Source organism: Ostrea edulis, chromosome 3, assembly GCF_947568905.1.
Source record: "Ostrea edulis chromosome 3, xbOstEdul1.1, whole genome shotgun sequence".
Taxonomy (NCBI): Eukaryota; Metazoa; Mollusca; class Bivalvia; order Ostreida; family Ostreidae; genus Ostrea; species Ostrea edulis.
This window is the reverse complement of record NC_079166.1, coordinates 71,421,824-71,528,479: the sequence shown is the minus strand read 5'-3', so window position 1 is coordinate 71,528,479 and position 106,656 is coordinate 71,421,824. Positions and strand designations below refer to the sequence as shown.

At 34.9% G+C, this 106,656-nt stretch overlaps 5 protein-coding genes across 18 annotated transcripts; 3 read left to right on the top strand and 2 right to left on the bottom strand.

Annotated features, from left to right (window-relative positions):
- Positions 1-7,152: 7,152 nt before the first annotated feature.
- Positions 7,153-43,517, top strand: LOC125672997 (WW domain-containing oxidoreductase-like). 8 transcript variants are annotated; one of them, XR_008801191.1, is made up of 8 exons: positions 7,153-7,370; positions 9,081-9,190; positions 10,606-10,813; positions 11,020-11,054; positions 12,258-12,458; positions 12,966-13,116; positions 13,589-15,783; positions 28,265-28,391. XR_008801191.1 is itself a non-coding variant. In XM_048909220.2 (8 exons), the coding sequence occupies exons 1-8, from the start codon at positions 7,295-7,297 to the stop codon at positions 41,425-41,427; spliced, it is 1,005 nt and encodes a 334-aa protein (XP_048765177.2). In that variant the 5' UTR covers positions 7,153-7,294; the 3' UTR covers positions 41,428-43,517. The 8 variants fall into 8 exon arrangements, 7 of the variants coding, with proteins under 7 accessions (XP_048765177.2, XP_048765176.2, XP_048765175.2 ...); XM_048909220.2 differs by lacking the exon at positions 13,589-15,783 and adding an exon at positions 41,331-43,517; XM_048909219.2 differs by lacking the exon at positions 13,589-15,783 and adding an exon at positions 30,274-31,352 and having other exon boundaries at positions 9,081-9,166.
- A 4,686-nt stretch (positions 43,518-48,203) lies between these two features.
- LOC130046435 (WW domain-containing oxidoreductase-like) lies at positions 48,204-58,428 on the bottom strand. 2 transcript variants are annotated; one of them, XM_056158792.1, is made up of 8 exons: positions 58,065-58,428; positions 55,988-56,073; positions 54,989-55,196; positions 54,200-54,234; positions 52,905-53,105; positions 52,110-52,260; positions 50,456-50,582; positions 48,204-48,384 (listed from the first exon to the last, which is right to left on the bottom strand). In XM_056158792.1, exons 1-8 carry the CDS (start codon positions 58,138-58,140, stop codon positions 48,288-48,290), a joined length of 981 nt encoding a protein of 326 aa, XP_056014767.1. In that variant the 5' UTR covers positions 58,141-58,428; the 3' UTR covers positions 48,204-48,287. The 2 variants fall into 2 exon arrangements, 1 of the variants encoding a protein (XP_056014767.1); XR_008801192.1 differs by having other exon boundaries at positions 48,362-48,384; positions 50,456-50,647.
- A 6,804-nt stretch (positions 58,429-65,232) lies between these two features.
- Positions 65,233-72,369, bottom strand: LOC125676265 (retinol dehydrogenase 12-like). 4 transcript variants are annotated; one of them, XM_048914156.2, is made up of 8 exons: positions 72,219-72,369; positions 72,023-72,108; positions 71,060-71,267; positions 70,899-70,933; positions 68,763-68,963; positions 67,579-67,729; positions 66,975-67,101; positions 65,233-65,917 (listed from the first exon to the last, which is right to left on the bottom strand). In XM_048914156.2, exons 1-8 carry the CDS (start codon positions 72,295-72,297, stop codon positions 65,821-65,823), a joined length of 984 nt encoding a protein of 327 aa, XP_048770113.2. In that variant the 5' UTR covers positions 72,298-72,369; the 3' UTR covers positions 65,233-65,820. The 4 variants fall into 4 exon arrangements, with proteins under 4 accessions (XP_048770113.2, XP_056014761.1, XP_056014762.1 ...); XM_056158786.1 differs by having other exon boundaries at positions 65,233-65,587; positions 72,219-72,357; XM_056158787.1 differs by lacking the exon at positions 66,975-67,101 and having other exon boundaries at positions 72,219-72,357.
- A 4,951-nt stretch (positions 72,370-77,320) lies between these two features.
- LOC125674851 (CTP synthase 1-like) lies at positions 77,321-100,288 on the top strand. Of its 3 annotated transcripts, XM_056158783.1 has the most exons (16): positions 77,321-77,391; positions 79,597-79,796; positions 80,225-80,395; positions 82,740-82,840; positions 83,733-83,852; positions 84,090-84,173; positions 84,517-84,597; positions 85,093-85,247; positions 88,032-88,164; positions 91,268-91,356; positions 92,603-92,697; positions 92,965-93,071; positions 94,163-94,259; positions 96,395-96,450; positions 96,656-96,752; positions 97,284-100,288. In XM_056158783.1, the coding sequence occupies exons 2-16, from the start codon at positions 79,622-79,624 to the stop codon at positions 97,550-97,552; spliced, it is 1,830 nt and encodes a 609-aa protein (XP_056014758.1). In that variant the 5' UTR covers positions 77,321-77,391; positions 79,597-79,621; the 3' UTR covers positions 97,553-100,288. The 3 variants fall into 3 exon arrangements, with proteins under 3 accessions (XP_056014758.1, XP_056014759.1, XP_056014760.1); XM_056158784.1 differs by lacking the exons at positions 83,733-83,852; positions 84,090-84,173 and having other exon boundaries at positions 77,328-77,391; XM_056158785.1 differs by lacking the exons at positions 77,321-77,391; positions 79,597-79,796; positions 80,225-80,395; positions 82,740-82,840 and adding an exon at positions 82,989-83,008.
- A 3,353-nt stretch (positions 100,289-103,641) lies between these two features.
- LOC125674747 (uncharacterized) lies at positions 103,642-105,901 on the top strand. Its single transcript, XM_056158782.1, has 2 exons — positions 103,642-103,763; positions 103,891-105,901. The coding sequence occupies exons 1-2, from the start codon at positions 103,735-103,737 to the stop codon at positions 105,899-105,901; spliced, it is 2,040 nt and encodes a 679-aa protein (XP_056014757.1). The 5' UTR covers positions 103,642-103,734.
- Positions 105,902-106,656: the final 755 nt, after the last annotated feature.

Sequence of the window (106,656 nt, the reverse complement as noted above, 5' to 3'; positions counted from 1 at the left end):
AAAACACCATTCATTAATGAAAAATCGTCGAAAATTGAAAAATCTAATCAAGATCTATGTTTCAATTTAAATTCTTTGACTTATATCCTACTTTGATATATTGATGTATTGTATAACACACATAACAAGTGTAAAGAAAATATGTTGAATGAAAAGCTGTTATTTTGAGGCCAAAACATCATTTATTGATGAAAAATCGTGGTAAACTGGAAAATACCATTAAATCCTTGTTTTGAATTGAAACTCGTTGATTTGTATCATATTTGGATATTTTAATGCATCCTTTAACAAATATGAGAAGTTTAAAAACAATATTGGAGTGGAAGTGGTTATCTTGAGGCTGAAACACTATTCATTTATAAAGAATTAGTTGAAAATTGTAAAATCCAATAATAAGTTGTGTTTTAATTGAAACTTTTTGATTTGTTTTATATTTTGATAGATTAATGCATTCTTTATCAACAAATGACACAATCTTAGAAGGGAAAACACTGAAGGAAAAGCTGACGTGTTGACGATAAAACACAATTTATTGATAAAATATCGAAGGAAATTGGAAATTCCTAATTTTGATATACATGAATACACATTTATTGCAACTATATGTTTCATATCATTTTCAAATTATTCACCATATCCTGTAACATTATTAGAGTGAAAATGTGGATATGAAATATATACCTTTAATGCCAAAACGCTACTTTTGAATTAACACCCGACGGAAACTGTTAAATGTCATTCAAAAATCTGTTTTGATGTTTCCGAACCAAAGTTATATTCTAATGATGTGCTCGAATGAGATAAATTTGGCGGAGGTAACATCATGGTTTGTAATTTTTTTCTCCCAAGTGGTCATCTTTTACACAGAAACGGTAAATATACGACGTTCTGGATTCATTGTAGGTACCATTGACAGCAGGATATACTAGGCAATAATTTTTGTAGTAAGATAATGTACGCGCACAGTGATATGACACGGAATTTTCTTTTACAAAATGGAATCTATGCCCTTGATCGGCCCGTTATGCCCCAAGACCTTTCTCCGATTGAACATGTTTGGGACGAGCTTGCTAGACATGTGAAGAAGGGACAGTGTCAGACGCAGAATCCACAAGTACTGGAAAGGGCGTTCTTCAAAGAGTGACAGAATATTCCTCTAACAACCACTCGGATCATCTGTCAGTCAACGGAACGTTGCCTACGCGCCGTCATAAATGCTAATGGTTTGCATACCCGTTATTAGTGAACCAAATCCTAATTTTTGTCCACCTCTACAGCGTTTGACCTCAAGTATAGCCTTTCAGGGAATAACAATGCCGTTTTAATTCAAAGATAACATATCAGAAATATAATATGTTTTATATTATGAGACAAAATATCCAGCATACATCTTCTTTTTGTCCCCACCGGTTGCCTTGTTCATCTACAATGACTCGATAATAGTGAGATCCAAATGACCATATGTCAACTAACAGTTTGAAGGAAGGTATCCTCTATCAAGAGCGATTAGGTATGTTACATGAAGAATGTGTTTTGGTTCCAACTGACCAAACTTGTATCAACATTGTATTTGTTTGTTATGCTCATTATTACAGCTGTATTTTAAACGACTCAGGCATTAAATGGTTTTTATACTCAAACTGCCCTTTCAAAAGAGGAAATTCTTATAAGCATGTTTCAATTTTAGACACATTTAATATCACAGTCAATGGGGTGAATGAATATGAGTTACCGTACCTATACTGGATTCGTAAACCTCACAACATCCCTTACAAAGAAAAATACTTTGCTAGATCAAGTAAATGTTCTACCCAGCCCCTATCCTTGCTCCTCACGAAAATGTTAACAGCAATGAAGGAAAAAATTCAAACGTATTGTGCCACGAAATGTGCCAGAAGTTGTGTAAAACAAATGTAAATTCTAAAACAAAATCTAAAGAACTGTTAAAACATTTGAAATCGCAAAACCTTTCTTAAATCAACAACATCAAAATGTATGACTTTTCAACACTTTAAACAACCATTCCTCACGATAAATCAAGGACTAGACATTTTCACATCATAGATAATTTTTTCGTCAAAAAATGGAAAAAGGAAATATTCGTATTTAGTGACCAGTCATCCAAAATTCACTTTGTTAAACACCACTCTAATTCCGCGCACAAGCACTCTGAAGTTCAAATTAAAGTATGCTGGAGTTCCTCATTGACATTATCTCCGAGGTCTTTGGTGACCAGGTCTTCGAGCAGTCTGTTAGTGATGATTTGCACTTGTACATATTGACAACCAGTCATTTTATTACCATCAACACTGCATGGGCAGCAGTATGTGCTGGACAATAAAGGACATTGATATCATAAAAATGCCTCGTGCTGAATCCTGAAAATCAAACATATTAACAAACTTACAGACTTAATTTTACGAAATTATCCCAATTCCTCAGAAGAAACATGTTCAATAAAAAAATATTCTGTATGTTCATTCTGTGTACTATTATTATACACCACCTAAATCCGCGAACAGCTATACATTTATTAGATATATCTTTTGTAGATATAAAATATTAGACATCAATTTGCTGCAATCATGTTTTACAAATATCTGATGCAAACAAAAGGAACACTTTATTTAACGATTGTATATCTTATTCAAAGGTTGAACAGTTACACATTTGTTAATACATCTTGTTAATTATGCCTACTGGGTGCTATGTTTTGAACTTTGTGCAGCCGCTTTTGCGGAATAAATTCAAGTCCTCTCAGGCACTTGCTCTACTAGACTTGTACGTCATCGATAGTTGCTTCTTCAACAAAAACGGAACAATTCATATCTAGAGATGCGTCATCCAAAAAATCACTTTTTTAAACACCATTCTGATTCCACGCATAACTATACTGAAGTTGAATTAAAAAATATGCTAGAGTTCTTCATTGACAATATTCTTTAAGCCTTTGGTGATCATGTCTTCCAATTGTCTGTTGGACGAATTGTGTTCCTTTGTTAGCTGACCTTCTTTTATTTATATGAAGCAGAATTTATTCAAAAACTTTGCGTGAGAAGAAAAAATTTCCTGCTGTGGCCTTTAACTCGACGTTTAGATATATCAACGGCGTATTATCTAGTACCAATAATAATTGTCATTCATATGTCGATTCGATATATCCCAGTAAACTCAAATTAAAACACACCACAGAGTCGTCCGCTTTTGCTTCATACTTAGATATTTTAGTGAAAGTAGATATTAACGGCAAACTAACCAATCAACTTTATGACGAACGGGATGATTTCAGCTTCTCCATCGTCAACTTCCCACATCTATGTAGCAATATCCCTTATCACCTGCATATAGTGTTTATATCTCTCAACTGATTCGATACACAAGAGCTTGTTCTGCGTATGGTCAGTTTTTATATCGAGGCAGGCTGCTGACAAACAAGTTGATGGTGCAGGGGTTTCAACAGTCCCGTTTAAAGTCAGCATTTCGCAAACTCTATGTTCGTTATAACGATCTAGTTTGCCAATACAACCTATCATTGGGTCAAATGCTGTCTGACGTGTTTTATACCGATTTTTTAGCCGTTCTTGGCACACTGATTTCGACTACGAATAAATCCGCTTACCTGATCAAGATATAACGCTCATGGCAGGTGTGACCGGTCGACAGGGGATGCTTACTCCTCCTAGGCAATTGATCCCACCTCTAGTTTGTCCAGGCGTTCTTGTTTGCCCAACTCTCTATTTTGTATACCTTATAGGAATTATAAGATTGTTCACAGTTCGTTATCTTCACCTTTCATCTTACTTACTGTATATGAGATTCACATGTCCATGCTAGGGTTGAAAACTATCTCTTCAATCATAAGATCTTAAAAGTTGTCAAGTATTGAACACACTTGAAAAATTTTAACCCGTTCAACACGAATTCTTGATTTTGCTATTTTACGACAAACTTGAAATTTGATGGGGGTTATCGCCCTTTGTCCTTGAGGAAATCAAGAATATTAAGGTGTAATTCAGATGAAAGTAAGGAGTGTGTAGTGTACCCTTGTCAGCTAAAATTAAATATCCAGATGAAGAATGATCCAGTATTTTACTTTGGTCAACGATGGCTTCACTTGAGGTGCTGCCTCAATACACTTAACATATATCACAGTACCATTTGGAGCTACACCTATAAAGACCTTAACTGTGTGGCAGTTTTTGTAAGAGATGTTTGTGTGACACTGTACCCTCATATCTTGGACAGGCAAATCCTGGATGACCTCTGGAGCATCAAACACTAAACTGCAGCAACTGAAGTCCCCAAAAATTGCTGATATGGAAGACGAAATATTTTCAATTTTCCCTTCCAACAAAATCTTGTACTCGGAAAATATGTGAGTGATGGAAATAAACGTATTATGCAAAGTTGTCTTGCTTGTACAAAATCGCTTTGCAATCTCAAGTAGTGAATTGCTTATTTTCAGTTTCATGAAATTAAATAAAATTTGGTGTGTCCTTGATAGTTGGTAAGGAGCCCATCCACGTACATATGTACAACAATTTAACTACTTTGCAGAACATCTCAGGTTTTAAGGACGTTAGCTCCTGAGTTTTTGAGCACAACTGCGCAGGATGCTACAACTAAGTGTTTACTGGTTCAATACTGATCCCATTGGTGCAAACATATTACACATCTATTACTAAACCCTATCCAGTTAAAACATTGTGTCAATTCAAATTTTGAAAGGGTTTGGCAGGGACTATGTTTTGTGGCGGAAGGATTGATTAATCAAAAAGTTCTCAATCTGCGTGATATTACAGGTTCTGTTTCATCCAATATCTCTTCTATTTTTATACTCCTATACATGCATTTCAGTTTTATGATTTATGATACAAGTAGTTGAGACTTGGAAGTAGTTCAAATGTTGTAATTCATTAATTTGATTGCTATATTTTCAAACAGAACGCCGATTCTTAAAAAAAAATGTTTAAATTAATTTACTTATATTTTGTATAAAAATTCAGTAATTTCGCCAATAATTTAAATAAAAACTTGGTCTCTAGCTCCCACTATTTTTAGTTCCATTTTAAATTTTATAACAAGTCCTTGATAATTATGTGAAATGTTACTCCTAATATGTCCTTTAAACTCTCAAATTTGATATCATCAATTGTTTTGTATATCAAGTGCAAAAAGGTATTATTTATTTCCATTACTAGTATTAAACTTTCTTTTTATATGTAGTATTAGAGGGCATGGTTATGTATATATTTTATATTATGATTGATTTGTGTTGCTTACGTTGTGTTGACACCAACAGACGAATCAAGTTTAACTGAATAAATCTTAAATGCAAAAAGGTCATATTTAGAACACTGTAGCTCATTAAAAAGCGTTGCGATCCCAGTTTTTCTTTATGATTTCCAAATTATCCTTCAATGTAGAAATTAGAAATACACTCAAAAATTGACATTACTCCATATCTCAGATGTGAACCTCTTTAAGGTTTTGAATATGAGCATCTGAAAAAAGAATTTCAAAAATCTTAACAAGTATTATGAACTCGAATGTCGACTGTTCAAGCAATGATAAAAAAGTGACCCCTATGTTCCACTGCTTTCCAAAGAGCAGGCGAAATAAAAACAACAAAATAATTCATGATTCACAAAGTTTTGAAGTTTAGTTTCCGGTATTTCACATTTGAAATACATATCAAAATGGATAGTATGTTTGAATTATTTCTGTAGCAACTAATGTCATAACATATACCTTCTTATCATCAGTAAAAATTTGTCTGATAGTAGATGGATATTTCCTTGTCTGTAATTTTTGAATTTCTAATTCAAGTTCCTGAATATAGCAATACTCGAGACTGTGCAAAACATGCTCATAGTGTACAAATGATATTTCATATTAATCATATATATATGGCATTTTCCTTTACTTTTTGTAAAAGGTATGCATTTGATTGAAAATATGTGATTTAATGGAGCTGAGATTGCCTCCAAATGTGAGCACTTGTCATTGATATATTAAGTTTGTGAATTTTATCTGCTGATGACACCGCTACATGTACCTTCCTGAGAAATAACAGAGAAATATATCGATGTATGTGTACCTAAATGTTCTATCAAAATTAGTTTTTTCATTATCAACAGGATTTACATTATATAGCTAAAATGAATTAATAGAGCATGCTTTATGGTAGATATATAAAGACTAAGATTAAATTACAAGCGTCAAAAAGCAGTTTGGGCTTTAGATTACCAGTTTGGACTTCAGATTACCACAAAATATGTTACCTTCTGCACAGTTGGTCTTAGTTTTCAAAATCAAAATACGATCCTGAATTCCATGGGAACAAAGTGAAACCATTCTCTTTCTTGCTATTCTTGAAATGTATATCACATACGAATATGTATAAATGCAAAATAAAATTCAAACTGTTTCTTCATCAAATTAATTGTGACAATAAATATAAGTTTCAAAACTTGAATACATTAATTGCTTATTTATATCATCTGAGTCTTTAGCAATGTACTGTTATATATGTAGTTAAATGAAATTTGAACGTATAAAATGAATAAACTATATCTTTTATTTTCATGCTATATTTTGAACACATATTACAAGTGAGTATAAGAAGTGGGTTATTGCATACTCATTCTTCTCAAAGCAGATGGAGTGGCTGCATGTATTGTCCTTACATTTGACAGTGCACAGGGGTTTCGCATATCTCTCCATTTCCTCTTTCTCCTAAAACATCGTATACACCCTCGCACCGACCACAGTATTGCCCTCACACCTAGTAAAGTACCATATTCACGGTACCACTGCATTATATTTACAAATACTTCTTGTTACCACCATAACCTAAATTGCCTGATACAGAGGAAATTTGTTCATACATGGGCCTGATTTTCCTATTCAACAATCAAAATGAAAGTAGAGTGATAATTATTTAAATTCATAAGTTTCATGATTTATTTAGGCCTACCTGCATATTTTTTCCATAATTTCAACATTTTCACACCCTTGGGGAATCTGAAAAAGCTGCATGTTTCTTTGAGGATTTGGTGATTGCATTTTGAAACGAAACAGAGCATATTTTACTAAGATAACTTTACACATGGTTTTGTTTGCACACAGTGCTAAACCGGAAGTTACGCCATGACCTGATTTTCGCGTCCTATTAGGACGAAAAACCCTATTGTGTACTTCATCATGACATGATACGATTTCACATTTCATAAAGGCCGATAATTACCAATCAGAACCGGTATAACATTTCATCAATTTACTGTTGATCATCATGGGAGGATCAGAATCACTACCTGAGGTAGCACTGACCATGGATCGCGTGGTTCTCATCACCGGTGGGAATACAGGTAAATGGGCTTCACGCAGAGTAATGAAATAAAATGGCGCGTCTAAATTCGGGTGTTGAATTTCAGAACAGATTTGCCTGCTTGTAAAGCGCTTCAACTGATTTACCAGTCAAAACCACGTCTTCAACAAAAACGTAGATTTATGGAATACTGCAATGGTCATATTGAATGCCACATGAGGATTAAATTTTTCATATCCGTTTCTTACTCGTTCATTCCGAATGTACTTCTGAAAAGATTGAATCGCCAGCCATACTTACATACCATAAGACATTATCTAATTCAATTCATTATTTGTGTAGAATATTCCATTATCATCTGCATGTGGTGTTTATATATCTCAACTGATTCGATGTGCAAGACCTTGTTCTGGGTATAGTCAGTTTTTAAATCGAGGTAAGCTACTGACAAACAAGTTGATGGTACAGGGATTTCAACAGTCTCGATTGAAGTTAGCATTTCGCAAATTCTATGGTCGTTATAACGATCTAGTTCGTCAATACAACCTCACATTGGGTCAAATGCTATCTGACGTGTTTCATACCGATTGTTAAGCCGTTCTTGGCACACTGATTTTGACTGCAGATAACTCCGTTTACCTGATCACGATATAGGGCTCACGGCAGGTGTGACCGGTCAACCGGGGATGCTTACTCCTCCTAGGCACCTGATCCCACCTCTGGTGTGTCCAGGGGTCCGTGTTTGCCCAACTATCTATTTTGTATTGCTTGTAGGAGTTATGAGATTGACCACTGTTCGTTATCTTCACCTTGCATTCAATTGCAGCTATCGAATAATACAGTTATACCAAGAAATAGTCAAATGAATAAAGTTATGCAACGTAGTTTCAAGTCTTCTCTTCCACCGTGACGTCATTTTCTCGCCCATAACAGACCAAATGCCATGAAATATTTTACTGTGCACAAAATAAGAAAAAATGTAAAGACATGTATAATTCACCCACAATCAGGTCAAGACAGTGGTGCACGTTTTAAAAACGTTTTAATCGTCCTTCAAGAATATTTCAATTTTGTTGAAATTTTACCAGTTTAGGTGCCACAAATGTTGATGTACTATCGTTCTAATAATCGAGCATGTAAATTTCATTCATAAATTGGCCGTAAATTGGTCGTATGGTCTTAGTGAAAGTGAGTTTGAATGACCACACTATGACAGTTTTTAATGTGATGGGTGACTAAACAATAGTTAAATCTGTTTCATTGAAATCTATGAGAAGTCTCGCCCAAAAATGTACACCTTCAATCAAGCAAAGTGACACACTGCTATTGGAACAACAGTATGTATGAGGTTCGGGGAGGTAGCAATTAGGGCCCTGGTCAATTTATGAATGAAATGTACAAATATGTATTGATACAGGGTCCGTATTTTTATCAGGGTTTTTCTACCCCACCCCTTCAGCGGAACATTCTTCAAAATATTCGGCTGTCCAAAAGATTCTAAGAATTGCTATTGTTCAGCAGAGTAGCTGATAAATCATTCGTAATATGACAAAACATAATACCTTGCAGAGTACCGATCATGCAGTTTAAACCATAAACTTCGTGATCCAAATTCAATGTAGTGGTTGAAATGTGAACTTACATAATTTGGCCAATTCATCCTCTACAGTGATGAAATTTGGAATTAAACATTTTTAATACAATTTTGCCGACAATTGTACTTTGAAACTTTGAATGAAAATCCTTTCAGGTATTGGATATGAGACAGCTAAATGGATAGCTATGAGGGGAGCAAGAGTAATCATTGCCTGCAGATCAGAGGAACGAGCAAACGCCGTGAGTGTCATCAAGAAAAATAATGTAAAGAATTCAATGTACATGTACCTATTTTGATTTTGTGAAAAATTAATTAAATAATTCAAAATCTGGATATAAATGGTAAATTCATGCCCGCTAATTTTATGCCTTCTTGAGATAAACAAAGCTATCATGGAATAGAACACCTGTAGGTCTTTAAATAAACGATTATCTTCAGACCCTAAACAAAAAATCCTATCGAATTTAAGAAACTTCCATGAAATTCTTAATTTTCCAGCGGACGATCTTCGAAGTATTTTTCCTTTTTAAGATATGTCATCTCTCTCTCTCTCTCTCTCTCTCTCTCTCTCTCTCTCTCTCTCTCTCTCTTTATATATATATATATATATATATATATATATATATATATAAGCACTGAAAAGGCCACGACACTGTTGGTTATTTAAAACTCAAATTTTCGACGCAACCCGCGTCTTTATCAAGAGACATATATTACACAGACAAACAACACACACCACGAAAAACGACAAGTATCAATAAACTACATTGGTAACAAGAATAATCCACTCTTGTACTTGGGGATAAAAATGGTGGTTTTGTTGTAAAACGTGTTTACTGACGTCAGATGGTGTAGAGAGTTTGTACTATGGTCGGGTCGGGATGAAAATCGAATTATTCTTGAAAATTACAGAAATCAGATAAATTTAGAGGGAAAACTTCCAAAACAATGTGATTATGAAATAAAAGGGTGGGAAGATAATGATATGGAGTGATTGAGTTGAAAACAATATTTGGTATTCGTACCATTGATGATTCGGATATGGTAAATAGTGCTGACAACGAAAAATAATATGATAGCCAGAAGAACACGATTGAAAAACAAAGTCAATCAAAAGACACAGATCTCGCATTAAAATCAACAAGCCAAGAAGTGAATGGGAGAGAAGTCTAAGGAAAACATACTGTATTATGTTTTTCAAGCTAATATATTTTTTTAAGGTCAGACAAATTAAAGCCGCATTCTAGAAATTCGTTTTTCGTGGTGTGTGTTATTTGTCTATGTAATAAATGTTTCTTGATAAAGACGCAGGTTGCGTCGAAAATTTGAGTTTTAAATAACCAACAGTGTCGTGGCCTTTTCAGTGCTTTTATAAATTTCTTTACTGGCCTTGTATCTTCTCAGATACGACACTTGGTGTTGTTGGGTTTTCGTGGTTATGTATATATGTATATATATATATATATATAGAGAGAGAGAGAGAGAGAGAGAGAGAGAGAGAGAGAGAGAGAGAGAGAGAGAGACCTTAGATTTTAAAGAGGTGAACGACTTATCACTTGTGATTACAGATATGTCTCATAACTTGTTGTTAAAAGAAATCTTTATCAGCTCTGAATAAATGATAAATTAATCAAGTTATAGTAAGAAAAATATTATCTAATCAATATGAAATTAACAGGCTATCGAACGGATGCAGGTAGAGTTTAAAGAAGAAAAGTCCAAAGGTACGCCCAGACTTTGTTCCTGTGAAACTCTCGCCTTGGAATTCATGGCTTTAGATCTAGCATCTCTCAAATCTGTGGAAAACTTCATAGATAATTTCAAAGCAAAGGAAATTAAACTCCACGTCTTACTTTGCAATGCAGGGATTGCTCTACATGCACAAGGTACGTATTTTTCTATCATGTCAATTTTGACTTTAGTGGATGGTTGTGATTACAGCAGTACACAGATTGTATATGGCAGTAATGTAGTTGTTACATTTTGCCTTGAAAACTATCAAATATATCAATTGCATGTATATTTTACATCTTTTGTCTGTGTTGACAAACTTACACAATTGAATGAATGTATTTTTACACAAATATTTCAGAGTACACGGAGGACGGATTTGAGATTATGTTTCAGGTTTGTTTAAAACATTCTGATCAATGCCATCCTTTTCTCTTTCTTTCAATAGATAATCAAAAGGTAAGATTGTTTCCTGAAACAATTATTTATACTGAAGATACTGAAAATAGAGTGCGGAGAGGTTTTGTTATCCATGGAGAATTGTTAGTTTAGAATGCATCGGGAACAGTTTAGAAAATTGAATGTATCCATATACAAGAAATGTGGCGATATTTCTTTCATTTCTTTCTAACACTCAGAAGTCACGCGAGAGATCGTGGGTTCAGGCCCCGCTCATGCCTTGGCCGCGTCCAAAATAACTGCTCATTTGCCTAACTTTTGGCATTTAAGGAGAAATAACACATTAGAGAAATTCAATATGGAAAGGATGTGGTGAATATGTACACTAATATTTTGAAAGTGTAGATTTTCAAGTTTGCCTTATGTATTTAAAAATGTACCTTAAGCATAAAGTAATCTGAAGGAAAAACATAAAACTCAACCTAAACTTGACGCCACGATCTACAGATCATCATTCGACACGTAAACCTAATGAGCTACCCATAAAGGCAATTTGATTTCAAAGGAATACTTGTATTGCTTGTATTTATATTTTCATTTATATTTCAAAAGGAAGTCATCTATTATGACGATTCCTCCTTAAAAGTGAGAGTTAGAGGTCTTTCGAATGAGGCATTTCAAACCGATATACTGTAACGTGGCAGTTGTTGTCACGATAAAGAACGCTCATTACGACGACTCCGAGTTCCATGCATAGGTCTAAATTTGTAGCACTTCACTACTGCTGATGATGTCTATATGTAGAACTTATACGGTACCAATTTTGATGCACCAGATGCCCATTTCGACAAATAATGTCTCTTCAGTGATGCTCAACCGAAATGTTTGAAATCCGAAATAACTATATATGAAGTAAGGCAACAAATAAAGAAGGAAAATCATAATGTCATGAGATAATTTTACACTGTAATTGACAATTTTAATAGTTTCTCCACAAACTACTTACGTGAATGTACAATAGTACGAATTGATTATACTGGCAAAAGAAAGCTGCTATCCTATGCTATGCAAGTACACTGAGAATGACATCTTTATACAAAAGCCAAGTGATAATTCTGGTTAATATATAGGAGATATTTTGTACGCATTAGAATTTTTCAATAGGTATGTCCTTTAATATTCCTTTGAGTTCCATTTTAGGTGAATTATCTTGGTCATTTCCTCTTGGTTGCCAAGCTGTTACCTTTAATGCTGAACTCGGGTGAGGATTGCCGGCTTATCTTTGTTTCCAGTGAAGCATATCGCGCTTCCAGCTTTGATTTAGATAAAGCACAAGGAAAGCATCATACCAAAGAAAATTTCAAGAGAATCATGTATTATGCAAACTCTAAACTTTATCAGGTAATGTGTGTAGTATCGCCAATTTGTGCATGGATAGAGTAACTTGGATTTTTTTTTTCAAATTAGAGAATATTGAAATGTTACGTGTATAGTTAAACCAATCTCAAAATTCATAGTTATTTAGTGTATGAATACATTATATAAGATATTATTCTGCACATACATTTTACTGTATGTCATTCATGTTTCCAAAGTTTTGCGTTTGATATCTTTGCAAATTATGTTGATGGACATTTTTTCATCAATACGCTGTAGTTGAAAATAATGCGCGAATGAATCTTGATAAAAATAGGACACTGTACGACTAAAAAATGAAAATATAACTTTAAGTATTTATTATTGAAAGTATATAAAGGTATGAATTGCAATCCTTTACGACAGCACACTTTTCATGAAGCGTTAATTAATTAATAAAGTAATTGAAATCGATTTTGTGTAAGGTTTTTGACTACCAATTTCTTGACATGTGCAGTGTAGTATTTCATTCAGAATTTCTTTGACATTTAGATCATGCAGATGTACGTCCTAAATAGGCAATTACAGAAGACAAATGTAACTGTTAACAGTTTACATCCTGGCATTGTTGAAACAGAAATTACCAGAAGTTTTACTGATTTGCAGGCATGGAAAGTCTTCCTTCAGCTAGCTAAACTTGTGCGTATGTATAATTTTATGTCTGTTTACTGTTGTGACAAACGGAATACTTATGTTATTGTGTTTAAACATTTTTACCATAATGAATGCAATATACACCATAGTTTCTTTTGAAGTTGGTATGGTGTATTTTTAGAAAACTTTTCCCCCTCCCAATTAGCATACAAATACACCACACTTCCCTTCAAAGAATAAGACAGATCTGCATTAACCAACATCTTAATAGATGAACAAACATACTTTTCTATCCCTTTAGAATTTGAAATTTAGAACTTTGAAAACAATTCTCAAAGTATAATCTTGCATTTGTCAGTCAAAATGCAAGGGAAAGTTGAAAGTGATGCTACACTGGTTGTATGTTGATCCAAGTGTATTTCCTTTGGCTTGGTCACTGGGCAGTTCAGGAGCTCAGTGGTATATGATTGATTGATTGAATATTGTTTAACGTCCCTTTCGATATTATTTCACTCATATAGAGACGTCACCACTGACGGTGAAGGGCTACAAAATTTAGGTATATGCTCGGCGCTTTTGGCCTTGAAACAGGGAGGAATCTAATCATCGTGCCACACCTGCTGTGATACGGGACCTCGGTTTTTGCGGTTTCGTCAGGACCGCCCCATTTTGTCGCCTTCTATGACAAGCAAGGGGATAGTGAGGACCTATTCTAACCCGGATCGTCACGGTATATGCATTCATGTTGTGTCTGGAATACTTCGTTTTCACACGTTTGAATTTGAGTTACGAAATATTGGATATATCATTCAGCATTTCATCAAAAGGGCGTTCATATTGTTCATACTATTGATAGAAGATAGCCGGTAGGAGCCATGTTTTCCTGCTCTTCGACCCCCTCTTCATATAACGTAGTTCCACAAGGACTTTCGCCGCAATTATTTGTGTAATTGCTGACCAGTCCGATGCCACTGCACATGCTCTTTATCAGTGTGGACAGTTTATCAACAACTAAACGATGTTTACTAAAATCAATTTCCTTCCAACGAATGTCTCTAAAACGGTCATCAGAAACAAGGTCAAGATATTCCCTATGCAAGGTGAAGATAACGAACAATGATCAATCTAAGTTTCGTCAAATTCTTTAGTAGTGTGCGTATTTTGAAAGTCCATGTTTTGATCATTCACAACGTCCTCATTGATATCAAACTTCATAAAATCGAAATTTCCAAAATCATCCTTCACATTAACGGAATCAACAAATTGAGAAATAGACAAATTATCCATAAATTATGCATATTGATGGCGTGCAAATATTGCGCAGATTTCCCTCGACTTTCGCTCTGGTACAAGCTACTAACCGAATATATTTATGACGGTTGGCAATAAATACACCATGCCTTATTTCGAAAATAACTTGGGCGAAAACAGCCTTCGTCCAATTTCCAAAACGGTATATGGTGTATTTCTTGCAAACCGTCAGAAATACATACAGTCACTATCACGAGGCCATATCTTTTTAAGTAATGGCAATAGATTTAACAATGTATTCAAGGAATAGATTTTATTTTTGAAAATACTTAAGGGTATAAACTACAACACTTCACTCCGGCATACTTTTCATGAAACGCGACAAAATTGAAATCAGTTTTATATTTACATTCAACTTTAATTTCTGTTGGAATTCCTAGCCGTTAGATTAGACTTACTATATTCATCAAGATTCATACATGCAGTGTTCAAAACTACAATGCAATCTTGTAGAAAAGGCATCATTACAATTTGTAAAGATATCAAAAGCAAAGACATTGGAAATGTAAATATATTTACGTACTGAATGCTAAATGAACCATAACAAAATTATTCATATAAAAATTAACGATAGGTGACTATAGTAATGAGAATTGATACTTTGCTTTATACTATGAAATAAAATTCTACATTTGAAAATTTTGGTATCATACTAGTGTCAGTAGCGGATTTAAGGGGGTCTCTTCTTTATAAAACTATGAAAGAAGCAATAACTTCTTCCACTCTCGGAGAAATAAATGACAAATTCTTTTGATTTGTTGAATTACTTTTATTGAGAGAGCTTAAATTTTTTCCAAAAATCCACACAATTTGCGTCATTTTATCAATTTCACCTTATTAAAAATGACAGAAAATAGTAAAAATGGCTGCATAGGAGACATATTTCAAACCCTATAAAATCTGTAAAAATCCAAGAGCTTCCGGGGCTTTGCCCCCTAAGCCCCCACCAGGGCTTCGCCCTGGGCCCACTAGGGGCCTCAAGGCGGCCCCAAGACCCCCTGCCTCATACAGTTGCGCCCCTAACCGCGATTCCTGGATCCGCCCAGCGGTGTTGTGTAATACAATTGTGCTTGATTTAAACTTGTGACCTAGACAATATTTGAAACGTTCTATTTTTAGAACGGTGTCTGTTTCTTCAATGTTAAGATTGCATTATATCTACATAACACTAGTTTTGCTAGAAACGAAAGCTCTGAAAAACTGCATTTGAGTACAATTACACCATGAATTGTGTGATATTAAGCACCAGTTTGGAATCATTTAGCATTGATTAAGATCTGAGGATTTTGGACGGATTTTGGACTGAATTTGGATTAAACAACCGATTTGTGACACTTTACATTTACGTGTGGGAATTCAGCTTGGCATTACACCAGCATCGGACACTGATTATGTATATCTATATGTAAGTTAATGATTTTTCATATTGATATGTTTTACTTTCAATGATTGTAAATAAATTGTATTAAGGTAGTACTCTACATCGTCATAATGGCTGACTTCCTTTAAAAACATGGATGACAAAATCGATATCAGCAATATTTGGCTTTTCCTTTTCCATTTAAATACCTAGACGAGTAGTTCAGTAGGTTAGAATACCGACTGTTGACCTGTAGGTCGCAGGTTCGAGTGCAGCAGGGGGTTTAATTTTTTTTTCAGATTACCTTCTACTAAAACTGTATTTTTTGACAAAATAAAGTAAATTTGAAAATTTTCAACTTCAAAATATTTTTGTACATATCCTCCACTTTTCATCTACATAAAATTTCTCTGGCGTAGCACACCTCCTTAAATCTTTGAACTGATTTTGTGATTAATTTCGGATGAATTGAGAGTTAATTCTGACACATAATATAATTGGATGGTCATTCGGGATAAAGAATTATAGCATATTTGAAGATTTATATTTCATTTATTTAATTTATCAAATTCCATAGCCAGCATAAACCTTTTCTTCAATAACTGATTTTCTTGCCTCGCCGGATGTTCACGTTGTTGGTGTTTTCAACAAAAATGAGTTGGTTAAATTACCTGTACAATTTGGATTAGAGAATATTAAAACTTCTCTGAAAACACAGGAGATTAGAGATAAGGTTGCCGAAAAACTCTTGCAGGAAGAAAGTTTTACGTCACATGCTTTTCTAAAAGAAACCAAACTTTCAAGAAAAGGCAATAGATGGTATGTTTGTCCCACTTTCTTACAAAGTGTATTGATTGGCAAAGCGGTCGAGGCATATTCAGCGATGGCCATATCTGAAAGTTCAGATTAAGAAAATAACAAAGCCCTCGAATTTAAAATGTAAATTAGTGCCCAAAGAGTACAGGCAAAAGTTCAGAAAGTACCGAAGATTTGACAATCAAATTTATATTGAATTTGGAAGAGAAAAAAATTATTTGATCAATGTTAGATATCTAGTAGATACCTTTCGTCAACTCATCGTTATAAAAGAGTTTAAGGAGTGTGTTCATCAAGATAGGAGAACACATTTAGGAAAAAAAGAATGAAAAATCTCTCGAGGAAGCCACATTTATTTCAAATACACATGTACTTACATTCGCTCTCATAAAAAACTTTTTGGAAATTCTCAAACTGATATTTTATCAGAACTTCAGACTAGGATAAAAAAGAGTGTTTCATAGTGTCATTCTTCCCACTTCACAAGTCATCAGTTTATATCTCACAGTTGGTCTACGTCCGGAACAAGCCCAGGACGTTCTAAAGGTTTTTGTCGTGTAAGATCACTTCCTACTTGTACTCCTTGTACGATAAAAGGTCATCTGATCAGTGAATGTTTTGCTTCAGAGAAAAATGTCCCCGAAAAATCACAGCCATATGTTTGTACAGCATAGGAAAGTCTTTGTTTCCTTTTGTTCTGACACTTATGTTAAGGGTTTAAAGTCCACTTCTGTTAATTCTACAGAGGATTATAAGACCGTTTTGTCTCAGAGATTTCTTTCACTTAATGACTCTAATGCAGTTAAACCAGATCAGATTTTATATATACTGGTGCTGCCCAGACTTTCTTGAAAGAGAATGTGCCAACTGTGTATCAGCAGACTTCTCCTGGTGGGTTAGAATTATTACAGGGTGTTGAGGTAGGTGTCATTAATGTTCCCTTACACATATTTTATCTGATATCAGATTCAATTACTGGACCAGCAATTATAGGTGATTGGCCTACTCTTCCTGTTCTGACTGTATATGTCACTTTTTCTAAAAGGTCCTAAATACAGAGAACATCAGTCTTTCAATTGGCTACAGAACGTCATCTTTATTATAAATTATGTCGAAGATTATGCCAGACGATGGGCTAAACATGAAAAAGAAGAACTTGATACATTATCAGAATGGGTTAAAAGCATAAGAGGAATATTAAAACCCCGCATTAGATATATCAAAACAAAAGTACGCATCGCCTATCCTTCTGTGTTTAGTAAACCAGAAGTGATAAAAGAATTAGATAGGTTACACGAGGAATGTGCGTTGGTTCCAGTTGACAAAAGCTTGTAACAACATTGTCTTTGTTTGTAAGGCTCATTATTACAAATGTATTTTAAACGAACTTTGCATTAACACCACTTTTGGTAATCGTACTTGTAATCAAACAGCCCTTTCAAGATGAAATTCTTCAAAACCTTGCTTCAGTTTTAGACACATTTAATATCCCAGTCAATGGGTCGAATGAATATGAGTTACCGTACCTATTCTGCATTCCTACACTACATAAAACCCCTTACCAAACAAAGATACATTGCTGGGTCCAGTAATTGCTCTACCAAGCCCCTAGTTTCGCTCCTCACGAAACTATTAACAGCTGTGAAGGAGAAACTTCAAACTTACTGTGCGACTACATATACCAGAAGTGGTGTTAATCAAATGTGGAATCTAAAAAATCTAAAGAACTTTTAGTAAACTTGAAATCGCAAAACTTTTCCTAACTTAATAACATCAAAACCTATGACTTTTCAACACTTTACACGGCCATTCCTCACGATGAATTAAAGACTAGACTTTTTGATATCATACGCAGTTGCTTCTTCAACAAAAATGGAAAATGGAAATATTCATATCTACTGATCAGTCATTCAAACAATTACTTTGTTAAACACCACTCCGATTCTATGCACAAGTACTCTGACGTTGAAATACAAACTATGCTATGGTTCCTCATTGATAATATTTTCGTGGTCTTTAGTGATCAGGTCTTCCAACATTCTGTTAGTATTACCATGGGCACGAGTTGTACTCCTTGGTTAACTGACCTGTTTTCTTATATTCCTATGAAGCAGAATTTATTCAAAAACTTCTACGTGAGAAGAAAATGTCTCTTCATGTGGCCTTCGATTCGACATTTAGATATATCGACGACGTTTTGTCTATCAACAATAATAACTTTCATCCATATGTCAATTCGATATATCCCTGTGAGCTCGAAATAAAAGCCACCATAGAGTCGTCCACTTCTGTTTCATACTTAGATATTTTATTGAAAGTAGACCTTAACGGCAAACTGACAACTCAACTGCATGGGAAATGGGATGATTTGAGCTTCTCCATCGTCAACTTCCCATATTTATGTAGCAATATCCCATTATTACTTGCATATGGTGTTTATATCTCTTAACTGATTGGATATGCAAGAGTTTACTCTGCATATGGTCAGTTTTTAAATCGAGGGAAGCTACTGACAAACAAATTGATGGTACAGGGGGTTCAACAGTCTCGACTGAAGTCAGCATTTTGCAAATTCTATGGTCATTATAACGATCTAGTTTGCCAATACAGCCTATCATTGGGACAAATGCTGTCTGACGTGTTTCATTTTGATACCATACTTGGTACACTGATTTTGACAACGGATAACTCCGTTTACCTGATTGGGATATAGGGCTCACGGCGGGTGTGACCGGTTGACAGGGGATGCTTACTCCTCCTAGGCACCTAATCCCATATCTGGTGTGTCCAGGGGTCCGTGTTTACCCAACTCTCTATTTTGTATTGCTGATAGGTGTTATGAGATTGATCACTGTTCGTTATTTTCGTCTTTCATAAGTCTACTGCTTATCACCCCGAGTTTCAGGGGCGCTTGAACGTTTTCATCAAACCCTTAAAGCTATGATAAAGACATAATGTTATCAGTGTAAAACATATACGGTACCAATTTTGATGCACCAGATGCGCATTTCAACAAGTAATGTCTCTTCAGTGATGCTCAACCAAAATGTTTGAAATCCGAAATAACTATGAAGTTTTGGAGCTAAATATAGCCAAAAACAGCGTGCCAAAAAAGTGGAGCCAAATTCGTCCAAGGATAAGAGCTATGCATGAGGGAGATAATCATTAATTTTGAAATGAATTTCTAAATTTTATAACAGCAATTAAATATACATCCGTATTTTTAAGCTAGTAACGAAGTACTTACCTGCTGGGATGTAGAGATCCTCGGGGACTAACAGTCCATCAGCAGAGGCCTCGACCCAGGGGTCATAATGTAAAACTTATACGGTACCAATTTTGATGCACCAGATGTGCATTTCGACAAATAATGTCTCTTAAGTTATGCTCAAGCCGAAAGTTTGGAAATTCGAAATAACAGTAAGCCTGTGAGAGTTAAAAGAAAAAGTAGAGTGCCAAAAAATGGAGCCAAATTCGGCCAAGGATAGAGCTATGCATGAGGGAGATAACCCTTAATTTTGAAATGAATTTATGATTTTAATGACCGTAATCAAATATACATTCGTATTTAGTCTTACATGAAGGGGTTCAGTCTGTTTATTTGCTGCACGAGAGACAGTTCAGGAGTCTCTTGGATCCAGTCTCTTTGAATTAGTATTTGGCTGTACAGTTGAAGAAAAAGTGGTTGAGTTAAGGCGCTGCTTTTAACCTTTTACACTATGTATCTAATTCACTTTAGAAAAGTGAATTCTGTCAGGAAAACAGACTCTTATCCGATTCCCAGATTGGATTACTGTATTGAAAAAAATCGGAAATGCAAAGCGTGTCAGTGAATTTAGCATGCTGGAAGGATTATGGCAAGTACCCGAGTATGGACGAACGTCTCCGTATCATGTGTGCATTCTTCGACATTCTAGCAAAAGCAATATTGTGACGAGTGATTTGCCATGCAATTGTAAAATATTTAGGTCATAAAATAGATCTAAATTATGTTACATCTATCATAACTATTGCAACGTTCCGGATTCCTGCAAACAAGAAAGAGTTAATGAGAACTATGAGCATGACTGGATTTTGCCAAAAATGTAGTCAACCCGTTTCTTCAACTGTTGGTCCACTTAGCAACTTATTGCAAAAGGGGGTCAAATTTGAATGTAGAAAAGACTGTGATGACACATTTTAAAATTATATCTGCCCTTATATGAGTATTCCAGTTCTTTCACCTCCAGATTTTGTGAAGTAATTTTACCTTACTGTTGATGCTAGTGATGTGGGAATCGGTGCTGCTTTATTTCAATAACATACTGATAATGTAGATGGAGTTGTTTCTTATTTTTCAGAGAAACTTATAAAGTGTCAACAAAATTATTTTATGATTGGAAAACAGTGTCTTGATTTGTTATATTTTTACAATATTTTGATGTTTATTACAATGTTACTGTGCATCGAATTCTTGCTTCTACGAATCCCACTCCCCTCACATTTTTGCATAAAATGTCAAACAATAATCGACGACTTAAAAGATGGCTTTTACAAGAGTATGATCTTGATATCAAACATACAAAAGGTAAAGACAATGGTATTGCATATGCCCTATCAAGAGTGTCATGAGTGTGATTTGCTTCAGTTTTGTTGTTTTTATTTGATGTACATATATATATGCATTCAGGTTTTGATTTGTGGAGAATTTTTCATTGAAGTTTTCATTGTCAGTCAGATGTTTAAAGGGAGATGTTATACAGTGCATTTATGCTTGACTGACGCATGTGACCTACACAAGACTTGAGGAGTTCTACTTTTTGATGACCTTTGTTATTTCAATTTAAAGATTGCGTAATGCTTGTTTTGCCATAACACTACGCTCTTGAAACGGGAGCTTTGAAAAAATTCTTTTAAGTATAAATACATTGAAATTTTATGATATTAAGCATTGATTAAGATCTGGATATTTTGGATGGATTTTGTACTGATTTTGGATTGAACAGCCGATTTGTGACACTTTACATTCTCGTGTGGGCATGAAACCAGCACCGAACACTTATTTTTTTCTTCTTTAATTTCTATTCTTAGTAATTTTTATATTGATATATTTTTCTTTCCATGATTGTAAATAAATTCCTTAAATCTTTTAATTGATTTATTGATTGATCCCTGACGAGTTTAGTGTGTTTTCTGAACAATAGCGATGGTAAATATTTCGTAAATTAATGTAAAACTTATACGGTACCAATTTTGATGCACCAGATGTGCATTTCGACAAATAATGTCTCTTCAGTGATGCTCAACCGAAATGTTTGAAATCCAAAATAACTATGAAGTTTTAGAACTAAATATAGCCAAAAACAGCGTGCCAAAAAAGTGGAGCCAAATTCGTCCAAGGATAAGAGCTATGCATGAGGGAGATAATCCTTAATTTTGAAATGAATTTCTAAATTTTATAACAGCAATTAAATATACATCCGTATTTTCAAGCTAGTAACGAAGTACTTAGCTACTGGGCTGTAGAGACCCTCGGGGACTAACAGTCCACCAGCAGAGGCCTCGACCCAGGGGTCATAATGTAAAACTTATACGGTACCAATTTTGATGCACCAGATGCGCATTTCGACAAATAATGTCTCTTTGGTGATGCTAGATGATAGATATAAAATGATTAATATTTTCTTTAACTTGATATTAATATTACATCTCTCGATAACGCAACTATTGGATATAATTTAAGCTTTAAAATGTCTTGTTTTATATTAGAAAATGTCATGCAATTTTGAAAAAAAATAATGCGTCGTTTTTATTGTTGTATTATATATGTTGCAGATGAATATTTTTTGTCTGATGAACAGTCATTTTAACTCCATCAGACGTCAGTTTATAACCCAATTAGATACATGTTTTTAAACAACAGATTGATCACTGTTCGTTATTTTCGTCTTTCATACGTCTACTGCTTATCATCCCGAGTTTCAGGGGGCGCTTGAACGTTTTCATCAAACCCTTAAAACTATGATAAAGACATAATGTTATCAGTGAAAAATATATACGGTACCAATTTTGATGCACCAGATGCGCATTTCGACAAATAATGTCTCTTCAGTGATGTTTAAGCCGAAAGTTTGGAAATTCGAAATAACAATAAACTTGTGAGAGCTAAAAGGAAAGATAGAGTCCACAAAAAAAAATGGAGCCATATTCGTCCAAGGATAGAGCTTTGCATGAGCGATATAATCCTTAATATTGAAATGAATTTCTAAATTTTATCACAGCAATTAAATATACATTCGTATTTTCAAGCAGCTACTGGGCTGTAGAGACCCTCTGGGACTAACAGTCCACCAGCAGAGGCCTCGACCCAGGGGTCAAAAGGTAAAACTTATACGGTACCAGTTTTAATGCACCAGATGCGCATTTCAACAAATAATGTATCTTCAGTGATACTCAAGCCGAAAGTTTGGAAATTCAAAATAACAATAAACTTGTGAGAGCTAAAAGGAGACCTAGAGTGCCAAAAATGGAGCCAAATTCGTCCAAGGATAGAGCTATGCATGAGGGAAATAATCCTTAATTTTGAAATGATTTTCTAATTTTAATCACCGCAATTAAATATAAATCCGTATTTAGCCTTAGATGAGGGGCTTCAGTCTGTTTATTTGCTGACCGAGAGACAGTTCAGGATTATCTTGGATTCAGTCTCTTTGAATTAGTATTTGGCTATACAGTTAGAGATCTTAAAGTTTTTGAACGAAAAGTGGTTGAGTGAGGCCGTTGCTCTTCACCTTTTTAACTGTGTATCTAATTCACTTTAGAAAAGTGAATTCTGTCAGGAAAACAGACTCTTATCCGATTCCCAGATTGGATTACTGTATTGAAAAAATTCGGAAATACAAAACGTGTCAGTGAATTTAACCTACTGGAAGGACTATGGCAAGTACCCGAGTATGGACGAACGTCTCTGTATCATGCATGTTTTCGCTAACATTCTAGCAAAAGCAATATTGTGACGAGTGATTTGCCATGCAATTGTAAAATATTTAGGTCATAAAATAGATCAACGTTATGTTACATTTATCATAACTATTGCAAAGTTCCGGATTCCTGCAAACAAGAAAGAGTTAATGAGAATTATGAACATGACTGGATTTTGCCAAAAATGTAGTCAACCCGTTTCTTCAACTGTTGGTCCACTTAGCAACTTGTTGCAAAAGGGGGTCAAATTTGAATGTAGAAAAGACTGTGATGACACATTTTAAAATTATATCTGCCCTTATATGAGTATTCCAGTTCTTTCACCTCCAGATTTTGTGAAGTAATTTTACCTTACTGTTGATGCTAGTGATGTGGGAATCGGTGCTGCTTTATTTCAATAACATACTGATAATGTAGATAGAGTTGTTTCTTATTTTTCAGAGAAACTTATAAAGTGTCAACAACATTATTTTACGATTGGAAAACAATGTCTTGCTTTGTTATATTTTTACAATATTTTGATGTTTATTACAATGTTACTGTGCATCGAATTCTTGCTTCTACGAATCCCACTCCCCTCACATTTTTGCATAAAATGTCAAACAATAATCGACGACTTAAAAGATGGCTATTACAAGAGTATGGTCTTGATATCAAACATACAAAAGGTAAAGACAATGGTATTGCATATGCCCTATCAAGAGTGTCATGAGTGTGATTTGCTTCAGTTTTGTTTTGTTGTTTTTATTTGATGTACATATATATATGCATTCAGGTTTTGATTTGTGGAGAATTTTTCATTGAAGTTTTCATTGTCAGTCAGATGTTTAAAGGGAGATGTTATACAATGCATTTATGCTTGACTGACGCATGTGACCTACACAAGACTTGAGGAGTTCTACTTTTTGATGACCTTTGTTATTTCAATTTAAAGATTGCGTAATGCTTGTTTTACCATAACACTACGCTCTTGAAACGGGAGCTTTGAAAAAATTCTTTTGAGTATAAATACATTGAAATTTTATGATATTAAGCATTGATTAAGATCTGGATATTTTGGATGGATTTTGTACTGATTTTGGATTGAACAACCGATTTGTGACACTTTACATTCTCGTGTGGGCATGAAACCAGCACCGAACACTTATTTTTTTTCCCTTTAATTTCTATTCTTAGTAATTTTTATATTGATATATTTTTCTTTCCATGATTGTAAATAAATTCCTTAAATCTTTTAATTGATTTACTGATTGATCCCTGACGAGTTTAGTGTGTTTTCTGACCAATAGCAATGGTAAATATTTCGTAAATTAATGTAAAACTTATACGGTACCAATTTTGATGCACCAGATGTGCATTTCGACAAGTAATGTCTCTTCAGTGATGCTCAACCGAAATATTTGAAATCCAAAATAACTATGAAGTTTTAGAACTAAATATAGCCAAAAACAGCGTGCCAAAAAAGTGGAGCCAAATTCGTTCAAGGATAAGAGCTATGCATGAGGGAGATAATCCTTAATTTTGAAATGAATTTCTAAATTTTATAACAGCAATTAAATATACATCCGTATTTTCAAGCCAGTAACGAAGTACTTAGCTACTGGGCTGTAGAGACCCTCGGGGACTAACAGTCCACCAGCAGAGGCCTCGACCCAGGGGTCATAATGTAAAACTTATACGGTACCAATTTTGATGCACCAGATGCGCATTTCGACAAATAATGTCTCTTCGGTGATGCTAGATGATAGATATAAAATGATTAATATTTTCTTTAACTTGATATTAATATTACATCTCTCGATAACGCAACTATTGGATATAATTTAAGCTTTAAAATGTCTTGTTTTATATTAGAAAATGTCATGCAATTTTGAAAAAAAATAATGCGTCGTTTTTATTGTTGTATTATATATGTTGCAGATGAATATTTTTTGTCTGATGAACAGTCATTTTAACTCCATCAGACATCAGTTTATAACCCAATTAGATACATGTTTTTAAACAACAGATTGATCACTGTTCGTTATTTTCGTCTTTCATACGTCTACTGCTTATCATCCCGAGTTTCAGGGGGCGCTTGAACGTTTTCATCAAACCCTTAAAACTATGATAAAGACATAATGTTATCAGTGAAAAATATATACGGTACCAATTTTGATGCACCAGATGCGCATTTCGACAAATAATGTCTCTTCAGTGATGTTTAAGCCGAAAGTTTGGAAATTCGAAATAACAATAAACTTGTGAGAGCTAAAAGGAAAGATAGAGTCCACAAAAAAAATGGAGCCATTTTCGTCCAAGGATAGAGCTTTGCATGAGCGATATAATCCTTAATATTGAAATGAATTTCTAAATTTTATAACAGCAATTAAATATACATTCGTATTTTCAAGCTAGTAACGAAGTACTTAGCTACTGGGCTGTAGAGACCCTCTGGGACTAACAGTCCACCAGCAGAGGCCTCGACCCAGGGGTCAAAAGGTAAAACTTATACGGTACCAATTTTAATGCACCAGATGCGCATTTCGACAAATAATGTATCTTCAGTGATACTCAAGCCGAAAGTTTGGAAATTCGAAATAACAATAAACTTGTGAGAGCTAAAAGGAGACCTAGAGTGCCAAAAATGGAGCCAAATTCGTCCAAGGATAGAGCTATGCATGAGGGAAATAATCCTTAATTTTGAAATGATTTTCTAATTTTAATCACCGCAATTAAATATACATCCGTATTTAGCCTTAGATGAGGGGCTTCAGTCTGTTTATTTGCTGACCGAGAGACAGTTCAGGATTATCTTGGATTCAGTCTCTTTGAATTAGTATTTGGCTATACAGTTAGAGATCTTAAAGTTTTTGAACGAAAAGTGGATGAGTGAGGCCGTTGCTTTTCACCTTTTTAACTGTGTATCTAATTCACTTTAGAAAAGTGAATTCTGTCAGGAAAACAGACTCTTATCCGATTCCCAGATTGGATTACTGTATTGAAAAAATTCGGAAATGCAAAACGTGTCAGTGAATTTAACCTACTGGAAGGATTATGGCAAGTACCCGAGTATGTACGAACGTCTCCGCATCATGCATGCATTCGTTGACATTCTAGCAAAAGCAATATTGTGATGAGTGATTTGCCATGCAATTGTAAAATATTTAGGTCATAAAATAGATCAACGTTATGTTACATTTATCATAACTATTGCAAAGTTCCCGATTCCTGCAAACAAGAAAGAGTTAATGAAAATTATGAACATGACTGGATTTTGCAAAATATGTAGTCAACCCGTTTCTTCAACTGTTGGCCCACTTAGCAACTTGTTGCAAAAGGGGGTCGACTTTGAATGTAAAAAAGAGTGTGACGAAACATTTTAAAAATTATATCTGCCCTTATGAGTATTCCCGTTCTTTCAGCTCCAGATTTTGTGAAGTAATTTTACCTTACTGTTGATGCTAGTGATGTGGGAATCGGTGCTGCTTTATTTCAAGAACATACTGATAATGTAGATAGAGTTGTTTCTTATTTTTCAGAGAAACTTATAAAGTGTCAACAAAATTATTTTACGATTGGAAAACAGTGTCTTACTTTGTTATATTTTTACAATATTTTGATGTTTATTACAATGTTACTGTGCATAGAATTCTTGCTTCTACGAATCCCACTCCCCTCACAGTTTTGCATAAAATGTCAAACAATAATCAACGACTCGCAAGATGATTTTTACAAGAGTATGATCTTAATATCAAACATATAAAAGGTAAAGACAATGTTATTGCATATGCCCTATCAAGAGTGTCATGAGTGTGATTTGTTTCAGTTTTGTTTTGTTGTTTTGATTTGATGTACATATCTATATGCATTCAGGTTTTCATTTGTGGAGAATTTTTCGTTGAAGTTTTCATTGTCAGTCAGATGTTTAAAGGGAGATGTTATATAATGCATTTATGGTTGACTGACGCATGTGACCTACACAAGACCTGAGAAGTTCTACTTTTTGATGACCTTTGTTATTTCAATTTATAGATTGCGTAATGCTTGTTTTGCCATGACAATACGCTCTTGAAACTAAAGCTTTGAAAAAATTCATTTAAGTATGAATACAATGACATTTTATGATATTAAGCATTGAATAAGATCTGGATATTTTGGATGGATTTTGTACTGATTTTGAATTGAACAGCCGATTTGTGACACTTTACATTCGCGTGTGGGAATTCCGCTCGGCATGAAACCAGCACCGAACACTTATTTTTTTTCTTTAATTTCTGTTCTTATTTAGTAATTTTTATATTGATATATTTTTCTTTCCATGATTGTAAATAAATTCCGTAAAAATCTTTTAATTGATTTAGTGATTAATCCCTGATGAGTTTAGGGTGTTTTCTGACCAATAGCAATTGTAAATATTTCATAGATATAAAATGATTAATATTTTCTTTAACTTCATATTAATATTACTTCTCTCGATAACGCAATTATTGGATCTGATTTAAGCTTTATAATGTCTTGTTTTATATTAGAAATTGTCATGTAATTTTGAAAAAAAAATAATGTGTCGTTTTTATTGTTGTAATATATATGTTGCAGATGAATATTTTTTGTCTTATGAACAGTCATTTTAACTCCATCAGACATCAGTGTATAACCCAATTAGATACATGTTTTTAAAAAAACAGATCCATTATGATTATATGATAATTATTGTATCGAATGACCAATAATGTGAACAATTCTAATATTCACGTTCTGGTGTTGACAGATGTGACCAAAACTCCATTCGAAGGTGCTAAGACATCAATTACAGCGGCTGTAAATCCACAATTCAAAGCTACAAGAGACGCATTCTTTTATGACATGAAAATCAGTCAAACAAACAATCTAGCAAGGTAACTGTCCATGATTTACTGAAGATAATACGGTATTAAGATACTTTTCTTTGTTTAGTTTTGCTGGATTTTCTCTTTTGATATGGGACAACATTGCAATTTGTATTTCTATTCAGAAAAATAATAATCAAGTTCTAAATTGCAGGTTCGTGAATGGCAGAATTTGTCTTTGTTGTATTGCGTTTTTCTTCAATGTCGAATTGTATTTGATGTCTGCATGATTGTACATACAAGACCGCAATATAACATGAAATCCATCTGCAGTATTAATTCACAGGAATAAAAGGAATCTGTATTGCCATATACTGCCCCATCCCGCGATCGAGAAATTCAAAGTGTTTATGAATTATACACGTTCGTCTTTAGACGGGACATATAATGGTACAGCAATGCCTGCTTGTATGTCCGTCTGTTCGTTCGGGGCTTTCTGTTTCTGACACATGCATACAAGTTGACATGTACTGTGTAGATTCTCCTTGGGTCACTCTAGATCATGTTGCAATTTTAATCCATTACGCCAACTCTTCGAGGAGTTTTGTCCCTTTATTTGAAAAATGTTATTCGGGGCGTACATGATTTCTTCCCTGTCTAACTCTTCCCATTTTTAAGTGAAGACCTTATTTTAAGGAATGGTTGTAGTGATATAGATAATATGTATGGGAGAAGGATTTTCATTTTCTCTAATATTTGAGAAAATGATAGGTTGTTGAACTTGATCAGTTTTGAAGAAATAGCAGAGAGTACATTAGATGGTTTGTCCATTTAACACCTCTCACAGTTTTTAAGCTAAGGTCTTTAAAATCGACAAAAATGTTTGTATTGGAAGAATTTTCTTTCCGACAATTATCTAATTTTCTTTGATTTTGAAAATAATGTTGAACTTAGTCAATTTGGAAAAAAATAATTTACACACATAGCTCTTGTTTTGTCCATTTACATTTTCTTTAAGCTGGACGATGCAAAAGAAGGTCAGTTTAACTTGATGATGACCGATACATAAACCAATTTCAGTAAATTTCTACAACTCATGGCTTAAAAAACACCCTACATGAGTTTGTGGTGGGCGTATACTGTAACATTTTTGCCATTCTAGTTCCACATAAAGTGATGAAGAATAGATCGCAAGTTGGAGCTCTTATGTAAAACTTATACGGTACCAATTATGATGCATCAGATGTGCATTTCCACAAATTACGCCTCTTCATATAAAAATGGTCACCGTTCCAGGAAGTTGACTTAATTCATAGTGTCTTATATATATATATATATATATATATATATATATATATATATATATATATACATATATATATATATATATCCAAAATTGAAATAGAGTCTCAGTAATCGGATACTAATAATAATGGATGTTATTAGTTTATATATTAATATTCCTACAGAATTAGGATTGGAAGCGGTAAAATTCTGGATGGAAAAATATCCCGATGTACTTAATGACAGATTCCAACAGGATTTTATTTTAGAAGCACTAAAATTAGTTTTAGACAACAACTCATTTGCTTCTTCCGACCACCATTACCTCTAAACTAAGGGAACTGCAATGGGGACAAAAGTCGCACCTACCTATGCAACATTAACCCTAGGTTATGTAGAACATAAGTTACATGATCAACTATGTACGTTGTGGGGGGGGGGGGCAGAATTTGCAAATAATATACAGTTTACATGGAAGAGATATTTAGATGATTGTTTTATCTTGTGGGATGATGATGTCGATAAGTTATCGGAGTTTTACGATCTACTAAACCAAATGAACTCGGATATCAAATTCACGATGGAAGCAGATGATACACAAATGCCATTTCTTGACGTTCTTATATTAAAAGAAAATACCAGCTTAAATACGTATATTTATTATTAGCCCACTGATACCCACCAATACCTGCATTTCGGATCGTGCCATCCCCACCATACTAAAACAGCTATACGATATAATCTCGCAAGAAGGATTTGTACCATTGTCAGCAATATCGATACGAGGGATATCCGTTTGGAGGAATTAAAATTGTATTTATTAAGCCAAAAATACCCAGAACAACTTGTAGACGATGGAATAATGAAGGCTAAGGAGTGCGGTAGGATACAGCTACTTTCAAACACACGATGTGCTAATGACGGAGAAATAATACCATTTGTACACACTTATAATCCGAGAAATCAAAACATCAATTCAATTGTTTATGAATTAAACAAGCTACTTAGGGAAGATGAACAAACAAAAGGCATATAGAAGAACTGTCGTTTTATTAGCAGTAAACGCCAGCCCAAAAATCTTAAGAGAATACTTTGTTCCTCTCAATTAGATGACCGTACTTATACAGTGTCAAAGTGTACGGACCCTCGATGCGGTACATGTGACTACATTACAGAAGGGACCAGTTATAATTTTAACGGACGAGAATTTAAAGTTAATGCTAACATGTCATACGATACAAAGGATGTCATATACGCCATCACATGTCCTTGATGCAAGGAATATCACATTGGTGAAACTGGCAACACTCTCCGTGCCCGTGTACGTGTATATAAGCAGCACATCAGTACACCTGAATACAGACAAATCCAGTTAAGTGCACACCTGGAAACGTGTGGTAAAATACGATTTAACATTTTCCATTTTATAAACTCAGATGTGCCAGTGCTATTCAGAGACGGGAAAAAGAAAAACATTTCATTGGTATTCTAAAGCCAAAACTTAATAGTCTTTTATAATTGCCTATGATTTTCCCGTACTTTTTCCAGATCATTGTTGTACATTATCCATGACGTCACAATATACACATTTAACGTTCCGCTTACTTTGACGTCATAATCACTGTTACTATGATACTGCTATGTATACATTTTTGTAAAGCTTCTGAAGATGTAATGAAAGCACTAAAGCTTTACGGAGGATTTCTGTGTTTTCTTTTCATATTTTTTAAACATTAGTATCCGATTACTGAGACTCTATTTCAATTTTGGAGATATATATATATATATATATATATATATATATATATATATATATATATATTGTTATTATTATTATCATTATTACCCAGAATCAATTCTATAACAATAATGATAGTAATGATAGAAGACCACTATTTTATAGGGCAGCTGCCGGGGACATTACTCTATTGTGTCCTGCAGGGCACATATTAGACATTCTATTATATAGCGTACAAATATATTCATCTGTGTCTAACGTACCAAAATGACAATAAGTACTTTTTATGTGTATTAATTATGATAATTCTTTGAGAAACAAACAAAAAATTTCTAGTATATAATTTATTTAAAAAACACTAAAGATGATTTGAGATTTGATCAACAAAATGCTACTTTAATAGGGTGAATAATTAAAATACCTCCTGTGCTAGGTTTTTCCCAGTAGTGTAGCGGTTTTTATGCTTAATGAATTTGTATATAATATAATTTTCTACATCATTTATAATAATGATATCAATCACATAAGAAAAGAAATATTAAATAGAGGACCTCATTACTGTGAATAATTTCATAGTGAAAGGTGAAGATAATCGAACAGTGATAAATGGCATAACTCCTTTAAGTAATACAATATTGAGATTTGGGCAAACACCAGAGGTAGGATCAGGTGTCTAGGAGGAGTAAGCATCCCCTGTCGACCGGTCACACCTGCCGTAAGCCCTATATCTTGATCAGGTAAACAGAGTTACCCGTAGTCAAAATCAGTGTGCCAAGAATGAATAGAGTGTGTATTGTAAAAATACACAATATGATGGCATTATCTACGTATATGTATATCACAAAATATTACCAAGTTTTTCTATAGCATTCACATTTAGATTACATTTACAATATTTCAAAAATTTTACACCAAAATAAAAGTTTTTGCTTGATGTGTTTCTGTACATCCACAGTTTCTAGTCTACAGAACATCTAATATTTATATATTTTAAGAGTACCAAATGATGTGACATTGTTTAACAACTGTTTCTATCTGTTATTTTCATGATAAAATCCAATCAATATATTAGTTTTGTATAATTTTACATTTGAACATGAGGTTTTGCCTTTTCTTCCACTTGCTTGCAACAAAGTGCGTTGTTTAACAGTTTATAATTAAATTCCGCAATAAACAGTCTTCTTAAAAATGTCCTGATAATTCCTACTTAATGCCACTCCCTTTTGATTTGCATCTCTCCCCAGATAAGATAAAACTTATTTCTTTAAATCACAGTAAACGGTGTTCTGGTCTCCCTGAGACAAGCAAACTAGGTCTATAAAACAAGTGCTAATGTTTTAAGAAATTAGCAATCAATTCAAAATGATGTTATAAATACATCTGAGATAATGAAATTTGATATGAAAGGAGAATGAAGTTAATTATAAAAATGCCATTAGTTCTAATAAGGTACAATGATCTGCAAGTGAGATCAGCCTACATGTACATATCCCCAGTAACAGACAAATTCAATTAATCTCTTTTCTTCACTGAGGTACCTAAAATAGACTGATAGCTGAATGGTTATAAAGATATATATTTCATAATGAATATACTTACAGGTTGCAGTAATGTATTATCCATGATCAAAAATGATAATCAGCATTAGAGCGCATGAAGTTTTTAAGTTATAGTTCCTGCAATCATGTTACCAGATGTGCTCTACATCGTATGACAGTTCATGCATGTTTTCCAATAAATCGACACCACAACATTCTTGAAAACGTTTTATATTTCCATGTACAAAATACTGTAAGATGCAATCTATTTCTTTTGAAGAAGGTCTTTGTTAACTCTGACAGCTTTACCTCTAAAAAGGCAAACAAATTTTGTAACTATTACTTTTCTTTCCCAATTTAGAGTACTATAAAATATGATTGAAGCACATGATTACTAATTCGATATTGATTATACAATGACAGAGGACTTTGAAATTATCTGAATGAATTGTGATTACAGTAAAATCAAACCATCATACTGACATATTGTAACTTTGTGACAATTCTTTTTAGATAACCCTATGCAAGGTAAAAATCCTATAATTAATTTAGAATTAGATATCTTAATTATTAATCAAAAGAAATAATTCATATCTAACAATTTCCTAAATAAATTCAAGTTTACTTAGAATATTTTATAGTAATCAATAAGTATCCTCTTTGAATGTTAAAGTCTGATATATTTTTTGGTGATGCATGGTACGGATAATTTTGTTTCATGGCTTAGGAGAGGCTCTGGACTTTCCCTATTTCGGTCAAGTCAGTGGCGTTTTCAGACCCATTTTCATGATTTTTCGGTTAAGTCTAAGTTTTAATTACTGGAAATTTGGATTATCTCCCTTTACAATAATGGTTTATTTCTCATATTTATATTTTGTGTCTGGTAAAATTATATGACATTGATAATAATACTTTTGATAATTTAAAACAAATTATTAAACGTCACAAAGGCGGCAATACACGACATTCTGTTTTACAGACTTATTGGTCATTGAGGGGGGATAAGACACGGTGTTTTAGTGATGAGAAGATTATGGAAACAAATAGCAATTTAATGGGTTACTGGAATATCAAAATACTTATTTGCATTTATATAAAAGCAGTGTATAATACTATTGGTCAGCTGATGTTAGCGTTTCTATTAAAGATAAATGGGGGAATATCGTGCTAACTGGGCTTACAGTATAAACATTTACTTTGTAGTTTTTCCAGAATATATTAAACTTCAATGAATGTTTGAAAGATTCTCACACTTTCGTTTTACTGAATAATCCTTACAGTGATCAATAGCTGAGGTTAATATACATTCAATGGTATGGATAGCCGTTAGTCTGTCAATCTGTCAGCTCATTTCTGTATGACTGACTTTATTTATTTGGCTCATGTGATCCTTTGATGAAGTAATGAAGGTGCACAGAGATCATCGTGTCCATGAAGGAAAGTTTGTTACCAGAACAACAGATGTAACACGCATTACAGCATGACTACATTGTAACAAAGTCCCAATAAACCTTTATTTTGCTGAACATGGGAAACAGGGAATAGGACTGATTCCATTATAAAAGTGTGGAAATGTTAATAGAGTTTCGGGAGAGTCAAAGACCTAATGCTGAATATGCTATCAATTTCAGTTTATGAGTTGCAGGTACATTGTGATAAACTACAGAGATAGATTGTTTTCCTGCAAGACTTCAGTGTCATATGGCTTGTGTCACCATACTGTGTTACAGTAACATGGTGTCAATTGTAAGAAACCATTTAAATATACCATATGTATGCAAGAGAAATTAAACATTTAAGAATACGTTATTCTGGTTGTCCAAAACTATTTTCTGATTAGTGTTAAGTCTTTAGAAAGTCCTTATCAGTAGGTTTTCATTGAAACTAAAATATAAGATAAAAATTAACCGATGTATTTGTGTATCCTGTGACGTTTTGTGAACACATTAAATTCTCAGAACTCCTTTTCTAAATCAGTGCAAAGTGAAGATAACGAACAGTGATCACTCTCATAACTCCTACAAGCAATACAAAATAGATAGTTGGGCAAACACGGACCCCTGTACACACCAGAGGTGGGATCAGGTGCCTAGGAGGATATATAATTTAATTCACAAAATTACTAAATACTAAATGAAATTCCCAAATTTAAAGTTAAGGCACCTTAGGAAATACTGGTGTTCTAATTAAGAATAAAATAAAAAAAAATATAATTATCCAAATTAGTAAAATGATTTTGAACAATGGAATATAACACTGCAAGAGTTTCATCTCATTGCATTGTTCACATGTATAACAAGTTAGCATGTTTGACACCTGTAAGCTGTCGTGGTTACTGGGAATACACGAACAATGGTCTGGTACAATAACATATTGTGAGTCTAGCTGTTAACAGTTTACATGTTTTACACCTGTAAGCTGTCATGGTCACTGGGAGTACAAGAATTATAATAATAATAATATGTGGCATTTATATAGGGCATTATATAATTTGTAATTACTCTAAGCGCTTTAACAATGTAAAATGTAAAACATGATAAGATTAATCAGAGCATAAAATATAACATCCAAATAAAATTAAACAATTTAAGCATTACGAGTTCGTGTGACAAACCAGCCTTTACTTTTAAAAAAAAGAATATATTACAAAATATGGTTATAAGATTTCCTAAAAAGATATGTTTTCAGGTTTGTCTTAAAACTTTTGACAGTGCCACACGAACGGATGTATATCGGTAAACTGTTCCATAGGGTCAGAACAATGGTCTGGTACACTAACATATTGCCGGACTAGCTGTTGTCCCTTGTAATGGTGCTCCCTCTAGTGAGGCAACAAAATGTGCTTTCTGAACAATTTATATTCGTACAGTGAAATTTATTATCATTTACATTAATGATTATTCTAACTTATCTGCTTTGGACCTGACATATTCAGAATATTTGAATCCTGTAAATTCTTATGAACATTAACTAGAGACACTAAGCTCTTAAATTGCATATAGATTATAACTTTATATGCATTCACATTCCATATTGATCAATACTATCCACTGTTTCTAAAATTGGCACTGCCCTTAGATGTATAAAGCGCTTTAGTTATATCTATATTGTATAACTCAATGTGCTAATTTAGATTTCATCTTCCCTATTATATTTATATCACTATGTTAAGTGTGTGCAGTCTAACAATCTTTAGTCTGACAGTAGTAGTCCATCTGAAAGATTATCATTCAATCATTTACATTGACAAAAGGCGAAGATAACAAACAGTGATCAATCTCATAACTCCGATAAGCAATACAAAATAAAAATTATAATATAAAATGTAATGCTGTAATAATTATCAGTACATGTATATTGTTTAAAAATGTACATTTCCCTAGGCCCTTTATTTGTTATTGTAATAAATATGATTGCTAATAAATCTCACACACTAGGCAGCCTAATCTCCCCCTCTATCCAAGTTAGACTGTGCTTTCATTGCCACTTAAGAATTAGAGTAAGCAATCATTTTCTCAAAGACATTCAATCACACCATTTTTACATATATAATTGTACCCTTGAGAATTCAAATACTAATGATATGCTTGTGAAGATTAAAACCTTTGCAGTAGTGTGATCAATACAATACACTTGTCACCTTTAGATTATCTATATCAAAATCTGCATGTACCTTATATTTCATGATTTATAATTATACATTCATTTGTGAATTTATAAACATAGCATCGTCTTTCAGTTGTTTTACATCTCTTAAAGCTGCTTTATTATGCCCATCAGCTCTCCACAGATTGAGAACAAAAATTAATCACAGTGGGCTATCTGTTGACTGTGTCAATGTGCCTGAGATTTCGTGTCAAATGTTGAAATTAAATCACAGATTCTAAACATCTTAGCTGTTGCTGTGTAAATAGTCTAATATGTGATCTCTTAGTTCCTAAAAAGTTATCACATAGTACTACGCAAGTACATGTATCGTGATTGCTTTGCTGTAATCACAGATCATTCATATTAATTGTAAAAATGCAAAATTACATTAAAGTAGCTCATTAAACTAAATTTGTATTGTATGCCTCATTAAAGTATCTCTAATGAAGTATGATTCCACTATCGAAAGAGTAATACAAGCTGTCAATTATTTTATATAATTGTTTGTGATTTATCCCGGAATGATTTAAAAAGTGTTTTGCTTGCAAATAAGGGATTCTAGAGTCCATATTTTGCTGTGATTAGGTACATGATGTGGATAAAAGATTCTGATATAAACTTTCTAATCTGTGAAACAAAATGGATTCACTTTAATTATCATAACTGTACTTCTACTTTCAAAAGAAATATGTCACATCTACAATATGTTTGTATGTGGAATGATCAGTTCTGAGATACATGTAAATTATGTACTATTTATACGATGAAACCAAATATAACTGTACTTTCAATACTGTTTTATAATTGCATCATTGCAGGAATCAGTAACCTAAAGACATATATATGTTCTTAGATTAGTCATGTTGTTGTTGTTTTGCTGTTTTCCGCCACACTCAACAATATTTCAGTTATATGGTGGCGCCCAGTTTTTATTGGTGGAAGAGAGAACCCAGATACAATGTACCTGGGAAGAGACCACCGACCTTCCGAAAGTAAATTGGGAAACTTTCTCACTTACCGGTGCGAGCGGGATTTGAACCCTCGCCGAGCAGAGGTGAGAGACCGTGTGATTTTGAGCGCAATGCTCTAATCACTCGACCACGGAAATTCGTCATGATGGATACCAAAATACATGTATACATATAATATGCAATCTATAAGAGTATTCATGATGAAATTAATACACTGATATATGCATTCAATTGTCAGCCTGTTGTCAAATTGTCAAGAGATATTGATAATCTTAATAAATGAACGAATTCTTCTGTCCAATATCCCACCATCACCACTGATAAAAAGAGAATAAGTAAAGTTCTTGAGGGGATTGAAAATATCACTTTCCTTTACAACTTATAAATACATCACATTTATATCATTATTTCAATTTTCTTTTCATATTTGAAAATAATTTGTAACATAGTTCGTAGCTATTTTGGGGAGACCCAAAATGACGAATTTACAAAATTATCAAAAATCAAAATTCTATTATCTAAGAAACGCAGATCATTCACCGAAAGACATCTGAAGTATGGATGAAAGGCGAAGATAACGAACAGTGATCAATCTCATAACTCTTACAAGCAGTACAAAATCGATAGTTGGGCAAACACGGACCCCTGGACACACCAGAGGTGGGATCAGGTGCCTAGGAGGAGTAAGCATCCCCTGTCGACCGGTCACACCCGCCGTTAGCCATATATCCTGATCAGGTAAACGGAGTAATCCGTAGTCAAAATCAGTGTCCCAAAAACGGCCTAACAATCGGTATGAAACACGTCAGACAGCATTTGACCCAATGATAGGTTGTATTGACGAACTGGATCGTTATAACGAACATATATTTTGCGAAATGCTGACTTCAATCGAAACTATTGGAACCCCTGCACCATCAACTTGTTTGTCAGTAGGCTGCTTCGATTGGAATTATAAGATTGATCACTGTTCGTTATCTTCACCTTTCATACTGTACGAACTTTGCTGAAACATTATGTTGAGAACCCTGTCTTTTATTCAATAGTGACGTTCGACTTCATCTGTACAAAATCGTTGCCTTAAAATATTTTGTGCGTATGTGACGGTGTTTAAAGACAGAAGCTAACAAGAAAACGTCTAGAAGGGGTACGCATCCCCTATTGACTGGTCACACCCACTGTGCATATTATGTCTTGATTACAAGAGTAACCCTTAGTCAAAGAGCATGTAAAGAACGGCCTAACAATTGGTAGGAAACAAGACAGACAACATTCGACCTTCAATCGTTACTGTTGAAACCCCTGTACCATCAACTTGTTTGTCAGTAGCTTGCCTCGATTTAAAAACTGACTATACCCAGAACAAGCTCTTGCGTATCCAATCAGTTGAGAGATATAAACACCATATGCAGGTGATAATGGAATATTGCTATATAAATATGGGAAGTTGACGATGGAGAAGCTGAAATGACTCCGTTTGTCATACAGTTGAGTTGTCAGTTTGCCGTTAATGTCTTCTTTCAATAAAATATCTAAGTATGAAGCAGAAGTGGTGTCTTTTATATCCAGCTCACAGGGATATATCGAATCGACATATGAATGAAATTTATCATTGTTAATAGACAAAACGTCGTCGATATATCTAAATGTCGAATTGAATGCCACAGCAAGAGATTTTTTCTTCTCGCGTAGAAGTTTTTGAAGAAATTTTGATTGATATGAATATAGAAACAGGTCAGCTAACAAAGGAATACAATTTGTGCCCATGGGAATTCCAACAGACTGTTGGAAAACCTGATCACCAAAGGCCACGAAGATATTGTCATGGATACTACTTACCCCTCCCCTTAATACTTTCTTTTTTGCGGCGATGATTTTTATGAAAGTGGATTCCCTGTCTATCTAATGCAAGGTGAAGATAACGAACATTGATCAATCTCATAACTCCTACAAGCAATACAAAATAGATAGTTGGGCAAACACGGACCCCTGGACACAGGTGCCTAGGAGGAGTAAGCATCCCCTGTTGACCGGTCACACCCGCCGTGAGCCCCATATCCTGATCAGGTAAACGGAGTTATCCGCAGTCAAAATCCCTTTTTCGATTTTAAGTAATCGTTTCGCGCTATTTTGTAAACTTTAGAGATTGGCCTTCTGCTGGTATGTTTTTATTACACCGGTAAGTCTTGATATTTTTCCCATTCTGGTAATGTCGTAAAGATACCACATGAAAGAAAACAATTTGGGTTCCTGCATTACAAAGGAGCAGTGGGGCTCCAAATTGAAAGGAACAAATGGGGCCAGAATATTTGCATGCACTTAAGAGTATGCAAGACAAGGGTTTTTTCGCATTTTGGTCTAAATTATCTAAACGTTTAGAATGTTTCGCCAATACACAATTTGTATTTTGTAATATGAGAAATGCAGGCTATTCTAGAACGTGATTTTATTTATTTCTCATTCCCTATACATTACTATCGGAAATGTACATTGGTTAAGTCCAGCTAGAAAACACTTAGGTGTGACAATCAAATTTAAGGTAATTACGGATAAAGTAAATTAGGCTACCTGAAAGAAATATGGCGGATAAGATGAGAATTGTGTACGTATTTATGAATGCATGTCAGCTTTAATATGATTAGTCCCCTACCGACGAAGTCGAGAGTACTTTAAGTTTGCGCTCCGTCCGTCTGTCCGTCTGTCCGTCCATCCTACCGTCCGTCCGTCCGTCTGTCCGCCAGTCCAGTTTTCCGCACTTTTTTCTCTGTTCTTGCAGATATTTATTTTATATTTGGTATGTGGCTTTGCCATAATAAGTTACATATCATATTGGAACTTCGTCTCAGTCTGATGATTTTTCACTTTGTTATGGCTCTTGAACTTAGAAAAATAATATGAATTATCAGTTTTCAGGACTTTTTGTAGTTGTACTTACAGATATTCATTTGATATTAGATACATTGCTTTGCCATAACAAGTTACAGATCAAGTTTGAATTTCGTCTCGGTCCGTTGATTTTTCACTTAGTTATGGCCTTTGGACTTAGAAAAATAGCATGATTGATCAGTTTTCCAGATTTTTTTGTTTGTGCTTGCAGATATTCATTTGATATTTGGTACATTGCTTTGTCATAACAAGTTACAGATCAAGTTTGAATGTCGTCTCGGTCCCATGATTTGTCAATTAATTATGGCCCTTGGACTTAGAAAAATAGCATGAATTATCAGTTTCCCAGATTTTTTTGTTGTGCTTGCAGATATTCATTTGATATTAGGTACATTGTTTTGCCATAACAAGTTACATATCAAGTTTGACTTTCATCTTGGTCCGTTGATTTTCCATTAAGTTATGGCCCTCAGACGTGGAAAAATAGCATGAATTGTTAGTTTACATCCAAGTTTCTTATCTCTGTAGATAAGAATTAAGAATACTACACTCATTAAAACTTCTAGCATAGTATTATTACAATATAGCTAAATTATTCATGACCATCTACATGCCACAGTTTATTGCCTTGGTTAAAGACCTAAACCTAATTATAAATTTGTCTTCTTTCTTGGTCTAGTCTATACTCGAATAGTAGTTGATTTCCAATCATTCCTATCCTAGTTCCCCAATTTTCCCCTTTACCATAACCTACATAATGAACTTTGAATATTGTTGTGGTACAGTGATTTTTGTAACCGGTAGGGGACAATGTATTGCCATGCAATACTCTCAGAATGCTTGTTATTTCAGCTTTCTCTGCATAGGATACTACTTGGAGTCGCCAATAAATAGTATTTAATTTAATTACTAGAAGACTCAGAAAGCATATTTAAAATTTCAGAGACCAGGAGAAACAAGAGGCCCTTTGGAGATACTCTGTAGATAGCCTGAAGGATTTTATAAAGACGGAGGACATGAAGTACTTAGAGGAACTTTAAGTTCGTCAAGCAATTTCTGCATGTATACTGTACTGATTTATCTGATCAGGCCTGGAGATTATAAAACTTTTTTGAGCATATTTTCATACTCAAACTCGATCCCCGTTCTCTAAATCGTACTCATGCTCAAAAGAAAAGGTTATAAAATTTTAATAAAATCATTTTCATACTCAAATTGAGTTTATGTTCAAGATTTTTTGAGTATACTTCGATCTTGCGCAGAGTTGTATTCAAAACAAACAAGGCTGAGTTTGAGTATGAGTATGGCAAAAGTTTCAAAACATCCAGACCTGGTGTGTTATACATTATAGCAAGTGTATTTGCTTACCAGTTAAATCGTCGGGTTGTTTTGGGGTTGTTTGTTTTTTTTCTTTTTGGATGAGTATATATGTTTGCCAACAATGACTTTTTCATTACTCTGGAGGTTACAGGAATCTAACAAATTTATTGCAAGTTTAAGGTCAAATAAACATTCGAATGTTCAGCAAACAACCACGATCGTTCGTGACATACAAAATGCAGTAGTGTTTTGGGTTTTTTTATAGAAAAATTGTGGAAGTTGTATATTCGGATAATTCTTTTTCCAGTTTGTAAATATACATGTATAGTGAGTTAAAGTACAACTTAAAGTACAACTTTGCAGTTATTCAAATATTGTTAATTATCGTTATATACCCCGATATCCTTTTGTCAAAGTTCACCAGAAGCAATTTACTATAACTCTCCCAATAATATTTGTTACAGAATGCTACGAATGTACACTTTAATGAGACCCTTCACATAGTGTTTCTTGTGTACTTAAGAAATCACTAGGACAGCATGTATGACGTAACTTTTTTCTTTCACGTATATATTTCTAGAATTAGTACTTACCTGTCATTCTTAATATATGCACGAATTAGATTGCGTTGTAAATCAGATGAATAAGATTAGAGGGATGTGTTCTATATCAATACATATCATCAAAATTGGGGGGGGGTGTAGAAAATCAACTTCTCTAGTAATCTTCAAAAGAAAATAAAAACCACCAACAGCTTATTTCACAAATCTTCAAACCCCCAAGTTGGAGTTAGGGGAGCAGCCGTCCTTCAATACATGAGCATAAAGTCAACATATTCATAACTTTAAGCTTACTTTCTTCCCCTTCACTGCTACCATCAAAAATAGCGGGGTCAGCGTCGTAGTCACCTAATAGATATCTTAATTTTCCATATGTAAATCACGGAATTTAAATGTAGAATAAAGTGACAGGCACCCATAATTCTTCATCCCTGTAATATATACATGTATTGCAACCAATCAAAACAATAGTATATCCTTAAATAATATGTTAAGACAGGTTGTATTTAGTATTTACATAGTCATTTAGACTCCACTTGTTTATAAAGGTGTGAGTATAAAAACAATGTTATAAAAATTGCAGAAAATTGATCCTGGGTGATTTCAAGGATCTTGTATTCCTTCCTGATTAGGAGTATGTGCAAGTGTCTTCCATTTTGATGGTTGATCTCGTTCATATGAAAGCTTGATTACTAGTATCAGCCAGATGATGAACAACGTAATCAGGTTAACATCATATCATGGCTGTAATCCTGAACAAGCAACACCAACAGTAGAATCCGATGTTCCATATTATTAATATTTCACTATTTTGGCCATTGTTTGGTGAAAGTGTTGTGAAATACATTGTATTTGACTAACACCTTTGAACTAGACAAAATTCTAGACGTTTTATTTTCAGAACGACTTTTATCAGTTTAAAAAAAATTTATTAAATCCTCTTTATTTGAGTTGTAAAAAGGAAAGGCTCTAGAAAGGGTAAATGTTGTGGTATGAAGCGCTCAAGGGGACACAGTAAGCATTTGATAAGTACTCTACGGAATAACAAGTAGAAAATTACTTCTAGAGATTGATCGGACTGAACGGCCGAATGTGACATTTTATATTCTCGCTTGTAAATTGAGCTCGGCGACAAACCAGCATCTGAGACTGTTTTTATAAACTTTGGTTAGACCTAATATATGTTTGTAATTTCTTCATTAATGTATTTTTCTGTAAAAAAAATGTAAATAAATCTTCACATCTTTGAATTGTCTTATGATTGATTTCTGCAGATCAGAGGGTATTTTTTACTCATAATAAAATAAAACGATTACATGTATCAATTTATATTTTCTTTTCTCCAAAAAAGCGTTGGCTGGATCCAAAAGATGTTCTACCAAGCCCCTATCTTTGCTCCTCACGAAAAAAAAAATACACCCATGAAGCAGAACCTTCAAACGTACTGTGCCACTACATATGCCAAAAGTGGTGTAAATCAAATGTGGATTCTGAACATTTCTAAAGAACTTTGAAATCGCAAAACCTTTCTCAAAAGAACATCAAAACTTATAACTTTTTAACACTTTACACGACCATTCCTCACGATAAATTAAAGACTAGATTTTTTGATATCATAGTCAGTTGCTTCTTCAACAAAAGTGGAAAACGGAAATACGAGTCATATTTAGCGATCAGTCATAAAAAACACTACTTTGTTAAACACCACTTGGATTTCACGCACAAGTATTCTGAAGTTAAAAAGAAAAATATGCTGGAGTTTCCATTGACAATATCTTCGTAGTCTTTGGAGATCGGGTTTTCCAACAGTCTGTTGGAATTCACATGGACATAAATTGTGCTCCTTTGTTAGCTAACCTGTTTTTATATTCTTATTAAGCAGAATTTATTCAAAAGCTTCTACGTGAGAAGACAAAATATCTTGCTGTGGCATTCAATTCGACATTTAGATATACTGACTATGTTTCATTTATTAACAAAAAATTTCATTCATATGTCGATTCGATATATCCCTGTGAACCTGAAACAAAAGACACAACAGAGTCGTCCACTTCTGCTTCATACTTACATATTTTATTGAAAGTAAATATTAACGGCGAACTAACAACTCAACTTTATGACAAACAAGATGACTTCAGCTTCTCCATCGTCAACTTCCCATATTTAAGATACAATATTCCATTATCACCTGCATATGGTATTTATATCTCTCAACTAATTCAATACGCACGCAAGAGCTTGTTCTGCATATGATCTGTTTAAATCGAGACAGCCTACTGACAAACAAGTTGATGGTGTAGGGGTTTCAACAGTCTCGTTGAGCATTTATGGTCATTATAAGTTAACGATCTAGTTTGTCAATACAACCTATTTTTGAGTCAAATGCTCTCGAACGTGCTTCATACCGATTGTTAGGCCGTTCTTGGTACCATGATTTTGACTACGAATAACTCCGTTTACCTAATGATCATATAAGGCTCACGGAGGATGTGACCGGTCGACAGGGAACGCTTACTCCTCCTAGGCACCTGATCCCACCTCTAGTATATTCAGGGGTCCGTGTTTTCCCAACTCTCTATTTAGTATTCCTTGTGAGAGTTATGAGATTGATCAATGTTCGTTATCTTCACCTTTCAACAAGATTGCGAAATCCTATCAAATCAAAGGAAGACAAACAACAAAGGAAACAAAATCGTATAGAAATCAAAGGACGCGAAATCGTTTGTTTGGTTGTTTGTTTTACATCCGGTCAAGAATTTCTCACTCATTGAGACACCACCAACTGTAGGTGAAATACCACAATTTTAATTCTATTCTTAGCGCTTATGATCGTATCAGTGAGGATTGTTTAACATGCCAACACCTGCCGCGACACGAATCCTATTCTTAAAGTTATATCCGAAAGACCCGTGATTTTCACTCTTTGCCGAACGTGGCAAAGGAGCAATTACTACATATGATTACACCTTATGTTTGACGCGGCTATGACAACAACGGAGCTCAAAAACATGACCTCCAGGTTATGAAGCCATCGCTCTACCACTGAGCTACACTAACCGGTTCCAATTAAAAGGGTTAGAAGATGGTTTTCTATATATAAATAACAATTAATGTTGTTAATTCATCTTTCGAATCGTTATTAAATTTAAATCATTATCAAAATTTGACATTTAATGATATTTGTATATATATAGTACATGCCCATGATAATTCAAATAATTAATATTCTAAGATTTTGTTTTGTAGATCAAAGCTCTGAGAAATTGTCTCAGCGACGAATTTCGCCTTATACAGAATATAATGATCACTATGGAGACCTTCCTTTACTAGTGACGGATCCAGAATTTGTTAAAAAGGGGATCCAACAGGCTTGGGAACATGGGGTTTCAGGGTTTTCAGGATTTTTAAGTTAACTTTATGGGTTATTCTAGCAATAATTTATAGCTAATAAAATCAATAAATAAAAAAATAATAATTGATCTGTTTATCTTTATGCACTTGTTTGTATGCATAATGTCGACTTTTATACTTTTGCTGTTGTTTTACCATTTTTCTTTATTTTTAGTCAGGAAAGGGGACCCGAGTCTCCTTTAAATCCGCAACTGATTACTCCCAGTTAACGGGAAAATCACTTTGAATGGATGGACAAATACAGAGGTCGAGAAGATTTTCAAAAATCGACATCTGTGGAGGGAATATATTCCCTGCAGCCGTTTATTAATTTTAATGATTCCAAACGACGTGATACATCGACATATAGATGCTTTTTTGTATTCCTTATGAAAAGTGAAGATAACGAAGGGTGATGAATCTCATACCTCCTGTAAGCAATATAAAATAGAGAGTTGGGCGAACACGGATCCCTGGATATACCAGAGATGGGATCAGGTGCCTAGGAGGAGTAAGCATCCCCTGTCGACCGGTCACACGCGCCGTGAGCCTTATATCTTGATCAGGTAAACGGAGTTATCCGTAGTCAAAATCAGTGTGCCAAGAACGGCCTAACAATCGGCATGAAACACGTCAGACAGCATTTGACCCAAAATAGGTTGTATTGACGAACTAAATCGTTACAACGACCATAGAATTTGCGAAATGCTGACTTCAATCGAGACTATTGGAACCCCTGCACCATCAACTTGTTTGTCAGTAGGCTGCTTCGATTGGAGTTATAAGATTGATCACTGTTCGTTATCTTCACCTTTCATACTGTACGAACTTTGCTGAAACATTATGTTGAAAGCCCTGTCTTTTATCCAATAGTGACGTTCGACTTCATCTGTACAAAATAGTTGTCTTAAAATATTTTGTGTTTATGTGACAGTGTTTAAATACAGACGCTAACAAGGAAACGTCTAGAAGGGGTACGCATTCCCTATTGACTGGTCACACCCACTGTGGATATCATGTCTTGATTACAAGAGTAACCCTTAGTCAAAGAGCATGTAAAGAACGGTCTAACAATTGGTAGGAAACAAGACAGACAACATTCGACCTAAGTATGGTTATGTGGTAGATAGTCCCCCACGCGTCTGTTTTAGAATTTGGGGAAAAACTAAAATTGAATGAAATATCTATCTGCATAGAAATATAATGCTATAAGCATAAATGACGATGGTTTACAAAATCAGTGAAAATTAGTTAACAATGGAAACAAGGGGGAAGCTTATTCCTCCTGGGCACCTGATCTCACCTCTGGTATATCCAAGGGTTCTTGTTTGACCAACTCTTTATTCTGCAACAGGAGATCCAGGGCAATGTCAGATCTTTTTCAAAAGTGAAGGGTGTATATATGCGTTGAAAATACTGTGAGCGTTCCCTGTGAAACGCAAACACGCGTTGCACCTGCACACTCAGAAAACCCCGAATCTGGAGCACGAAAAAAGTATATATGTATATATTTGTTTCTTTCCTTGGCAAATAAAAAAAAGATTACTATTCCAAAAACAATATTACATAAAGTTTATATCTGAATTTGAAGTATTTTACTTTATTTTCAATTTACTCTACCAATGTAACATTCTCAATATGTGTTTTATGATTTTTTTTTAAAAGCAGAGAATACCAGGCTGATTATTTCATATATGTGTGTATATTGTTGTAGTGTATCAAAAATCATTTAATATACCTATAGAGGCCAACACACATAGTTTTCAATACTTTATTGTGTCGGTTTCAGCGACGAGATTTTGTCGCTAGTTTTAAAGAAACCCGCACAGCATGTCCCAATTTCATTTTATCATAACATAAAAACTACCTAGAGTTATAACACGAACAAGAGCCCATGAAAAAGGAACTTGCCTCTACTTTTACAGGCTGTATTTACTTGTCCCTATCTCCAAGAAAATGTACATGTGCAAAAAATTACTATTTTCTTATAACAATGCAAGGCATTAAAATAATTCTTATGTATTTGGAAAACAGGGAATATATGCTTTTCAAATATATATATTTTAAAAAAAATAATGCATTCATAGGGAATTTTTTAAAAAATATATATAGAGGGGGGAAATGGCCTTGCGACAAAACGTTGCGTCATATTTAGACAAAAACATCTTTCACTTTAAATGCTTTTTAAATTTAATGGCTCGTATTACTTGATCAATTGATTTCTACATAGTTACATAACAGAGAAAATTCGCAAACATATGATACATAGATCATGTATCATAATACCGTAGTTTCAAAGATTTAGAGGCACTCCTTTTGCATAGTCTTATTTTTATGCTCCACCGGTCAAATTGACCGGTACGGTAGAGAAAGGGTGACAGATAAGTACTCATTCTACAAAGGCCCCAACCATCATGTTTGTGCGCAAAACATTCGAATGTTTATATGACTTTAAACTTGTAATCAATTTGGTAGATTCTCGTAATCTCCTGAGAGAAGAAAAGGCGATTGTTTGCAAATACAAATGCTCGTCCGAAATACGGTGATTTAACTGGTAAAAATACATTTATTATAATGCATGTCACATATGGTCAGATAATTCAGTACAGAATACAAACTGCTTGACAAACTTAAAGTTCCTCTAAGTACTTCATGTCCTCCGTCTTTATAAAATCCTTCAGGCAATCTACAGAGTATCTCCAGAGAGCCTCTTGTTTCTCCTGATCTCTGAAATTTCAAATATCCATTTTCATTCCTCTGCTAATCAAATGAAATATTTATTATTAATGACTGAAACTAGCATCACATACGGAGAAAACTAAACTATTTTTAAGGTATTTAACAATCAATATCACTCCTAACAAAAGGGATAGGGTTCATGAATAGTACAATTCGCTCTATAAATTGTCAATGACTTCACAATCAATACTTATCAGTAAAGGATCCATGGATGATCAAATAGGTATATTTCTACTACATGTTTCTGATAATGACATTATACACATATTAGATGTGTATTATGACGTCATAATCTGTTCTACCATTACAAAAATATTGCAAATGTGTAAACTACGCCTACTTCCAAGATAGTGACCACATTAATATAAGAGTCCCATCTATCACCACATGCAAAAACAACCATACCGCAAAAGCTACATTATTGTATATAATACGCCCATCACAAGCTTATGCTGTGCAGGTTTTTTTTTTTCTTGAACCATGGGTGGTAGAACTTTTAAAGGTAGTATATGTATCAACCATCATCAAATTCCGACATGCTTTCTTTTGCATCGTTCAGCTTAAATAGGATGTAAATGAACAAACCAAAATCTCTGAGTGTAAATGAAAGGTGAAAATAAAGAACAGTGATCAATCTCATAGTTCCTATAAGGAATACAAAATAGAAACAGTTGGGCAAACACGGACCCCTGAACATACCAGAGGTGGGATCAGGTGACTAGGATGAGTAAGCATCCCCTGTTGACCAGTCACACCCGCCGCGAGTCCTATGTATTGATCGGAGCGCTACATAGTAAAAAATCAGTGTGCCAGGAATGACCTCATAATCAGCATGAAACACGCCAGACGGCATTTGACCCGATGATAGGTTTATTGGCAAATTAGATCATTATAACGACTACAGAATTTGCGAAATGCTGATTTTAAACGAGACTGTTCAAACCCCTGTAACATCAACTTGTTTGTCAGTAGCCTGTCTCGATTCAAACACTGATCATACTCAGAACAAGCTCTTGTGTATCGAATCAGTTAAGATATAAACACCATCTGCAGGTGATAATGGAATATTTTTACTTAAATATGGAACGTTGACGATGGAGAAGCTCAAATCATCCCGTTCGTCATACAGTTGAGTTGTAAATTTGCCGTTAATATCTATTTTCAATAAAATATTTAAGTACGAATCTTTTTTTTTCAAATTGACAATGTTCAACAAACTGTATTATTTTCAAACATCAAAGAAAATAGTAAATCATTCGGAAACATTTTTGTTTAATACACATGCATTCAAGTCGATTACATAGACCTTAGCTTGAAAACTGTGAGAGGAGTTCAATGGACAAACCATTTACTCACTTTGTGATATTTCTTCAAAATTGACTGAGTTCAACAACCTGCAGTTTTCTCAACAAAACAAATGGTAAACCTCAAAATCTTTCTAACATACACATCTTTAATACCCCTACAGTTACGCTGTAAGATAAGAAAGTCATCACTTACAAAGGGGAGTTAAACAGAAAAATCATGTACCCTCCGTATCACATTGAATTTCAAATAACGGGGCAAAACTTCTGCAAGAGAGGACAAAATGGATCAAAATTGAAACATAATTTAGACTGACCCACAAAGAAGATACACAACAAATTTAAGTGCGATGTGTGTCAGAAACAGAAAAGGAGACATCGATGCACCATATTACTACATGTACGTGTATATAATTCATAATCACTATGAATTTCTCGATTGCAGGATGGGGCAATATATGGTACTACAGCTGCCTTTTACTCCTGTTCATGTTACATGTTATATTGAGGCTTCGTCTTAACAATCAAACTGACATGAAATACAATGTGACATTGAAATAAAACGCAATACAACAGAGACAAATTCTGTCATCCGTATACCTGCAATTTAGAACACAATGATTATTTTTCTGATAAGAAATACAAATTTCATTGTTATTCCAAATAAAAAGAGAAAATCCAGCAAATCTAAATGACGAAAAGTATCCCAAAATTCAATGTTATACATGTACATCGTATAAATCGCTGATAGTTACCTTGCCAGATTGTTTGCCTGACCGATTTTCATGTCAGCAAAGTATGCATCTCTTGTATCTTTGAATTGTGGATTTACAGCTGCTGTAATTGATGTCTTAGCGCCTTCGAATGGAGTTTTGGTCATTTCTGTCAACACCAGTACGTGAATATTACAATTGTTTACATTCATTATTGTTCACTCGATATATAATCTGTAAAATAATTATCAAATAATCTTAATGCGATTATTATTTTTTTTCTAAAATGTATTTTGATTGGCTAATACACTGATGATTGATGCAGTTAAAAAGAATGTTCATAAGACGCAAAAACATTCGTATGCAACATACATGTAACAGACAAATGGGACAAAAACGATTTTCAAAATAGCCTGGAATACATATTTCTCATAAATAAGCAAGGGAATAAGCTTATCAACGTCAGAGAGTAGCACTACCGAGATAATTAATATCAAATTAAAGAAAATCTTAATGATTTTATATACGTGATGTATTTACTATTATAAAACCAAAAAAATTTAGAAGTAGAATTTTTCCATAATATCAAACAAAGTATCAAAATTTTTACCATAGCCCCTTATTGTTGTTGTTTACTTCAGTAGTTTTGTTATGCTTCCTTACGTACGTGTAAATATATTTACATTTCCAATATCTCTTTACAAATGGTAATGATTGCCATTTCCTTATGAATATATTGCAGTTGTGAGCAATGAGCGAGATATATGATTTTGCCGAGCGTACAAGGACTGAAAGGGCAGTAATATTAGTTGTTCAGATTTTAATTTCCAAGTTGCTGGAGATCGACATTCGTTCCCCACTTGGAATAATAAGATGCCAAATAATCTTCATATGAATTTACAGCATATAAGTACACGCAGGTGAACTTCAACTTTAAAAAACTTTATTTTTTGCTTATGGAAATGTCAATTGCTAATTTCCAAAGCTATTTTCAAAAGCTAGACTTGTCAATTTTCATCTGATGAAGAGCAAATCATGTGACTCGTGTGTAATCATTGGAGCGAGCTCGTCGGGTCGCTTCGCGAGCTTCACTCGCTACCATTTGATTGGCTAGGTAGATTAACTCAGTACTCATTTCTGCCCTGTAGTTTTTCGATGAAGACAGCTTTGATACATTGGCATAGTTCATACTTTGTTGTGCCGTGTGGGTTTATTAGGCGCAGTGTTGTGGATTATGTATACACAAGTATCGTAATATTTTCTAACATACAAATATCTACGTGTATTTAACATTATTGCTACTGGTATTTAATTTGAACGTTAGTCATCTGAAACAGAAATTTCATTTTACATAAAAAATAACTTATTAACAAATTCCGTAGAAAATGTCATTTTTTTCATCCCTCAGAAGCACAGTATAAAACTTTGAATGTATAACAAACAAATGGTCCACATCTTGTCGGTACTAAATTAGATTATCGTAAATAAACAATACTTTCCTTTTTAATGCGCTTCATGAAAAGCATATCGGCATGTGTTGCGGTTCATATCCCTATGTATTTTCAAAAATGAAATGTATTTCTTAAATACATGTTAAATCTATTGTTTGCACTTTCAAAAATGTATTGCTTCCTGTTAAACAAATAAGTAATCTGTTTATAACAACAATAAAAATACAGCTCAAAATCATACATACGCACAACTCTAGCTAGCTGAAAGAAGAGCTTCCATGCCTGCAAATCCGCAAAACTTCTTGTAAGTTCTGTTTTAACAATTCCAGGATGTAAACTGTTAACAGTTACGTTTGTCGTCTGTAATCGCCTATTTAGGGTGTACATCTGCATGATCTAAATGACAATGAAAATCATGAATGCAGTATTACACTGCACATGTCAAGAAATTGGTAGTCATAATCTTTGTACAAAACCAGTTTCAATAAATTTGTTCATTAATTAGCACTTCGTGAAAAACATTCTAGCGTAAAGAGTTTATTCCGTTATGCTTTTTTTTCAAAAATGAGTATCTTTTTATAATTGTTCTTTAATTTTAAATGTACAGTGTGTACATTGTACTATATTTAACCAGATTCATACGCGCATTATTCATAACTACTACAGCATATTAATGAGGAAATGTCTATCATTACACTTTGTAAAGACATCAAAAGCAAAAGCATTGGAGGTGTCAATATTATGGTACAAGAATATCTTATATAATGCACCCATACACTGCTTTACTATCGATAACGTGTCGTGTCACTTTGGAGATTGGTTTGATTATGCACATAAAACTTCGATATTCTCTATTTAACAAAATCTAAGTTACTCTGTCCATGTACAAATTAGCAATACTGCACGTATCACCTGATAAAGTTTAGTGTTTCGATACTACATACCTGATAAAGTTTAGAGTTTCCATAATACATACCTGATAAAGTTTAGAGTTTCCATAATACATACCTGATAAAGTTTAGAGTTTCCATAATACATACCTGATAAAGTTTAGAGTTTCCATAATACATGAGTCTCTTGAAGTTTTCTTTCGTATGATGCTTTCCTTGTGCTTTATCTAAATCAAAGCTGGTAGTGCGATGTGCTTCACTGGAAACAAAGATAAGCCGACAATCCTCACCCGAGTTCAGCATTAGAGGTAACAGCTTGGCAACCAAGAGGAAATGACCAAGATAATTCACCTAAAATGGAAATCAAAGGAATATCAAAGGACATATTTCTTGAAGAAATTCGAATGTATACAAAATATCTCCTATATATTAACCAGAATTACCACTTAGTTTTTGTATAACGATGTCATTCTCAGTATACTGTCGTATATGTAACATAGGAGATCATCTCTTTTTTATGAAATAATTAATTGCTACACGTAAGTGACTTGATGAGAAACTATTAAAATAGTATATTACACTGCACAAGCATCTTATGACAGATCCTCTAAACATAAGGATTTTGTTTCTTTATTTCTTGGTTTACTTCCCTTGGAAAAATGTTCACTCATGTGACGCCGTTACCAGCGGTAGTGAAGTGTCACATATTTAGAACTATGCATGGAACTCAGGGTCGTGGTAATGAGGGTATTTAATGCCTCGTTCGAAAGACCCCTAATTCTCTTTTAAAGAGGAATAACGCCTCGTCATAATGGATGACTTCCTTTTCAAACAGGAATGAAAATATAAATACAAGCAATACATGTATTCCATTGAAATCGGATTGCCTATCTGGGTTTACGTGTACATTACTGATCTGTAGATCATGGGTTGAAATCTAGTAGGAGTTTTGTATTATCATTTTACCGATTATTCGCTACTAAAACTGCATTTTAACTAAGTAAATTAAATCTGAAAGTTTTCAGTTTCAAAATATTTATGTAGGTATTCTTCATGTTCCTTTCATATCAAATTTATCTGCTGTGTTATTCCTCCTTATATGCCAAGAGATCAGCAAATGAGCATGAAGTATTATACGTCTTAATTTGGATGCGGCCAAGGTACGGCCTGGGCTTGAACATGCAATCCCTCTCGTCACTTCTAAGTACTAGGCAGAAATCAAACACACATTGCCATATTTCCTTTGTATGAATTCATTTAATTTTTTTAAATTGTGTTCCTAGTGTATCTTAGACTACCAATTATCCTTGAAGAACAAACTCTCCCTGCACTTCCTTTGCAGTATCTTCCTTCTAGATAATCGTTTCAGAAAACAAAATTACCCTTTGATTATTTTGTGAGAGAGGGAAAAGGGGATAGTATTTATCCGAATGTTTTAAACAAACCTGAAACATAATCTCAAATCCGTCCTCCGTGTACTCTGAAATGAGAAGGTGAAGATAACGAACAGTGATCAATCTCAAAACGTCTATAATGAATACCAAATTAAGAGTTGGGCAAACACAGACCTCTGAACACACCAGAGGTGGGATCGGGTGCCTAAGAGGAGTAAGCATTCCCTGTCGACCGGTCACACCCGCCGTGAGCCCTATATCTTGATCAGGTAAATGGAGTAATACGTAGTCAAAATCAGTGTACCAAGAACGGCCTAACAATTGGTATGAAACGCGGCAGACAAGATTTGACCCATTGTCAAGTTATTATTGCGAACTAGATCGTTATAACGATCATAGAATTCGTGAAATGCTGACTTTAAACGAGACTGCTGAAACCCCTGTAATATCAATTTGTTTGTCGGTAGTCTGTCTCGATTTATAAAAATTGATAATACACAACAGAACAAGTTCTTGCGTATCGAATCAGTTGAGAGATATAAACACTATATATAGGTGAAAATAGAATATTGCTACATAGATATGGGAAATTTACGATGTTTGCCAGCTTACGAAGCTTAAGTCAAATATATTGTGTAAAAATGCCTTCATTCAATTTTGCAAACTGTCAACATAGACAAAAGATGTGAAAAATATACATGCAATTGATATATTGCACGGCTTTAAACGCAATATGTACCGACTATAATATTGCTGTCATATTCCATCTGTGTGTCGTTGATTCGTTCTAATTACAACAATCCTCAGAAGTCAAAATTCACATCATAGAAGAAATCGTACCTTGTGCGTGTAGAGCTATCCCTGCGTTGCAAAGCAAGATGTGGAGTTTAATTTCCTTTGCTTTAAAATCATCTACAAAGCTTTCCACAGATTTGAGGGATGCTAGATCTAAAGCCATGAACTCCAAGGCGAGAGTTTCATAAGAACAAAGTCCGGGCGTACCTTTGGACCTTTCTTCTTTAAACTCTGCCTGCATCTGTTCGATGGCCTGTTAATTTCATATTAACTATATCATATTCTTCTTACTATACATGTAACTTCGTTAAATCAATTAATCAAAGCTCGTTAAGTTTTCATTTATCAACAAATTATAGGATACTGTAGAATCATTTAAATTCGTGGGGGCCAACTTTCGTGGATTGCTGAATTGTTACTGGTTCGTGGTTACGTAATTTCGTGGATTTATATATTTGTAAGAAAGATAACTCTGGAATGTAGTTATGATTCTTTATTCGTTGAGGATGTAAATTCGTGGATGAGGAGTACCCACGAATTCCACGAAAATTGAGCCACCACGAATTCTAATGATTCCACAGTATAGCTTTAAAATCACAAGTAACAAATCGGTTTCCACCTCTGGAAATTCAAAGGTGTACTAGATAGATATATGGATTGATGGGTGTGTGGATGGATGGATGGAGAGAGAGAGAGAGAGAGAGAGAGAGAGAGAGAGAGATTAACGTTAACAGGTGACTCTCATCTTAAAGAAAAGAAATCTAGCTTTCAAGAAAACATCCACTGGAATATAAGAATAGCATGAAAGTTTCTTAAATTCTATAGATATTTCTTCTTTAGGATGTGAAGATCGTAGTTCATTGAAATGTCTGCGGGTATTGGTCTATTCCATGGCAGCTTTGGTTTTCCTTAGAGGCATCAATTTTCTATTTATGACTTGGCAGATTTATCCGAATTTTGAATTGGTTATTCAATTTTTCACAGAATCATAGATACGTACAAACAAATTGAATTATTTGCATTATTTTTCTTGATGATACTCACGGCTGTTGCTCGTTCCTCTGATCTGCAGGCAATGATTACTCTTGCTCCCCTCATAGCTATCCATTTAGCGGTCTCATATCCAATACCTGAAAGAGTTTGCATTCAAAGTTTCAACGTAAAATATCAAAATTGTATTTCAAAATGTTTACTTTCAAATACCATTCCTGTGCAGGATGAATTGGTCTATTCATATAATTTCACAGTCACTACTATACCGTAATATGTGTCACGGAGTTTATGGTTTATGGGGGGTACTGCATGGACGAGGACGGTACTCGGACGTATCATGTACTGGCATGGTTTTTTCCAATTATGAATGATTTATTAACTACTGTGCTGAATAATAGTAATTCGTAGAATATTACACTTATAACTATTTGTTATACACATGTTAAAGCTACTGTGAAGAGTTATTTGTTTATCTATGACTTGAAAATACACGGGCTATTCAAAAAAAAATGTCTCAATTATAGATTTTTTAAGTCAGGTTTGCTTCTAAAAAGTATCTTTGGAAACCACTAAAGGATCGAATAATGTTTTTACTACATACAACACAACATAGTACTATTTGACTATTGACACTGAGACGTGGACGTCAGTTATGCGACTAATATATGATTATCGGTGATGAATATTATGTGCTGGAATCACCGATAGTTTTAGGAAAGTTAGAAAAGAATTGTCACATGTGAATATTGTATGCATTCAAATACTACTATTGTCATCATTAAACATGGAATTCATAAAACTAACCTAGCTTTGTTTATAAACCATACAACGAAAGCTGTCTGTCTGTCTTTTAATAACTGAAATTATTTACTCTATCCATGAACTTGCATAAAAATCGAATTCATACAGCGTTTTCTTTATTTTGACTAACTATCATCGTTATCCATTGTAGAAATGGAATTTGTTCCTCACGTGCCTTCTGCCGCAGTCTAGTGGTTTGGGTGCTCGCTTCGCAAATGGAAGGCTCTCGATTCCGGCGGCGCGTCGAACATTTAAAGACGTTTCATACAAATTCGCCAAGCCCTCGGTCTAAGAAATGAAATTCATGGGTCCTTCGGATATGACCTTCAGGCAACTTGGTAAAAACAAACTATTTTTTTAAATGATGAAAATTGATACTATAATTATGTTTTAATGTAATGAAAATGAATGAATTTCACCGCATGGGATTTAATTTTTCTCCACGATTTCTGAATTATGTAAAATACAGTGGAAAATCCTTGTATAGGGTTATACTAGGAGGGATAATATATCATATTTTAGCATAGCAGACAATATACAAGTTCCTAATATTTTATGAATTTCATAGTTGTTATACTAAATACAACCAGAATAAACCAAAAATATATAATATATCTACCCATGCATTCATTTCTTTTTATTTTTAGCAAGTGTACTTGAAAACGGGGATCCGGTGTTGACACGATAAAGTACCTCCTGAGCGTCAAATATACTATCGTTCTCATAACAGCGTATTACTTCACTTGATATTGGGCGAGGCTTCTCATAGGTCTCATTGAAACAGAATTTACTATTGTTCTCGGTGACCAATCACAATGACTAATCAATGAATGACATGTGATGGATTAGTATACCCGTCTTTACATTTTTTTTTCTACTTTGGTTCCCATCCGAATCTGACATTTTGTCTGTTTATGTGCGAGAAAATGACATCACGGTAAAAGAAACTTCAAACTAAGTTGTATGACTTTTTGGTTTTGGTATAACTGTACTATTTAATAGCTGGCATTGCTTATTTAGATGTCTTATGATAATAGCTGGCGATTTTATCTTATAAGAATGAACGAGGATGATACGGATATGAAAACGTAAGCATTCATCATTCACCACATGACCATTGCAGTATTCCATATATTTATTGGGGGTTTTTTTGTTTTGGTTTTTTGGCTTGGTTTTTTAATTTTATTTTTGTTTAAGATTTTTTTTCATCGTTAGAACAGTTAGCGCTTCACAAGTAGGCCTAAAGGTTCGACACATGTATTCTGATGCGCCTTATCACTTGGTGTTTACAGAACTCCTCGTGAAGTCCACTTTATCAGACACTTACCCGTATTTCCGCCTGTGATGAGAACCACGCGGTCCGTGGTTAGTGACACCTCGGGTAGTGACGGTGACCCTCCCATGATGATCAACAGTGAAATGATGATAATTTAGCCCGGTTATGAAAGGCATTCATGTGAAATAGTGTCATGTCATGACAAAGTACATTTAGTAAATGATGCATTTGTTTACATCCGGAATGAACTGAACATTACGGTGCTCCGTTGGTGTGTAAAATATACCATAACTAAGTTCTTTGTTCTGAATGCCTTCATCTTCTTCTCACTAACACATTTTATTATCAGCTACATGTGTATACGTATATTTCAATTTTTACGACATCTTAATAACGCGTAGAATATATGAGAAGAGGCCCACAGGCCGTATCGGTCACCTGAGCATCAGTTAAAAATACCACTGGTGCCAAGGGCTTCTACAGAAACTTCCTGTTCTGAATAACTAAGCTAAATTCTAAAATTCAGCAACAGCATAAAACAGCACGGATACAGAGGGGAGACCGGAGGTTCAGAACTAACCCCCCCGGGATTTGTCTAGTGACCCTAACCCTGACAAATCACAGCAAGAGGGGGTGTTCTTCGACCCCCACCTCTGACAAATCTCAGGGCGTCAAAACCCGACATGACGCTTGTCTCCTATATAAATTATTTCTGGCTCGTTTAATTTCGCACGCCAACTTAATAAAAACTCTTATATAAGAGAATTAAGGACCCTCTTTCGATATTTTATGTTTCATGTTTACTATTTATCAAATCGTAAACCAATCAGTGTATGCGGTAAGACCGTATAAACCGAGTTCTCGTGTCACAGTAGGAGTCGGCACGTTAAAGGACGTACACTCTCTGCTCAATGACCTTAAGTGTCAAGTAAAGTTCTAAATTTGACTTCCTACACTGGCATTGGTGCTGTCTCATATGAAACAAAAAATATCGAATGAAACGTTCGTTAAACTCCAAATAAACAAACAAATATGCCCCGTGCGATATCTATGTCAAATATTTCAACAGTGTCACTGCTGCCTGGCTATGGGAAGTCCATACTACAATTAGGCGTTGTTCTTGTCAAAACTCGTCAAGGTCATTTCACCAAATTCAAGGTTATTATGATTCGACTGGATATCGTACACTGGTCATTGATATTTGCTTCAAAAGGCTATGATGTAATTCAGATATGAGGTCCCATGTTGTTTTATGTCCCTCTCAAGAAAATTTCAATATAGAAACCCCACGGGTGCCGGTGGAAGAGCTTCAAATTTTGACCTGTACTTAGTAGTCCAGGTTAATGATCAGCGATACCAATAATCCTCGGTATTTGCATAACTGACAGATTATGCATGTATGTTCGTTGTCATGCATCAATTTGGGTAATGATTTCGTATTGTCTACAGTAGAGATTAAAAACGTAGAAATCAGAGAGTTTCCAGACTCCCAGCCTTTCAGATACCCTAACGACAAAAGATGTAATCTTATAACTTAAATGCCCTCAAAACTGCCTATACTAATGAGAGGTTTAACATGATATAATACATTGTAATATTAACACGACATTACTAATTTGGATCCGTCCTAGAGTCAAAATCTTGGGTTTGCAAAATCACAATTTTGGTATATCCTTTTCTATTTTTTTCTAAATATGCATATAGCTTTTATAGGTTACTGTACCAGCAAACTTGAAGAAGTCTTTCAAATGAGAAAGACAATCACTATAATGAATTTAACATCACCCTGGAACCATTAAACTCTTACCCCTAGGATCATGAAATTTACATTTTTTATAAAGGACTGTCTACTCCTAAATATCTATTTAGTTTCAATTTAGTATCAATAGCATCGAAAAAGATGTTATTTAAATATTTTATACATATATACTAAATGTTCCAAGTTTGGTCCTATTCTGAAGTCAGAACATCTACCTCAGGAATCATGAAATCAACAATTTTCGTATAGAGGCCTTGTTGCTCTACATCTCTATGTACTTAGTTTTCCTTAAAGATCTGTGGTTGTAGAAAAGAAGAAGTTTGAAAATTAGAAATATTTTGCAATTTTTGCCTCGCCCCCAGGGATGCAGGGGTCCTGAAATTTAAAATCAATGTCCCACCTGTCCCTAAGAACCTTCATACCAAATTCGAAAAGAATTCGAATGGTAGTTATCAAGAAGTTATACATGTAAATGTTTAATTGTTAACATATTCAATAACTAATCATTTTGGCCCCATCCTGATATCAAAGCCCTACCCCTGGGATCTGCTCATTCTAAATATCTAATTTCAATTTAGCATCAATAACATTAAAGAAGTTTTTTAATGTTTTGCACATAAACACTAAATATCCAGTTTGGACCCACCCTTGAGTCAGAACCTCCACCCAGGGGATCATGAAATCTACGATTGTGGTAGAGGTCTTCTTGTTCTACATCACTATACATTTAGTTTATCTTACACACGTGTGGTTGTAGAAAAAAAGAATTTTGAAACTTTGTAAATCTTTGGATGTTTTAGCACCCCCCCCCCCTAAAACCCAGAGGTACAAGAGTCCTGAAATTTGCAATGTATGTTCAAATTGTCCAAAAGATGTTTCATACCAAATTTGAAAAGAATTGAAATTGTAGTTATCAAAAAGTTATTAAAAATGTTCAATTGTTAACGTACGACGACTGACGCAGACCAATTGCAATAAGTCACCTGAGTTAATCAGGGGGTTAGAAGTTCGAACAATGGAACAGCTGGAGGGATATCTGGATTATGGCGGCAAACACAGCGAGTCGGAAATTGAAGGATGTAACAGCTGGAGATATATATGGATTATGGCGGCAAACAAAGCGGGTTGGAAGATTGAACGATGGAATGGCTGATGGAATATCTGGGTTACATGGCAGCAAAAAGGATGGTCTAGGCGTTGTATGCTCGCGATGCCGAGGCAACTAAAACATAATTGAATACGGTAAATATTTCCCATTGACAAACAGGTTGATGTTACAAGGATTTCAACATCTCAAAGTCAGCATTTCGCAAATTATATGGTTCTTATAATGATCTCCTTTGTCAATGCATTTTATAATTGGGATAAAAGCTGTCTGACGTGTTTCATACCAATTATTAGACCGTTCTTGGCACACTGATTTTGAATATGTGTTACATCGTTTACCTGATCAAGACATATGGCTCACGGCGGGTGTGACCGGTCGACAAGAGATGCTTACTCCTCCTAGGAAGAACCTAATTATGTCCAGCGGTCCGTGTTTGCCCATCTCTTTATTGTGAATTCCTTATAGGAGTCATGAGATTGATCACTGTTCGTTATCTTCATCTTTCATTTAACCATCGAGCATGTATCTCTGCTGGTGGACATTTTGTCCCCGAGGATACTTGTCGTTCGATTATGTTCTTTCATGAAGAAAAACAATAACGATACATTACTGGCTGACACGTCGCCCAGTATAAAAGGTGTCACTCTGTGGAGGCTATGAGGGGCAGAATGGTTGGTGTCCCTCGGATTATCGTTCAAGATATTAAATATCTGCCATATATACAGTCATCAAATAGTCAGCTGTACCAAAACCTGTGAAAATTTTACCTGTAAATCTTCTACGATATTTAGTGTAACCTCTGTGGATTAATGTCGTGGAAACTAGGGGTTCACTTAATAAAAGAATATCGAGACAGAGATTTCAAATAAATGATGGTGGTAACCAACTTCTCTGTCAACATTCTAAGTCCCCTTACCATTCCATCTTCTCAATGAGAGTCAAGATTCTAGAAAGAAATTACCATCATACAAACAATCCTACTTTAAATACCCGAAATGATAATGTATACAATGTAGGGAATTTGACTAGTCCACAAAGAAATGACATGAATGTGATGGGACTTTTTCCTAATACACAAAGACGTATTTTTTATATTTTTATTTATTTTCTTGGTGTCTAAGAACATGTGTACCTTGGCCACAAATAGCAATGCCAGCATTACATATCAACAATTATGGACATCGTTCATATAAAAGACAAAGTATACACAACGTCACGCTTGATTCACTTTTACCTTACGTCAACAGACAATTTGGCCCACATCATTTTGGCAAAAAACTTTATCCTATTCCATCGAGAGTATTGAATATGTTATTTCAAGAAGCCAAAGCTAGCCCATACTTGGAATTTTCAACACCAGAATATATAGACCGAACTGTATGGTTATGGATGTTGTACATCACAGGCCCTTTAAACCACCGCGGGTTATGGATGATATTCCTTTCGAATCATACTGCCTGTTCCTTAAACTCAAATTTACTAACAAAGGTAAAGATGCCGTCAACACAAGCAACATTCCTCGTCATAAAAAAGTTCAGTCTTGTATTTCAACATATTTCAAGTTCAAGTTTACACCCTGCATTTCCAACAAATATACCTCTACTACTCCATCCAAACTTTTAATTTTAATTTCCGACAAACTTTGCAGTGCCTAGATATAGACCATTTTATACTTAATCTACCTACGTGTTCTTCTTCATCTACTTTCAACTATAGTCCAACTGGGCATATCATTGCTGTTGATGTTGATATAGTTGAAAATGAGGACCTCAAATCACTTATTGTAAAAGGTCCTAAATACAGAGAACCTCGGTCTTTTAATTGGCGACAGAACTTCATCTCTATTATGAGTTCTGTCGAAGATTATGCCAGACGATGGGCTAAATATGAAAAAGAAGAACTTGATACATTGTCAGAATTGGTTAAAAGCATAAGAGGAATATTAAAATCCAGCATTAGACCTATGAAAACAAAACTACGTACCATCTATCCTTCTGCCTTTAGTAAACCAGAAGAGATCAAAGAATTAGATAGGTTACACGAGGAATACGTTTCGGTTCCTGCTGATAAAGCTTGTCTTTGTAAGGTTAATATTACAAGTGTATTTTAAACGAACGTGACAGCATTAATTCCACATTTGGAAATCGCACTTATATTCCAACTGCCCTTTCAAAAGATGAAATTCTTCAAAATCCTACTTCAATATTAGACACATTTGATTTTCCAGTCAATGGGTTGGATAAATTAACGCACCTATACTGGATTACTAAACTTCACAAAAAGAAGCATTGTTAAATAGATTAAATGTTCTACTAGACCTTTGCTCCTAACGAACATATGAACAGCGGTACTTCTGCTTCATACTTAGATATTTTATTGAAAGTAGACATTAACGGCAAACTGACAACTCAACTGTATGACAAACGGGATGATTTCAGCTTCTCCATCGTCAACTTCCCATATTTATGTAGCAATATTCCATTATCACCTGCATATGGTGTTTATATATATCAACTGATTCGATATGCAAGAGCTTGTTCTGGGTATAGTCAGTTTTTAAATCGAGGTAAGCTACTGACAAACAAGTTGATGGTACAGGGATTTCAACAGTCTCGATTGAAGTCAGCATTTCGCTAAATTCTATGGTCGTTATAACGATCTAGTTCGTCAATACAACCTCGCATTGGGTCAAATTCTGTCCGACATGTTTCATACCGATTGTTAAACCGTTCTTGGCACACTGATTTTGACTGCGGATAACTCCGTTTACCTGATCAGGATATGGGGCTCACGGCGGGTGTGACCGGTCAACAGGGGATGCTTACTCCTCCTAGGCACCTGATCCCACCTCTGGTGTGTCCAGGGGTCCGTGTTTGCCCAACTATCTATTTTGTATTGCTTGTAGGAGTTATGAGATTGATCACTGTTCGTTATCTTCACCTTGCATTAAACATACCGTGTCACGACATATGTCAAAAGTGGTATAAATCAAATATGGATTATAAAAAAAATTGTAAAGACCTTTTAAAAAATTTGAAATTTCAAACTCAAATGAACATCAAAACGTATGGATTCTCAACACTTTACACGATCATTCCTCACGATAGATTAAAGACTATACTTTTTGACATCATAGACAGTTGCTTCTGCAACAAAAATGGAAAAGGGAAATATTCATAAATTGTATCTAGCGATAAGTCGTACAAAAATCACTTTGTTAAACACCACTTTGAATCCATGCACAAGTACTCTGTGAAGTAGAAATGAAAAGTATTCTGGAGGTCCTCACTAACAGTGTCTTCATAGTTTTTGATGATCAGGTCTTCCAACAGTCTGTTAGAATTACCATGGGCACAGATTGTGATCCTTTGTTAGCTGACCTGTTTTTATATTCTTATAAAGCAAAGTTTATTCAAAAGCTTCTATATGAAAAGAAAACTCTCTTGGCTTGTAATTCCACATTTAGATATATATACGACGTTTTATCTATGGACAATAATCACTGTCATTAATATGTTAATTCAATATATCACTGTGAACTCGAGATAAAAGACATGCAGAGTCCTCCACATCTGCTTCGTACTTACTGTATTGATGGTGGATGCTAACGGCAAATTAACACCGAGACTTCATAACTAACGGGATGATTTCAGTTTCACCATCGTCCAATTCGTCATATTCATGTAGCAATATTCCATTATCACCTGCATATGGCGTATATATATCTCAACTGATTCTATTCGCAAGAATTTCTTCTGCGTATGATCAGTTTTTAAATTGAGGCAAGCTACTTACAACCAAGTTGATATTACAGAGCATTCAACAGTCTCGTTTACAGTCGGCATTTCGCAAACTATATGGTCGTTATAATGATCTAGTTTGCCAATACAACCCATCATTGGATCAAATGATGTCTGACGTGTTTCGTACCGTTTTGTTAGGCCGTTCTTGACACACTGATTGTGACTACGGATTACTAGGTTTACCTGATCAAGACATATGCCTCACGGCGGGTGTCACCGGTCGACAGGGGATGCTTACTCCTCCTAGGCTCCTAATTCCACCTCTGGCATGTCCAGGGGTCCGTGTTTGCCCAACTCTTTATTTTGTATTCCTTATAGTATTTATGAGATTGATCACTGTTCGTTATCTTCATCTTTCATTCTCTACGTTTTGTGTGGATACTAAGGTCAGAAAAGAAATGATAAAATACACAGGTATTTTATATACAAAGCAGTGAGTGACACTCATTCAAGCATATGTACATGTGTCACTGTATTGAAAGTAATCTATCATTTCCAACTTGGTACATTCAAGAAAGATCCAGGCTAAAGAAATCAACAAACAAGAAATACGACCATTTATCGATCGAGAGGTACGTGTATTTAATAAAGAATAATGCTATAAAGTATCAGATTCACCTGTAAAATATGTACAAAATTAATAAATTAATAAAGCATGTAAAATATGTACAAAATTAATAAATTAATAAAACATACTTCTACATGTCTACTAGTATCCCTTCAACAATGCCATTCTTAGGAGAGTCTGTAATTCATTTATAAAATCACTTGTATTAAGTACGTCCATGACGGAAAACTGTATTTTTGCAATTTGCCACCTGTCTAAAACTCTCGACTCAAATACAACCAGTAGTGTGAATTCTTCTTCCTTCAAATCTACATGTTTGGAGAGGATACATCCGCACTGGATAGGAAATATACATCTGGGTATACACTCAGTTTGTGAAACATTTCATTTCATTTAATACAAAACATGGCAGCCAAATATTTTCTAACGATAAAAGCACATGTCTACAACTCAACGCTACAACATCTGTGGAACACAAACTGCAAGCAATGATGTTCAAAACCTGGACTGATATCGATCAAGACTGAGAATGACAATGTCATGATCACATGCTACATGCAGTACACTTGTCACAGATGGTTAAGAAATGTCAAGTCCTTTTCTTGGAGATAATCTTTCAAACAGCCAAGAGTATATTCCCAAACAGCCTCTTGGTAATCCTCATTCCTATGAAGTATCGTGAAATCTCATTAAAATCATGTGGCTTCATAATGTTTTTAATATAAAAAAGTGAAGGACACAAAACTAGCTTACTGTGTGCTGCTCATTACTCGTTTTTATTGAATTTCATTTCGATTGAATTGTCTTGGTTTCGCCATGGAACAGTATTGATCGGAATTTACCGAAGCATCATCGTTTTCAATTTAGTACATATCTACAACCAAACGATTTAATTCCCTCTACTCGCCTCGAGTGGCGCCAATATGATATTGTGTATCATATCTTGTTGTGTGTCAAATATTTGTTCGCCATCTTTATGCTCTTGGTTTGTTTTGATGATTTTTGATTTGTCATCTGATAGCGTAGCATTATTTTCGTTATTTTGTCTTCTTTGGGGAAAATCAGACTTCGAGTCTTTTAGCTGCAGGTACTTTGATGTGGAATTGTATTAGCTGATTTCCCCCAGAATCTTCTGTTGAAGATTTCGTCAATTGTAAAAGTACAATAAATGACAGCTTTTCAATCTCAGTCACTGTTATGTTTTTATTCAGATGACAGCAAAAAACGAGCTTCGGTGAGCAGAAGGTTGGGTAAATACAGCATGTAGAAGCTTGTAAACATGAATAAAAGGTGCACATTCCCCAGATTTTGAAAATTGCTGCATTTCATTGTGTTATGTTGTGACATTAAACATGTTTTCCCTTCATACATTTACTAGAATTGAATACTAAGTATTCCAATTCTAATCTTATTTTAATACTATGGGTTTTGTGTACGTCACGTGTTACATATAACATTAGGGGAAAATAGGTCTTTTCGCCACGAATTCACTTTATCTTTGTAGATTAAAGTGCCTGTAATTCAGCTATCATACAATTTTTGAGAACACAAAATGTTGAAAATATGGTATTTACAATCCAGTGATCCATGGACGAGATCGAGTTTACGAATTACTGTCGAATGTAAATACCATGATGCTTTTGTAATTATCACACGATAACGTCTCCCATATGATAACACTTTAGCGGCAAACCACGAAAACCCATTGAAAATAAATACTAACTTGGCGTCATTGCTTGGTTCGGTCTCTTTAAGATCAACAAAGTAACAGTCACGTGATCGATGGTATTTTGGGTTAACAGCAGCATTTATCACGGTCGTTGCTCCCTCAAATGGCGTTTTCGAAAGACCTAATCAAAAGAAATGCACAAGCAAGGCATCAATCACGTCTCCTTCCTTCAGAGCTTTCTCCTGTATCTAGCTCACGGGGCTTCTTTCATGTCTGTTTGTTCTTCATACAACTATACTGAACTGATAATTTAGCCAGGTAATTAGAGTTATTTATTTTGGAATTTACGAAGAGATTTACAGATTGTATACTGGGTATTTCCGTTTCCAGTGGGTTGTTGTAGTTTCTCAAACCTCATTCTAAGCACACTATATATGTCTCTCAAAAAAGAACCTATAGCCTACACTGCGACTCTGTGAAAGAAAAGTCGCTACTTTCGTTTCTGTGCCGGATTACCTTAGGCCTTAAAAATGAAAGATCTACGATGATACGACCATTTTCTAAATGGAAATTACATATATCAGGGTGGACTGGCTGTTTATACGTGGTCCAAGGATTGGAAACGAAATGGCAAACTTTTATGCGCAGACTCTCTTACCTAACCACTTGTAGACTTTGAAGTACATATTCCAGAACAGGAAGTCGCTGAATCCTCTGGTGACCTCGGTGTCTACTAACCCTGGGTGCACACTGATAACCGACACATCCGTGTTCCTCAACTTCCTGTTCAGACTGAACATCTGCATAATCTGAAATTTATAAATGATAGCGATGAAGTAAATTGAAAGATGATAACCCCTGGAACAGCACAGATACCGGTACACGCCGTTACAGATACCGATACATGCCATTAAATAAATACCGGTACACACCATTACAGATACTGGAACACGTCATTACAGACACCGGTACACGCCATTACAGACACCGGAAAACTACATTACAGCTACCGGTACACGTCATTACATATACCGGTACATGCCATTACAGATACTGGTACACGCCATTATAGACACCGGTAATCGCCATTACATTTACCGGTACACATCATTACAGATACCGGTACACGTCATTACAGATACCGGTACACGCCGTTACAGATACCGGTACCCGCCGTTACAGATACCGGTGCACGTCATTACAGATACCGGTACATGTCATTACAGACATCGGTACACGCCATTACAGACACCGGTACACGCCATGCATTACAGATACTGGTACACGCCATAATAGACATCGGTAAACGCCATTACATATACCGGCAAACGTCATTATATATACCGGTACACGCCATTACAGATACCGGTACATGCCATTACAGATACCGGTACACGCCATTATGGAATAAAAGAATATTTTGAAATACATCTAAATCAGTTCGACTCTCCTTAACAAAACCATATTTACAAAGCGTATATGATAATGGGGTATATGTAACATTTACATTCACTTCGTTATTCCATTAACATTCTTCCTGCATGTAACTAAAACGGGGGGGGGGGGAGTAATTAATATTTCATAAACTTTCAACATTTGAAATAGACTAATCAGAGCGTACGAATGAATACACTTGATCTGAAGGGGGGATATCATTCATGCAATTAAAATGATCAAAATGTAAATATACGAAATGCCATTCAGTTTTAGAAAGTCTACGAGATGGACCTTGAGCCTCGTATATCATGGAGCGCTCCATTCAATATGTCTGTGTCAAGAGGTTCGAGTTATCATACTAAACTGAAAGACATTGTTTACTTTACGTCGACTTTACATACATACTTGATAAAGCTTTGTGTTTCCGTAGTATTCGTGTCTGGGAAAAGACTCCTTCGTGTGTTGACGTCCCTGAGCATTTTCTAGGTCAAACTTGGCCACTTCATGCGAGTCACTCGTTACCATGACAACGCGACAATCTGAGCCCGATTTCAGCATCATAGGTAGAAGTTTTGTTACAATCAGAAAATGTCCAAGATAATTGACCTACAACCAAAGTTTTATTAGAGGGCGAAGCCCTCTCACGGCCCAAAGGGCCGTGAGAGCGGAGCTCTCCCTATAGGTAACACGTATATACATGTTTAAAAGGGAAATATAGGAAAATAATGAAAAATCAAACCATACCTATGGAACTTGAAAACTTTGGTACCAATGGCGTCGATTCGAATATTAGCTCGTGGACATGTATTCCTCCATTTTGAATCTCGTCTACCCTAGTTCACGTCGTTCTGAGATGTTACATAAAATCCGTAAAAGCATGTAAATCTTATTTTCTTAATCATATATAATCATTCCACGATTAACGCCATGTTTTTTGTTGTGGTTCAAACGCTATGTTTGTAAATTTGCTAAATAACGACGCTGAATATGACATCACAATATACTGTTTACATCAATTGCGTTATATTTCCCGCGTTCAATATATAGGCGGATCAAATGTCCAAAATTAGGATGCTTTGATACAGCTCCGTCCGCGTGCTAACTTCGGGTTGTTTTTGTCCTGTTTTGGATATTGATACTAATGCCAAAACTTTTTTGCTTCGCCCTCAAACACGGTCACGCCGTAAAACATATTATCTTTGTTGAGTTTTATTTTATGTTTTTGGTTGAAAGTGGAATCGATGATTTTCTGGACGTTATACTAATACCGAGCGAAGTTCGGACGGGCCTAAGGCCCGTCCGCGAAGCAAGGTTCTAAAGGTAACACGTATGTAAAAGAAAAAAGTCAAAATCAGCAAAAGAAAAAGAGATAATCTCTATATACGTTCACTGAAATTTTCGTGATCCATATGGGCGCCGCCATTTATTTTTTCATTACCTGCTTCAACAGTTATTCGTGTTTTATTTTGAATGCCAATAATAGAAGACTCTGACGTGCAATTCGTAATTTAAACACTCAGTTTGTTCAAAGTGAATAGTACAATTATCATTGTAACAGGTTTTAGCAAATAAATACATATAAAACCGTAATACGACTAAACAGACGAACGAGTTCATGAGTTTCTTTGAATAAGAATATACGATAAAATTACGGTTACTTTTTTACCATTTTGAATTTATTGGTTAATTTTGTTTAGTTTTAACAGCCTTTTTCATTGCATACGGAATGTATTATTGTTGTTTATAATTGTTTGCTTTGAAAAAGAGAAAAAAGTCGAGGCTAAATGTGACGTCACAATGCACAGTTTACGTCGCCTTGCGTTTTATTTCCCGCGTTCAATGAATAGGCGGATCATGTAAAACTGCTGTCCCTATATAAACTCCTTTAATGAGATGTTACTGGGTGTTTAGCGCAAGGAAATTTCATTCAAAATATATATTTTTAAATGAATCATAATCTAGCTACCGTACTTAACGGAATTATGATTACCACTCGGGAAACGGATTTACGTACATGCTTCGCTCGGTCCAACGGTCACACCGTATACATATTAGCGAGCGAAGCTCGCTCCAATGATTACACATATGAGTCACGTGATTTGCTCTTCATCAGTTGAAAAAAGATGAGTATCACCCATAATGCTTCCGAAAAAATGTCGCCGTCACTGCGGTATACTTCATTGACAAACCCGTAATTAAAATAATTCAATTGTTTAGAAAGTATCATAAACATTTTTAAATTCCAGACAAGCTTACTCATAGCTTCAAAATTTTGTTTTTGCTTGGTTCGAGAGAAGAAGAAAAAACATTGCAGCTAATATGACGTCACAATTTGTGACTGTTTACATCAAGTGCGTTATATTTCCCGCGTTAAATGAAGAGGCGGATAAAGGCGTATTGCAAGATGTTAATGGGCTTCGCTCGTCTCAACGGTCACACCGTACAACATATTATAAGAATTACATGAACCACTGTCAGGCAAAAATGAACGCAGAGAATTCATTATTTTACAAAAGTTCTATGTAAAGAATATGTGTGTACCTGAAACATGCTTTCAAAGTCATCTTCCGTGTAAGCTGGAAAAAAAAAAACAATTTTCATAGTCTGATAGGAAGTAAAATATACATATAGTTTGTTTTTTGGTTGGTTTTTTTTTTTTTTTTTTTTTTCTTCATTTTCTTGGTATCTACGGACATATGTACCTTGGCCACAAATAGCAATGCCAGCGTTACATATCAACAGATTGAGATGAGATTCCTTTGCTGTGAAATCGTTGATGAAGGTCTGAACGGATTTCATTGATGCTAAGTCCAGCGCCATGAACTCCACAGACAGCGTGTCGTAGGTACACAGTCCAGCGGTCGTCTTGGTTTTCTCTTCTTTAAATTCTATCTGCATGTTCTCAATTGCCTACATAAAAATGGCCTGTAAAATGAACAGCGGCGGATCCCCTTCTCCACTTTTATTATTATTAATTTTTTTCTGAAGTTTTATTACAATTATCATTATTATTTAATTGTTTGTTTTACTTTATTGTTTTTGTTAATTCAAATCTATTCCGAGACAAATATAAAAAAAAAAAAAAAAAAAAAAAAAAAAAAATATTTTCAAAACATACCGCGCGCTACATTCACCATTTATCTAATCCAACATTTCCGAGGAGTAAAGCTCTGGGTCCCAAAAAAAGACCGTGCTTTAGGCATTCATTAGTCCTAGTCCTCATCCCCAGTGGTGAATTTAGAGGGGGAACCCCCTTCCTCTTTTCTCCACAAATTTAGAAATAATGTGAGTAAAAACTCCACATTTGGCACCCACAATGGTTGAGTATTTTGGCTATTACTTGACTTTCATTTGTAGGCCCCCTTTTCGGAAATCCTGGATCCGCCACTGACCTCCACCCCCTTTCCCTGAAAGATCCTGAATCCACCACTGTTACGGTAGACTTTAAAGGGTTTTGTAACAAGGAAGTACACGTACATGTATATATACAATTCCAATTAAAATATCATCTATTGCGGTCTGATTTAAGGAAAAGTTATAATTGAAAACTATGATCTATGAAACTAGAGTAACAACCGCGAATGAAATTGTGTACAAACGATTTAATGTGCACATGTATTCTGACAGTACTAGAATATGACACACATTCCCCTACAGCGACTTACTGCGCGGGCTCTCTCCTCCGATCTGCAGGCAATAATGACACGGGCCCCCATCATGGCAATCCATTTGGCAGTCTCGTATCCGATGCCTGCACATGTGTTATATAAATAAATTCCATATATTTTGATTGTGTATTGAGAGAGAGAGAGAGAGAGAGAGAGAGAGAGAGAGAGAGAGAGAGAGAGAGAGAGAGGTTACCTGTGTTACCCCCAGTCACAACCACAAGATGTTCCTTCTTTAAGGTAACTATAGGGAAAGATGGTTGAGTTCCCCCCATTCTGTCCTCACGTGACCTAGTTCGGCTTCCTCTAGTTTAACATGCACACAACTAAACCCGCCAAAATCAATATTGACACAGAATAGCAAGCAATAGTATGATTCGCACATGGATTGGTCTGCGTGTTTTTAAAGAATGTAGCGACTCTAAAATGATGTTACCATTATCTAAGTATTCTCAGCTTGCTTACATATCATGTAGTACATGTCTATAGAACATTTCGCGGATGTAGTTGTCAATTAGACAGGCCTTCATCATATCTGCCAATTATATACTTAATTAAAATATAATTTCATTTTTGAAAATTCACGAGGGTATGAACTGCCACGCCTCATGCCGCCAGCATTGTTTATAAAGCGCGTTAAAAATTTATCTAACATTAACATTCTACTTTCATCTCTGTTGGGTATCCCAGGCGTCAAAACAGACGTTCTATATTCGCTCATTGTTAACAACTACACTGCATTCATGAGGATATGGCTATCATTAAAATTTGTAAAGATCTCAAAAGCAAAGCATCGTATATTGATTGATTTGGTGCGCGCATCAATTCAAATATTGCTCTTCTCTATTCAACTGATGCGCACATCAATGTGGTAGAATTATTGTTTCGAAAATTTGATTTAAAGTTCGATATAGATGATCTAATGACCTCTTTAATTAAGGATACACCAAAGGTTTTTTTTATGATTTTCAACAATTTAGAGATTTTTTTGTGTAGGAAAAAGAGCAAGTCACAGCTTTATAATGCATATAAAATTTCTACAAAATGTGGAATGGTTTTCTAATTATTTAACATTATTGAAATATAAATACCAACACGTGTGAATGTGCCGTTATTGAAGCTTCTGATTGGGTCTGTAACTACTAGCTGATAAAAGGAGCAATAAATCACTGTGACCACTTGGGAAATTGGGGGTCAATTAATCTGCCATTATACTGCCTGTATAAAGATTAGCATCAGTAGGAAATTGTTAGCACATCACAGAATTTTCTTTAAGAAGATACGGATTATAATTTTCAAAGAAATGCTGAACTTGAAAGAAGAATGAGTTATAATGAATTATAATAACTCATAGAAATCAATGTCAATTAATTTGCAGTTAATACTGCCTGTATAAAGATTTGAGTCATTAGGAAATTGTTAGCACATCAGAGAATTTTCTTTAACAAGATACCGTGTATAATTTTCAAAGAAATGCTGAAATCGTTACAGGAATAATACATTATGAATAATAGGGACTCATCCTTATGATATCATTCTAGTAAAATATTTCATTCTATCAACATCACTTCTGTATACACAATGCCGAAAAATAAAAAGCGCAAGAGGTCCATGCCTGATGATGCTAAACATCATTTGAAAGCATCTATGAAAGGATCATGGTATAATCAAGAAGACAAACAGGATCAGCGAGGTACCAGTGTTTCATCCAGAAAAATTCAAACTGAAACTGAATATTTACAAGAGGAAAACAGAGGCAGCATCATTATGGACTTAGGCATTTTGAACTCTCAAATAGGTGAGCATACATGCTGTTCAAAATGTTATGGGAAAATGAACCTTTCCGTAATTCCAAGCAAGCAAAATGGACTGTGTTCAAGTCTTTTACTGAAGTGTCAAAATGTTCAGTGTAACCACACCTCTGAGTTTTTCACTTCAAAACTGTGCACAAGCAGTTCCCATTCGTTTGAAGTGAATAGAAGTGTCGTTCTTGGGATGCGGTTAATTGGCAAGGGAAGAAATGCTGCATCAAAATTTTGTGCAGCCATGAACTTACCACAACCAGTGTCAGCAACACCATACAGTGACCACACAAAACACATCACAGAAAAAACAAAAATTGTACTTCTGCAGGAATTACTGAATGCAGGAAAACGATGTCATACACTAAAGGAAAGTGAGGATGAGAACTTGTGCCCTGAAAGTGTAGTTGACTGTGGAGTGACAATTGATGGATCATGGTTAAATCGTGGACTATCATCACGTCACGGATTTGTAACTGTAATATCAATTGATACAGGAGAAGTCTTGGATGTGCATTACATGTGTTCTGTGTGTCCTAGATATTTTTAATCATTTACAATGATTTTGTATAAGGGATTAATGTGCGTATGAATTATTTTAAAGCGAGCAACAGATCAATTAAAGAGATCATTAATTTAATGATGAATATGTTACAGGTAAATCGAAGATCTATATGTCTCTAATTAGATATAGTTGCTCTCTCTCTCTCTCTCTCTCTCTCTCTCTCTCTCTCTCTCTCTCTCTCTCTCCGAGCAAAGTTACTAAGTGAGGCTCCCCATGTGTAGAAGAGAATACACACATATATATTATTCTAAAGGCAAAAAAGTACTATGTTAGGTATAGCTATAGGGATACCTTTGACAGTTTATCTAATACTCTCTTTCGAATTATGAAAAAGGGGTTTTTGAGGGAGAATATTAGTAAGGACATGGCCTCACTAAGCTAATATTTTGCACCTACATTTTTCACATGCTGTAGGTCACATTTTTTGTCCTCACAGTCACAGTGCAATTTTGTCCTCACAACTTATGTCCATTGATTGAAATTTGTCACTTTACACATTCTACTCTCTCTCTCTCTCTCTCTCTCTCTCTCTCTCTCTCTCTCTCTCTCTCAAAGAATTTTTGTGCATATCAATTGAATTGATAATATTACTAAAAATGAAGAGAGCAATAATTCAATCAATGTGCACCTTAATTAAATTGATGCACGCATTAATTGAATTATTGCTCTATTGTAGGCGCATCAATTCAATTGTTGATATATCATTAATTCATTTGAAGAGAGCAACGATTCACTTATATAGCGCGCATCAATTCAGAATTGGGTATATCATTCCTTGTTTGAGTGTTATGCGCATCAAAAGAATTGATGATATACATGTATTCAAATAAATAAAGATACATGTATCTTCAATTCTTTGAGTTTATGTTAATTTGAACTTCTCCACCCCTCACTCCTTCTACTGTTCTCCATGTTGTTTTCAGTCTCCCTCGCGCCCTTCTCTCTTCTGATGTCCGCCCTGTTACTGTCTCACAGCACAAACACCTGTTATGTGGTTAGTGTGTACTTAGATCTTACGTACATAGTCGTTTCTACACAATAAAAAATAAATACCGAAACAATAACTTATCTAAATTGTGTGATTTCCCGCCGATCACCCTCATAAGTCGTTCTGAATAGTCTATATCAGTTTGTACTTTCTGTAAGCTTTTGAGATGGCCACTTGCGAGATACTAATTAATACATATATATCAGTATCTTACAAGTGTTCCTCTGAAAAGTTTACAGAAAGTATAGAAACTGGCTATCCAGAACGACTTCTGAGGGTGATCAGTGGGTAAATCACTCATTTTGGATAAATTGTTGGTTCTACATAAAATGAATTTCATTGTGTCTAAAAGAAAGAGGGCTATGTAAATAGATCTATATACAAGCTATCCACACTTCTGGTGCCTGTGTTAACAGTCGTTATCACATTCCCTCCATGTCCACGAGTCCTATCCAGCTCCATCGCGATCTCCTCTAGCCCCTGCTTGTCGCTTATTGTGTCCATGTCCGCCCTCTCTGCCACCTCACTGTACTGTTTGTTACCATCCGCTGCGATCTTACCCCCCAGGATCCTCCGCAAGCATCTGGACTGGAATGCATCTAGTTTGCTCTCCTCTGTCTCTTACTCACATTGAATTGATTACGAAATATGAAACATTAAAATGAAACTGAGATATATACGTTAAACTTGTAAGTTGTGTATTGGTCGAGTAGTGAAATATGTGGTGTCATCGCTTGTCAAATATGTCGACTTGTCAGTCGACCTGTCAGATAATTATGTCGACTTGTCGGATGATTATGTCGACTTGTCAGATGATTATGTCGACTTGTCAGATGATTATGTCGACTTGTCCGTATATTATGTCGACTTGTCGGATGATTATGTCGACTTGTCAAATGATTATGTCGACTTATCAGTTTTTTATGTCGACTTGTCATATGATTTTGTCCATTTATCGTTTTTAAAATCCATGCCAGTTAGAAAAAAGACATATTCGACAAAGGTATTTTAAAAAGAATTTCAAATGAAATGACCAAATTTCAGATATATCGCCGACTATTAGATTTGGATCAAACGAGAGAAAAGATTTTTGTCCGAAATGATAAAAAGGTGTTATGTTTACAAATAAGAGATTCTAGAGTCAACTCGTTGTGATTTGGTGCATGGTATGAATATCTATAATAAAACATGCCTGAACGACTCGGATAGGATTTGTTTTTTTAAAACCATGCCAGTTAGAAAAAAGATACATTCGACAAAGGCATTTTAAAGAGAATTTCAAATGAAATAACCAATTTCTAGATATATCGCTGAATATTAGATTTGGATCTTGAAAACGAGAGAAAAGGGTATACTTATCCGGATCGAAATTGATAAAAATGAAGAAATTAGTTTCCTTTATAAATTCAAATTAACCAATTTAAACCAATTTACATCAAGGGAATATAGTTTGTTTTTTCTATAATTCCGATTGGGCTTGGTTCAAATTAGAAAAAAATCGCAATATTTATCAATCTTGACCAGTATTCAATTATTTCAAACACTTTTTAACCTCAAATCACGTAGGCACGTGTGTGAATTTCATGATTGAATAATCATCACCAAAATTACACATCCACTGATTTGCCTGCTTTTAAATTTGAGCCGGGTTAAATAGTGTCTGAAATGATTAAATTCTGGTGGTTTTACTGAAATATATGATAAAGAGCAATTTTAAAAAAAAAAATATTTTTTTTGGGGGGGGGGTGACAAAATGACAGCTAATTTATCGCTCCGGAAAAAAATCACAAAAACATTCATAAAAAATAATTGAGAGCTTGTATCACTCTTTCAATGGTGAGACCATACCTCATAAGAGGTGTTTTAACGAGCCATTAATGCTACATGTACATGTACATGGTTTTAATAACAAAACAAATGAGATCGGGATCGGTATGTATATTATCTTTCGGAAACCCTCGGGATTAATCTGAAGGGATTGTGTTTTGAAAAGAGATTTTGGCGGCTGTTGAAGGTTAAATTATACACTTCTTTTAAAGTTAAATGTGTGTTTAAATATAGAGTGGATTTGTCTCATCAACAGAAGGGAATTGGAGACTTTTATACAGAATTTCTGTTAAGATTTGACGTTTTTTGAAATGTAATTCATTGTTGAGCAATACCACAACACGTGTTTTTCTTTTTAAATTGTTTTTATTTCAACAAATTACATACTGCAGCAGATTTTATTTATCAGGAGAATGATAATGAGATGCTGTGACATAAATTTTGTAAAAAAATAATTTAAACCTTTTATTGGAGGAATGTACTATTGGCTTTTGTTATAAGTTTCATGCGATGTACAGTTACAGTTGAATGACAGCACATGTTCAACGTGCTATTAGTCATGATGTAGTAATAGTTCACGCTGCAGAACTGGAGAAGACTACAACACTTTATTATCCATACTATTAGTCATTTAGTTGCAGTTCACGCTGCAGAACTGGAGAAGACTACAACTATCCATACTATAAGTTTTGCTGTTTACTCTATAACACTTCCTTTTGATATGATATTATCTTCAAACCTGTCTATGGGTCAAATGCTGTCTGTCTTATTTCATACCGGTTGTTGACCCGTTCTCTACACGCTGATTGTGACTGCAAATTGCTCTGTCTGATAACGATGTAGGGCTCATGGCGGGTGTGACTTGTCAACGGGGGATGCTTGCTCATCCTGGGCACCTGATCCCACCTCTGGTATATCCAGGGGTCCGTCTTTACCTAATTCTTTATTTTGTATTCCTTGTGGGAGTTTGAGATTGATCACTGTTCGTTGTCTTGACCTTTTCACAAGGAAGAAAATGAAAATAAAGTGAAGGGAAAAGAAAGATTACTGCATATAGCACAATTTATAAATAGCACACTCTAGATCTTGGACAGGTACACTTCATCATTTCAGATATTTTGCATTCATGAGTAAATGAGATTATTGATATGCCTATGGTGTTATTGTTAGGGTGAGCGCACTCTGTGTATATTATGTATGAATTTATCCATAAACAGGAAATGTAGAATTAAAGAAATCAGGAAGTTTATTAGATGTGTGTGGAGATGACACCTTGTAACAAGACATTAGACATTTGATCTGCCTATTTATTTAAATGCGTGAAATATATAATAATGAAACGATGTGTTGTGATGTCTTATTTAGCTTTGGTGTTTTTTCTTTCAAACTAAGCAACAACAAAACAAAAAGTGTTAACCAATCTTTTTCTTTACTTTAACAAAAGTAAAAATAGAATTTTTTTTTTTGTTCTTTGAGGTAAATCAAATGTTACTTTGAATTAATTTTAAAGTCGAATAAAATAACTCTAAGTTTGATCATTGTTATCTCAGAGATCTTGAAAATGTACATGCTAAGTTCACAGCCTGTATACAAAGACTTTATTCAAAGGGATCAAGGTGGAAGTGTCCAGGATGGGACAAAGAAAATTTCATGATAGGATGTCAACTCTCCTGCTTATTTTGACTAATTCTCTCTATGCACATGTTACCATTAGAGCTGGCTGCACTCGTCAATATATTACATACAGTTTATTTAAAACAAATGAAATACAACAAACTGTATTACTTTCAATAAATTTTATGGTGTTTTTCTGAAAATCATCGATACATAAAAATCAACATGGCGGATGTTGGACTAAAGCTGAATACGCAGTGTATAAAGTTAGATTGGCAAAGTGGTAATTTCATTTACCATATCTTTGTAATAAATGGTCTGTATCAATGTTTTTCATCATATCTGTCAGATTTTTACCAGTATGACTTGCACTTGCAACAATACTCATGCGCTATTGACCTCATAATAGATCTATAAATATCTGGGAAAGCCTTCGCCCCCTTCTGCGGAATCCACCAGTCAAAGGATTTCTTTCAGAAAATGGGTAAAAATAAGGCTTTTGTCCTTTACTCCACATCAACCCAATTTCAAAAAATTACTGTATATAGATTTGTTCTGTCCATCTGTCTATTTCACAAATATATTGCTTATATTAACAAGATCTTTCTTTTGTACCAAAATATTTGATCTTGGGGTTTGACCTAGTTTTGAAATACTTCAACCTTGTTAATTGTCAACTTTGCTTCCATACAGGGGCATCAGTGTTTCCCAAACACACCATGATTTTGTTGTAAAAAATTAGCTTGCAGTAAACTGACACTATATTTTCCCCTTTCAGAATCCTGGCTTTTCTTGTGAGAAGCATGTCATCCATGAAGTATGTGTTGGTGTCTGGAGGTGTCATCAGTGGAATCGGTAAGGGGGTCATTGCCAGCAGTCTGGGGATGATTCTCAAGTCCTGCGGCATCAGAGTGACCTCCATAAAGATTGACCCCTACATCAATATTGATGCAGGAACCTTCTCTCCATATGAGCATGGTTTGTGTTATTAAGATATTGTCAAATTTCAATATTCTGTCTGTGGATCAAATGTTGATGGTTAATGCTGCAAAACTTTTGAAAAGCAAAATAAAACAATTAAGAAAAACATGCTGTATAGCGGGTTGTTTTCCACGGGTCTAAAATTTGGCGATTTGCTGCCTCAAGGGTATGCAAATAATTTTAGCGGAATAAATTTTGGCAGACAAGGAAGAGTTTTCTCTCTTGCAAATTTCGTGCATATTTGGCGAGTAAAATTTTGGGGGAAAGTTATTTAACAGCTAAAATAAGCAAAATTTATCACCACGCAGAAAAAAAACTCCATACAATATGTTTGCTCTTGAGTGTAATTTTGTAAATGCAGGAATGCAATAATTGATTTATGTTAATGCACAATATATTTGATTAAGTCTTTGATTAAATGACAGGTGAAGTGTTTGTTTTGGATGATGGCGGAGAAGTTGACCTTGACCTTGGTAATTATGAAAGATTTCTGGACATTACCCTTCATCGTGACAACAACATCACTACAGGAAAAATCTATCAGCATGTTATCAATAGAGAAAGAAGAGGAGACTACCTGGGAAAGACTGTTCAAGGTGAATATTTCCATAGCGTCATGTCAGTGGTATTATGTGAAACGAAGTTGCAGCTAGAGTGCAGGTGGTTTAGTAGTCTAATAGAATAGTCATGCCTTGGGTAGAAATCACAGTGGTGTCACAAGATAATTAGATCCATGTGGAGTGATTAATGTACACCAACTTGTATTTCTGTGCAAGAAATTTTCGCAAGATTTGTGAGAACCTGGTTATTGCGAATATTTCTTCCCATGAAACAGTCCTTAAATGTTTCATGTATTTGTTTAAGATTATCTCGGTCATGAAAATTTGTTGTTGTGAAGACGTGAACCAGTTTATCATTTTGTACATGTAAATTTTGAATAAAGTTGTCACAGATAAAAGCTGATTTACGGTATACAGTACCAATTAGACTCAAACAGATCCTGGGCTAACTAAAGCTTTGGATCAGCTTTATTCACCCAGGCGTGAAGTGTCTGCTTGGTTTGTTTTAACCCTGTCCCTTTGTTTATACCGTTTTAATGGTGTGTTTTTTTTTCCACAGAAATTTTTTCTTAAACAGCATTTTTTAATACAACATATATCTATATATGTATGCTTGTATCAAGGCATTAATCAAATCATATACATTTAATTCTCGAGTTATCGCCACTCAATTCATTGCCATTTTTGTTATAATGCCGCATCTTTCTAAGAACGTTTTTCCTATTACTTAATATTCTCGTTAAAATGCCAAATTCGTTATCGCCATATGCCTCTGTATTTGTAGTACAAAAGTTTATATCAAAGTGTTAATTATCTCGATAAACCGCCATGGGTGCACGTGATCAGTGATGCGAGAAATTGTTCATTATCGATCTCTGGCGTACACCTGGACAGAAGGTACCCAGTAATAAATAAACAAGATAATTACTTAATATGAACCGTAGTTTTGTTGCTTTTACCTCATCAAAAAATATTTCAGTTTAGCTATGGCTTTGCCACGAAAGAGGTTTCTGTTGAATTTATAAGAAAACAAGCAAATTATTACATACCACGGAAACCATCCGAAATGTACAAAACAGAAAATCTCCTATTATTCTACTGTTTTATGGGAAAAGCCCATAAAAAGGAGGACAATGGGTGATATTTTGGCTGCAAAGGGTGAAATACTCGTTGATCTTCGTCCAGTTAATGATGGCTCACCTACCAGGAAACAGCCATGCGTTGCGCTAAATACCGACAATGGGCATGGTTTATAAATAACTTGAAACATACTGTGTATATGTGTATTGTTTTGAAATGAAGTTTTATTATTGATAAATCTTTTAATCATGCTAGAAAATTTGGAAAAATAATTATGAGATATTTTTTTATTAACTTTGTACGTAAAGGAAAGATAACTCTTACATATACAAGACAAGTAACTCTTTCTCCCCAAGATGGCAGAAATTCAATTCATCGTCAAATTCGTTATAACACCACAAATTTAAAAGAATGAAAGGTGTTGGTTTTATCGAGAGTTGACTGTATATTGAGAAAAAGTTGATATGATGATAGCTAATTATAATTTTACTGAATATTACAGTGTGGGCTCCCTTTCTTGTTTACCTTTTAAGTTAGTTGAGGTGAGCTATATATACTTTGTCCACCCTGTGTTTTAGATTTATCAGACATGATTTTTCTCTGCTTTAAACGGAAATCCCACTATCCAGAGTGGAAAAATCTGTTCTCTTTATCAGGATTCTGCTTCCAGAAATTTCTAGGTTCAATAAATTTCACCTTTTACGAATCTTATTTTCCGGAATATTTGGTTTTTACTTTAGCAGTCAGTATTTCCTCATTGAATTCTTCTCGTTGATTGGTTGAGTCATTATGATATTGCCCAATCAGCAGACTGTACACTGATTGTAAACACATGGGCCTTACAAAAATATCCGTAAAAGTGGTATAAAGAGACGACGGGAATGTTTAAGACCATTGACAAGATCCAGCTTTTGAAGAACCTTTTGGTCAAGTGTTGGTAGATTGCGTAGGACCTATGCCTAAGACTAAGTTAAGGAACTAATACTTGCTTACTATTATTGGCATTATTAGAAAGCATAAAGCTCAGAATTGGTTAACAGAATTTATTTTCTGAAAAGATTCTTGAAGACAAAATATCCATTTTCGACTGGTGGTCTGGACCCCCTGATCTAGGGGCACTGCTCTAGATACCCCACTGGGGGGGGGGGGGGGGACCCCAGTCCCTCTTTCCACTTTTTCTATATCTCTGTAGAATCATGTCTGATTTATTGACCTGTAATTATTCTCTTAGTTGAGGTGAGCTGTATGGACTTTGTCCACCCTGTTTTTAGATTTATTGACCTGTAATTATTCTCTTCAGTTGTTCCTCACATCACTGATGCAGTTCAGGAGTGGGTGGAGCGAGTTGCCAAGATACCAGTGGACGGAGACAATAAAATACCAGAAGTTTGTATCGTGGAGGTACGTCAAAAAAGTTTGTATCGTGGAGGTACGTCAAAAAAGTTTGTATCGTGGAGGTACGTCAAAAAAGTTTGTATCGTGGAGGTACGTCAAAAAAGTTTGTATCGTGGAGGTACGTCAAAAAAGTTTGTATCGTGGAGGTACGTCAAAAAAGTTTGTATCGTGGAGGTACGTCAAAAAAGTTTGTATTGTGAAGGTATGTCAAGAACGTTTATATGCTGAGAAAGTTTGTATCATAGAATTACATGTATGTCAAGAGCATCCTCATGGTTGTACACAAATAATATTCTGTACATTTATAGTGCTTATTGTTTAACAACGTGTCAGAAGAATCTGTAATCCTTCATTCTGCCTAATCTTAAAAATGCACTGTACATGAAATTAGTCTCATTGTTGAAAATTAGACAGAAGTGAGGTCCATTTGCTGCTCAGTATATTGTGCTGTAATTGTTAAAAACATTTCTTGACATACTTGACTTAGTGCCTTCTCTCCTCCTGGAGAACAGGGCCTCTAACACACATTTTCCAGTTTTTCTGTCTTGTGCAGCTCTTGCTGTTTCAGTCCAATTTGTAAACCCTAGCTGCTCTCTTTCTCTCTCCACCGTTCATCTCCACGTTTCCTTTGGCCGACCTCTTTTCCTTCCACCTTCAGGTGTCCATGTAAATGCTACACTGCAGTTGTTATGTGCATCTTTTCTTAAAACATGTCCAATCCAGGTCCATCTTCTTACTCTCACTAAGACACTGATCTTATCCATCTCTGCTCTTTTCCTCAAATTGATGTTATCGATCTTCTCCGGCCAATATATTTTAAATATCCTTCTCGGGCATGAATGGAGGAATATGTAAAGTATACTACAGTATTGATTTAATGTTTCTGATCTACTTACAGCTGGGAGGCACTATAGGAGACATTGAGGGCATGCCGTTCATTGAAGCTTTTCGTCAGTTCTTCCATTTCCGAGTGAAGCGTGAAAATTACTGCTGTGTGCATGTCAGTCTTGTTCCTCAGGTAGACACAATGTAATATTTTCATTAAAACGCAGAGATAAGATAGTCTATCTCAATGATTTTGGTCAAAGTTCAGAAAACACCTTTACTAAACTGTGTGGTATTTTGTAAAATAATAACGCCCAATTCTTCGGAAAAAATGAATTAAAATGCAGTAGTGTGCACTGTACGCATGGTTTGTTTTATGTTTTGAATGTGGCATTTCAAAGTGCAATGGGAATGATTTATTTATTCATAGCCGGGAACCACAGGAGAACAGAAAACGAAGCCCACACAGCAAAGCGTGCGGGAACTGAGGGGTTTGGGTCTGTCCCCGGACTTGGTAAGTGAAAGATACATTTTCAGTGGAAAGGGCGGAGTGTGACCCTTGACCCCAAATTTGATGTTACGGAAACATTGATTAAAAGAATTGGGAAGAAGTGTTCTGTCCATAGACTTACGTACACAATCTTGCTTTCAAATGAATGGAGTTACAGTCTCACTTTGAAATAAATGGAGTTACAGTCTCACTTTGAAATAGATTGAGGTACACAGTCTCATTTTGAAATAGATTGAGGTACACAGTCTCACTTTGAAATAGATTGAGGTACACAGTCTCACTTTGAAATAGATTGAGGTACACAGCCTCACTTTGAAATAAATGTTTTTATTTATTCTTTTTACAGATAGTGTGTCGATGCCAGACTCCAGTGGCAGAAAGCGTCAAATCCAAAATCTCCCTGTTTTGTCATGTAGAACCTCAGCAGGTATGGTCATTGACTAATCGTGAACTCAGTCAGTATGGACATTATTCCAGTTTTCTACACCCTGCCCCCAGGGAAGGAAGTGAGTGGGGGTATATTGGTGTTTGTCCATCTCTCTGTAGACAAGTATTGTTTGGAGATTTTCTTTGAAGCTGTTCCTTTACTTTTACTGATTCTGGTGTAGTTTGTAACTTGTATTCATGAAACATGAATGATGTTAAAATTCATGTATTTCTGGTTTTCAGCTATACAATATTTCTTAAATATGCCCCAATGTGGACGAGTTCTGCAGGGAGTATAGGTATAGTCAGGCCAGATCTTATGTTTTCTGCCTCCGCTTTCTCTTTTCAGTATATGTAGATATTAAATATGCACACTATAATGAAATTCGATTAAAATGTCGACTCTCAAGTGATGCGAACATGACATTAAAGTATTGTTCTGTGTATGTTTTGAAATACTAGTCATGTACATGCCATTCTGATACATCTTTTGTAGGTATTTTCAATCCATGATGTCTCTTCTATTTATCGAGTGCCCCTTCTGCTGACAGAACAAGGTGTTTCCGAGTACCTGATGAAACGACTGCAGCTGAACCACCCGTCCCCTTACAACAATCGCTGGATGTTACGATGGAAGGACCTCGCGTCTAGGTGTCTATCCTTCTTCGACTTTGTAAAACAGCAGATATACACTGTAGATTATACAGTAAAACACAGTTACAGCGAACACGCTTATAATGAATTCACACTTAGAGTAAAACAAGGTTACATCGAACACACTTATAATGAATTTATTGATTACAGTAAAACATGGTTACAGTGAACACGCTTATAATGAATTCACACTTAGAGTAAAACACGGTTACAGCGAACATGTTTATAATGAATTCACACTTACAGTAAAACACGGTTACAGCGAACACGCTTATAATAGAATTCATGCTTACAGTAAAACACGGTTACAGTGAACATGTTTATAATGAATTCACACTTACAGTAAAACACGGTTACAGCGAACACGCTTATAATGAATTCACACTAACAGTAAAACACAGTTACAGTGAACACGCTTATAATGAATTCACACTTACAGTAAAACACGGTTACAGAGAACACGCTTATAATGAATTCACACTTACAGTAAAACACGGTTACAGCGAACACGCTTATAATGAATTCACACTTACAGTAAAACACAGTTACAGAGAACACAATTATAATGAACTCACACTTGCAGTAAAACACGGTTACAGTGAACACGCTTATAATGAATTCACACTTACAGTAAAACATGGTTACAGCAAACACGCTTATGATGAATTTATTGATTACAGTAAAACATGGTTACAGCGAACACGCTTATAATGAATTCACACTTACAGTAAAACACGGTTACAGCGAACACGCTTATAATGAATTCACACTTACAGTAAAACACAGTTACAGAGAACACAGTTATAATGAACTCACACTTACAGTAAAACACGGTTACAGCAAACACGCTTATGATGAATATATTGATTACAGTAAAACATGGTTACAGCGAACACGCTTATAATGAATTCACACTTACAGTAAAACATGGTTACAGCGAACACGCTTATAATGAATTCACACTTACAGTAAAACACGGTTACAGCGAACACGCTTATAATAGAATTCACGCTTACAGTAAAACACGGTTACAGTGAACATGTTTATAATGAATTCACACTTACAGTAAAACACGGTTACAGTGAACACGCTTATAATGAATTCACACTTACAGTAAAACACGGTTACAGGGAACACACTTATAATGAATTCACACTTACAGTAAAACACGGTTACAGCGAACACGCTTATGATGAATTCACACTTATAGTAAAACACGGTTAGGGCTATTCCAGAAATAAATACATGGGGGGGGTCGGGAGGCACCTTTTGTATATACCAAGCACCCATAAAAAAAAATAAAAAATTACCCCATGACCCATCAAATTAATAAACTCATTTTACAATGACCCATCTAATAAAAAAAAAACTAACCAGACCCACCACAAAAATATTTTTAAAAATGAAAACGGTACAAATCTTGCGAGGTTTTCGGGACAAACATTCTAGTCAATGACGCGGTAATGCCTGTGCGACATTGTATCACAGTAGTTCTGAAGAAACGATGTCACATCAACAATCAAAGGCATCTATGGCGGGAATGTTGGAAAGATTGAGAGTCCAAACGATGCTATTATTATGAAATGGGTATGGATATGTTTTTCCACGAATCGTTCGTCTTCTAATGGAGCCCGCGCCCGGAGGCCTCTAAATCACCATCACACCGACTGATAAATATAACGCATCGGTACCCTCGTATAAATCAACTAAGGTTTGCCTATTTTTATTAGAAAACGGAATACCTATTGGTTTCAAAATATTACCAAAACCGATGCACTGTAAACTGTAATAATCTACAGAACAGAGTTCGCCGCCATCACGTCCAAAGGGACCCTACTAAACGCGCCTCTAATTTGAAGAGTGTCGTAATGGAAAGTTATGCGCTGCAAAGAGCGACAACTCGAATAGTTCTATGTTACTTCCGATTTCGAAAGCAGCATTTCGAAAGCACGTTTTCAATTTCCCCCCGATGTTTTGTAACCAACACGACAAGAGCGACAATAAAAATATTCTGAAAACTCAACACCCACGTGGCACAAAATAAAACAATAGAAACTACCCACTACCCATAATAAATAATTTTTTAACAGTCCAACCACGGACCAATTAAAATATGAAAAAACACGACCACCCACACAAAAAAATATCGTTTGCCGCCCGACCCCCCCATTTGATCATTTCTGGAACAGCCCTTACAGCGAACACGCTTATAATGAATTCACACTTACAGTAAAACACGGTTACAGTGAACACACTTATGATGAATTCACACTTACAGTAAGACACGGTTACAGCGAACATGCTTATAATGAATTCACACTTGCAGTAAAACACGGTTACAGCGAACACGCTTATAATGAATTTACACTTATAATAAAACATAGTTACAGTGAACACGCTTATAATGAATTTATGATTACAATAAAACACAGTTGCAATGAATATGCTTATAATTAATTTACGCATTCCCTGTAGTTTTAAAAGTGTTGAACTTATTGGACAACAAAAATTGGGTTTATAACGAATCAAAATTGTTTCTCCCCAGCACCCTGTTATAAGTGTTTTTTACTCTCCCAGTAATTAAGCCTCCTCTTTAAAAGAACTTTGTGGGCACCTTCATAATGCAGTAAATCCCCTGTACTCTATATGAAGTGGAATATGGTGAGAGATATGCATGTCCACATATATTGAGGTCACAAAGATGAAGGCCGTGATAACAAGAAAGGATAATATTTCGATGCAATAATACATTATTCTTGAAGGCACTATGTTTTGTTCCAGACATGATCAGTTACTGAAAGAAGTAACCATTGCATTAGTGGGAAAATACACCCAATTAGAAGACGCCTACGCCTCTGTCATAAAGGCCCTCCAACACAGTGCACTGTGTGTCAGCCATAAGCTGAACCTCAAGGTTAGTCACGTACATCAATTTTATTTATTTAAGAATTGAACAGCACTTTTGAGCTGTTCATGGTCAATATGAACGGATTTGGATTTGAGGCAAATTCTCTGAATCGCTAATGCGATTCACAGAATTTGTCTCAAATCAGAATCCATTCATATTGACCATGAACTGCTCAAAAGTGCTGTTCAATTCTTATGTTTATATTCATTTCCTAAATCGCCATTTATTTACATGTACATTGCTTCTATAAGTCATGAAATATTTTGTTGCATAAAATGAACTAAGATCCACCTATGTCACAGTCATATTGTGACGTACGTCAAAACATAGACATGACGTCACACTTCGTCTTACCTTGCCTTTTATCAACATTGCACGGTGCAATGTATTTTGGAGCTAGGAGACCACAAGATTTGGATGATAATCCATGTAAGTTCACATTCCTAATCGGAGGTGTGACTTTGCGAGGTCTATTTAACACATATTTTGTATTTTTTCAAATCATTACGCTCTCTCAGTCGTGTGCTTTGAACTAGTTCATAATCCGTTGATAGTCAATATGAATGGATTGTGTTGCGTGCTGAAATTGGTTGGTTCATAGAGGAAAATGCGATTTGTAATATAAATATAGAGTATTAACTGAATATTGGGAAATATGACTGCCCAATATTGTTGCAAATTCAGTCTGCATATTTCCTCATATTTAATCAATGACCATTCTCTGATATATTTTTTTTTTTAATTCTTTGCACCTTCTAATGCTACATGTATAAGTGCACAAGCAATTTTAGTAAGAAATGAAGTATTTTTGTTTATTATTATTTGTAAACAGACATGACATTACAGTCATCAAGTCGTGTAAGCAGATGTGATGTCACACAGATAGTCACCAGGCATTTTCAGAGAAGTGTTTCTTTTCACAAAATATCTTACGACCAAGATTAAAATTTCTATCTGCATTTCAGTTACATGTACAGTACCCGCAAGGTTATTCTTGACATAATAAATGATAGAACACGATACACGCACGATACGATAGGATACACGTACGATACGATAGGATACACGGTAAACCTGATAAACGCAAAACCTGATAAATGATCTTCATGATAGACCTGATAAACGCAAAACACGATAAACGATCTTCACGATAAATGGAAAACCTGATAGAAATGTTGTAAATTTAGAAACAATTTAGACAGAACGAAATTTTTATATCTACAACATAATTACATAATGTTGACAATAATACTGAAGGATTTCAATATTTACTATATACCTAAAACATATACAGTAATTTCTTTATTCCACGGTCGTACTTTTTAAAAAATTCTATTTATGGTTTTTTACGCCATTACAACTAAAATCAGAAAACTAAATTATATACGGTATTGAATTCATTATATATCTGTATAAATTTTCTCAGCCAATGAGCTTATATTGTCACCTTATGTTTAATACAGGTATATATAAATTATACAGGGAATCAACTAAATGTAATATAATGTAGTGATATCATGCTTCAGTAGCTCTCTTATTCTAATGTCTATTATTTTGAATATGAAATAAAACCAAGTAATATTTTGTGTGTCGCGAGGAGGGTTTATTTTGCATCAAGCTCTAAGATCACCGCTCATTCAACAACAATTTTTATAACGACCGCTTTAAAAAAAATTAACTGCACGACACCATATTCTCATATGTTAGATATTTCGACATTATGAGTGATAATTGATAGTCATAAGTAATTGGAACATATTTATTTGAATTAATATTTTGTTAACAAAAACAAATAAACTATTAAAAACAACATAAACAAAACCCAGCTTGTTTTAAATTCGCAATTTTGAAACGCTTAAAAATGTTTGTGTTTAATGTGGTAAAAAAATCAAATAATCATCAAAACCAGCATAAATTTCCAGTATCTACACGTCCGACTTATGTACATATGTACACGTACAAGTAAAAAGAAACTCAACGCCCAAAAAATTGGAAGAAAAAGAACCATTATTAAAATATATGTAATAACCAATGTAATTTACTGATCTTCTCTTTCAAATCGGAACTTCCTGTTTCTCTGTTTAATAGTGTTAATTACAAATAATTCTTTCTAGATAAGGAAATATTTATGAACTCCAGATTATGGAGCTTTAAGATTTACTGTCCTCGGTTTGCTCAGCAAACCACTGCCTACTTTCCAGACTACTTTGAATGAAATTTTCACCCTCTCTCTTTACAGACAAATAGCTCTTCTTCTGCCTTAAAATCGACAGCTTTATGTTCTCCTTCAAATATAATGTCTTTCGTCGATTCCTAAAAATAGCTTCTTTAACAAAACGAATAAAGCTTTCGGAAGGTATCGTACTTTTTCATTAGATTTAATATACGATCCGATAGTTTCCGAAGCTACACGATAAACGATTTTCACGATAAACGGAAAACCTGATACACGCAAAACACAATACACGATAGACCTGATAACCGCAAAACACGATAGAAAACGGAAAACCTGATAAACGCAAAACACGATACGATAGGATGCACGCACGATACGATAGGATGCACGCACGATACGATAGGATACACGCACGATAGAGCACGATAGGAATGTCAAGAATAACGTTGCGGGTACTGTACTAATGCAAGTATTATCAACTATGGATATATTTTATATACTAATTAGGAAAATCTGCAAGAGATGAGGAATAAAGAAATTACAATGTTTATAAATTTAATAAGAATTTTAGTGAAAGGACCTCAGTCTGACTCAGTAAAAAGCTTGAGTACTCTCTACAGAATCTATAGTAAATGATAACATTACTGTTCAGTAGTCTTATTAGATGTATGTAAGAGACTATCAGTATTTGCTGAATTCCTGCATTCTCTACACCTGAAATTCATGCTTTGTACATTGTATGTTGTACACACTGTCAAGTCTGCATCTGTCTGACCATCACTCCATACTTATACAAAAGTTTCCATTCTTTTAGGCAGGCTAATTTTCGTTTATGTAAAATTCTTATTGGTTTCCAGTTATTAAGTCAAATTGTTATAGAGTATTGTGTTTGATGGGTGAAGTCAATATATTTATTATGCTGTCCCTTTTCAGTACATTGAAGCTGCTCATCTCGAGATGGAGATGTTGAAAGAAAATCCCTCAAAGTATCACGAGGCGTGGCATCAGCTGGTGTCTGCAAAGTATGTGCACATAAAATACTCAGCTCTTGTTCATGGGATTTCTTTCACTTCAAACTAAGGTTCTTGTAAATAATTTTGTATGTGCATAATCAGGGGCATAGCTTCCTTCAGTTCAAGTAGGCACAAAATGTGATGTCCGACCTCTAAAGCATTTGTTTGACTCTGAGTTTCTTAAAAAATCATAAAAGAAAAATGCGGATAGAAACGGTTGTTGAAATCGGTCGTTCATGTAAGTATTTTTATGATTCAGAGTGCAAGTTTAAGAAAAGCGAATAGTGCATCACCGTATAAAACGGATACGATACGATTATAGTTTGTAAATCACATTTTTCAAGTATTTCTCGCTAATTTCGAGCCCTGAAATGTTTGCAAAATATAATATGTTTATATATATTTCTAGTTTTTAAAATCGGATATAAAATTATTATTCCGTCGAACCTTTTCTTTTTATAATGTATTCTATATAATGGTTATATATTTTTTTCTAAACTTATGGTGATCACAATGACTCATTCGACTTAATAGTTTAAAATCTTTGAAAAGTTGTACAATATTTATGTACAATATTTAAAAGTCTTTTGCAATCATTTTGATGCTCAGATCAGTGCAAATGAGTCGTAATATTTCAAAATTTTAACGGGGTTGACCCCCCAAACCCCCCCCCCCCCCCCCCCCCCCCCCCCAGTGGAAGTGGGTGACCCACTCAGCGCTTCGTGTCTCGATGAAACCTTCAGTTTCATCAGTAGGACCTACACATTGAAATAGTCCTAGCTACGCCCCTGATAATGGCATAAAAGTAAATACTAAGTTTGTTCTACTACATAGTAATGAGTATACTAGTGTATTATGGTTAACAAATAATGCTGGTATTGTTTCACTATAAAATCTGACAAGGCATGATTATGGTAATAGATTCTGTTAAGAATAAAAGAGGGATAGTAATTGATATGTGCAAAGTGAAAATGGAAGTTGTAAAATGGTTGGTTGTTTATTGTTTAACGTCCCTCTCGAGAATATTTCACTCAGATGGAGATGTCACCATTGCCAGTGAAATGTTACGATTATGTATACTGTACATGTATAGTACTAGTGATATGTAAATGTAGCTACACATGTAGCTATGTAAGATATGTCACATGTAAGAAAAAATGTCAAGGTCAATTCACTTTTAAACAGAAATGACATAGATCGTATTTATTTAATGAATAATCATCTGATCTCACCCTCCTTAATTTGAATTTGACAGTGGCATACTTGTGCCTGGTGGATTTGGGATCCGGGGAACAGAGGGGAAAATTCTGGCTGCCAATTGGGCTAGAACAAAGAATATACCATACTTAGGTAAGGCTGGGAATTTGCTGGTGTTGTAAAGAGGAAAATTAACTGACTGAATGATCATTCAAAAGTGCAAAAGCTATAGTGTGAAATTGTTGATTTTTAATGTTGTTCAATCTTCATTGATATTCGTTGAGCTATTGAAATTTTCAGTTGGTTTTTGCATAAAACATCTTATTGATACATGTTCATTTTGCATTGAAATTTAACTTACATTTATAGATGCATGCAGGTACTGCTAACAATTTGTAATGTTTGATTGGGGGATTTCAGGAGTGTGTCTGGGGCTACAGTGTGCTGTGATAGAGTTTGCACGTAATGCTCTAGGCTGGGAGGGAGCTCATTCTACAGAACTGGACCCTGCCACCAAACACCCTGTAGTAAGTACAGAGAAACACCCTGTAGTAAGTACAGAGAAACACTCTGTAGTAAGTACAGAGAAACACCCTGTAGTAAGTACAGTGAAACACCCTGTAGTAAGTACAGAGAAACACCCTGTAGTAAGTACAGAGAAACCTCTTAAAATCTAAATCCTAAAATCGGCAATCTGTTTAATGTATTTCAATATTAAGGGATTGTTCAGTATGGCTGCTTAGTTCTTGTGTAAGAAGTTGTCGAGCGATACTTGGCATACCAACATTATGAAAATCAGATTCGATTCATATGTTGGATTGTAGTTTAAGTCTGGAAATAAATGTCCATGTTTATTACCTTATTCAGTCATCTGAATTGTTTAATCCACACCTACAGTGTCCAGGCCCCAGGATCATGTAACCAAACTCAGACTCGAGTCAAAATTTCAATTACCAATACCTACAAGGTAAATGTTCATAACTTTTAAACTGAAACTCTAGATTTGCGGACAGAGTTGATGAAGCAGTATTGAATATCAATTTTATTTTGGAATGATTGGCTTCTCAATCATTTCATCGCAATATTGAGATTTTGACTTCAGCTTAAGATGTTTCATAATCCTGGGGCTAGGTAGGATATTATCCATGATGTGTCATTTATATAAACAGCCAATCAACCATAAACACAGTCCATGCAAATCATTTACATTTTCAAAGTAATGTCCATGCAGAATTCATTAACCTCTTTTATGTGCAATGAATACTTAAGGATTTCAAGAGCGAAATATAGTGTACCAGAGATGAAGAACTTTTAGAGACCGAAAGTTTGAGATTTCAAGAGTTAATTTGCTTGGTTATATAGAGAAAAACATTAGGAGAGAGGCTTTGCTTCTAAAGATTGTAGTTCGAGGCTGCCATCAAGAGGCAGCATTATAGTATGTTACTTCAAACACCTGTTGAATGATCAGGAGTTTTAATCTTGTGACAGTTTTATTGCTTTGATAGAGGGATTGAAACTTTTTTGATGGAGTAAAGCTTAATTCATGTTATTTTATTTAGTGTGTATCTTCTTCCTAACCTTGTAATTAATTAATATTATACTACCATTTATTGTACAGGTGATTGACATGCCTGAACACAACACAGGACAAATGGGTGGCACCATGAGACTGGGAAAACGGAAGACGCTCTTCAACTGCCAGACCTGTATAACAAGTAGGATTTCTATTTACTGTCAAGACCTGTATAACAAGTAGATTTCTATTTACTGTCAAGACCTGTATAACAAGTAGATTTCTATTTACTGTCAAGACTTGTATAACAAGTAGATTTCTATTTACTGTCAAGACCTGTATAACAAGTAAGATTTATTTACTGTCAAGACCTGTATAACAAGTAAGATTTATTTACTGTCAAGACCTGTATAACAAGTAAGATTTCTATCTACTGTCAAGACCTGTATAACAAGATTTCTATTTACTGTCAAGACCTGTATAACAAGTAGATTTCTATTTACTGTCAAGACCTGTATAACAAGTAGATTTCTATTTACTGTCAAGACCTGTATAACAAGTAGATTTCTATTTACTGTCAAGACCTGTATAACAAGTAGATTTCTATTTACTGTCAAGACCTGTATAACAAGTAAGATTTCTATTTACTGTCAAGACCTGTATAACAAGTAAGATTTATTTACTGTCAAGACCTTTATAACAAGTAGGATTTCTATTTACTGTCAAGACCTGTATAACAAGTAAGATTTATTTACTGTCAAGACCTGTATAACAAGTAAGATTTATTTACTGTCAAGACCTGTATAACAAGTAAGATTTCTATCTACTGTCAAGACCTGTATAACAAGATTTCTATTTACTGTCAAGACTTGTATAACAAGTAGATTTCTATTTACTGTCAAGACCTGTATAACAAGTAGATTTCTATTTACTGTCAAGACCTGTATAACAAGTAAGATTTATTTACTGTCAAGACCTTTATAACAAGTAGGATTTCTATTTACTGTCAAGACCTGTATAACAAGTAGGATTTTTATTTACTGTCAAGACCTGTATAACAAGTAAGATTTCTATTTACTGTCAAGACCTTTATAACAAGTAGGATTTTTATTTACTGTCAAGACCTGTATAACAAGTAAGATTTCTATTTACTGTCAAGACCTGTATAACAAGTAGATTTCTATTTACTGTCAAGACCTGTATAACAAGTAGATTTCTATTTACTGTCAAGACCTGTATAACAAGTAAGATTTATTTACTGTCAAGACCTGTATAACAAGTAAGATTTCTATTTACTGTCAAGACCTGTATAACAAGTAAGATTTCTATCTACTGTCAAGACCTGTATAACAAGATTTCTATTTACTGTCAAGACCTGTATAACAAGTAAGATTTATTTACTGTCAAGACCTGTATAACAAGTAAGATTTCTATTTACTGTCAAGACCTGTATAACAAGTAAGATTTCTATCTACTGTCAAGACCTGTATAACAAGATTTCTATTTACTGTCAAGACCTGTATAACAAGTAAGATTAACAAGTAAGATTTCTATTTACTGTCAAGACCTGTATAACAAGGAGGATTTATTTACTATCAAGACCTGTATAACAAGGAGGATTTATTTACTGTCAATGTTCTTGGATTACATTTCATAAAAAAAAGCTTCACCCAAATGTATAAACATTGTACACTGAACGTATATGTACAAAAAGTGCTAGAAATGTTTTAGTAAAAGGAGATTTTAGATTTTCAGGACCATTTGTACACTGTAAATATAATATCTACAAAAAGTGCTACATGTGGATATATATTTTAAAAGAGATTATAATTTTCATGATCATTTGTACACTGTACATATTAATATATACAAATAGCTTTAAGGGAGGTATAAATTTTCATGATCATTTGTACACTGTACATATTAATATGTACAAATAGCTCTAAGGGAGGTATAAATTTTCATGATCATTTGTACACTGTACATATTAATATATACAAATAGCTTTAAGGGAGGTATAAATTTTCATGATCATTTGTACACTGTACATATTAATATGTACAAATAGCTTTAAGGGAGGTATAAATTTTCATGATCATTTGTACACTGTACATATTAATATATACAAATAGCTTTAAGGGAGGTATAAATTTTCATGATCATTTGTACACTGTACATATTAATATGTACAAATAGCTTTAAGGGAGGTATAAATTTTCATGATCATTTGTACACTGTACATATTAATATATACAAATAGCTTTAAGGGAGGTATAAATTTTCATGATCAAATTTTCTTCAAGAAATGTTATTGTTTGCTCTTATTATTTTGTACAGAGAAATTGTATGGCAATAAAGAATTTGTTGAAGAAAGACACAGGCATAGATATGAGGTAATATACAGTTATCAGAGGGTTTTATGTAGACAGGCATAGATATGAGGTAATATACAGTTATCAGAGGGTTTTATGTAGACAGACATAGATATTAGATAATATACAGTTATCAGAAGGTTTTATGTAGACGGACATAGATACAAGACCATATCATACCACAGGATTAGTAGTTAAACACAATATTGCCATTTCATTCTCACAGGTGAATCCCAAGTTCGTTAAAACATTTGAGGAAACTGGAATGAAGTTCGTGGGTCGAAGTGTTGATGGAGAAAGAATGGAAATCATGGAACTAGACGGTAAAATGCCCATTCCAAATTTTGTATATTGTAGATAATATCAGGACGAATGGCCCTATCTGTGCAACCATGAAAAAGAATGAGAACATACAGAATATGGGAACCATTATTTTGTCTCCTATTCCATCGCGGTTTTAATATTTAGTATGCCCAACAAGCAGTGCAAGATCACGTTTTCTTCGTTAACTTGGGCTATTTATCTTTGCATGTACAAATAACAACATGTGATAATAACTCAATCAGTACATCACTTCTTAAGAAAACCTGGGGGGGGGGGGGGGGCTGCATATACATATTTTTGTAGCAGAAATGCGTCGTCTTTAGCCATCACTAATTTGTATACAAAAGTTGCTCAAGTGACATATAAATTTTGTAACTTGTTTTTCTCAAGAATTCCAAAACTTTCTACTTCTAAAATCCCGTATTAACTCATATGATTATGTGTTTGTCAGGGGGAGCTTTTAATAATCAATCACTGATCCCTTAGGAGGACATATATCATTAGATATGATTGATATTTTGTATCCACAGGTCACCAGTACTTTGTGGGGGTCCAGTACCACCCTGAGTACATTTCCCGTCCAATGAAACCCTCACCCCCTTACCTAGGTCTACTGCTGGCGTCCACGGGAAAGATGCAAGCCTATCGATCCCGCGGATATAGGATGTCTCCACATTTATCTTATAGCGAGGGAAATGAATCTTCAGACGATGAGATATCAGAAATTGTCAAAAATCTGAGCATGGAAGATGGACCAGAAGTCTCTGCTAAAGATAGTAGTCCTTTTGATGAATCTTAATGTAGATTTGCATTTCCTAACGTTGTATTGATGTTGGTAAACATTCCCCTCTTCATGTTTGGACAAAATTCACAGATGAATCTTTGTCACCTTGGTTTGATTTGTCGATGATACGACTCTAGAATTCTAGGGTTGTAGTGTATTATAAACAGATGTATTTATTGAATGTTCAGAAATTTGCCGTGACTGTGCTTTCTGTGAATTACTACCAGCCAGATTCTCAAGTAGGTTAATATGTTGTAATTCTCTCCCCTGAATACGCTAGTGCATTAAAACTATATAGGTAGCCGTTATTAGGGCATTTAGAATATTTGTTAGATTGTTAAACATAATTACATGTATATTCATGTTGTGGGTCATTCTGACGTGGAATATTCTCTGGGAGGTCTGTATTAGAAAATAACTGGAATGGCAAACTTCATGAACATATACATGTACAACTGTACCTGTAGTGAATGCATTTCTCTTTCATTACTCCTCCATTTATCATTGAATATATATGTTCCATTCTGATATTTGTTATCGGATTATAATTATACACCCCCACCAGGGGGAGGAGACATATTGCTTTATAGCTCCAGTCGTCTTGCCGTCTGTCTGTCTCTGTCACAAGTTTTGGGAACACTTAATCCTGCTCTGCAAAGTGTAATTTTATAAGGTGCCATTTTTTGGGGGATAAAAGAGATTTTTGGAATTCCCTGCACTATGCGATAGATGTAATATTTGTTTTTTGCTTGTTTTTGTTGGGGGTTTTTTCCATCACAGTTTCTGCTGCATGTGAAATTAGACTGCAATGAAACTTGACAGATTAGGAGAAGGTTAAAACTAAGTGCAATTGTGCAACACTTTGGTTTTATTTTTATATTTTCTGATTTCTCTACTTTATTTTGGACTTTTGATATACTGTGTTGTGTATGTTTAGGAATTCAAACTGTCTTTAAGTTTGACAGAGATGTTTAGGAGGACAGGTATTTGAGATTGAGAATGACTAGAACACTATAATATGGGTGTACATGAGTTTATAATCAAAACATTGATATACTAAAAATATGAATATGAAATATTGAATGATAAATTATATCACACCAAAGACCATTGTAAATATTAAATCAAAGCATATCAACATTTTATTTTGCTTGAATTTCACTTGGTTTTTTCCCCTTATTTATACATGTGATTGTGTACATACTATTCATTTCATAAGATGTTGTAATTTGTCTATTTGGTCTTCACACCATTAGACCTGCTTATAGTGATCAACAATAAATATCACTAATGTAGTAGGTTGTGGTCAATATGAATATTTACATTTCCACTGTTTTGCCTTAGATATCTTCACAATTTTTACTGACAGCCATTTTCTCATGGACATGCTTCAATAGTAAATAATGTGCGTATGGATACAGATAAATATAGTACATCTACTGAACAATGTGCGTATGAATACAGATAAATATAGTACGTCTACTGTATCTGATGGGGATTCCAAAAGAAGCGAAAGTAGAATGTTAATACCAGAAATAAACTTCATTTGAAAATACGTATGGGCTTCATGAAGCATGGTGATGTGAAGAGTCAGTTCATACCCTAACATGTTTTCATAAATGAAATTCATTTCTGAAATAAATGCTGTTTCTGCTAACTTTAGGATTTGTACTTGGGGATTCCCCGCTATCAAGTGAGATTAACTGATTACACCGTGCTACATTGTAGAAAAATACTAATTCCAGTTGATGGGCATTATTATTACAAGGCTTTACTTAAGTCGCTAGTGCCATATTCTGTATTGTGGATACTAGTCTTGTCTGTTTTTAATTCTAAATCATTGTCACATTAAAGAGGTTCGCACCTGAGATTTGGAGTAATGTCAATTTTTTGGGAAGTGTATTTTTGATGTCTGCATTGAAGGTGAATTAGGAAATTAAAAAGAAAAATTGGGGTCACAATGTTTGTTATTGAGCTACAGTGTTCTAAACATGACCTCTTTGCACTTAAGATTGACTCGAGCTCCAATAAACTTGATTTGTCTGTTGGTGTCAACACAACATAAGCAACACAAATCAATCATTACATAAAATAGATATATAATCAGGAGCGAACTTCCTTAGTGGAAAAGTTTTTAAGAAAACCCAAGTCTGTGGTATTAAACATTGATACACAGATATGATACAAAACTTTCTTCTTTGATATTACCAATGTAGATGGGTATATATTATGAAAAATGCTCTTTGTAATAGAAAATGTGTTTGTGCTTTATAATGTTGTGCTTCAGTATAGAATGCTTTCATGGAGTACATGAAATATGTGTGAAAATTTAATGTATTGATTGAACTCTGCTTTTGTGAATTTCACCCTCTGAGGATAAAATCGCAATGGACACGTGTATTTTAGAAGTATAGACTATTCATTAAATTTTCAATTTAAAAACACACGCTATTCTATGTTAAGCCTGTAATGTGTTGTTACATATGTACATATAATGCCTTCGATGCATCTGATAAAATCCTGTACGTGTGCACATGTATGTATGTTTCAAGATTGAAATTCAAATTCACTGAAAATGTATGAAGTATTTAGTGCATGTTTCACTGCAAGATATTCAAAAGCAAGTAGAAAATTAGGTTATAAAGGGAGGAAAATCTCGATTTTGTTTAAGGAAATTCTTTTATATCCTGATGTTACATGTACTAGCCAATTTTTTGAAATTTTACAGAGAATAAAAAAGTTGGAGCTATTGACTGGGGTTGTGACATTAGACTTTCAATTGCTTGGTTGAACCATTACATGTATCAAGTTCAGTAGTCTTGATCTGGACATAGGAATATACTGTCCACTTAATATTTTGAGAACCCTTTGCTTGACGGACATCAAAGTCGGTACACCGGTACATCTTTAGGAGAAGATTGCCCCTATTGATTTTGCGGTCACAAGGTCAAACTGGACATAGGAATATACAGTCTGCTCAATATCTTAAGAACTCTTTGCTTGACAAACATCAAACTTGGTATATCTTATGAAGTAGATGACCCCTGGTAAATTTGAAGTCACTTGGTCAAGGGTCACATTGGACATAGGAATATACTGTCCGCTCAATGTCTTGAGAACCCTTTGTTTGACTGACATCGAACTTGGTACACTGGTACATCTTAAGGAGTAGATGTCCCTGTTGATTTTGAAGTCACCTGATGAAAGGTTTACATGGGAATATATAGGGAAAATCTTCTCAAGAACTACTAGGCCAGAAAAGTTCGAATTTACATGAAAGTTTCCTGGTATAGTGCAAGTTCAAATTTGTAAAAACATGGCCCCCGAGAGTAGGGTGCGGCCACAATAGGGATAAAAGCTTTACATACGACTATGTAGGGAAAATCCTTTGGGTCCCAATACATAGAGAAAATCTTTTTAAAAAATTCTTCTCAAGAACTACTAGGCCAGAAAAGTTCGAATTTACATGAAAGTTTCTTGGTATAGTGCAAGTTCAAATTTGTAAAAACATGGCCCCCGAGAGTAGGGTGCGGCCACAATAGGGATAAAAGCTTTACATACGACTATGTAGGGAAAATCCTTTGGGTCCCAATACATAGAGGAAATCTTTTTAAAAATTCTTCTCAAGAACTACTTGGCCAGGAAAGCAAACATTTACAAGCCAGCTTGCTGATGTAGTGCAGATTCAAGTTTGTTAAAATCATGGCCCCCAGGAGTAAGGTTGGGCCACAATAGGGGATCAAAGTTTTACATTCAAATATGTGGGGATAATCCTCTTTTCAAGAAGCACTAGACCAGGAAAGTTAAAATTTACATGGCAACTCTCTGACAAAGTGCAGATTCAATTTTGCTGAAATCATGGCCTCCAGGCGTAATGTGGGGGCCACAATAGGGGATCAAAGTTTTACATAGGAATATATAGGGGAAATCTTTTAAAATCTTCTCAAGAACTACTAAGCCAGAAAAATTCAAATTTACATGAAAGCTCCCTGATATAGTACAAGTTCAAATTTGTAAAAACATGGCCCCCGAGAGCAGGATGCGGCCACAATAGGGATAAAAGCTTTACATACGACTATGTAGGGAAAATCACAGGATCCTCGCACTACTCCAATATACTGAAGAGTTACTACCCTTTGACAATATAATTAAATCGGGGTACCTGCAATCCATAATCAGTACCAGGGGCGTGTCTTCGTAAGGCTCGAGAAGGCACGTGCCTACACATGTTTTCATTTTCAAAACACATTTTTGTCCATGAACGTTTGCAAAAAATAACTACATCATATGTTCATATGTTTCTAGTTTGCTCACCTGAGCTGAAAGCTATTCGATCTGATCACCTTTTGCCTGTCGTCTGTCTGTCCATCCGTTTGTCTGTAAACTTTTCACAGTTTCATCTTTTTCACCAGAACCACTGGCACAAAGCATCCTTGGGTAAAGGGGATTCAAGTTTGATCAAATAAAGGACCATTCTCTTTCCAAAGGAGGAGATAATCACAAAAATATGATGGGGTCATTTAAAAACCTCAAGAACCGGCCACTGGGCCAGAAAAGCTGACACTTACATGAAACCTTCCTGACATAGTGGAAATTCAACTTTGTAAAAAGTATGACCCCTGGGGAGAGGATGGGGCCACAATTGGGAATCAAAGTTTTATATGCGAATGCATATTGAACCAAACTTCGCACAAAGCCTCCTTTAATGAAATTTGTTTAAATGAAAGGTCACATTCGTCTACAAGGGCATATGATAATTAATGAATTAGTAGTCAAGTTTGGTATTCAGATTCGAGTTCTTAGTCTTTAATTTGAAAGTTTTTTTTAACCAAGCTGCTTATATAAGGATAATTTTGATCAAGCTTGTTTATTCCTAGGAACGCTGACATGTGAGCGATGTGGCCCTTGAGCCTCTTGTTTTTAAAATCGGACGTAAAATTATTATTCCGTCAGACCTTTTCTTTTTATAATGTATTCTACGTGGTGTAAATAATGGTTATCTATCCCCCCTAAACTTATGGTGATTACTATGACTCACTCGACTTAACAGTTTAAAATCTTTGAAAAGTTGTACAATTTCTAATGTCTATTGCAATTATTTTGATGCTCAGAGTAGTGCAAATGAAACCTAATATTTCAAAAACATTCTGGGGTGCTCCTTCATTGCCCCTCCCCGCGAGAGAGGGGGGCCCTCCCCCTCGGCGCTTTGCGCCTCAGCAAAATCTTTGGTTTCATCTTTTGGGTCTACACATTGAAATAGTCCTAGCTACGCCGCTGAGTACGTACAGTTCCCTTCATCTACGGTGTATTGACACATTGTTCAGCTGACTGAAAATTGTACTACTTTTTAAACTAAGTTTCAAGAGCAAAATATTGAATACCATACTTAAGCGTTTTGATTCACCATTCTTTATTAGATAATCTTTTACAAGGAATAATTTTAGTCATTGGTAGTATTATCGGATATTTATTCAATATATCATTCAAGATATAGGGCTTAAAGCGGGTGTGACCGGTCGACAGAGGAATCGTTTACTCCTCCTTAAGGCACCTGGTTCCACCTCTGGTGTGTCCCGATTCCGTGTTTGCTCATCAAGTCTCTATTTTGAATTCCTTATATAGAATCCAGAGTTTTCAAATTTATCACTGATCGTTATCTTCACCTTTTCATTTATATATTTCTATAACGATACTTGTTAATTGATATAATTAATGCATAGGGCCTTATGTCATCAAGTTGAAAATGTCATATTTATTACAATTTTAAACAGAATTGAACAATAAAAGTCAGGGGCGGGTCCAGAAATCTTTAAAATGGGCAACGCCCCTGGAACACGCACCCCTCCATCTGGATTTGCCACTGGAAGGTATAATTAATGACATGAAATATACAAGACTCACAAACTTGAAACCAGTAATTATCGCATATATAACAATTTGATAATAATCTCGACGTTTTGAATATACATGTATATGATAAAAAAAATTGTATTCCTGTAAACAAACTGGATAAAATTTGTTTCCTGGAAGACAGTTTATATACTATATATATTTAAAACGTCGAGAGCCTTTGCATCTTTTATAAGATTAGGAAGTTCGTACATGCGTAAGTTGGAACAGTACTGTAACCTAGCCTATGATGAAAGTTAAAATATAGATGGGCTTTCCAGACCTGAAAATTAACTCACTAGCTAGCAATGGATTCCGTTAATATAACAACTGGAATGTAAGTAACTAATTATGATATTAAACCAAATATGAATTTAATGAAATTCATTCTAAAGTAAGAGCTAAAAATAATTCATTTAATCTGTCTTATCAAAAAAGTTTCTACATCATCTGTATTTTGTCAGTGAAACAGGTATACAACATATGTCAGAGTCCATGTTTGTGGGCCTTTGTCATACATTGGGGACCTCACAACAGGTGGCAATGCGGAGAGATGTGATAGACATTCAAGAGATGGTGAGGAATAAAGCAAATGGAAGTAATCCGAACATGATGTTGTATAGTGGAAGTCGCAGAGAAGGGTTCAGAATAAAAGGATCTGATACGGATGTTATGTTTTGGTTTAACAACTACAAAGTGATCTGGGACTTATCTCAGACCCAATTTTACAATGTACACAGACAAGTCCTGATTCTCTCTGTCTCTTCTGAAAGTCCACCAGGATTTACTTTACTTCAATTATTGACACCAAGAGCAAACATCAGAGTTTTCTCAGCATTAGTCACAGTGAATGGTGGACTTTATATATCTAGTTCTAAATACAGAGAGATCACATGTTCTGCCATAATGCCTAACTCTACAGTACATGGTCCATGTGGTAGTGGAGCTATAGGGCCACTAGAATATGACACTGCTCAGTGTTTTGCTTGTGACTTTTGGCCTCCGTCTGCCTCCTCATGGATAGACAGGTGTCACACATGGCCCCAGCCACAGGTTGTTAGGGACATAGTCAGAAGTGGATGTCACTTTGTAGCAATAGGACACAAATTAGGAAATCATGAAAGCAATGAATGGAGAATTTCATTTTCTCTGGCAGAACAAAAACTTGTGTACTCAATGAACCACTGTCAATTTTTAACTTACGGTTTACTGAAATTGTTCTTAAAAGAAGTCATTAACAATGGATTAGGTGATAATGAGAAATTACTGTGTTCCTATCACATGAAGACATCAGTTTTCTGGATGATTCAACAAAACACAATACATAATTGGTGTCCACAGAATCTCCTGAAATGTTTCTGGTACTGCTTTAAACTCATCCTTAAATGGGTGTATGAGGGAGTCTGTCCAAACTTTTTCATTCCAGAAAACAACATGTTTCTCAGTAATATCCATGGTGAGACACAAAACAGATTATTTGTTAGACTGTTTGGTTTTTATGAAAAAGGTTTAGCTTCCCTGCTACACAGTCCCTCCCTCAGCTCCCATATTATAAATGTCCTTTATAACCCCAGACTCAGTGTTTGTACAGATGAACACACTCTGGTATCTGAGATCGAGTTTGATAAAGAAATTTTTTGGGAGATGTATACCAAAAAATCATTACCCTCATCAGACGTCTACCTCATTATGAATTACGTAAACACCGTGGGACAGGTGAGAGTCTCACCCCTGACACAGTATCAAGTTCTCATGTTACAGTTACTTACAGCCTACCTCCTTCACAAAGCTGCTTTTACAATACAAAACATGTACAGCAGCACCACTGAAAACAAGCTGATGTATATTGCTGACAGAATGTCCTGTCAAATGTTGAAACTCGCAGCCAAGTTTGGATGTATTTCTTACAGGTTGTACATTGCAATGTATTATTACAAGACACTCAGATACACAGAAGCCTTGTCTATGATAGAGATGACAAAGGTCAACTTAGCACAGTCATATGTGATGTATAACTGGACAGTAGACACAGAGAGGTATACTGAGGCTGTAGGGGGACAGTCCTGGTCTTCAAAGTTAAGACATGCTGTAGCATTGGATATCACATTAAACAACAGAATCATTTATATCAATGAATTAATGACAGAGCAGATGGTTTCCTTACAGAATCACCACAACACATTGATAATCCCACCCTTAGTTGTGTTACATATGCTCGAGTTCTTGTGTTACAGACATATTGACACAATGAGAGCACAAACAGCTCTTAATGATCTGCAGGTCCTAGTTCACAATGATCAGGGGCTATATGTAGGTGTGGACTCAAGAGACATATCATGGCAGATCCTGGGTATCTGTCAACAGATCTCGGGGAACCTCCAGGCTGCTCTATACTCCTACCAACAAGCACTCAGACAATATCCATGGCATAAAATACAAAGTGCTACACTAATGAGAATACATGAACTCCAATAATGACAGTATAGTATAACTACTGAATGATTGTCAATCAACAGTAACTCAAGTCAAATGTGTTAATTTGGGAGATTTCAGATTTTAATCTTGTAAGATTCTTAATACTGATTGGATTTGTTGTTAGATTTATGAAAAGTTATTTTATCTATGTTTAGTCAGTTCATCAGTACACATGAAAGCTAAATGTACTGGATTCTTCCATAGGAATACATTTAGTAACACTGTGTTAAAAACTATATTGTAAACATCCAGGCCACAGTTTTGGCAAATTGAGTATTTTACATCAGGACAACTGGGATAGGAACTGAAGAAAGTTTGACAAATATAAAATCATTCTATATATGGTAAGTCAATCCTTTTTTCTTTTTTTAGCTCACCTGAGCTGAAAGCTTAAGTGAACTTTTCTGATCGCCTGTTGTCAGTCGTCTGTCCATCCGTCCGTCTGTCCGTCTGTCTGTAAACTTTTTACATTTTCGACTTCTTCTCCAGAACCACTGGGCCAATCTCAACCAAACTTGGCCAAAAGCATCCTTGGGTGAAGGGTTTTCAGGTTTGTTCAAATAAGAGCCATACCCCATTCAAAGGGGAGATAATCACAAAAATGCAAAAATAGGGTGGGGTCATTTAAAAATCTTCGCAAGAACCACTGAGCCAGAAAAGCTGAGATTTACCTGAAAGCTTCCTGACATAATGCAGATTCAATTTTGTTAAATTCATGCCCTCGGGGATAGAATGGGGTCACAATAGGGGATCAA

Coding starts and splice junctions, on each gene's coding strand:
- LOC125672997 (XM_048909218.2), top strand. CDS start 7,295: ATGGGAGGATCAGAATCACTACCTGAGGTAGCACTGACCATGGATCGC. Junction 11,055..12,257: donor GATTTGAGATTATGTTTCAG/GTTTGTTTAAAA, acceptor GTTCCATTTTAG/GTGAATTATCTTGGTCATTT. Junction 12,459..12,965: donor CAAACTCTAAACTTTATCAG/GTAATGTGTGTA, acceptor TTTGACATTTAG/ATCATGCAGATGTACGTCCT.
- LOC130046435 (XM_056158792.1), bottom strand. CDS start 58,140: ATGGGAGGGTCACCGTCACTACCCGAGGTGTCACTAACCACGGACCGC. Junction 56,074..58,064: donor CATCACAGGCGGAAATACGG/GTAAGTGTCTGA, acceptor AAACTCTTTCAG/GTATTGGATATGAGACCGCT. Junction 50,583..52,109: donor TCAGCTAGCTAGAGTTGTGC/GTATGTATGATT, acceptor TGGTGTTGACAG/AAATGACCAAAACTCCATTC.
- LOC125676265 (XM_048914156.2), bottom strand. CDS start 72,297: ATGGGGGGAACTCAACCATCTTTCCCTATAGTTACCTTAAAGAAGGAA. Junction 70,934..71,059: donor CATTGCTATTTGTGGCCAAG/GTACATATGTCC, acceptor TTTTTTTTCCAG/CTTACACGGAAGATGACTTT. Junction 67,102..67,578: donor CAAAGTCTACAAGTGGTTAG/GTAAGAGAGTCT, acceptor TCTTTTGATTAG/GTCTTTCGAAAACGCCATTT.
- LOC125674851 (XM_056158783.1), top strand. CDS start 79,622: ATGTCATCCATGAAGTATGTGTTGGTGTCTGGAGGTGTCATCAGTGGA. Junction 88,165..91,267: donor GCCATAAGCTGAACCTCAAG/GTTAGTCACGTA, acceptor GTCCCTTTTCAG/TACATTGAAGCTGCTCATCT. Junction 91,357..92,602: donor CATCAGCTGGTGTCTGCAAA/GTATGTGCACAT, acceptor TGAATTTGACAG/TGGCATACTTGTGCCTGGTG.
- LOC125674747 (XM_056158782.1), top strand. CDS start 103,735: ATGGATTCCGTTAATATAACAACTGGAAT. Junction 103,764..103,890: donor GTTAATATAACAACTGGAAT/GTAAGTAACTAA, acceptor GTATTTTGTCAG/TGAAACAGGTATACAACATA.